The 119,509-nt window shown below is 36.0% G+C and overlaps 2 protein-coding genes across 2 annotated transcripts; one reads left to right on the plus strand and one right to left on the minus strand.

Annotated features, from left to right (window-relative positions):
• Window positions 1-1,556: 1,556 nt before the first annotated feature.
• LOC132560234 (uncharacterized) lies at window positions 1,557-5,988 on the minus strand. The gene is made up of 4 exons (XM_060224895.1): window positions 5,914-5,988; window positions 5,480-5,651; window positions 3,491-3,718; window positions 1,557-2,532 (listed from the first exon to the last, which is right to left on the minus strand). Exons 1-4 carry the CDS (start codon window positions 5,932-5,934, stop codon window positions 2,111-2,113), a joined length of 843 nt encoding a protein of 280 aa, XP_060080878.1. The 5' UTR covers window positions 5,935-5,988; the 3' UTR covers window positions 1,557-2,110.
• Window positions 5,989-13,722: 7,734 nt separating this feature from the next.
• Window positions 13,723-110,493, plus strand: LOC132560262 (arf-GAP with Rho-GAP domain, ANK repeat and PH domain-containing protein 1-like). Its single transcript, XM_060224924.1, has 47 exons — window positions 13,723-15,994; window positions 32,725-32,819; window positions 35,662-35,700; window positions 39,169-39,212; window positions 42,043-42,121; window positions 44,090-44,152; window positions 44,748-44,823; window positions 44,974-45,023; window positions 46,690-46,740; window positions 47,085-47,168; window positions 47,919-48,028; window positions 49,135-49,219; window positions 49,545-49,605; window positions 50,798-50,851; window positions 52,967-53,052; window positions 53,339-53,521; window positions 53,834-53,902; window positions 55,098-55,134; window positions 69,659-69,699; window positions 69,982-70,009; window positions 70,222-70,256; window positions 70,652-70,724; window positions 71,692-71,753; window positions 72,572-72,639; window positions 74,460-74,516; window positions 83,773-83,884; window positions 84,136-84,225; window positions 84,846-84,902; window positions 85,257-85,305; window positions 86,639-86,723; window positions 87,009-87,081; window positions 87,624-87,714; window positions 88,623-88,700; window positions 89,184-89,315; window positions 89,926-89,946; window positions 97,795-97,903; window positions 98,414-98,525; window positions 99,486-99,566; window positions 99,784-99,861; window positions 104,174-104,248; window positions 104,557-104,671; window positions 105,815-105,945; window positions 106,767-106,883; window positions 108,516-108,607; window positions 109,675-109,713; window positions 109,928-110,018; window positions 110,470-110,493. The coding sequence occupies exons 1-47, from the start codon at window positions 13,723-13,725 to the stop codon at window positions 110,491-110,493; spliced, it is 5,754 nt and encodes a 1,917-aa protein (XP_060080907.1).
• Window positions 110,494-119,509: the final 9,016 nt, after the last annotated feature.

Consider the following 119,509-nt stretch of genomic DNA (forward strand, 5'->3'; position numbering starts at 1 on the left):
GTGTATAACATGGGAATCCAACGGCAGGCTCTGGTGTGTAACATGGGAATCCATCGGCAGTCTCTGGTGTGTAACATGGGAATCCAACGGCAGGCTCTGGTGTGTAACATGGGAATCCAACGGAAGGCTCTGGTGTGTAACATGGGAATTCATCGGCAGTCTCTGGTGTGTAACATGGGAATCCATCGGCAGTCTCTGTTGTGTAACATGGGAATCCAACGGCAGTCTCTGTTGTGTAACATGGGAATCCAAAGGCAGGCTATGGTGTATAACATGGGAATCCAACGGCAGGCTCTGGTGTATAACATGGGAATCCTCTGGTGTGTAACATGGGAATCCATCGGCAGGCTCTGGTGTGTAACATGGGAATCCTCTGGTGTGTAACATGGGAATCCATCGGCAGTCTCTGGTGTGTAACATGGGAATCCTCTGGTGTATAACATGGGAATCCAACGACAGGCTCTGGTGTGTAACATGGGAATCCAACGGCAGGCTCTGGTGTGTATCATGGGAATCCATCGGCAGTCTCTGGTGTATAACATGGGAATCCATCGGCAGTCTCTGGTGTATAACATGGGAATCCAACAGCAGTCTTTGGTGTGTAACATGGGAATCCAACGGCAGGCTCTGGTGTAAAAGATGGAAATCCATCGGCAGGCTCTGGTGTATAACATGGGAATCCAACGGCAAGCTCTGGTGTGTAACATGGGAATCCATCGGCAGTCTCTGGTGTATAACATGAGAATCCTCTGGTGTGTAACATGGGAATCCATCGGCAGTCTCTGGTGTATAACACGGGAATCCATCGGCAGTCTCTGGTGTATAACATGGGAATCCAACGGCAGGCTCTGGTGTGTAACAGGGGGAACCAATGACAACTTTTTGTGTGTAACAGGGGGAATCAAATGGCAATTTCTCGTTTAGAGCAGTGATAACCCAACGGTCTCGAGCGTCAAACAGGGGAACCCGAAGGAAATATCTTGCTTGCAAAAGAGAAACCCACCGGCAGTTTCTCGTCTACAACAGGGAGAACTCAACGACAACCTCTCGTTTACAGAATTGGGAATCCAATGACAGTCCCTCATGTGAAACAAATGAATCTAACGGAAATATCTGGGTTGTAACAGAGGAATCCAATGACAACCTTTCCTGTGCAAAAGGCAGCAGAAATCAATCTATCGTTTATAGCAGGTGTAACCAAAGACATTCAATCCTTCTATAGCAGAGGGAACCCAAAAACAACCTGTTGCATTTAACAGAGGGAACCCAACGACGATCTCTCGTGTGTAACAAGGTGAACCCATCATCATTTGCTCGTGTGCGAGAGGGGAACCGAATGTTAATCTTTCGTGTATAATAGGAGAATCTAACGACAATTATCATGTGTAGTAGAAAACCCAACGACAACGGGGACTCCAACAGGTAACAGGTAGAACTCAACAGTAATCCCATGTATGTAATTGGGGAACCCAAACGTCCATATTTCGTGTGCGATAGATGGAAGTCGACCTACTCCTCAAGTTAAAAAGTACATATTTGTCATAAATGAACGAGAGTCATGCTTAAAGTATCTTTATTTTACACAACAATACTAATTCTTAAATCCATACTGAATTGTTTCTCTTACTGCCGGCATGGAAACCGTTTACTTGTATTTGTCAAATACATGAAAGATCAGCAAATAGTGATTAATTGCACGAAACATTTTTTAACAGTTAATACTCTTGGAAAACCTTCACTCTGATCTTAGCTGTTAAAGTCAACACTCTCTTTTACGTTGATGTACGTTTTGGGAAGCGGAAAGTAACACTCCTTTTCAATGTAGTGTTTTATAACGGATAGTGTAGTCAATCTTATGTCTCGTGTCACAATTACACCGCATACAGTGTGACACCTCTCTGTCGATTGATGTATAGGACAGCCACGTTCCCTCGTTTCTTCTTTGCTTTTTATTCGTTCATTTATTTACGCTCTTGTTTGCTCTCGTTTACAGGATATAGAAATTATGTTATGACAAAAGTACAAAACCTAAAACAGGATATCGTTAGAGTAGTGCAAATACGTAGACAATTCTATAAATGACAGAAAGAGGAAGTCAGTGTTGTGTTGATTAGTCATGTTCCATGTTCAAAAGAACGGACATAGGGCGTGTGTTCAGCCCTAGATGTCGCAAAATAGAGAGGTATACTTGGACTTGAATAAGAGGCAGGTAGCGGTCATTGGTATTGAGATTCATGCTGCTGAATTCAAGATGGACGCCTGTAAGGACGGCTCGGCCACTGTAAGTATTGCACTTGACAATGGCGGGATCATTGTCTCTTTCCGTGAAAAATGCAAGTGGCACACAGGTTGTGTTTTGGATTGCCATCGGGGAATTAAACGTATTACCTCCGTTGTAGTGAGCTTGAAGGTTTATTCTTCCTTCTTCAACACCAGTGGTTGCGGAAACAAACCGGAAGTTGATATCTGCAGCACGTACACTATTGTAGTTGTGGTAATTGTAAGGACCGAACAGTGGTCCACTACACATGCCTGAAACAAATGACTGCCTTTATTAACTGCACAAAGACACGCAAGTGAATAGCATCTCTGAAATTTAGAATTGGATACAATAGAGATAACAAAGAATTAACTGAACCATAAAGCCACTTTGACCTTCTTGGACTTGTCGATGATGCTAAGACCTTAATTTGGAAACCTAGGAGGTAAATGAGGAAAATTGATAGAAGGAAACGTCAGAATCTATATGGTTAGATTCATGAGCCCCGTGAAAAAAATCCACCAGCAGTATCTACAATCTGCAATCACGAAGACAAAAAACACTTAAGGGAATAGCACCTTTCCGTGCAAATTTAGTATCAGATACAGTAGAGCCATATCATTGAGTAAACCTTCCCTCTATAACACCACAACCTTCCATTGATTCCTAGTTACCAATTCACCTGATTACATCTAACACGAGAATTATCCAATAAAAGGTGTGCTAAAGGAATGAGATATGGAATTAAAAATATTGGTCTGAGATATGGATAATAATCTTTCTTTGAAATGGATAACATCAATTGAAATGTATTTGATTATTTCTATAGACGTACAGGAAAAATAGTACTACTTTCTCTACTGCTTAGTTCAATTGTACAATTTCAATTTAACTTTATTAGCACATTTATGATAACAATAAGAATCAGATGGCTAAACAGGGGAAAACACCAGAGATGTTCAAGAATCCAAACCAAATGTTATTAAATACATATCATACTGTCGAACTGTCCATCCTCCTCACTTTTAACGCTTTTTTAAAATAAATGAGTTGGTCTGAAGAAACATTTTATCTGATAAAAAAACATCCGTGCAATAGCCTAGGTCACTTATTCTGCAAATCGGAGAATAGTAATTTATTCCGACACATCCTGAACTTTGAGAGAATAAATGCAATTTATCTAAAAGTAAATTACATATTATGCAAAACATAAACAAGGTCAAATATTACCTGGATAGAACTTGAGTGGGCGGTCTCCTACTACTTCATCTAGACCATCGAGGTCAAACTCAATCCTATCACAGGCGTAGTACGACCCCGCTCCCTGACCAAGGTAAGCACCGCCTTCTCTGACGTACTTTCTTATTTTCCCGGCACCTTCGTCGCCTAGGGCGTGCATGAATCCCAGATCAAAGCCACCTGGCATCACAAACAGGGCTGCATTGTCCGCCCAATCACCTGTAACACATTTCACCTTTCTGGCATACAAAAGTAGTACCTTTCAATACAAATTTGGATTAGATACGTCATGCAGCTATTTCGTCCTTCGATGCGGAAAAGCAAATTGATCTAAATAAATAACACTTCACTCCATAAGTTTCATGTCTTTTAATATTGGATGATTTCTTCAGTACATATGTATGTTCTCAACAGTTTAAACGAATTAAACGTGACATGGAGGATTGAGATTTTTTAATGATGTATCCATTAAATATACCGATGACAGTCTAGTTAATACCAACGTGTTAACATAATCTTATTTAAAACGTAAATTCAACGAAACCATAGTAAAAATGAAATTAGAAAGGAAGAATCACACAGATACGCATGAAAAGAACGCAAGGTGTTCAGGGAGGGTAAGCGCATACAAACCAGATCATTAAGCACGTCCAGCTTCATATCACAAACAGAAATTATGCATGTAAAACTTCCTCATAACTTCATCAACCTGCATCTCTCGTAACCCTGTGTTGTGAGTGTGTCTGTCACTTGCCGACATTTTTGCACTTAAATCATGATATTGGGGTCAGACCTTGGATTCCGAATCAACTGCGACGTGTAAACACCAACGGTTAGAGATGCAGGTTGTTGCTATCCAGAAATGGAAAATTTACAATAGGAAATCATTACGCTTTTCAGATAGCTGATATTCTAATGAACTTCTTTCTTTCAAACTATGGGCATAGCAATGAATTACCATGATGTGCCTTTTATTCTTATTTTCATCCAAAGCAGAATCAACTGAAGAGCTTAATGAGTTCAGTTTCCTCTTGAGAAGTTTTTTATTTCTGGAAAGCAACACTCCTGTTTCTAAGCCTAAAGTGTTCACATGTTGCAGATGATTTGCTTGACAGAGATTGGCCATTAACAAAAAAACAGATGGTATCGATATATTAATGTTGGTCAAGTTATATATGCTCAACACTCATAATTGTACCTTGTAGATTTATTTTGTTATGTGCCTGGGTCTCATTTGAGAGCATGACATTAATTATTTGTGACTTAAATTGTGATGTTGGCTCATTTATCCGGAACAATTTTATCTAGTCTTTTATTACTTTATTACCTGTACACGATTACCTACTTCATCCCGTTCTATTGAATTTGGTTTGAATTGCGTTGGCCTGTCAAGGATGTCAGTATTCTATTGTTTTCGACATCTTTATTCGATACGTCCGAATCCTAGTTTCTTGTTATCAATTTATTGTTTTCATGATTCGCTTCCGGTTTACTCTATTGTATGTACTTAAGTGTTCTTGTCTTATCGCCACCAGAAACGTGTACTTAACCATAAGCAAAAGTGGCGGTAATTAATCCACCTCGGTTGCACTAAGAAGACAATGTGTAAAATTTCACAAAACCAGATCCTGATGTGTAGGTAAGGAGAGCAACAAGCATACATTGTTTGAAAACCGTTGACAATTAAATATGAAATTGGTTTAAAATGTGATAAAATTTTTTTGTAATGTTTAATGTTTCATATTGATTTACAAAACTGTAAGGTAGATTTGACAGACATAGATAAAATATATGTGTGTTGAAAATTGAACTAACTATCAGAGACAAATTCTGAGGACGCGCATTAATGATTCGGCAATTATCACAGGAAAATGTAGCTGTGATCTGTTTTCTTTAGAAGTTTATAGCATATGAAAAAAGTGTTACAGACAATTTAAGAAGCGAAGGATTAGAGATAGGGATAAGGGCGGGGAGACTTGCCTTGTATGATTTCGTCTGCCCCGATCCGCTGTATAATGTATGAGGCATCGAGAAGATTTTCCAAGTGCTCCGCCATCCTCAACATATGTAGCTCGTCCGTACCATATCCGTCATAGACATACACGTGCCTCCTGCTCAAAGTCTGACCCAAAAGGGCCATTAGACACAGAATCTGAGGGAAGTGAATAACAATGTCACAGTATATATAAGTATATACAATAGAAATTATAAAATGGTAGAAACGTCTCTTCGTGGCTTCTTTTATTTATTGAATATTACGGTGTTCATTCATTCACTACTGAAGCGAATCATCCGATGGAAATATATTTGAAAAATAAATCTCCGGACTTATATAATTAACTGTCTTTAAAATTATAATTATAACTTAATATCTTTAGACTAATGTTATTAAAGGAAAAATCAATGTAGCTTACCAGAAATACAGCTGACTGCATGGTTGCTGGCTGGTGGAGTGTGGTTGGCAAAGGTCGGCCAGATGTTTTGTACACAGGCAAGTAAACACTTTCGGAAAATGAAGTTCAAGTAACGCTACTCATATAACAGGGATCATGTGAAACGTACAACAATAGCTATGTAATATTACGTGCCATTGGAGGTCATGTGATAAACGAATACAAGGTCATATTACTCGCACGTCTGTTCACGTGAAAGTTTCATGATTATCATCAAACATCGCTCATATAAGTGATTTCTCCTTTTGTAATAAAAGCAACATTTTGATTGGATAAATATAAGGAACCCTGAAGTCGACCAGATAAAGCAAATTGTTGCTGACAAATAGCTGATAGACAAGGCACTCACACTTCATATGATTTACTGTTCTATAGATATATCAACATATTCTCCACAAGTCAAAATCTGTGGAACGCTGGCAAAATATGGAAAAAAGATAAACACTGTAACCTATGAAAAAACAGAATAAAACTAGATGTTTTCAACGATTAAACGACTTTCCCAGCATCGACGACATTCGTCACGTCAATCCAAGAGGGTAATATCATGGTCTAAAGTGAGAACGAGGTATACATCACCCAGACCGCCAGACATACTCAAAAGCATCAAACACATGTTATTGTTGATATTATATTGTTATCAGTCCATTTAACATCCAGTGACGATCCATCACTGAAGTAAGATGTCTTATATTTCAATGCCAAACGGAGGAGACGGAAAAATTGTAAAAATATTAGATTTATGAACATCGGGTCAAAAAATCGATGTGTGTTAAGGCACAAAACATGTTGTGCAGATAGGTCAACTCGTTCTTGCCAAACTAAGATAACTGTTTGTTGGTGTCTTGACGATCAAGCAGAGAGTTGTGGAAATATTTGGTGGTTTTTTTTCGTGGGAAACTTTATCAAAGCTTTCGAAAAATACAATACACGTATACTAACTAACAAATAATGTACGCATTTTGGTATGACCCAACAACAAACTACAATGTTTATAAAACAATACATTTTCAACAACCTATTTCTGAAAATGTTTAAAAACAATGTATTCTAAAACAAAAATAGCTGTAAACAACAGAGTAACAGGTTTGTAGTTTACAACGCTGGTTGTATGGTGGCAAAAAACACTTTTTGACAGTGGTATTAACCGTTAACCTAAGATATTTTCAGATAGTATAAAATCGTTCTTTACAAATCATTAACTTATTTTATCCTTGTCAAATTTATAGCATTTGGATAACATCGTTTAGGATAGTCACTTACTCTTATATTGAAGGAAGACTTGTTTTATTTGAAAAAAATCGAACATCATCATTGTTATCATTAATACATAGAGACAACATTTGTTTAGGCCCACAGGGACGAATTTTCAATTAACGGTTTATGAATGTCACTATAATATATATATATGGACCGTTGGTTTGGAATTGGTGGCAAGTCCCTGTGGGTATGGCTATAAGCACGATATTCTTAGGTGGTAGTATAAGAATCGTCTAGTTAGGATTGTGGAGTTATCTCGCTTGAGATGCTCACAGCACGTGTAGTTTTTTCAAAGGTAGGAAAGGCATTTGGATAGATAAAATGGTAAGATTGTACAGGTGAACTGCACATCTTATGCAAATTAAGAGTTAGATAAAGTAGAGTCAAACAACGAACTGTATCATAAGACTGTTTCGGCCATCTTGAATTAGGAGAAGACTGAGGAAAATTTAAGTGATCGAAAGAAAAGTCGAAATCTAGATTGAGAGGTGCATTAGCCCCATAAAATATGTTTCGTAATTTTCATATTATATATTTATCAAAACACCGTCAAGAACGTGTGTATATTCTGAGCCGTTGTCACGATTCGAATGAATTAAAACGTGGTCTACAAATTACGCCAAACCTCGGAAACGTCCATTAACAGTGGTGTCAACATCACGCATTCTAGAAGATATATGGCATCTCGATAGCTGAAGTGGGGAAAGGGTAGTCAGGACGTGATTTGGTCGGTAACAATCATATCACAGCTAGGCACGGAAAATATGAGGTTGAAATTGCTACTAGGTATTTTGTATGGCATTGGTGCATTGTAATTGAAAAAAAAAATAAAAAAATAAAAAAAATTAACAGAATGACAGCCAGGTGTTCATTATAATTATTAATAATGTGTAGTGTAATTTGATACAAAAATATTACATGTGCTGAAATTACCGTATATATTATCATAGTACAGAATAATTAACACGGTACACTTCATTTATCACAAGCACCTTATCAAAAACTTAATGATATAATAAACAAAAAGACTGTTAATTTTCAGACAGCATTCAAATAACTCCATAAATCAAAACAATCAAATTGTGACGAATGGGTGTGTAGCCATTATCTTCCTACCAACATTCTTTGTAATATCACATCATTATGATACTGTACCCTCAACAAGTGACATTCAAGGCATGTGGATTTTAAAGAATTCTTACGAGTTCTTAACCAGTAATCTACATCCACTTCCGTTTTTTTTATGAACATTTGATTTTCCAGTCTGTACAACACCACACAATTATTTCTTAACTAAAAGAACGCATTCGTTCTGTTGTTCTGAGAACTTTCTTTTCCAGTGAACGGTGATATAAATAGATATATTTGTGAACTTTACTGGATCGTGTTTCCTGAAAAAACGTCCAAATCAAAGGGAAAATACACCGAGGACGAAATCTTTGAAATTGGGTTTCTGGTTGAAAAGGATATTGTTAAATCCATATCGCCACAAAATACAGATTATTATTCGCAAAATGCTACTTTGATAACACAGTAAGTTATGTAAGTTCACGAAAGGAACAGTACCAAAAGCCGAAGAAAAATCGAGTCAAATATATATAGTAATAATATAGTAATGTTTAAATTTACGCGGGGGAGAAGTGCCTTGGTTTTTTTCGACCAATGAAAGCGGACTATTAATTGACTCCGTATGATGTAAACCCGGAAGCCAGTTTGGCATGAAAACATATATAAATTGCAGATTAAGATAAACGTTTATCATGTAACGAGTAAGTATTAATGTTATCTGTTTCTGTAAGTGCTTTATTTATATCTATACTTATCAAGGATTTAATACTGTAGTCGGCTTATTATTCTGTTGTGCTTAAGCAAACTTTGAAGTCGCATACGGGTGTTGCCGAAGAAAACCCAAGTTAATGTTAAAAATTTTGTGTTAAAATGAAAGTCTGGATAAGTGTCCCGTGTCATTTTTAATTTTGACGTCTGCATTATACAATGACAATTTAGTCATTGGATTGGTTGATAGAGGATATTGATATTGATAACACTTATCCTGTGTACTGTTGTGTTTCAGTACAAAATAACTTCCTCTGTTTTTTCAACTTGTTGGATATACAGCGGAAACATACAATGGTAACATTTCAGGAGAGCTTAATCCATTGGCATAAGAGGATAGACTGGAGTTCGAGTGAATATTCTGACATCCAAGAATGGCCACAGCCTGTCCAAAAGCCTACACCCATATCAAAATTATTGTAAAAAAACAGAAATAAACTTATCTTATCAACTAATTGAGTGATAAACATGTATACCATGAAAACGTAATCATCAATAATTATATTGTAAGTGATTTTGAATGGTCAGTTCAAACTCCCCTTTTTAAACAGATTACTGATAAATATCAAGCTAAATATATGCATTTACATTAATTCTGTAAAGTTATGTTTAAAATTACAACTTCTTTTACAGTATACTTCACTGGTTTCTCTTATAAGGTAGAGCACTTGTATAATTATGTTAAAACAAGGAAATTTACATTGAAATCACAGTTAAATTCACTTGCACAACAGTTTATACATGAAATCAGGCAAAATCAATTTCAACCTGAAGAAGCCCGACAGTAAGGGCAAAATTAGTAAACAGATCACCAATTAAAATGTTAAAGAACCTGCCGCCAGCCTCTTGAGATTGATTTTGCCTGATTTTGCGTACCCTCAGGTATCATGGTGAAAGGCAAAGGACCTTTTTATTCACCATTTAATGTAATTTTAGTGTTGGCTCTATTGTAGATATGTTATAGAATTATCTTTTAAATGAACCTGTTTATCTTAGTGTTTTTCATTTTTGCTAGGTCTCCCGAGACAATCTCAGGGTGACCTATTGTGATACTCTTTTCTTGGGCTTCATAAACTTTTTACATTTTCAACTTCTCCTGGATAACTGCTGAACCAGTTTCAATGAAATTTTACAAAACCTTTCATGGCTTAAGGCACACCAAATTTGTAAATTATATGGTCCCAAAGGGCCTTAAATTTATTGAAACTTTAAATATTGTCTTCTCAAATCCCAGATATGGTAGAAATAAATACTCTTTTGGATAGAAAAGTCTACAGGTGCTTTCCCAAAAGTGTAAATTTCATGACCCAAGGGTCTCAGATTTGCCCCTTGGGAGGGGGTAAAGTTGACTTTCGTCTATATAAGAAAATTACATTTTTGAACATAATTTGTATATTTTCTATTGGGAATAGTTCAGACTTGGCTAGAAGTATGGGTATAAGCTGTCAGTTTGATGAGAAGTATATCTTGACCTCGACTGATCTCCTGGGGTTGATGGATGGGACTAAAAATGGGTCAAATTGGCTGAAATTTCAAAAATTTTCTTTGCAATAACTTTATAAAGTAGAACCAAATAATCTTTATGGATGGAACCGTCTTACATATAGTACTTTACCATAATTATAAATTTCACAACCGCAGGATCTCGCATTTCCCCATGGGGAAGAGGTCAAAGTTTACTATAGTTTATGAAGGAAAGAACATTTTTCTGCATGATTTGTTTATTTTCGTTTAGAAATAGTTCTTACTTGGTTAGAACTATTAGTATAAGATGACAGTTCGATGACATGCACATATTGACCATGGCTGTACCACCCAGGGGCTGGTGGGTTGGATAAAAATGGGTTGAAATTGACCATTCTACTGTTCATGGATCGAAGATTTTGTATTGTAAAATTCAATCTTGGAGTTTAATTTCTTTTAAATCAAACTTGTTTAGAAGTCTAAACATAGGACAGCAGTTAATGTTATGCATATTTTACATTTACATTATGTATATACTGTAGTTAAAAATATCTTAATTGTTTTTACAAAATCTTTTCTATGACATGCTGAGAGAATCATTGTAACTCGGGTGATAGTTAAGGCCCTTGGGTCTCTGATTTTATTTTGTGTATATGTTTGTATATAACATGCAGAGTTTTTATACGAGATAATGATCTAACAGGAAATTTATTACTGTGGTTGTGTAATGGTTCTTTCATGTATAGGAAACGTGCACTTCAGCCTTCAACTCATATATATAAGTGTATTGGCTTTGTGAAAGAAAAATGAGTCATATCAATTGATAGAATTAAAAAAAAAGGTTATGAATATTTAAAGAATGAGGTTAAAGTAGATAATTAATGGACGCAGCCAAAGACGAATCCATGTCAGAAGTATTGAAAGTATTATAAAGATGAATTGTAATATTGGGGCTAATTTGTCTTCTTTAAGTAAATGAATATATCCCTTCTTGCATAGCAGTCTTAACAAATGTTGAATTCAACATTACAAGCCTTATATATTTCCATTTTATCTCTGCATGAAAACTTCGACATCTGTAACAGTGCTTATATTTTTATCATCACTACATAGCCAACAGAATCGTATGGAATCTGATTCTGAAGACAAAAGATCATACTCCTGGTCATTCATGTTAATACATCAATATCCTTGACAGAATTTCTTTGGGCATTACTGGCATTCCATTATTCCAGTAGATTTTGCTTCTGATAACTTTTCACAATTTTACGATGGCTTTCCCATGGGACTATAAATACTTTTTTCCAGACTTTGAATATAGATGTATGTTGATTTTCTAACATTTTAACTTTTAAACAGAACGGCATTGTGAGCGCTGTCAAGTTTTGTTTAAATATTTTTTGTAGGATGTGTTACAGTATTTTCCCATGTATTTTGAACCTGGGGTTATAATGTGATCTTGACAATGTAGTACCTTGTAATCTTCCTATAATCTGTTGTTTCTGATGTGTGTACTGCAGTGTTTCAGAGAAAACTGTTACCGTTTTGAAAAACAGTTTTCACAGTTAGTTGGTGATGGATTTAAATACTATGAGTTTATATATCTAATAATGTGAGTACAGTCCAATTCTCTTCAAAATGATATTGTTAAACTTTTATACCTGTCGCTCAGTCAGAGGGAGGGGTATCATTTTGTTGGTGTGTCCATTTGTGCATGCATGAGTGCAAAGCTTGTGTACAAGGTGTTTCTTAAGAATCCTGGACATATTTAGTTTTTTTATTCATAACATCACACCAGTTCTATGCTTGATTAAATTTGGTGCTGTGGTCATGCATCAGGGTTAAAGGTCAGAAGTCATGATTGACCATTTTGTAAATAAAAAGCTATCATTTTATGTAGAAGATACTTATAAATAAATGATGAAAATAAAGATAAAAGATTAGGAAGTGGGGTATATTTAGATGTTAGGCCATGCTCACTTTGTTTTCATTTTCAATTAAATTTCAGTCATTGACATAACAGCAGTAAAATTTTGAGGTTAGAGTTAACAATGCTTTGCATGATAACAGTTATCAGATTACCTTTTTGTTAAATTATAAATGTGCTAATTTGGGTGCATTTTTCTAACTCCAGCTTGTGATTGTTTCACCTGTGATGTTATTTGAACTGTTTACATGTACTGATGTTATCTATGTACAGGGACAGTGACTCGGTGTGACTAAATACTGAGATCAGTATTGTAATCAGAAGTTAACCTTTGTCTGACCAACCATTGTTGGTTGGAGTGATTATATTAGCAATAACTGTAATCTCATTCTATTAACAATCATATAAGATATTAAAAATTACTCATATATTTTATCTTACAGACGAGAGATAATAAATAATTTGGTGACAAGCTTGTGTACATTGTGATATAACAGGTTTGTTTACCTGTATATGTGATACATGTACAATCTACATTTCCACCTGGTAATTATAATAGTAGACTCCATCATTATTTGTTACTTTATCATATACACTGTGATTAGTTACCTGTGTTGTAGTTTTATTAAGATATTGAATTCTGTCACCCTTAGATCTCCTGGAGAGGAGATCAAATTTGATTCACTGCAGTTCGTATAGGGAAAAATGTTTTAAGTGTATTTGTTCATTTTCTGTTGAATTTTTGATTTTCATGATTATTTTCACATTATTTCACACCTATATGTCAGAACCTGTTGACTGTTGTTCTGAGAACTGCATCCTTTTACTTACTGAATGTTTATAGGTTCAAAAATTGACAATGGCAGTTAATCCAAGGGAGATAAGTACCATATGACTATCAATGTACAATATAAGAAAGCGATATAAGATAGCTGTATATATGAAGATATACCCCATGTTACCAATGAAATGCATTAATCATGATCATTGAAACATTAAATACTTGCTGTTCATATTAAAGCACATATGATGGAGTTGTGCTTATGAAGTTCTCTGATTACATGTATGTTGAATACTTAAATCATTCTGGTGTACTTGTATTCATCCTTTCAATCTATTGTCAGTAGTGGTATTATGTACATAAGTACAAGTACATAGAAGATTGGAGATGGTGATTAAAGAATCAGAAACCTGTTAATTCTCTGTACAGAATCAGAAATGTTACAAAGGTAAATGATCATACTTGCTTTGTTGACAGGGTGTGACCAGTTTGTGACGGGAAGATGATGGATGGAGATGGAAACGGACGTACATTAGCTACCTGGTTGGAAAGTCTTGATCTTTTACAGTACGTTCAGAATTTTATTGACGTTGGTATTTATAAGCTAGAGGACTGTGTGACCTTGGATAGTGATTTCCTCAATGACATTGGCATCAACTTACTTGGTCACAGGAAGCGAATCCTAGAACACCTACCACTGATTAACATTGATAGATATCATGAGGAGCGCAACAGGGCCAAGTCTGTACGAACATTACCACCGAATCAAGATTCTCATTTCACTTACCCATCACCTAGTAAGGGGGAAGTAACTGCTGAGATTGTTCTACCAAAGAGAAGTAAGAGTGAAAAGAAGAACAATAATATGTCACATATGTACCCAGTGGTGCAGAAAGACTTACCTCCTATATCCCCGACCACACCAACAGATCCCCCCCAGAGGTGTTCTCCTCAAAATATAGCACTCCCCATACGTGTTAAAAGTCCACCACCAATTGCAACCATGGCAACAGAAAAACATACTGCTGTGACCCCTCCTGTTCCTGTCAAACGAGGAGAAGTTCCGGTTCTCTTGCAGGAGACGGACAAACCAAAGGCAAAACCTGTGCCAAAACCTCGCAAAACTTTACAGAGTAAACAAAAAATGTCCACATCAGCATCAGCGCTGCCGTCACAGTCAGAACACTCCAGACCAGGTCTGACACGGCAGTCTGTGTCTATATCAGGTATGACCATAGAGGAATCCTCTGACTTCTCTGCAGATTCCTCATCAAAATCAACTTCCGTGGACTCCTCCTCATATCAGTCTGGAGAAGGAAGTTGTTTGCCAATGCCAACAAGTCCTCTGGATCCAGATTTAAGTTTTGTGCCTGGGACATCATGTGATCCTGATAGAAGAACCATGAGTGAAGTTTATGTAAATGTTGACATTTCTAGTGAAAATTCTGACAGGATCAACGATCCAGCAACAGATGACCACACTGTCAATACTGTTAACAATGGCAACAGCACAGGCAATGCATATGTAAACATGGATGTCTCTAAGAAGGAGACTAGTATATACGAACCTATTTGGTTTGGAAAAAGAGAACCAAGCACAACTGGATGTACTACCACTGCTTCCACACCTGGTTTTTTACCTGTATCTTGTTCAGGCAGTGATTTTAAATCAACTCCACATATTGACAGCATTGTCCCTCTGCCTGGAACAGATGTTTTTGGACATTCCACAAGTTTGAGCACCCTAGGTTCAAAATCTGCTGTGAACTCTAACACCTTTGAGTCATTTGAGGCTACAAATGATAGTGAATATGCTAATGTGGAACCCCCCACTCCACCTAAGACCAGCACTATCACATCAAATACTGTTTCCCCATTGTCTGAGTTGGATCTAGACTTCTTTACTAAAGATACACCTCCAGCATGTTCATCAAGCACTCCAAATGTGGCTGGAACCTTAAGATCTGGGAATTTGACAAACACTCAATTAAACGTCAGTAGCAACAGCGCAGGATCACCAGATGCCTCCTTTGAATTGCCACCTCCAGATTTTCCTCCCCCACCCCTGCCACCACCCCCTCCTCCATCAGACAATATGGCTGTCTTTGATCCTCTCGTGTCACAGCCTACAGTCCCTCCTGAAATTGCAATGCCCCCTGTTCCACCACGAGTGACAACAACCTCTGGAAGTTCTGGGTATGTCAATGTAGTCCCTGGCCTTGCTGCACCTACTAGTAACTCAGAGCAATCTGTTCAGTCCCCATGGCCTGCCATCCAGAATGATCTACCAGCAGAACTTTACTTCACACCAAATAAGGGGAAACCATTTTCCTCTCAGATCCACATGAATGAATCCTCAGACTATTGTTTTGCTAATTATATTACAAAAACACCAGAGAAACCTAAGCTTCAAGAGATGAAACTGCCTTCCCTGTCCACCCCAGGGCCAGACCCTTTCAAAGATGATGACCCATTCTCTGAGTTTGGAGCAGAATGTGCCAAGTTCAACCAGGGTAGTGATGACTTCAGCATGAATGCTAACACAGTGTCAACCAAGGCAGACAACTCCTTCGGTGTCTACGAATTTGCTCAAGAAGATGATTCTAATGACTTTGATCCATTTGGTTTGAAAAACAATAATCATGCACCAGGTGGTGCCACAGAATGGTCAAGCTCGAAAGTTCCATGTACACTTAATGATACTCCGCCTCCTCCCCATTGGGACAAAACTCTTGATGACCCTGGCAAAGTGTATTCCATGGCCTTTGGTTATAGTGAGTATATTTTTGATATTTTGTAATAACAAGGACTTCTTTTTAATTCCCGTAATTAACATTTTGACAAGATTTTTGCTGATTGTCACTATCAAATCATTCCATAACTTACATGAACTGTTTTGTGTGTAGACTTTCCCTTAAATATTATTATTTAACTACAGTTGAAACTCGTTGTCTCGCAATCGCTTGAGTCGAAATTTCGTGTGAGTCAAAATGATTTTCAAGTCCCATTTTTTTTCTTTCTATATCTTTGTAATTTTAGTTCGGATGACTCAAATTTCATTGAGTCGAAATTTAGGATGAGTTGAAGCAATTTTCCAGTCCCTTCTATTGTATAGTAAGGGAAAAGTCATTTATTGTCTCGAAATTAATTTTAATACATACACAAAGTAGAAAGTCACCTGTGCGTAACACATGGCTCATTATGGCGTATCGATGGTCCATCGAACACACAACCCTTGGTCTCTGGCAATTAATAAGCAGTTTAATCATCCAATTAAAGTTTGGCTTCTTAATTAGTGTCACCATCCTATAGAAGTGACTTACCTGTAAGTTAAAAATGTAGCGTGTGTACACGAAGCATGAAAGCATTTAGCCTGATTGGATGCATCTTCAGGAACGATAAATACGAAACCGTCAAACCAGTGAGAACTTTTTGACAAAATCTGATCACCATAATTCAGAGAGAAACAAATCTTAAGCTTTTTCCCTGAAGGACTGTGATCAGGAACTCCAGATTTAGTGTTTGGACATTGAAGGGCGGAAAGTATTTTTCATTCATAGGGTCTGTATCTGTGCATTCAAAGTCTAGCGCTTGTACAATGTTTTCTTTAACAGGTAAAAACTTTCTATCGCTGCGTTTTTCATGTGTTTATCTATTTGTAATAAAGTCGTATTGATATGATCTGTAGTTTTACATAAATAAATCGTTGCTTGTAGCGTATAAAAAGCAAGTTCCAATTTCGTTTTATTGTCGTACCGTAAAATAGATTATGTAAATGTGCTTGGTCAGTAAGGGTATCATACACGTGGGGGATGAAAGGACATGAATACAAATGCATTAGATTAGAGTTGTTTTGTTTCCATGTTTGGATGAATAAACAATAAAAGGAGAAAGTAGAATTTAAATTTATTTATTTACTGCCACTTCGAAAAACATCAGGAAACATATTGTCAACTTTATTTCTACGCTTCGTTTGATTCAAAATTAGATAAGTCAAAATATTTTCCAATGGTCCCTTGAATTTCGAGACAACTGTATGTTAGACATGTTTGTGAAAACTAATATTTACCCACTTCCTCATTTCAAGATGTACAACCAAGACATTTATGAAATTCTTTTTCATGAGCATGCAGTTTGTGAATGTTTATTTCCATATGAATGGCAGCTACAGTGCCTCAATAAACCTGCACCATATGTGTTCACACAAATGTGGAATTCTATACTGTTACTCAAGTTATCAGTTATTCAGTAACAATATTAAAATCTAAATTTGTATCCAGGAAGACAAAATCATGGAAGAAAAGTACATGTGTATCCATATTTGCACCATTATAAAAATTCAGATAGAAGAAACAGTTATGGACTTCATTTTATGATATATATGATTACAACAGTTGTGAAACAAGGTATGATTCAAAGATATAATCAGTCTATGATTGGAACACACAGGGGGTCTTTATTACTGTTGGAGAAAACCCAAATGGTACAGGTTGAGCTACTGACTTTAAACGTTCTCATGCCTGATCAGGAAATCAAACCCCAGTCGAGCCATGCACCATATGACCCAACAGAAGATATGCATCCATGTCCATATTTACATGTGTATATTTATATATAAATGTTATGGAGTGATAAAGAATGTACATTGTTTTTAGGGATATTTGTACCACTTGATAGCCTGAAGTTTCCCTGGTCAAATTTCCATTCAGAGATTTGTTGTTTGGTGGTCTGATTCATATTTTAAGTCTCTGTGGTACTTTTGTATGCTCCCTGAAAGTTTTAGGGGAAGCATATTAGTTGCTGCTTTTTCTGTCCCTCTTTCACGCCGTCCTTCTGTATTCAGAGCATAACTTTGCTCTCGGTTAAGCAAGGATAATGAGACATGGTGTATACTTTAATCGTATTGCAGCAATGTGCTTTATACCAAATTCAAAGTCTGTAACCCCCTCAGTTACAGATATATTGCCCTTAAATAAAATTTTGTGTTTAAAGCATAATTTTGCCTGCATTTAAACTGTGATGTATACAGTGCCAAATTCAGAGCCTGTGATTCCTGAATTACAGAGTTATTGGCCTTTGCTAAAAGTTTGTGCCTGGAGCACAAATTTAATTTGCTTGGATTATAAAGTGTAATATTTACATTGGTCATACCAAAGCATTGTGCAGTGTATGTCGGGGTCTTCAACTCCACAGTTACCAGGGATTGCCCTTTGTTAAAATTTTGTGTCTGGACTATAACTTTGCCTGTATTAAAACTAGAATACTGAAACTTTGTGGTTAAAATGGACATACTAAGAAGATGTACTGGGTATCAAATTCAATTCCTGAAACCCCCTAGTTACAGAATCAGTGCCCTTTGTTGAAATCCTCTTGTTTTCAAAATTATATTCATTTGAAATATATATCGAAATCACAAACAGTATGAAATTGATGTGTGAAGTTTTGATTGTTACACACTCTCCTTCATCAGACAGATGACCAGTATAGATTAGCTTATTAGCCCTGATGTTTAATAATTTCAAACTGAAAATATTTTGTTTGTTACATAACTCTGCCTATCAAAGGAAATAAATAAGCATTTTCAACTGGGAAAACTTCTAAAAAATCATTACAAGCTGGTGATAAGGTCATTAATACTTTTACAGTCAAAACTGTGGTACATCTGAACACATGGACTATCAATTGCAAGCGTTTAAGTGATAAGGATGAAGCATCTTTCTGATTATGATTGCCAATTTAATCAGTTGACTATGTCCAGGATGGCTGTTTCTGTAAAAAAAATAGTCTCACATTTTTACATGATGTATATATGATTATTCAGGTAAGAAAATAGTTGTTATATGGGAAACAATTCAAACAGTTGGGAGTGCCAACACCCTAGGTAAATAGTTTTGACTGCTCACTGATGACTCAATTTGGAATGGTGATTTCAACAGTTTCAAATAGAATACAAAAAAGTATATTAGTACAAAAACATGGTTAATAAAAATATACTATCAGCACATAAGATTATCAATGAGTGCAGTGTAGTATGTATCCACGAACAGTAATATATTTGTTGGAAATGTTAATACATAAAAAACAACTTTTAACTTTCCGGACTACTACTATCTTCAACAGTAATGCAGAAGAGTTGACTGTTTATCCTAAATATACAAGAAACTGTCTAAAAGTATATCCTCTGCCTATAAAACTCCATGTAACTCTACTCCTTGTAACCCTAGTGTGAGTCACAGGAAAAAAACCAATACTTTGAATAGTTTGTGCATTCACATACTTGAAAATGAAGAATTCAGTTTAAGTGACAGCTATGTACCTCAGTAAGACAAAATGTGGATATTTTTTGTGTGTAGTTAATCATTATTATTGAAATTTAGGACAATAACAAGGTTTTTCTTATATCCCCATAACAGTTGTATTGTCAGATGACAATGCAGTCACTCATAGTTTTCTGCAAATTAAAAAGATGTCAGATTGAGATATAAAAGAAATAGCAATTTTACAGTTCTTGGATTTTTTCTGAAAGAATGATAAAACTGGTTTGACAGGGTGTACCTTATTTAACCTAAGGTACCTATATATATATCCAGGTGAGGCCCAGTATGTAGGAAGTAAAATTCTGACTGTCCTCACTTTAGATACAATGTCCTGACTGAAACATAATATCGTTTTGATCAGAAAGATGGCAGAAATATTTTGAAAACTGTAGAATCTTTATTATATTTTGACAGGTTTTTGACAGCTTTATACTGTTTACTTCAATGTATAAATTATCATAGGTAATGGTAATATGGTGTATTTATGCAATTCAATAATTTCAAATATCTCACATCCACACCTGTTATCATTTTCTCTTAACTCTTCCTATTTTGGTTTCAATCTTCTTCAGTTTCCTTCCAAATTGTTCATGGAACTTGCACCTGTTCAGACTATGAACCCTCTGCTCTAACATCATCTGATGTAATTATTCAACTCTTTCAATATTTCCCACTTTCTTTGATTCTTAAATCTTTCTTGCATCCATTCACGTAAAAGCAGACAGAAATGAATTAGCGGTGAAGGGGCCCCTTTCTCAGGGTCCAGGGGCGAAGCCTTGTAGGAGGTGGGGGATCCTCCAAAAGCTGGAGTGAAATTAGAATAATTTTGGAACATTTTCTTCAGGTTGGTATATGTAATGTCAACAGAATAGAAGTTCTGATAACACAGCCAGTAGAAGATTAGAGTGTGACATTTTAATGACTACATGATCACCCACATCAGACAAATGACCAGTGTGGATTGTACTAGCAGTGATGTAGTATATGCACTATAATCGTATGTACACTAAGGTTGAAAATTGGGTGACAAGATGGTAAACAAAAATACACCAGATGGTAACCATATACTGTAGTCAATTAACCCACTCTTTGTTTAACACTTGCTCATACATGTGAGAGAGTCTGTGGCCAAACAAAACATACTTCCTGTTTTAATCCTACTTTTATATTTTGTGCATTCCCTAAACTTTTTAAGGACTGTTAAAGTCAAGATCTCTCTCTGATATAAAATCATATAAAGGTATTTGTTTAAATAAATTTTTTACCGGCCAATCTGTTCTGAATTTTTCCGACATGTTACATGTTTGTTTGACTTAAGAAAACTGACATTTTATATGCAAACAATATCCATTATCTCTTTGATGTATTCACGAACACGTATTGCTCCTAGAGAAAATGATTTCCTTTATGTAAGAATTTTTTTTTTCTTAAATTCCCTTCTGCATTTTAGTTCGGTGATATTGTATATAATACTAAGTCCAGTCATTTCATATGTACATGAATGGTTGGTGGAGGAATGTTTCTAAATGGAATTATGTCTCAATCTTTGGCAATTTAAAGCAATACAATATGTATAAATACCCTTGCTAAGGATTCATATACCTGTAAAGCCTTATATAATCATTCCCATGTTATATTCAAAATTAAATCAAACTGAAATACAAAAAAGCTGTTATATTGCTACAGCTGTAGTCATGGTAACAAAGTCCAGACATACAGTATAATGTCTTGTAATCAGGTGTCAGTTATAAGATATGTTTAAGTCAGTATTACTGCATATATACATATATGTGTGGTCAATCTTTGACTGCAGAATTTGGTCATCTTGTCATTTGAATAAAATATATAAATTTTTAATGTAAATGAATTAACACTTACCAAGAGAGCAATAGACCTGTACAAGCTGCATCTTTTTGGCATGTACAACATTTCTTTTTCGATCAACGCCATAAATTCAGTCATTTAAAAGCTGTAAAGTTTACCCCATTTGGAGCCCCCCTAGTATTATGCACTATGTGCATGGAATCTCTATCTAAGCTTCAAAGTACTGCAGAAATAAATTTTTGTCTCCTGTCACTTAGTGTTACAGATTTGTATGTGTGTCAGATAGCATTATATTAAACACATAAATAAAACACAGTACACATATCTACACCCAGAAGTCCAAAACCAATACTGTCTAATTCTGATCAACTGTTACATGGTGATCGAAGAATTTTTTACAATGTCCTATAAACTGTTCTAGTAGTGTGTATAAATTTGTTTTGGCGTCAGGTATTGAAATATCCCATTGTTGTAATATACCATTATCGTATGTTTGGCATTGCTTTAGTGTGTTGACTCGGACTTTTTATCTTTTACTTCACTCTTATTTAATCAGCTTTTGTTTCATATGCCACGTTTAATGTTTTGCTTATAAAAGCCTTTAAACTTGTTAAGGAATATTCCTTTGTTTGTTATTGTTCTCTGTTGATATGGTATTTTGCTGCACCAAGTAAAGTGCAATCACTGTAAGTTCAATAGACAAGTAGTTTCATGGGACAAATGGTATCAGTCTTATTGGACAGTATTACATGGTTTGACTGTGAGAAACTGGGACAAATGGTATCAGTCTTATTGGACAGTATTACATGGTTTGACTGTGAGAAACTGGGACAAATGGTATCAGTCTTATTGGACAGTATTACATGGTTTGACTGTGAGAAACTGGGACAAATGGTATCAGTCTTATTGGACAGTATTACATGGTTTGACTGTGAGAAACTGGGACAAATGGTATCAGTCGTAGTGGACAGTATTACATGGTTTGACTGTGAGAAACTGGGACAAATGGTATCAGTCTTATTGGACAGTATTACATGGTTTGACTGTGAGAAACTGGGACAAATGGTATCAGTCTTATTGGACAGTATTACATGGTTTGACTGTGAGAAACTGGGACAAATGGTATCAGTCTTATTGGACAGTATTACATGGTTTGACTGTGAGAAACTGGGACAAATGGTATCAGTCTTATTGGACAGTATTACATGGTTTGACTGTGAGAAACTGGGACAAATGGTATCAGTCGTAGTGGACAGTATTACATGGTTTGACTGTGAGAAACTGGGACAAATGGTATCAGTCTTATTGGACAGTATTACATGGTTTGACTGTGAGAAACTGGGACAAATGGTATCAGTCTTATTGGACAGTATTACATGGTTTGACTGTGAGAAACTGGGACAAATGGTATCAGTCGTAGTGGACAGTATTACATGGTTTGACTGTGAGAAACTGGGACAAATGGTATCAGTCTTATTGGACAGTATTACATGGTTTGACTGTGAGAAACTGGGACAAATGGTATCAGTCTTATTGGACAGTATTACATGGTTTGACTGTGAGAAACTGGGACAAATGGTATCAGTCTTATTGGACAGTATTACATGGTTTGACTGTGAGAAACTGGGACAAATGGTATCAGTCTTATTGGACAGTATTACATGGTTTGACTGTGAGAAACTGGGACAAATGGTATCAGTCGTAGTGGACAGTATTACATGGTTTGACTGTGAGAAACTGGGACAAATGGTATCAGTCGTAGTGGACAGTATTACATGGTTTGACTGTGAGAAACTGGGACAAATGGTATCAGTCGTAGTGGACAGTATTACATGGTTTGACTGTGAGAAACTGGGACAAATGGTATCAGTCGTAGTGGACAGTATTACATGGTTTGACTGTGAGAAACTGGGACAAATGGTATCAGTCTTATTAGACAGTATTACATGGTTTGACTGTGAGAAACTGGGACAAATGGTATCAGTCTTATTGGACAGTATTACATGGTTTGACTGTGAGAAACTGGGACAAATGGTATCAGTCGTAGTGGACAGTATTACATGGTTTGACTGTGAGAAACTGGGACAAATGGTATCAGTCTTAGTGGACAGTATTACATGGTTTGACTGTGAGAAACTGGGACAAATGGTATCAGTCGTAGTGGACAGTATTACATGGTTTGACTGTGAGAAACTGGGACAAATGGTATCAGTCGTAGTGGACAGTATTACATGGTTTGACTGTGAGAAACTGGGACAAATGGTATCAGTCGTAGTGGACAGTATTACATGGTTTGACTGTGAGAAACTGGGACAAATGGTATCAGTCGTAGTAGACAGTATTACATGGTTTGACTGTGAGAAACTGGGACAAATGGTATCAGTCTTATTGGACAGTATTACATGGTTTGACTGTGAGAAACTGGGACAAATGGTATCAGTCGTAGTGGACAGTATTACATGGTTTGACTGTGAGAAACTGGGACAAATAGTATCAGTCTTATTGGACAGTATTACATAATTTGACTGTGAGAAAAGTTGGCAGTAACAAGTTATAATGGGACAAATGATGGCACTACAACAAGATTTTACTTGACAAATTATGACATTATGACATTATTTTATGGGACAAAAGATGGCAATATAACAGGGCTTTATGGAATGATTGGTGGCAACATTACACGATTATCTGGTCCATATGATGGCATCTGACAAATTCTAGCAGTATAACAAGGTTTTATAGGACAAATGGTGGTAATATATGTAAGGTTTTATGGGACAAATGGTGGCAATATATGTAAGGTTTTATGGGACAAATGGTGGTAATATATGTAAGGTTTTATAGGACAAAAAATGGCGGCAATATATGTAAGGTTTTATGGGACAAATGATGGCAATATATGTAAGGTTTTATGGGACAAATGGTGGCAATATATGTAAGGTTTTATGGGACAAATGGTGGCAATATATGTAAGGTTTTATGGGACAAATGGTGGCAATATATGTAAGGTTTTATGGGACAAATGGTGGTAATATATGTAAGGTTTTATGGGACAAAAAATGGCGGCAATATATGTAAGGTTTTATGGGACAAATGGTGGCAATATATGTAAGGTTTTATGGGACAAATGGTGGCAATATATGTAAGGTTTTATGGGACAAATGGTGGCAATATATGTAAGGTTTTATGGGACAAATGGTGGCAATATATGTAAGGTTTTATGGGACAAATGGTGGCAATATATGTAAGGTTTTATGGGACAAATGGTGGCAATATATGTAAGGTTTTATGGGACAAATGGTGGTAATATATGTAAGGTTTTATAGGACAAATGGTGGTAATATATGTAAGGTTTTATAGGACAAATGGTGGTAATATATGTAAGGTTTTATGGGACAAATAGTGGCAGTATAAGGTTTTATAGGACAAATGGTGGTAATATATGTAAGGTTTTATGGGACAAATGGTGGCAATATATGTAAGGTTTTATGGGACAAATGGTGGCAATATATGTAAGGTTTATGTGACAAATGATGGCAATATATGTAAGGTTTTATGGGACAAATGGTGGTAATATATGTAAGGTTTTATGGGACAAATGGTGGCAATATATGTAAGGTTTTATGGGACAAATGGTGGTAATATATGTAAGGTTTTATGGGACAAATGGTGGTAATATATGTAAGGTTTTATGGGACAAAAAATGGCGGCAATATATGTAAGGTTTTATGGGACAAATGGTGGCAATATATGTAAGGTTTTATGGGACAAATGGCTGCAATATAACAAGGTGTCATGAGACCTATGGTATTGGTAAAAATTTGTTATATAAGGTCTTAGTGAAATTTCACATGATATATCACTGGGATGACTTTATTTCTTAGGAATTTTATCAAACTTTCAAACAAAGTCAAAGTCATCATGACTACAGCTATTTTTTCTAGAAATTTGTTTTTTGAAATTCTTTGTGACTGATGCTTTTCTTGAATTCCCTAGTACAAAATTCAAAACAAATTGCACACAGGTGACTCTGGCTGTTGTTGAACATGGTTCCAGATTGCCCACAGTTGGTTCTGGCTGTTGTTGAACATGGTTCCAGATTGCCCACAGTTGACTCTGGCTGTTGTTGAATATGGTCCCAGATCTCCCACAGTTGGTTCTGCCTGTTGTTGATCATGGTTCCAGATTGCCCACAGTTGGTTCCGGCCCTTGTTGAACATGGTTCCAGATTTCTCACAGTTGGTTCTGGCTGTTGTTGAGCATGGTTCCAGATTTCCCCCAGTTGGTTTTGGCTGTTGTTGAACATGGTTCCAGTGTTCCCACAGTTGGTTCTGGCTGTTGTTGAACATGGTTCCAGTGTTCCCACAGTTGGTTTCGGCTGTTGTTGAACATGGTTCCAGTGTTCCCCCAGTTGGTTCTGGCTGTTGTTGAGCATGGTTCCAGATTTCCCCCAGTTGGTTTCGGCTGTTGTTGAACATGGTTCCAGTGTTCCCACAGTTGGTTTTGGCTGTTGTTGAACATGGTTCCAGTGTTCCCACAGTTGGTTTCGGCTGTTGTTGAACATGGTTCCAGTGTTCCCACAGTTGGTTTCGGCTGTTGTTGAACATGGTTCCAGTGTTCCCACAGTTGGTTCTGGCTGTTGTTGAGCATGGTTCCAGATTTCTCTCAGTTGGTTTCGGCTGTTGTTGAACATGGTTCCAGTGTTCCCACAGTTGGTTTCGGCTGTTGTTGAACATGGTTCCAGTGTTCCCACAGTTGGTTCTGGCTGTTGTTGAACATGGTTCCAGATTTCTCTCAGTTGGTTTCGGCTGTTGTTGAACATGGTTCCAGATTTCTCTCAGTTGGTTCTGGCTGTTGTTGAACATGGTTCCAGTGTTCCCACAGTTGGTTTCGGCTGTTGTTGAACATGGTTCCAGATTTCTCTCAGTTGGTTTCGGCTGTTGTTGAGCATGGTTCCAGATTTCTCTCAGTTGGTTTCGGCTGTTGTTGAACATGGTTCCAGATTTCTCTCAGTTGGTTCTGGCTGTTGTTGAGCATGGTTCCAGATTTCTCTCAGTTGGTTTCGGCTGTTGTTGAACATGGTTCCAGATTTCCCCCAGTTGACTCTGGCTACAAGTATAGAGGACCCCGATACAATGGAGACTGCCAAGGCATTTTGAAACCATGTTCCATTCAAAACAATATTTTGACTCTATGCCTCATATATATACAGTCAGTCATAGTTTTGTTAACTAACTCTCATACATTGCCATTGTAAAATTCCTTTTTTATTTTAACTGCTGTTAAGTTACAGGAAAAAGGATGTAATGTGATGATATAATTGATATTTTCCTTGATGTGAAAAATGAAAAGAATCCAATTATAAAGGAATTAGAGTATTTCTATTGATGAAAAAGTATGGAAACCCCTTAATAAGAACCATGGTTAAAACGGTACACATGAGCAGAAGTTCCACCTCTAGGTCCAAGGAGCTCTAGGTCCAAGGAGAATACCATACAATATGCAATTTTAGGAAATCTTGCCTCAGGATTTGCAGCTCTTTCTTAAACCTTGCTGATATCTATGAATGTTTATACTGATATACCTGTATGTAATTATGACACATTATTGTGGCTAGACATGTGGTATTTCATACACCTGTGAAAAAGTATAATCCGTATTGTTATTGAACTTTTCCATGGTCAAGTGCTTAGATATGGCTGGTTAAGTAGGAACGAGATAACAGTTTTACGATATCAACACATAAGAAATCAACCTTGGTCATTATTTTATGTTGTGTATTTATAGGTATCATATAGTTAACAGTGTTGTTATACGGAACTTTCATTTTTATCTTTCATTGATTTCTCTTGAAATTGAGTATTTCATAATCATGACGTACCAACCAGGTAGTGTTTTCTTCCTTTATAAACATGGTGTAACTGGGTCACATGTACATGTACAGGTATATATGTAGTACATACTGCATATCACACAGCAGACCAGCATTTTAGGTGATTATATCTGAACATCTTGATTCATCTACTGCTATAGTACATCATAGCTGTGAAATTCAAGATGTGTAGATCAGCATGGCTGTGTAAATCTAAGAGACATACAAGTCGAAACTGTCAAAATGTTTAGTGTACCAGAGACATGGATTTAGCCATTCCTGTAAATTAGTAAACATTTGGTAAAAGTGTTCTTTGTGATGAAATGATGGATATCAATGGAATGTTTGGACACCGTCCCTCTGTCAGTAGTGATACATATTCCTGGTCAACTGGTAAGTCTTCATTTTTGCTGTCAACAAGTTGTTACAAAAAACATTCTTTAAATTGATCCTAGATTTTTTAATGATATCCCAACATTTATGAAATGCTGCCAATGAGATTTGAATTGAGTTGTGAGATGTTAGGTACTTTAAATATTATTTCAAAATAAGATATGTTCATAAAAATAATAATTTTGACTCACCTGTGTGTTCTAATAATAAAAAAACAACTGCTAAGGTCAAGAACAGAGTATGTTGTAAAAATGAAGCATCCCTGTCCTAAGGTGTGAGGGAAAAGGCAAAATGATGGAGAAATATTTCAATTTTTAAAAAAACATTTTCACTGAAAATTTGGGAAGTATTTTATAGTAATATTGGAGAAAAGGTTTCTGATCAAAGAAATTGTTATAGGCAAAGTCTAGAAGAAAATTATCATAAGCTACAGGTACACCTCAAACCAGAAATACATATTCTATCATCAGTAGATGTTCCTCAGACAGGAAGTCCATTATGAGTAGATGTTCCTCAGACAGGAAGTCCATCATCAGTAGATGTTCCTCAGACAGGAAGTCCATCATCAGTAGATGTTCCTTAGACAGGAAGTCAATCAATAGTAGATGTTCCTTAGAATGGAAGTTCATCATCAGTATATGTTCCTTAGAAAGGAAGTTCATCATCAGTAGATGTTCCTTAGACAGGAAGTCCATCATCAGCAGATATTCCTCAGACAGGAAGTCCATCATCAGTAGATGTTCCTTAGACAGGAAATCCATCATCAGCAGATATTCCTCATACAGGAAGTCCATCATCAGTAGATGTTCCTTAGGAAGGAAGTCCATCATCAGTAGATGTTCCCCAGACAGGAAGAATATCATAAGTAGATGTTCCTCCGACAGGAAGTCCATCATCAGTAGATGTTCCTCCGACAGGAAGTTCATCATCAGTAGATGTTCCTTAGACAGGAAGCTCATCATCAGTATATGTTCCTTAGAAAAGAAGTCAATCAATAGTAGATGTTCCTTAGAATGGAAGTTCATCATCAGTATATGTTCCTTAGAATGGAAGTTCATCATCAGTATATGTTCCTTAGACAGGAAGTCCATCATCAGTAGATATTCCTTAGAGAGGAAGTCCATCATCAGTAGATGTTCCTCAGACAGGAAGTCCCATCATCAGTAGATTTTCCTCAGACAGGAAGTCCATCATCAGTAGATGTTCCTCAGAAAGGAAGTCAATCAATAGTAGATGTTCCTTAGAATGGAAGTTCATCATCAGTATATGTTCCTTAGAATGGAAGTTCATCATCAGTATATGTTCCTTAGACAGGAAGTCCATCATCAGTAGATATTCCTTAGACAGGAAGTCTATCATCAGTAGATGTTCCTAAGACAGGAAGTCCCATCATCAGTAGATTTTCCTCAGACAGGAAGTCCATCATCAGTAGATGTTCCTCAGACAGGAAGTCCATCATCAGTAGATGTTCCTTAGACAGGAAGAATATTGTTAGTTGATGTTCCTCAGACACGAAGTCCATCATCAGTAGATGTTCCCCAGACAGGAAGTTCATCATCAGTAGATGTTCCTTAGACAGGAAGCTCATCATCAGTATATGTTCCTTAGAAAAGAAGTCAATCAATAGTAGATGTTCCTTCGAATGGAAGTTCATCATCAGTATATGTTCCTTAGAATGGAAGTTCATCATCAGTATATGTTCCTTAGACAGGAAGTCCATCATCAGTAGATATTCCTTAGAGAGGAAGTCCATCATCAGTAGATGTTCCTCAGACAGGAAGTCCCATCATCAGTAGATTTTCCTCAGACAGGAAGTCCATCATCAGTAGATGTTCCTCAGAAAGGAAGTCAATCAATAGTAGATGTTCCTTAGAATGGAAGTTCATCATCAGTATATGTTCCTTAGAATGAAAGTTCATCGTCAGTAGATGTTCCTTAGAAAAGAAGTCAATCAATAGTAGATGTTCCTTAGAATGGAAGTTCATCATCAGTATATGTTCCTTAGACAGGAAGTCCATCATCAGTAGATATTCCTTAGAGAGGAAGTCCATCATCAGTAGATGTTCCTCAGACAGGAAGTCCCATCATCAGTAGATTTTCCTCAGACAGGAAGTCCATCATCAGTAGATGTTCCTCAGAAAGGAAGTCAATCATCAGTATATGTTCCTTAGAATGGAAGTTCATCATCAGTATATGTTCCTTAGACAGGAAGTCCATCATCAGTAGATATTCCTTAGACAGGAAGTCTATCATCAGTAGATGTTCCTCAGACAGGAAGTCCCATCATCAGTAGATTTTCCTCAGACAGGAAGTCCATCATCAGTAGATGTTCCTCCGACAGGAAGTCCATCATCAGTAGATGTTCCTTAGACAGGAAGAATATTGTTAGTTGATGTTCCTCAGACACGAAGTCCATCATCAGTAGATTTTCCTCAGACAGGAAGTTCATCTTCAGTATTTGTGCTTCATACAGGAATCCTGTGTTATTAAAATCAGATTCAAGTCAAATATTTTGACATAAACAGGAATTTCACTATCAATTTTACCAATAAAAGGGGTTGACTGTCACTCACAAGAAGTCCACAAGCATTGAATATACTCAAACAGAAAGTCCATATGGGTGATGCATTCGTACAGGAAGGTAGTCCATCCTAACATTTATAATCAGACAGTAAGTCAACCATTGATATTTATACGCAGACAGGAAATGCACCTTCAATAAATTTACTAAGACAAGAAGGTAGTCCATCAATGACTATACTCAAACAGTAAGGAAGAATTTCACCAAGATAGCTGTACTTAGACAGGAATTCAATCATCAGTAAATGTATTTACACTTTAAGACCATTTTCAACAGATGTCCTCTCACAGTAGATCCAATTTCAATAGATGTCCTCACATAGAATGTCCACTATCAATAGATGTCCTCTCACAGTAGATCCAATTTCAATAGATGTCCTCACAAAGAAAGTCAACTGTCAATAGATGTCCTCACATAGAAAGTCCACTATCAATAGATGTCCTCACACAGAAAGTCCACTATCAATAGATGTCCTCACACAGAAAGTCCACTATCAATAGATGTCCTCACAAAGAAAGTCAACTGTCAGTAGATGTCCTCACACAGAAAGTCCACTATCAATAGATGTCCTCACACAGAAAGTCCACTATCAATAGATGTCCTCACACAGAAAGTCCACTATCAATAGATGTCCTCACACAGAAAGTCCACTATCAATAGATGTCCTCACACAGAAAGTCCACTATCAATAGATGTCCTCACAAAGAAAGTCAACTGTCAGTAGATGTCCTCACACAGAAAGTCCACTATCAATAGATGTCCTCACACAGAAAGTCCACTGTCAATAGATGTCCTCACACAGAAAGTCCACTATCAATAGATGTCCTCACACAGGAAGTCCACTATCAATAGATGTCCTCACACAGAAAGTCAACTGTCAATAGATGTCCTCGCACAGAAAGTCCACTATCAATAGATGTCCTCACACAGAAAGTCCACTATCAATAGATGTCCTCACACAGAAAGTCCACTATCAATAGATGTCCTCACACAGAAAGTCCACTGTCAGTAGATGTCCTCACACAGAAAGTCCACTGTCAGTAGATGTCCTCACAAAGAAAGTCCACTATCAATAGATGTCCTCACACAGAAAGTCAACTGTCAATAGATGTCCTCGCACAGAAAGTCCACTGTCAATAGATGTCCTCACACAGAAAGTCCACTGTCAATAGATGTCCTCACATAGAAAGTCCACTGTCAATAGATGTCCTCACATAGAAAGTCCACTGTCAGTAGATGTCCTCACAAAGAAAGTCCACTGTCAGTAGATGTCCTCACACAGAAAGTCCACTGTCAGTAGATGTCCTCACAAAGAAAGTCCACTATCAATAGATGTCCTCACATAGAAAGTCCACTATCAATAGATGTCCTCACACAGAAAGTCCACTGTCAATAGATGTCCTCACACAGAAAGTCCACTGTCAATAGATGTCCTCACATAGAAAGTCCACTGTCAATAGATGTCCTCACAAAGAAAGTCCACTGTCAATAGATGTCCTCACATAGAAAGTCCACTGTCAATAGATGTCCTCACATAGAAAGTCCACTGTCAATAGATGTCCTCACATAGAAAGTCCACTGTCAATAGATGTCCTCACACAGAAAGTCCACTGTCAGTAGATGTCGTCACACAGAAAGTCCACTGTCAGTAGATGTCCTCACACAGAAAGTCCACCGTCAATAGATGTTCTCACATAGAAAGTCCACTGTCAATAGATGTCCTCACACAGAAAGACCACTATCAATAGATGTCCTCACACAGAAAGACCACTATCAATAGATGTCCTCACACAGGAAGTCCAATGTCAATATATAGATGTCCTCACACAGGAAGTCCAATGTCAATATATAGATGTCCTCACACAGAAAGTCCAATGTCAATATATAGATGTCCTCACACAGGAAGTCCACTATCAATAGATGTCCTCACACAGGAAGTCCACTATCAATAGATGTCCTCACACAGGAAGTCCAATGTCGGTAAAATGTCTTCAGACAATCAAACATAAAATCAGCTTCCTGATTGACTTTACCTGTATCTGCCATTGTTAGTTGTAATGTCAAAAATTTCACTGTGTAGAGAATGATATAAAAAATTATTACAGAGTTTTAATTTACTTCCTTGTCAAAGGTAAATGAATAAGATTAATGGCATAAATATTTCATGAAATGGAATCCTTTGTTGTATCACTTTTACATTTCTACCAACTACTAGCACTGACACTATATATATGTCAGTTATCATCTCATAAATGCCAAGGTGAGCTTTGGAAATTTGTACAATGTATTCCAATTTAAAGTGAGAGACAAACGAACAAAAATGAAAAGTGGTATATCATAAGATATAAGTAAATATCAGTTGTCACAAGCTTCATTGTAAATTAGCCTATGATTTATGCCAACTGAAAGCAGTACAATTCTAAAATGTACGTTGAATCAAAGTTATTAGTGGCTGATGAGAAGTCAAAATGAACAACATAATGCTTATATTTTGATAGTATTTTTTTTTATTTTCAGATGATCAAAGTACTGATGAGTCCATGTCTGATTTAGATGAACAAGAAAATGTTGAAGGTGTAAACTTACCAGTGATTCTCTCCAGTCCCGTGTCTGTAAGTTAGAAATACTTAGACCTGTGTTGTTTATGAGGATCTAACCTATACTCTATTGACCTTGAGGGTTGGGATGACCTGCAGCCAGCATGTATTTAGATAGAATAGGTTAGCATGTTTTTAGATAGAATAGGTTAGCATGTATTTAGATAGAATAGGTTAGCATGTATTTAGATAGAATAGGATAGCATGTATTTAGATAGAATAGGATAGTATGTATTTAGAAAGAAAAGGATAGCATGTATTTAGATAGAATAGGTTAGCATGTATTCATATGGCTCATTCAATCTTTGTAAGTGAGTTTTGAAATGTTTTAGTATCCAGCTGTGTGTTAGGTATCTCATATCCAGTGTCTCCCAGCTGTATGTTAGTTATCTAGTATCCAGTGTCTCCCTGCTGTATGTTAGTTATCTAGTATCCAGTGTCTCCCAGCTGTGTGTTAGTTATCTAGTATCCAGTGTCTCCCAGCTGTATGTTAGTTATCTAGTATCCAGTGTCTCCCAGCTGTGTGTTAGTTATCTAGTATCCAGTGTCTCCCAGCTGTGTGTTAGTTATCTAGTATCCAGTGTCTCTCAGCTGTATTTTAGTTATCTAGTATCCAGTGTCTCCCAGCTGTATGTTAGTTATCTAGTATCCAGTGTCTCCCAGCTGTATGTTAGTTATCTAGTATCCAATGTCTCCCAGCTGTGTGTTAGTTATCTAGTATCCAGTGTCTCCCAGCTGTGTTTTAGTTATCTAGTATACAGTGTCTCCCAGCTGTGTGTCAGTTATCTAGTATCCAGTGTCTCCGAGTTGTATATTAGTTATCTAGTATCCAGTGTCTCCCAGCTGTATGTCAGTTATCTAGTATCCAGTGTCTCCCAGCTGTATGTCAGTTATCTAGTATCCAGTGTCTCCCAGCTGTATGTTAGTTATCTAGTATCCAGTGTCTCCTAGCTGTGTGTTAGTTATCTAGTATCCTGTCTCTCCCAGCTGTGTTTTAGTTATCTAGTATCCAGTGTCTCCTAGCTGTGTGTTAGTTATCTAGTATCCAGTGTCTCCCAGCTATGTTTTAGTTATCTAGTATCCAGTGTCTCCCAGCTGTATGTTAGTTATCTAGTATCCAGTGTCTCCCAGCTGTATGTTAGTTATCTAGTATCCAGTGTCTCCTAGCTGTGTGTTAGTTATCTAGTATCCAGTGTCTCCCAGCTGTATGTTAGTTATCTAGTATCCAGTGTCTCCCAGCTGTATGTTAGTTATCTAGTATCTAGTGTCTACCAGCTGTATGTCAGTTATCTAATAACCAGTGTCTCCCAGCTGTATGTCAGTTATCTAGTATCCAGTGTCTTCCAGCTGTGTGTTAGTTATCTAGTATCCAGTGTCTCCCAGCTGTATGTTAGTTATCTAGTATCTAGTGTCTACCAGCTGTATGTCAGTTATCTAATAACCAGTGTCTCCCAGCTGTGTGTTAGTTATCTAGTATCCAGTGTCTCCCAGCTGTATGTTAGTTATCTAGTATCCAGTGTGTCCCAGCTGTGTGTTAGTTATCTAGTATCCAGTGTCTTCCAGCTGTGTGTTAGTTATCTAGTGTCCAGTGTCTCCCAGCTGTATGTTAGTTATCTAGTATCCAGAGTCTCCCAGCTATATGTTAGTTATCTAGTGTTCAGTGTCTCCCAGCTGTATGTTAGTTATCTAGTATCCAGTGTCTACCAGCTGTATGTTAGTTATCTAGTATCCAGTGTCTCCCAGCTGTATGTCAGTTATCTAGTATCCAGTGTCTCCCAGCTGTATGTTAGTTATCTAGTATCCAGTGTCTCCCAGCTGTATGTTAGTTATCTAGTATCCAGTGTCTCCCAGCTGTGTTTTAGTTATCTAGTATCCAGTGTCTCCCAGCTGTATGTTAGTTATCTAGTATCCAGGGTCTCCCAGCTGTATGTCAGTTATCTAGTATCCAGTGTCTCCCAGCTGTATGTTAGTTATCTAGTATCCAGTGTCTCCTAGCTGTGTGTTAGTTATCTAGTATCCAGTGTCTCCCAGCTGTGTTTTAGTTATCTAGTATCCAGTGTCTCCCAGCTGTATGTTAGTTATCTAGTATCCAGTGTCTCCCAGCTGTGTTTTAGTTATCTAGTATCCAGTGTCTCCCAGCTGTATGTTAGTTATCTAGTATCCAGTGTCTCCCAGCTGTATGTTAGTTATCTAGTATCCAGTGTCTCCCAGCTGTGTGTTAGTTATCTAGTATCCAGTGTCTCCTAGCTGTGTGTTAGTTATCTAGTATCCAGTGTCTCCCAGCTGTGTTTTAGTTATCTAGTATCCAGTGTCTCCCAGCTGTATGTTAGTTATCTAGTATCCAGTGTCTCCCAGCTGTATGTCAGTGTGTCCCAGCTGTGTGTTAGTTATCTAGTATCCAGTGTCTTCCAGCTGTGTGTTAGTTATCTAGTATCCAGTGTCTTCCAGCTGTATGTTAGTTATCTAGTATCCAGTGTGTCCCAGCTGTGTGTTAGTTATCTAGTATCCAGTGTCTTCCAGCTGTGTGTTAGTTATCTAGTATCCAGTGTCTTCCAGCTGTGTGTTAGTTATCTAGTTATTGTTAAATCACTTCTACATGCTTACACATTAAATCATTTAACAGTAGTAAAAAGTACTAGGCTGAAATGCTTTACCTACTAAGAGTCATTGTTGTGCTTCCTGTTGAAGGTTGTTATTCTGAAAACAAGTGACTTGTGATATGCAGTGCCAGTAGAAATTTTCTTACTGGAAAGTGAAGATACTCCGTCTTCTTTCTGCTTTTACTTTGAATCAAACAAATAATTCACACGTTAAGGAGAAAGTCGTATTTATACCAGCATAATTTTAAATCTTTCAGAGGCCAATATCCATTGTATCTGATGACGAAATACTGCATGTATGTATTGCTATTGAAGAACTGACAAAGTAATAATAGAAACCTCTGTATTAATACCTCAAGTCAGAAATGCTTTCTTATATATCCAACAATATGAGCATGTGTTGTAGTAAGTGTCCTTTCCTACCATCAGATAGTCTTATGTGTCGTTTAATCATGATTATTAGTGTTGTGATACCATAATACGCCATCAAATTTACAACTTTTTCCTCTGTCATTTGAATGTTTGTTGTTCCTGATTCTATTTTGATATTCGTGATCAATTATTTCTTATATTTTTATAATATTCTTATTGAAGAGCTTTTTGCGCTTATAAGAGCATATTGCACCAAAATATGATTAGGCAATTTGCACTTTCTGTATGTTGTTAATATAGAAATAATTGTGAATAGTTGAATTCATCATGGCCAATAGTAGTTCAGAATTGATGCAAGGCAAAAATTTTTTGACACAAAAATAAGTATACGTGTATACGATTTTAGCAACGAAAAAGTGAGAAAAAGAAGATATTGTTAGATTAATTAAAGACTCCTTAATTTGTTGGACAAATTTAAGATTTCATGATTCCTTAGACAAATTGAAGACTCCATGATTTGTTAGACAAATTGAAGACTCCATGATTTGTTAGACAAATTGAAGACTCCATGATTTGTTAGACAAATTGAAGACTCCATGATTTGTTAGACAAATTGAAGACTCCATGATTTGTTAGACAAATTGAAGACTCCATGATTTGTTAGACAAATTGAATACTCCATGATTTGTTAGACAAATTGAAGACTCCATGATTTGTTAGACAAATTGAAGACTCCATGATTTGTTAGACAAATTGAAGACTCCATGATTTGTTAGACAAATTGAAGACTCCATGATTTGTTAGACAAATTGAAGACTCCATGATTTGTTAGACAAATTGAAGACTCCATGATTTGTTAGACAAATTGAAGACTCCATGATTTGTTAGACAAATTGAAGACTCCATGATTCCTTAGACAAATTGAATACTCCATGATTTGTTAGACAAATTGAAGACTCCATGATTTGTTAGACAAATTGAAGACTCCATGATTTGTTAGACAAATTGAAGACTCCATGATTTGTTAGACAAATTGAAGACTCCATGATTTGTTAGACAAATTGAAGACTCCATGATTTGTTAGACAAATTGAAGACTCCATGATTTGTTAGACAAATTGAAGACTCCATGATTTGTTAGACAAATTGAAGACTCCATGATTTGTTAGACAAATTGAATACTCCATGATTTGTTAGACAAATTGAATACTCCATAATTTGATAGACTGTTTGTAGATTCCATATTTTGTAAGATTAACTTACAAACTAGTCTCCTTAATTTGTTAGACTTATTATTGACTCCATCACATTGTATTGTCTAATTGATGTCTTTATAGTATTATATCATTTACAATTTAATCTTCCTATATTATATATACCTAACTGAACATTGCCATGTTCAATATATGTACATTCAATATGTCAGAGTACTGCATTGCTAGAACAAACCATTTGATGAAACTAAAATACATGAAATCACATCTACATCCCTCTGTCATGAATTTACAATTCTAGTAAACTTTCCAAATTATAAATCCTTGAAAAAAGAATTGAATTCTGCTATATAATGAGTATTTCTTTACTTGAAAGAAAACATTCAAATCTCCTTATTTTGGACAGTTAGACTTTGATTTGCAATGTATTGCCTTTATTGCAAAGGCTCTAGATGTATATAAATGTACTTTTCAGAAGTTTTTACAGTGTTCACACGGAAAGTCACAAATGTTGACAAATAAGTGACAATTTGGATTTTTTAAAAAGTTGTCAGAAAAGAACATTTCAAAATTTATTCCATTGTAAGAAAAGTTTTTATAATATATATTAATCTGACAAGAAAAATCTCCAGTTGGAGAATTTCTGAAGAATCAACATCCAGTTAAGTCCATACATGTGTTGAGGTTCATCTTTTAGGCTCTTGTGATATACAGAGGTCTCTTAAAAAGTAGGAATCAAAAAAGAGCCCCAAACCTGAAACCAGGTAGACCAATAGTAGAATATATATTGGCCTACCTGGCTTCAGGAGTCGGTGATCTACATAGATTAGTCATACACACCATTTATTCTTCTTACACCATATACATGTATATCATTCCTGGCCTTACAGGTAGAAAGCTAGTTCTGGTCTGGTGTAGGATGGCTTGATGTCAGTCATACTGTAGCATTTCACTTAGCAAAATGTAGTGATTTGATTGGTGAAAAATGAACAAAAATGTATTCAGAGTTCTTGGCAAATAATCAGTTGTGTCACTTGTCACTTGATTTAACGGTCTTTATATGATATTTTATCGTGCCATCATGTTGTACTGTGATGTCTCCATCGATGCCAATGGAAGCATATATACATACATTGTATACTTGGGTTGTTTTTGGAAACTAACCATGTCAAACAACTTGGAACTTAATTTTATTCCAATAAGTAATCATGCATGAAATGAATGATTCATAAAAGGAAAGTGAAGAAAGCTTTACTTTTTGTAAATGTAAAAATAAATCATTAATTTTGCTTTCAAAAATATATATTTGTCAATTTTAATATCTTTAAGTTCAAATTTTGTCATAAAAAACTCAAAATGTTTATACCCATCACAATATTAATTCCGACATCCCAGTTTTAAAGATGCATACTATATGATACTTTATCCATATTCTGTCTTGTGTCCATTCTTCTGGTTTCTTTTTAACAACGATTTGAAGTTGTGCAGTTTCTACTCTTGGTACAATACCTGACTTTGATGAACCACATGAATTGAAAGCTCAGAATGATTTACATATATTTTTCTCTTTCATAGCTGTTATCCTTTTGTCAATTTTTGACTGATGAATTCTTGGTTATCAAAAATATAAAAAATTAAATAAGCTGAGGAAGGAATGCTTTGACTGTTGTTCTACATGGAAAAGACTAACAATGATATTATAGTGCTTTAATGTGTAAAGCATGGAATGTTATCATGCTGCTATCAATATTCCTTAATATTCTGTCCTATTAACATATTACATTAACTTATAGTAAATGACCTTTGTAGTGTCATTATGTTGGATGTTTTAAAATTGCTTTGTACTGAAGGACATGTCACAATCTAATGTGAGGATGCAGTGTCCATCAACCATACTGAATATACATTATATGTATTTCTTTTGAGTACAATATGACTGTCATTGATTTTTATAGAATTTTAGGGTAATTTTTATCTCTCATATTTTGAGAATCATTATTATAACAGTGTCGTACAGCAGACAAATTAAAGAAACCACATCATATTACAGGTATTATTGAGTGGAAATAATTATTTAATAAATAAGAGTAAAAAATCAACATTTCCTTGTTCCAATGAAAATTTCAAACCATTGATAATGAAAAGTTAGACTGAAGTTTAAATCAAATCTTTGTTCCAGCAAAACAAAGGTGAACGGGCAGGTTACCTGTACAAGCAGGGAGGGTGAGTTACATACTTATTTTTCAGCTAGTTCATTACATCTTTGTTATCTTCCTAAAGTCAGTGTAATTACATTTTTAAGATGTATCAACTATATAAGAGATATTCAATACAGGAAGTGTTAAGGCCTTTTATCATTATCATCTTGATTACATCAGTATCATTATATTCGTTAAACAGGGTGGTATTTAATTTCGGATCAAATAACTTTTTCCTGCGAACAGTTTACCATTCCACAATATGAACATTTAATCAGGAAGACAGTTCTGTTCCCTATGTCAGATGTTAGACAGTTCTGTTCCCTGTGTCAGATGTTAGACAGTTCTGTTCCCTGTGTCAGTGGTTAGACAGTTCTGTTCCCTGTGTCAGATGTTAGACAGTTCTGTTCCCTGTTTCAGTGGTTAGACAGTTCTGTTCCTTGTGTCAGTGGTTAGACAGTTCTGTTCCCTGTGTCAGTGGTTAGACAGTTCTGTTCCCTGTGTCAGTGGTTAGACAGTTCTGTTCCTTGTGTCAGTGGTTAGACAGTTCTGTTCCCTGTGTCAGTGGTTAGACAGTTCTCTTCCCTGTGTCAGTGGTTAGACAGTTCTCTTCCCTATGTCAGAGGTTAGACAGTTCTGTTCCTTGTGTCAGTGGTTAGACAGTTCTGTTCCCTGTGTCAGTGGTTAGACAGTTCTGTTCCCTGTGTCAGGTGTTAGACAGTTCTATTCCCTGTGTCAGTGGTTAGACAGTTCTGTTCCCTGTGTCAGTGGTTAGACAGTTCTGTTCCCTGTGTCAGTGGTTAGACAGTTCTGTTCCCTGTGTCAGTGGTTAGACAGTTCTGTTCCCTGTGTCAGTGGTTAGACAGTTCTGTTCCCTGTGTCAGTGGTTAGACAGTTCTCTTCACTGTGTCAGTGGTTAGACAGTTCTGTTCCCTGTGTCAGTGGTTAGACAGTTCTGTTCCCTGTGTCAGTGGTTAGACAGTTCTGTTCCCTGTATCAGTGGTTAGACAGTTCTGTTCCCTGTGTCAGTGGTTAGACAGTTCTGTTCCCTGTGTCAGTGGTTAGACAGTTCTGTTCCCTGTGTCAGAGGTTAGACAGTTCTGTTCCCTGTGTCAGTGGTTAGACTGTTCTGTTCCCTGTGTCAGTGGTTAGACAATTCTCTTCACTGTTTCAGTGGTTAGACAGTTCTCTTCACTGTGTCAGTGGTTAGACAGTTCTGTTCCCTGTGTCAGTGGTTAGACAGTTCTCTTCACTGTTTCAGTGGTTAGACAGTTCTGTTCCCTATGTCAGATGTTAGACAGTTCTCTTCCCTGTGTCAGTGGTTAGACAGTTCTATTCCCTGTGTCAGTGGTTAGACAGTTCTCTTCCCTGTGTCACAGGGTAGAGGGAAAGTTCTCTTCCCTGTGTCGTTGTTTTCTGAAAAAAAATCCTGTTGTACAACTGGACAAGGGAAAGTACAGTTTACAGTCATAGAATTTGATTTAAAACAAACTGGAAAGGAGTTGTAAGGAATAAGTTCAAGATAAACATGAAAGTTTCATGAATATAATCTTCTGACAAAGATAAATAAAACCTTCTGACAAAGATAAATAAAATCTGCTGACAAGGTTATCTTTTATAATAGGTTTTATACAGCCTATACAGTGTTACAGGTGAAGATCTGGATTTGTTTTGAATCTATTGAGCTACTTCCAGACATGTAATCTAAACTGAATGTCTCTTCTTTGTAAAATGGGGACGTACCAGCTAGGCATTTTAAGATTATATTTGTGGTAGATGAATCCCACCTGGCTGGGTTGAATAACATACCATAAAGAGGTGGAGGCCACATATCAGATATAGGTGTCACGTGATGTAAGTTATATAACCAACATTTCTCATTTAGGTAAAATAATGGTAAATCTGTATCAAAATTGCTTGAACTTTGAAGTGTAATTGGAAACTTGTCATATGACTCTTTCCATGTTTTGTCAGTCATAAAATAAAATGGGGTATTGTAGTTATCATCAAGCTGTCACATGTTGTCTTAATTGTGTCCTACTGAAAACCTTGATATCTTATATAGACCAGGAAGAGGAAGTTTAAGTCTCACAAACTGACTTCTCCAATCTAACTAGGACACTGGAAAACCATGTTAAAACCATAATTACATGTTTGAAATAATATATGGTATTTATCTGGTCATGGTTTTGGGCCAGTACCATGCTGGGATAAAAGGCTACCAAGTTTGTTTAAATAAATGACCTGGTCAAATGTTTTAAAATCTTTAAACAACTTCTTCTCAATAACCGAATGGTCCAGGATCATGATATTGGGCAAGAAGCATGCTTGGATGAAGATCTGCCAAGTTTGTTCAAATAAATGATCTTTAACTATTTTCAAGGTCACAGGGGTCAAATGTGTTAAAATCTTAATGACTTCTTCTCAATAACAAAGTGGCCCAGAGTCATGACATTGAGGCAGTTGCATGCTAGAATGAAGGGCTACCATTTGTTCAAACTTAGAAACAATAAAAACTATGCAAATATTGGTTTTGTTCTGTCTGCCCCATTGTTGGGACTGATGAACAGGTTGTAAAACTGTCCAAAGACCTGAAAACCTCAGATGACTTTTAAGGCCCATAGACCTCTTGTTATATTTGTGTATAAATTTGACACATGATCTTTAATTCTTTGGCTAGCTGATATACTGTGGCCTGTCATTGACTTGTCTTTTCCTCAAAACAATATTTTGCAACAGAATGTCAATCCTGGATAGATAATTACTGCTACAGGCGACAGAATTGATTAACCTTACAGACTCTGTGATGTAGTATTACTGATTGATCTTTGACAACAAATTGTTTTAATCAACAGACAAAAAGGCAACAAAGGTTGGAGAAAAAGATGGGTGGTATTCAATGGAAAGTCTGTACGCTACTATCCAAATGCAAAGGTAGGAATTCTTTGAATATACCTGTGTAAAAAAAACCCCAGTTTACTTTGTCTATTCCCATTCCAATAAAAGCTACAAGGCTTGAAAATCTGTTGTTCAAAAAAATCATTTTCAATAAGTATTCAAATGTGATTGCTTCGGTCATGGAAAGTAATTGTGAACTGAAACCATTGTAAACAGATAATTACTTCTTTGTTTTAACATAATAGATTTTTTGTAGTGTTAATGATATACAGCATTTTGTTGTGGACATCAGCTGTCTGTGAGTGGAGAATTGAATTTCCACGTTAAATTCTTCATGATGAAAATGAGAGGAAAAGTTAATGTTTATTAGGAAACTTCAATTACAATAAATACAGTAGTATGTATGTTTATTTTGAGTTTCATACTGAAAAATCATGTATTTTTGTTGTGTTTAAATTTGGTGGTTATATAAAAAAAAATTGTGATTTATTGTGATTTTGATGATCAATCTTTCTCATGAAATTATTGACATATAGAATGTAGCATATTAGTTTTAATCGGTTAATCATGTCATGGACAAATTAATTTATAGATTAATAGTACCTTTGAAATCAACCAAAAAATCCCCAAGGTCACCCTTAATATATACCGTATTTTTCCGAATAATAAGCTGTACCTTTTTTCCCTTGCAATTTGTTTTATATACTGGTGCGGTTTGTATATGGACAAAAAAAAAAAAAAAATTTACAGGATGAAAAAAAAAGAAAGAAGTGTACCAGCTACACCAGTATGGGAAGGTACCAGGCTTTTTTTAAAGAAGTACCTGCCCATCATGTGTTTGTAACTGAAGCAGATTGTCTAGAACTGTCACTTGCAATCGTATACAGGATGATTTGAAGATTGAAATAAATACAGCATCATTTTGAATTTAATCAATTGCACATTTTAATATGAATCACAATAACATCTTCTGGACTGTTGTTGTTACTTGGAAGCTATAGCGGAAAGTTACAATAGCCTTTTGCATCATGGGATTGATAGGTCATTGGGTTACAGGATCAAATTCTAGAATGACCACCATGTTTGTTTACGATATGAATAGCTTCATGTACCTTACAAGATGAAATGATATGGGTAAGCATGCAATCGCCTTCATTGATATTTAACAGTACAGACACCGATGGAGAGGTTGTTTTGTGAGTTGTACATCACGTCAGGCCCTATATCTGTGCGTAGACAATCTGTGAAGACAACCAAGCCTAACAAGTTCGATATTTGCTATTTTACATTTTTTGAAATACATCAGTAAATAAAGGATTATCTGTGTTTAATTCATTGCTAACTTTATTAAATCTTTCACTGATGATAAATTGCCCTCCATTTTCTGTTATATCAATGAACTTTTGTCAACGTAATGGTTTCCACTTTGTAAGAAACAGTGTGGCTTATATTCTGATGTGGCTTTTATCTGGATCAAATAAAAAGAATGGTTCAAATCGATTCTGCGGCTTACATTCCAGTGCAGCTTATAACCCAGAAAATACGGTATAGAAAATCATCCACTGATTCAATCTAAACACAGCAACTTCACTCTTTCATGGAATTTGGTCAAACTTTATGCAACCATCAAGTATGAGTTTACTTAGGACATTGTTGTGTTTCATGAGTCCAAGGTCAAGGTCAATGTTGCTTTATATAGAGAAAATGTTCAATTTAAATGCTTAGTGACTTCATTCTGTAATGGATCTTGGCCAAACTTTATAAGGTCAATTGTGGGTATACTTTGGACATTGTTCTGTTTCAGGGGCCAGATTCAAGGCCAAAGTCACCCTTGCTTTTTATAGAAAATCATTAATTGATTCAATAGTGAAACTATTTTCACTTGGTAGTGGGGGCATTTATGTTTCTCAGACATTTTCTAGTTTTATCAAAGAGGTTATGAATCAATACTATCCTTTTTGCTACATTCTGTTGATGAAAGTTATAAAATATTCTTGTTCACAGACCCAAGTTTCCAAGAGAATTGTGCCTGTAACATGCATGTTGGGTGTTACAAACCAGATAAAGGTAAGGTTACAAGAGAATTGTGCCTGTTACATGTATGGTGTAAATAAATATACTGATGACTATATATGGTGTAAATGAATATACTGATGACTATATATGGTGTAAATGAATATACTGATGACTATATATGGTGTGAATGATTATGCTGATGACTATATATGATGTGAATGATTATACTGATATCTATATATGGTGTGAATGATTATGCTGATGACTATATATGGTGTGAATAATTCTACTGATATCTATATATGGTGTGAATGATTATGCTGATGACTATACATGGTGTGAATGATTATACTGATATCTATACATGGTGTGAATGATTATGCTGATGACTATATATGGTGTGAATGATTATACAGATGACTATATATGGTGTGAATGATTATACTGATATCTATACATGGTGTGAATGATTATACAGATGACTATATATGGTGTGAATGATTATACTGATGTCTATATGGTGTGAATGATTATGCTGATGACTATATATGGTGTGAATGATTATACAGATGACTATATATGGTGTGAATGATTATACTGATGTCTATATATGGTGTGAATAATTATTTTTTGACCACCACTTCAGGCTTCTGACACAACAAAGTTTAAATTCAATGTTGAGACGAAGAATCGGACATTCCAGTTTGCTGCTGAAACATTAGGTAATTTATTTCAATTGTATGATATATTTTTGAGTAGGTCTTTGGAAATTTGAACATTTTTTTAAACCCTTCTTTACTTTTCTTTAATGTGTAGCTAAAGAGATGTAGATCATTGATATATAATCATTAAATTTTGATTTCTCTGTTTAGATGATTGTACACACTGGTGTAGCTGTTTAATGGCTGCCATCTTAGCTAAGGTAAGTCTGATTGTACCTACTAAACCTTTTCAGGCATTACCTTGAAATCATCTGCATGGGATTTATTTTCATTTAATTTATGGGTACTTAAATTCCACAAATTTATATATCTATGAAGCAATGAATGGATATATGTTGACATAGATTATAGTAGATAGGTTTTGTGAGCAAGATTTATCCACAAATTTAGTGCCAACAAAAATGTTTATTTTTGGAAAACTTGGAATTTTGAACCCCCATATGAATATGAATAGAGGTTATATGTGATCTTAGTTACGTTGTAACTGAATCAAATTTGCTCTCATAAAAAATTCATCAGTTTTAATGGAAATTAATGAGTTTGATGATGATGGTTTCTTATAAACATAGTGACATATGTAAAGTCACCAGAATGACTTGCCTGGTCAGGGAAACATCAGCTGCACTGTATAACACCATTCAACTGAGGTCATTTCATAACACCATTCAACTGAGGACATTTCGTAACACCATTCAACTGAGGACATTTCGTAACACCATTCAACTGAGGACATTTCGTAACACCATTCAACTGAGGACATTTCGTAACACCATTCAACTGAGGACATTTCGTAACACCATTTAACTGAGAACATTTCATAACACCATTTAACTGAGGACATATCATAACACCATTTAACTGAGAACATTTCGTAACACCATTTAACTGAGAACATTTCATAACACCATTTAACTGAGGACATATCATAACACCATACAATTGAGGTCATTTCGTAACACCATTCAACTGAGGACATTTCGTAACACCACTCAACCACAGTTATTTGATTACACCATTCAACCATGGTATCTGAGGTCATTTCATGATCATTATTCAGGTGAAAATTGAAAAACTAACTGTTGATAAAAATGATGTTTACAGAGATGAAAGAGAACACATACAGACAAACTTTTGTGTACAATTTATTGTAGAGAGTTTATATATTCACAGTCTCCTGAGGCCTGTCATGAGGGTGGGGACATGAACCATCCGGACAAACTTTTGTGTACAATTTATTGTAGAGAGTTTATATATTCACAGTCTCCTGAGGCCTGTCATGAGGATGATGACATGAACCATCCGGACAAACTTTTGTGTACAATTTATTGTAGAGAGTTTATATATTCACAGTCTCCTGAGGCCTGTCATGAGGATGGGGACATGAACCATCCGGACAAACTTTTGTGTACAATTTATTTGATATATATTCACAGTCTCCTGAGGCCTGTCATGAGGATGGGGACATGAACCTTACAAACTTTTGTGTACGATTTATTGTAGAGAGTTTATATATTCACAGTTCCTGAGGCCATGAGGATGGGGACATGAACCATTGGACAAAGTTTTGTGTACAATTTATTGTAGAGAGTTTATATAACAGTCTCCTGAGGCCTGTCATGAGGATGATGACAAAATCTGAACAAACTTTTGTGTACAATTTATTGTAGAGAGTTTATATATTCACAGTCTCCTGAGGCCTGTCATGAGGATGGGGACATGAACCATCCCGACAAACTTTTGTGTACAATTTATTGTAGAGAGTTTATATATTCACAGTCTCCTGAGGCCTGTCATGAGGATGGGGACATGAACCATCTGGACAAAGTTTTGTGTACAATTTATTGTAGAGAGTTTATATATTCACAGTCTCCTGAGGCCTGTCATGAGGGTGGGGACATGAACCATCCGGACAAACAGGTAAGGTCATTTGAGATTTAGATTTTCATATTCACATAATCTTTATATTAATATCTTGGTAGCAGAGCCAACACTCTAGTATAAACGTAATAAGTGCTTAATCGTTCATCCAGGGAAAGACCTTTACTAAACATTGTCCTGAAGAAACCCAATACTGAATGTGAAACAGGTAGACATATTACCTTAGAAATAACAAAGAACCTGCCTCTTACCTGGTGTAATTGATTTTTCTGTTGAGATATTCTAATATATGTGATAAAAGTTTATAATCTAATTATTTCTACCATGCTAGGAAAGTGTTTGGTTCCAATTTGTTATGTGTCCGTGATTATTTGTACTTTCAGGGGTCTATTCGTTTTGAGAGATACAGACGAAACCTGCATGTTGTGTTAAAAGGAGGACAAATGTGTTACTACAACAAACTGGAGGTAAATTACACACAACCTATGTAATCCTCACAGTCACTAAATACATACCTTGTACAACAAAATAGGTTATTTTTTACCCTGTTTTTACACCATTGTTTTATGATCAAAAGCAGTTGTTTCCTCTTTAGCTCTTAAGTATATGTTTTGCAAAACTAAAGAAAAAATTAAGATATATCCTAAGGACATAGTTCTTCATTTCATACAAGCACATGCTGCTGTAAAATTCGGTCAAAAAAGCACAGGTGTTACTTGATGCTGTCAAGCCACATTGTGCTGCAACTTTTCCTCATTATAAAAAATGTAGTGTTCATTTTTTGGGTGAAAATTCTGAAATTTAGTTTTGAAAATTGGAAAGAACTAACTTGCAATACAGTTCTTCTTTGTAAACTTTGTCATTTTATCAAATAGTTTTGGACAATGAGTCATGATTCTGGAATTCTTGCTTATGAACATTTCTAAATCTAGATATGTTTGCTTTTTTTTCCCTAAGGTGACCATTTGAAGTAATTTTCAGTGTGATTTTAGTTATGAATTTCAATATTGAAAATTTTGCATTTAATTGTGGTATAGAATTTGATTTTGAACATAAGTGTCTCTGATATACCAGGTTTGTAATTTCATATATTTATAGGTTTGTAATTTTGTATATTCATAAAAGCCCTTATGGCTGAATCTTCTTTCCTGACTGAAGTTGAAATTTACCAATTATAACTTTATAGAAATTATCTTTGTATTTATTCATATTTTCAGGACTTTAAGATAGCGTCTCCAATTCACCAGATAGAAATGAAGCTTGCAAGTGTAAAGGAGATACCAAGGACCTGCAAGCTACGACTGGCGACACATTACACACAGTTTGTGTAAGTAAAAAGGACATAACTCTATCAGCGCAGTTTTGCTGTGTAGTTCTGCAGGCTAAGTGTGAAATCTGTCTGCACAGTTCTGCAGGCTAAGTGTGAAATCTGTCGTCACAGTTCTGCAGGCTAAGTGTGAAATCTGTCGGCACAGTTCTGCAGGCTAAGTGTGAAATCTGTCGGCACAGTTCTGCAGGCTAAGTGTGAAATCTGTCGGCACAGTTCTGCAGGCTAAGTGTGAAATCTGTCGGCACAGTTCTGCAGGCTAAGTGTGAAATCTGTCAGCACAGTTCTGCAGTCTAAGTGTGAAATCTGTCGGCACAGTTCTGCAGGCTAAGTGTGAAATCTGTCGGCACAGTTCTGCAGGCTAAGTGTGAAATCTGTCGGCACAGTTCTGCAGGCTAAGTATGAAATCTGTCGGCACAGTTCTACAGGCTAAGTGTGAAATCTGTCAGCACAGTTCTGCAGTCAAAGTGTGAAATCTGTCGGCACAGTTCTGCAGTCTAAGTGTGAAATCTGTCGGCACAGTTCTGCAGGCTAAGTGTGAAATCTGTCGGCACAGTTCTGCAGGCTAAGTGTGAAATCTGTCGGCACAGTTCTGCAGTCTAAGTGTGAAATCTGTCGGCACAGTTCTGCAGTCTAAGTGTGAAATCTGTCGGCACAGTTCTGCAGGCTAAGTATGAAATCTGTCTGCACAGTTCTGCAGGCTAAGTATGAAATCTGTCTGCACAGTTCTGCAGGCTAAGTGTGAAATCTGTCGGCACAGTTTATAATGATATGATGACCTGCAACATGTTCAGATTTTTTAAGTCCTGCACCAGGAACCAGGGTGTCTATGATTTTGCATTTTGTCTATCAGTCCTTCTTATATCTTCATTTTCTACTGCACAGTACTTGTCACTGGAACTTCATACTTGGGGTATGGTTTCTCATTGGAGAGGTGGTGACCTGTTAATGTACAGATTATTTTTGTTGTCATGACAACTTGATGACCTATAACATGTTAGGTATATTCCAGTTGTCATGGCAACATCTACATGCTATATTACTTCTATTTGTTCACATCTTGAGTACTCAATAACTGCATGTTACATTGTCACATTATACTTTAGGTTGACCTTTGAGAAATATGAGGAATGTGTCATGTGGAGGATGGCGATGGAGGAATCAATAGCTGATGCTCTGGGAGATAACACCGTGAGTCATCAGGATTTGGTTTTCAGTATAAAGTACTCAGTTGTTTTGGTGATATCTCAGACTAACTCTCTTGAGAAGGAATTGATCCTTATCAGTAAGGTCAAATGTTATTTTGTACTGAAGTTTCATAAATTGTTATATGTATTGATATTATGATTATACTAGTTATTGTTTCTTTCTTGTATAGAAACATGATGATTAACAACACAGTACAGTTACTCACTTAGGGAAATGCTGATGCATATTGAAAACTGTGAGTTGATGAAAACAGATGATATTGTGTACATGTTCATTTCCTTTCATTTCTTCATATTTCATTTGAAAGATTTTGGACCAGATCAGAGAGAACCCCAGCAACCGGAAATGTGCTGACTGTGATGCCCCAGGTATATATGTGTTTGGAATGTCAGTTGCTTTAGTGTGTCTCATCTGTATGTCTTACCTGAGTAACCTGTCATTAGTATGTCTCACCATACCTGTAATATATTGTCCTTGTTTGTCTCACCTGGCCTTCTTGTATGTATGTATCAATAACACATATAGAATCTTTCATCCCCAATGTAAGTAAGACCTCAGCCTGAGGGGATAGATGATAAGCTTGGCTAGTACAAAACTTACTCTGCTACCAAACTTAATCACATTGGTACAAAGCATTTCTCATGTGATTTACAGGGTTGCTGGGGATAGGAAATCTCTGTCTCAAATTCAGGAAAGAGAAACAGGTGGTTGATAGCATCATCATCCTATCTAGCATAGCCATGTTGCAAATTGATAACATTATCAATTTTGACACACTTTTCATGGAACATTGATGATGACACTTTCAATTAATTACTGTATTTATTTTAAATATGTGAGAAATATCAAACATGGAGTTTTTCAGTAGACTCAGAAATCTAAATTCGACTATAAGAGTTTGACTAAAAGCCTCGTGCTAACCTGCCAAACTCTCATGGAACAGACCCATGTGATTATTATTACTGTAAATCACTTAGATCTCTAATATGTCTCACCTGTATGTGTCACTTGTGTATACCACTAGTATGTCTCACCTGTATGGGTCACTTTTGTGTACCACTAGTTTGTCTCACCTGTATGTGACACTTGTGTGTGCCTCTAGTTCGTCTCACCTGTATGTGACACTTGTGTGTGCCACTAGTTTGTCTCACCTGTATGTATCACTTGTGTGTAACACTTGCATGTGTCACCTGTATGTGTTACTGTGTGTAACAGTAGTATGTCTTACCTGTGTGTACCACCGGTGTGTTGTACCGGTATGTCGTGCTTGTTTTGTGAATGAAATGAAAAAGTAAGTGTTCAAGTTACAAGAGAATATCTTAGATTTTATTATGTAAAAAAGGAATTCTTTAATTGAGACAGGAAATATTTTTATTATAATAAATGGCATAATAGTGTCAGTCAAATGGAATTGATGCTATTAAACTTTGAAGTCACTATGTTCTATTTTATTATAAACCTTCAGTATATTATAAGTTTCTCTATGTTAAGGAAGATATACAAATATGGAATTAGAAATTATCATTGTTACATAGTGTTATTGATATACCTTTGTTCCAGATCCTCATTGGGCCTCCATCAATATGGGTACAGTTCTGTGTAAACAATGTGCAGGTAAACAATTAAAATGCATCTCACTGTGTAAAGAAGAAACTTAATAATCAGGGCCTGTATTCACGAAACCGTTCTCATGCTCAAGGATGAATTTTGTGCTCAAGCCTCATGTCTTGTTCAAGTTAAAAATTAATAAATAAGACTGATTTTGCCAAAGATTTAAAAAGAAATGTTGAAAGAACTTCAAGTAAAAGTTATAATAAATGTTTATATTTGACATTTTTATTATTTTATATTGTTTAGGAGAATTGTAAAAAAGTTTGCTTGAGCACAAAATCTGTGCTTGAGCATGAGAATGGTTTCATGAATACGGACCAAGGAATGTAATAATCCAGATAACTTGTGTACAGTAGAACCTCAGTAATCCAGATAACTTGTGTACAGTAGAACCTCAGTGATCCAGATAACTTGTGTACAGTAGAACCTCAGTAATCCAGATAACTTGTGTACAGTAGAACCTCAGTGATCCAGATAACTTGTGTACAGTAGAACTTCAGTAATCCAGATAACTTGTGTACAGTAGAACCTCAGTGATCCAGATAACTTGTGTACAGTAGAACCTCAGTAATCCAGATAACTTGTGTACAGTAGAACTTCAGTAATCCAGATAACTTGTGTACAGTAGAACTTCAGTAATCCAGATAACTTGTGTACAGTAGAACCTCAGTAATCCAGATAACTTGTGTACAGTAGAACTTCAGTAATCCAGATAACTTGTGTACAGTAGAAATTCAGTAATCCAGATAACTTGTGTACAGTAGAACCTCAGTAATCCAGATAACTTGTGTACAGTAGAACCTCAGTAATCCAGATAACTTGTGTACAGTAGAACCTCAGTAATCCAGATAACTTGTGTACAGTAGAAACTCAGTAATCCAGATAACTTGTGTACAGTAGAACCTCAGATAACTTGTGTACAGTAGAACCTCAGTAATCCAGATAACTTGTGTACAGTAGAACCTCAGTAATCCAGATAACTTGTGTACGGTAGAACCTCAGATAGTTTGTGTACAGTAGAACCTCAGTAATCCAGATAACTTGTGTACCGTAGAACCTCAGTAATCCAGATAACTTGTGTACAGTAGAAACTCAGTAATCCAGATAACTTGTGTACAGTAGAACCTCAGTAATCCAGATAACTTGTGTACAGTAGAACCTCAGTAATCCAGATAACATGTGTACAGTAGAAACTCAGTAATCCAGATAACTTGTGTACAGTAGATCCTCAGATAACTTGTGTACAGTAGAACCTCAGATAACTTGTGTACAGTAGAACCTCAGTAATCCAGATAACTTGTGTACAGTAGAACCTCAGTAATCCAGATAACTTGTGTACAGTAGATCCTCAGTAATCCAGATAACTTGTGTACAGTAAAAACTCAGTAATCAAGATAACTTGTGTACAGTAGAAACTCAGTAATCCAGATAACTTGTGTACAGTAGAAACTCAGTAATCCAGATAACTTGTGTACAGTAGAAACTCAGTAATCCAGATAACTTGTGTACAGTAGAACCTCAGTAATCCAGATAACTTGTGTACAGTAGAAACTCAGTAATCCAGATAACTTGTGTACAGTAGAAACTCAGTAATCAGGACTGTGATAATCCAGATTAACTTATGTACAGTAGACTGAATTTGATATACTGAAGGATTAGGTTTAATCTCACAGTATACTGATCAGATTCAATAATCTATGGACATTTTGTTGTGGTATCACTTTCATAAATATTTCCGAATAAGTCAACTCAAGTGGAAATAATTTACAAAAAAAAAAAAAAAAAAAATCAGTTTTGGTTTGTGACACTTTTTAATAACTGGAAGGTCTATGTGTGAGATAAATTGTCATGTGCATATTTAACATAAGTGTATTCTTACATCTATGTACCAAGCACCTGTTTCTTGTGAAAATATGTTTAACCCTGTGCTATTCCCCTTAGTTGAGTGTTTTGTTATTAAGTAATTTTTAATATACTTGTACATTTTGCCTATATCTACCATATCTACTATAGAAATACCGGTAACCAGGTTGTTGAATTTAACCTGATTATAAGTACTTCTTGGTTATCTTACAGTAATATCTTGTATTTTTTTAATCGATTTTTTTATTTTGCCAGGTATCCATCGAAAGTTTGATCTTAATGTGTCTAAAGTACGGTCACTACGGATGGACACATCAGTGTGGTCGCCAAGTCTCATTGAGGTCAGTTATTTTGATTTGTTTATTATCCAGCTAGATCATATACAGCTGATTTAAGAACCTAAAAAGTAACAAGAAACTAGTTTTATATACACACTTCCAAACATATAGTATACCATTCTATAAATATTCAGAGATCTCAAAATTTCATGCTTGATTGGTTTTCACACTAAAGTTTCCATAATAATGTAAACCTGTAAAATCTGTAAAACACGATGGAATAATCTGTTGTGGATGAATACACAATGTAGATAGTCATTTTGTAACCAGTTAAATATATCCTTTGCAGATGATGAAACAGATAGGTAATGATAATGCTAATATGTTCTGGGAAAAACATCTCCGGTCTAAGAGTGCCTTCAACCAGGATATGGAACCAGCACAGCGTAGGCAACATCTAGAGAAAAAGTATGAAGAAAGGAAATACATTGATAAACACCCACTCAGTGACAACAAACTCTCCCTTAGTGAGGTTAGTACTGGTCATTTTATTTTTTCTTAGGTCCATTTAATCAATCTCCAGGAGTTTTAGACAGAAATTCTAAAAGTTAGTCATATTTATTTACTGGTGTTAAAGTAAAAAAAAAAAAAAATCCTCAAAACCGATTTTGAAAATAAGCAGAAAAGAAAAAAAAATGGTATGTTGTAACTTTATATTAGCATAGCATTGTAACTCCAAGGCAAGGTAATTGAAATGATATCAACTGTTAAATCATGTGGAAAAGGGAAATAATTCCCTATTTTTATAAAACAAAGATATATGTTAGGACTGGTATGTTGACAGGAACTGTTAAAAGCTGCCTCCACTGCTGATATTCTCCTCACTATGATGCTGATATTCTCTGGTGCTGATGTAAGTAGAAAGTATTACCCAATAATTTTAAGCTTGTGATTTGTGATTTATTGCTGAAGAAAATCAGACTGCATGACATGGAAGTTTACATGGAAGGTGTGACTCCCTATTTATTTCATTAATCTGAGTCAACTTGTTTTGGAAATCAATTCAAACAAGTTTTCAAACTAACAAGAATTGAATAAATGTCAACTTTTTCTACTACAATTTATCTTAACATCATGAAGCAATCGACATCACTGTTTTTCTCCATTCATAAATTTCATATTGATTTGTACTTTTAATCTTTTGGCATTGATTGACATTAATCATTAGTGAGTTTGTTGAGTTAGGAAATTGTGGTAGATAGTACTAATGAAAGATTACCTGGTTGGTATTATTTCATAGTTAAATGAGTGAAGTTTTGTACTTTTAAAGTGTGAAGCATGTTAATACCAGAATGATTGACACGACAAGTGTTGATTTTTTGTTGAGTATTATTTCCTGTTCATTGTCATATTAACCTGATACTTGCTGTTTTGTACTGTAAAAATTATTTGTAGGAAATATTTAGAGATCAAAATAGCTTGAATACTGTATTCAAAGGTTTCAGACTTTTCAAAACAGAAAACTACTCAAGATTATAATCTTTATGTCAATAATTAAAGAAATCATAATTCTGGACTCAATATAATACCTTTCTCTTTAACAGTGTATTAAGTTAGAGTTTCCTTTGATCGTTTACCATAGTATATTACATATATATCAGAACTGGTTATCAGCACCAGTTTATAGTTATCTCCCTTGAAAAAACAAATCTATCCGAATTAGCTGGTTGTTTGTTACACGGTCATATTGACCATCGGTAAACTATGAAATTCTAAATTACCTCAGATATTTTGCAGCTCTCTGAACTCTTAGAGGATGAAGATGCATTTTCTTCTTTAAGATAGCAAGCTTCCCAAAACCAGTATTGTCTAGTAACTGTAAAGCATTCAGTTTTTTAAAAACTTGGAAATTCTTGTATAATTCAATAATAATACTACTCATACAATATACATTAAAAATTGTAGGTAGTTATACTGTTCATTTGAAGATGTTGTGATTGAAACATTTGAAAATGCAGTTTTATTACACATTTTATAATAAAGGAATGTTTGTATTGTCAGTGTTTTATTGTTTGTAGTATAAGTGTTGTGTTTACCTTTGCCTGCAGGTGAAGTTTATAAAACCCGGCACTGAAGAAGAAACAGGTAGATACTTTTGATTGAATTATTATAATCTTACAACCAAAAAGTCCTGAACACATGGACTGATTTCAGTGAAACTATGTTGGAATGTTAGAGACCATATGTAGATGGTAAATGTGCATGCAGGTTTTGTTTTGCAGTAATTTTTGTACCAGTACCAATGTTAACCTTGTCACTATACACAGATGTTTGTGTATCTGATTTCACACATCAGATGTATCCAGGCCTATTGCTATCCAAATTTAATGGAGTCTTCTGATTGGTCAATATTGAGATATTTTCTGGTTATGCAGAAAAAAATTGATATACATGTATAAGGATTTTTAAGGAAATGAAAAACATCTGATGTCATTTATTTGCCTTAGTGTCCAAATAAGACCTATAAATACAGGGATCTTGTCCAGACTTTTCCTAAACTTGGGAACCAGTTTCAGCAAAACTTTTGGGATATATAGAAATATTATTGGTCACATGTAGATATGCAGGCAGTATTTTCTTTTCTTTCTTTGGAACGATTTTATTCAAACTTTATTGAATTGTGTAGCTTATCAAAGCCAATGATTTGATACATCATATCATTCAAGAATTATTACTATGGAAATGGATATATGATGGTACTCTTTTCCAAAATGTTGGGTCTTCTTCTTTGCCATGGTAACTAAAAGAAGACCTATGATTGGACAAAATCCAAACTTCGTCTCCTAACCTTGTGAACATATGAATTGATTTTGATAAAACTTCAAATGAATACATGTATAGGGAATCATATGTAGATGCACATGTACATCATCATATGGATAATGGGAAAAGGATATGAAAATCCGTTGATCGTTATCATCTACACTTGACGGACTTGCCTCAATATACAGGACATTATTATGATTGAATACTGTTACCATGTTTGTAAGGAAGTTGAGTAGATCACATCATTACACTGACGTATTGTACCTCAGTAAATAGTTGAATTTTATTTCCTTTACTTCAGCAGTACTACTGTATACTTTCTGTTAGGGATATTTTTATGCATTAAGCATCTCCTGTGGAATTGATCCCGTCCAGTAGGTGCACCATTCTGTAGGCAAGTAACCACAACATTTTTTGAAGTACGGGACAGATGTATGTAGATTTAAAGATACTGTAACTGTGCAATGAATGATGACATGAAATCAGAATCGAACTTTGATATTAAATCACTGTTAATCATCCCGTAAAGAATGCAAATGCTTCTGAAATTAATGTTTGATTAATTGATTTAACATTTTCAAATTAAGTCTTCCATTAATTTGTGTTTATGATTATACAATTATTCTATTTGCTGGTCAAAGAATGCTAGTTAGCTCGTTTTAATTAACATCAGGGAGTGGCACCAAAACATAAAGATACTTTCAGCTCATTGTCAGGGACTAGGTGACAAAAATAAATGCTGTTGTGTTTTCTCATACTTAAGAAATAGAAATTTCCATATTTATTGTATTCAAGATACTTGCTATACAGCAGAAATGGAAAACTTAGTTAGACGTGAATGGAAATTTACTTGCCATTTCAGTTCATTTAGATGAATGAGGCTTTGCAATTTCAGTTAATTATCAAATAGGTTCCGTCTGACTGTCCCTTTGTCATTCCGTTCGTCCTTCTGACAGTCCTGTCTGTCCCTTCATCATTCCGTTCGTCCTTCTGTCAGTCCAGATGCTGTTTTCCGCAAGATATCTTTTGAAGGACTGGTCAGATTCTTATGAAACTTGATTGGTACACTTCTTACCTTAATCCTTGCCCAAGTTTGATGAACATCAAATTCTGTGCATATTTAATGTTGCTGCTGTGATCTGATTGGCTAATTTTTTAATCGCTCTCGGATGCTGCTTTCTGCATGATATCTTTTGAAGGACTGGTCAGATTTTGATAAAACTTGGTTGATACAATTTTTACCTTAATCTCTTGTTCAGATTTGATTATCAGCAAATTCTATGCATATTTTATGTGACCTGATTGGCTGATATCTTGTGGCACTCTAGCTGAATGCTTTCCACGCGTTATCTTTTGATGGAACAAATGAATTATGATGAGACTTGTGTGGTAGACTTGTTACTGTAACCCATTGTTCAAGTTTGATTATCGACAAATTCTGTGCATATTCAATGAGGCTGTTGTGATCTGATGAGCTGATATCTTTTCCAGTTTTCCATGCTGCTCACTTTAAATGTGTATATTACACAAATGAACATGGGCGGGGAATTTTGATGACTATGTCCTTGTAATGATTTTGAAGTGAAAGTCATTAAGGAAAAATGGAGGTGTTAAAGAGAACTTCATTGCTTTAAATTTATTAATAACTGGCAAAAAAGTAACATTAATGACAATTTATGGACTTAATATAGACAGACCAGAGTTTTATGATAGAATTTCACATCAAAAATAATTCCAAGGGTAGAGAAAGAAAACAGGAATTATTTCGAAACAAGAGGATATCATTGGAGTATGCAGAGGAAAATGAAATACCTGGTATTCTCATATTTATAGATTTTGGAAATGCTTTCAATTCTGTTGGTTGGGATTTTATCTGTTATGTTTTATCTTTTTTTTTTAATTTTTGGGGTTGATATATGCAAGTGGATCAAAACTTTACAGCCAGTGCACTCTCCTCTATAAATCAACGTGGTAATCTCTCAACTGTTTTCCCAATTAAGAGAGGCAATCCTCAAGGAAACCCTATTGCTCCTTACATTTTCATACTATGTGTTGAAATACTTGCTACTAGAATAAGAATAAATAATATATTAATGGTATAAATATAGATCATGATCCAATTTCATTATCACAATATGCAGATGATACCTCAATTATCATAGACAATAAAAAATATCTTTACAGGAATCATTCCATGAATTAAATAACTTTACAAAATGTTCTAGTCTAAAAGGAAATGAAGGCAAAACACAAAACAAGGTAGTGAAAAATATAGTAATGACATATGTTTTGCAGAGTGGAATTCACATTGGGGTTTTATTAAATTTGAAGTATTAGGTGTTGTGTTTGATGTGGACCCACACCAAATTTCCAGACTTAAGTATGATAAAAAAAATTGTAAAGTTTAAATCATTAATTAAGATTTTGACCAGAAGGATTCTTATACCTCTTGGAAGAATATATATCAATAAGTCCTTTTTCAAAACTCATTTCAACCATCTTTTCATATCCTTGCCAAATTCAGATGACTCTTTCCTTAAAAAAAAACTAAATACAGAAAAATATTGTGTAATCATGTGATTTTTTGCACTGCTGTAAACATTTAAAAAATAAGAGAGAAAAAATGAAAGTTTTTGGTGAAAAAGGTGAAAAATCGCCAACTACAAACACTTAAGAGCTCAACATGAATATTTGAAATATTTCCTTTTTATTGGAATTAATGTGAGTATGGTTTTCTTGGCACATTTTGTGTCAGCTTGCACACCACACACTTCTCTGTTCATTTAATGAATTGATTCAAATTGAATTTATATATTAATTTTCAAGTTTTAATTAAACATATAAAAAAGTTACAGGTAACATATAGACCAGTCACAGGTAACATAAAGTACAGTTACAGGTAACATATATAGTTACAGGTAACATATAGACCAGTCTCAGGTAACATAAAGTACAGTTACAGGTAACATAAAGTACAGTTACAGGTAACATATAGACCAGTCACAGGTAACATAAAGTACAGTTACAGGTAACATATAGACCAGTCAAAGGTAACATAAAGTACAGTTACAGGTAACATATAGAACAGTTACAGGTAACATATAGAACAGTTACAGGTAACATACAGACCAGTCAAAGGTAACATAAAGTACAGTTACAGGTAACATATTATATAGTTGCAGGTAACATAGAACAGTCACAGGTAACATATAGAACAGTAACAAGTAACATATAGAACAGTTACAGGTAACATATAGACCAGTCACAGGTAACATAAAGTACAGTCACAGGTAACATATAGACCAGTCACAGGTAACATAAAGTACAGTTACAGATAACATATAGAACAGTAACAAGTAACATATAGAACAGTTACAGGTAACATATAGAACAGTTACAGGTAATATATAGAACAGTTACAGGTAATATATAAAAAAAGTTACAGGTAATATATAGAACAGTTACAGGTAATATATAGAACAGTTACAGGTAATATATAAAAAAAGTTACAGGTAGCATATAGTACAGTTGCAGGTTACATATAGAGCAGTTACAAGTAACAGATAGAACAGTTACAGGTAATATATAGAACAGTTACAGGTAATATATAGAACAGTTACAGGTAACATATAGAACTGTTACAGGTAATATATAGAACAGTTACAGGTAACATATAGACCAGTCTCAGGTAACATAAAGTACAGTTACAGGTAACATAAAGTACAGTTACAGGTAACATATAGACCAGTCACAGGTAACATAAAGTACAGTTACAGGTAACATAAAGTACAGTTACAGGTAACATAAAGTACAGTTACAGGTAACATATAGAACAGTTACAGGTAACATATAGAACAGTTACAGGTAACATACAGACCAGTCAAAGGTAACATAAAGTACAGTTACAGGTAACATATTATATAGTTGCAGGTAACATAGAACAGTCACAGGTAACATATAGAACAGTAACAAGTAACATATAGAACAGTTACAGGTAACATATAGACCAGTCACAGGTAACATAAAGTACAGTCACAGGTAACATATAGACCAGTCACAGGTAACATAAAGTACAGTTACAGATAACATATAGAACAGTAACAAGTAACATATAGAACAGTTACAGGTAACATATAGAACAGTTACAGGTAATATATAGAACAGTTACAGGTAATATATAAAAAAAGTTACAGGTAATATATAGAACAGTTACAGGTAATATATAGAACAGTTACAGGTAATATATAAAAAAAGTTACAGGTAGCATATAGTACAGTTGCAGGTTACATATAGAGCAGTTACAAGTAACAGATAGAACAGTTACAGGTAATATATAGAACAGTTACAGGTAACATATAGAACTGTTACAGGTAATATATAGAACAGTTACAGGTAACATATAGAACTGTTACAGGTAATATATAGAACTGTTACACGTAATACAGTATATAGAACAGTTACAGGTAAAATTCTCAGTTACAGTACAAAAAGAACAATGGACAATTGCATTCATGTTTTAAATTAACATATAGCAGTTTTGTTTACCTATCTGTATTAAGAGGTACTTTATTGTCTAGCTATCTATAGAAATGACTTTTTTTCTACCTGTAGAGATAGAATTTGGGGAATTTTTATTATAGGATTTACTCACTTACAATTTATTACAGTTTTGTTTGTTTAAGTTATGATTCAGGTAATGATGTCATTATCTTCAGTACCTGGTCACAGTATGGCTTTGTGTTTTGTGAGATATTGTGCACTGTCATGTCCTAACATTTGTCTGGACACTTGTCTAACCACAGTTATGGCCCCTTGTTATCTCTTTGTGTCACTGATGAATCACACACAGATCAGGTTTGTTATAATTGCCTGGAATTTCTTTAATTATATCTGTGATTCTGCAATAGTCATGTCATGGATGAGTAAATCCGAGATCGTTAATGATTCTATATTCTCTATTTTCATTTTTTTCACGATAGTTTTATTTTAAGTCCAATGTTTTTTTCATATCTATGTGAGATTTCCTTCTGCATTTTAATGTTTATTAAAACTAATTTAATTATACATACATATTATAGAATATTTTATTATTTGGGAGTGAGATGTGTGCTGATAAAATTGAAATTTAATGAAACAAAATTTTATCGGAATAAGATAAAACAAAATAAATTACTTGAACCAAATGAAGATCAGATGATACTGGTAGTCACCCTGTACTTAGGAAACGTAGTCAGTATCCTGTTAATTTCTTAAGAGTTACCTGTCATTACAGGTGGAATTTCAGGGTAGATCTTATTTTCAAGTAACATATAATTTATGAGTCTGACGGGCAAACATAACAATGGAATATATTACCCATATTTATTATTTTAGAGATTTTTATTTCCATAGTAAAATATTCAGTCATTCTTCATATGACATAAAGATCACCTTAGATTGACAGATCTGAACTCAATAGAATTCTCAGTTTCTGACTCAGTGGTGTCGTTTGTGTCTGAATAACATTAAGACCTGAAAGATAAGTGTTTTATAAGACAGGACAGAGAGACAGAAGGTAAGGACTGGAATAAAGCAATTCTTTTAATATATATGTAAGGGTTGGAATGATGTCTTTTTTGTGCTGTCACATGCTTACCATGTAGATACTGAAATGGGGTAGAATTCCTCAATCAGTTGTGAGCGATGATGTCTCTGTCTGCTTGGAGAGACCTTGTGACATCTCTGTGAGGTTTTTGCGGTTTGATAGCAGTCAATTAAGTCCTCCCTGCCTGTTTGGGTTGAGAGTTTACTGCATTTTAATGTTGTTTTGGGCCTAGTCATGTACCCCTGAGTGCATATTTACCCAAAATAACCGACCTGACAGGTGTCATAATTATACACTGGTGGTCGACATCCCATCCATGGCAGAAGCCTTGCTTATTGTTCTAGGTATCCGTCACAGTTCAAGGCTACCCACTATGGAGTTCACTTTCACCTACGTTGTTGTGTTTATCATTATATTGTCCTTACCATTAAATTAGACTCCAATCTGTTGTATGGTCATTTAATGAAGATGATATTGTGTCCTGTTTCACTGTTATTAACCACTACCCCTCATCTGAATTGCCCTCTGTGGAGACGGGTACTGAGTTCCAGGAGACAACCAATTTATATAATGGTCACTGTAAATTTTTAGATATCAAAAAAAGAAAAAAAGGAAAAATTGTGCAACATCAGCTAGAAATATATATAGACAGTAGATTTAATTGTCAATTTCAATTAAATAAGATACTGTAAATTTGTTCGTATAATAAACATTTGCCATTGTTAGGGTTATCATTTTCATGCCCGCCATGTTGGATTACCTCCCTTCACATAGCCATATTTATAGTCGTCAGTCATATATGATAGATTGAAGATAAAAACAACACTGATCACTTATGTTGGTATGCACTTGATACAAACACAGTTGCTTGTCATATAACAAAGTTGTTCAAATTCCTTATCATCATCACTGTTAAAGAAGGACGCTGGATCAAAGTCTGCCTCTGCAGTTTTCTCGTGGTCATGGTAAAAGAGGGTGTAATCATCCTCCATGGCAACAACAGAGGGTTCACTATCGCATGTAGAAACAGTCTCATCTGTTTACAGAATGTTGTAATTGCTGCTGTCTAACAGGATGGAGATGGAACACTTCAGGAACGAGTTGACAATGATCTTAGAGTCGAGGTTATCCCATGCATTGCATTAATGATCCACTGGCAAATGTCAGTCAGCTTAGGTTTTTAGGCTAAATGTACTCAGTACGCATAGCCTATTGCTACGGCCTTTCAGACAAAATTTACCGATCCTGGCCTTCTCATTGGCTGAAATATCGAAAAGAGTTAGAGCCCTCTAGCGGCAATTTTCTGCGTAAATAATGCCGTGATCTTTCAAATCGCTATTTTAAAAGCATCCAAAATTAGTTTATTTTTTTTAATAACAATACGATTACTATATATTTCAAAAAAGAAGCACAGTGTGGTTGAACTATTGATAAATTTTGAACAATATATTTTATGGAATTCTTGACATGACGTAAGCGTACAGAACACTGTACGTGCGAGTTGATGAGAAGCTAGTCTGGGGGCTTGGTTTGAATTATCAACTAACAGCACTTATAAACAAACAAAACTTACAAACAGAACATCAGTTTTGTTTTAATCCTTGTCGTGGCAAGATCGTCTTAATATATAACATCACTTTACCTCAGTAGACGTCACCGAATTGGACTGTTCGTCCCACGCGCACACCCGCAGATATGACACTTTTTTCAGGTTTTTCACACCCACCACCATGACACTTTTTCAAGTTTTTGAAGATAAAAAGTTTGTGCTTCGTAGGCAAGGTACAATTGGTGCTCATGATTTATGAATAATATATTTTTAATACTGTACTGATCATGATGTTGACTCTGTTATAACTTATATTTTTTGTCTTTTAGTTTTATTTGATGAAGGTTGATTGTGCTGATTTCTCTAGGTTTGTTAATGTGTATCAAAGTTCCTTAAATTGAAAATATTTCTTCAAACAAAGCGCGTATAAAAAAACCAAAATATTGATGTTTATAATTATCAATTAACTAGAACGAAATATTTCCATAACATATTTATTCATTTAGCATCTCATGGTGACATTGTCCAATGCATTGGAGATCAGAAATAGTAGTAGCTATAGTGAAAATATTGTAAATTTTGTATATATATGGAAGTCTGGTTTAATCTCAAAGAACTATGTCTTTATAGACATAATTACTGCAAGAAAAGTCTAACCATGATACTTCTAGGAAGATAGGCATGTAAATACATTTAATGTAATTACTTACACTTTAATCTATCTGAAATGCTGTGTACACCTTATCTACTTTCCTCAACTACAACTTTAATTATAATAAGTAAGGACTATTACTTTGCAATACATTCAAAATACAGAAGTAGGTATAAAGTCCTTTCGATTTGTCTAAATCCACAAATTGATAGGATAGTAATTGCAACATCTTGGGTACTTTATACCACTAGAAATGTGTTGTCTACCAGATACTTTCTGATCTAAGCTGCCTGCTGCTTTTTATATTGTATAGATGATATGTAAGTTATAGTGTATGTTAGGGTGTAATTTCCCTATTTTAGACCTTGACCTTACATAAACATGTTTTTTCCTGATAAGAAAGTGATTGATTTATTGAGGTTTTAAAAGTACAGACAGGGCGTGAGATTTATACCAATGTCATTGTCAACATCATTTTACTGAAGTCAACTGATCAAGAAAGATCTGGAGTTATACTGGAGACCTTATCACTGTGTTTAGGCCAGCACCGTTGTGTTTTTATATAATGGAATATCTGAAGTCATTTGTGGAGGCAGTAAGGATTAGTCAAAAGTTAAAAGTATAAAAGGTCCGTCAATTGGTGTACGGTAGTTATACATTACAGTTATATTGGGATGTTGTAACACATGTATAATAAGTATTTGTATATCAAGATCATACATGGAGGATTCAATATGACAACAGGAATGTGAGATGGGGAAAAAGAAACACGTAAAGAGTTAACAGAGGACCCGTTATCCGGCTGGATTTAATGGTTTAATGTACCGACTTCAGATCTGTTTAGATGCTAGGACGTTAAGATAAGGATACAAGTCCTGGTGACACACAAACACTCCTTAGATATACCAGGTATCATTGTAACACATTACAGGTTTGTACAGTTGTTCGTAGATCTCTATAAATACCGTGGTGAAATCTGAGGGTTTTGTTGTAATACAAAGCTTTACGTATCCACCTGAATGTATCAGCGGAACAGGTTGGAGACAGATTCCATGTCTGTACCTAATGTTCCTCTGACATGCTAAGATCATATGAACTCTTGTCTACCCCTTATGTAGAGGTCCCTACAACAACAGTTTATACCGACTGTTAACTCCCATCTCTCCCATTTATCTAGTTTACGTAGATGTTTTCACAAGTTTTATTTCTGCTGGCCTCATTTTACATATTCAGCACAAAATGCATCAACAGCCATGGAGAAAATGTTCAGTCTGTTTGTTTACATGAGTTGTAGGCTATGAATACAAAATAAAACAGTACCTACTTGTATGCTGCCTTCCAAAAATACTTTCACACAATATTGTGACTTGTTTGTACAATAATTAAGGTCATGGAAAAATTGAAAAAAAGAATGGTTAAGCTTGTGAGAAAATGAAAACTGTGGTAATGTCTTGAAAATAATTAGTTGGTAAGAACTTAAAATACATGTATGTACTTAAAAAAAACCTTTCTTTGGTAACATGGAGGGACAAGGGAGGGACTTCTAGAATGTCAAAAAATGCTGAAAATTTTAGTCATGCCATTCAGTAAAGTTGTGCTCATTGTAAAATATACCAAACTTATGAATAAACAATTACACAGTACAAATAATCCCTCCTTAAATGGTTTTCTTCAGTAATTGATAGAAATTCTGAAAACATATCAGATCTTAAAAATGTCACAGTATCTGTAGCAAATACAGCAATGCTGATACCAGCCGAACACCCTTCCTCAACAGACCATATTGTTATACAAGCCATACACCCATACACCCTGCCACAGACCTCATTGTCATACCATCCAAACAACCTTCCTCAACAGACCATATTGTCATACAAGCCATACACCCTTCCTCAACAGACCATATTGTTATACAAGCCATATATCCATACACCCTGCCACAGACCATATTGTCATACCATTCCAACACCCTTCCTCAACAGACCATATTGTCATACCATCCAAACACCTTTCCTCAACAGACCATATTGTTATACAAGCCATACACCCATACACCCTGCCACAGACCTCATTGTCATACCATCCAAACACCCTTCCTCAACAGACCATATTACAAGCCATACACCCATACACCCTGCCACAGACCATATTGTCATACCATCCAAACACCCTTCCTCAACAGACCATATTGTCATACCATCCAAACACCTTTCCTCAACAGACCATATTGTTATACAAGCCATACACCCATACACCCTGCCACAGACCATATTGTCATACCAGCCAAACACCCTTCCTCAACAGACCATATTGTCATACAAGCCATACACCCATACACCCTGCCACAGACCATATTGTCATACCAGCCAAACACCCTTCCTCAACAGATCATATCGTCATACAAGCCATACACCCATACACCCTGCCACAGACCATATTGTCATACCATCCAAACACCCTTCCTCAACAGACCATATTGTCATACCATCCAAACACCCTTCCTCAACAGACCATATTGTCATACAAGCCATACACCCATACACCCTGCCACAGACCATATTGTCATACCAGCCAAACACCCTTCCTCAACAGATCATATCGTCATACAAGCCATACACCCATACACCCTGCCACAGACCATATTGTCATACCAGCCAAACACCCTTCCTCAACAGACCATATTGTCATACCATCCAAACACCCTTCCTCAACAGACCATATTGTCATACAAGCCATACACCCATACACCCTGCCACAGACCATATTGTCATACCAGCCAAACACCCTTCCTCAACAGACCATATTGTCATACCATCCAAACACCCTTCCTCAACAGACCATATTGTTATACAAGCCATACACCCATACACCCTGCCACAGACCATATTGTCATACCATCCCAACACCCTTCCTCAACAGACCATATTGTCATACCATCCAAACACCCTTCCTCAACAGACCATATTGTCATACAAGCCATACACCCATACACCCTGCCACAGACCATATTGTCATACCAGCCAAACACCCTTCCTCAACAGACCATATTGTCATACCATCCAAACACCCTTCCTCCAAAGACCATATTGTCATAAAAGTCATACACCCAGCGACAGACCAGATTGTCATACCAACCAAACACTCTTCCCCCAAAGACCATATTGTCATACCAGCCAAACACCTATCCAAAGATATTATTTTCACCTACCCCTACACTGCTAATGATATCATTAAAGTTAGCCCTGGTGTGACACTGTCCAGAACAATGTCTGGTGTTGCCTACTGGCTAAGGGACAGTCTGATTGGTCATGCCCACTACCTGAGTGGATGTTTTGGATAAAGCTGCTCAGTGTGGTTTTGCTAGGCAGGACATATGGGCTGGGACAGTGTGACGGCAGATGATAACCAGATAGGGCTGTATCAGTATTGTGTGGCCCTTAACAGGTGTAGTCAGGTGTATCTTGTATCACATTTTGTCATGAAGGTTCATTCATAAACTCATACCTATATACCTGTGTTTATTGTTGTCTGACCAAGCTTTCTGGAACTCGTTAAATCAGTAGGGTATCGTTATAGTGTATTGGGTCGATGTTACCTGTTCTTATGCACCTGTATATGGAGATCCATGCATGGACTGACGAACCAGAAAACAGGATACCTATCTAGGAGAAGGGAAAACAGTGTTCTGAGACACCCCAACAAGTCTTCACAGATAATCTCATACAGCAATTATAATGGGAACCAGGATATTTATTAATGGCTGAAAACACAGTTTTTATCACATTTTCATGAACTTTGAATATTTTGTTCAAGAAAATCATTTATGCTATTTTTTCATTGGACAGATTGTCTGTGATGGAGGATTAGAAAATCTTTTTGATAAACTTATGGTCATTTTTGAATTTTGGGAAGTATATTCAACTACTTAAGGTGATTTGTGTCATATGTTTAACACTCTCTGAAGGACGATACACTACTGGGAGGAAGGAAGGAAGCAATGGTGATTGACCTTGATATAGTGACGATATATTGATAGGAAGTAAATTCTCTCTAGTCAGATAGATAAAATTATTTCTGATTTGAGTAAGGATGTTGATAAGTCCCAAGGAAGATAATTAGTCTACATGTCTTACTATTTTACACTGAGTGTAAATAATATTCAGGTGTGAGATTTCCTTTGGATGTATGTAGGAGATTGTTGTCTCATTCTGTGTTCTCACCGGAAATTAACTGATCATTTAAGGCAAACAAGTTATAAAGGAGAATGAAAACTGCTCAACGAATATCAAAAGGTTTGTACAGTTGTTATTGTATCACTATGCTGTGTGGATGTGTATCAGACATTTTAAATATATAATCGAATCTTTCATTACGTTTTACAAGCCAGGGATTGGAGAACTTGGCTACATTATTATAATTTATGAGTGGGTTAAACAGTTTTCTTTATTTGATTCAGCAATTAGTCAATTCATTGTAATATTGAAAATTCATATTTTTATTTTTTTTCTGTGTTTTGAAGAGATAGTTTGTCTTAAGTTGAATTCTTGAGATGTTGTGTGGTAAGGTCACATGAAAAGTGACAAACATGTTACAGGGATGAGTTGTTGTCATCTTTGTTGTTATCCAGTGTATTGTCAGGAGAAAACTTGTAATCATTGATTTGCTGTTCTTGTCTGTCTTCAATATTCATCCTTAAGTATGAGAGATATGATTAAAAAATGTTCTGAATGAAATTCTTGTAAAATGACATGACTTCAGTAAATATATTTTCAGCTCTGTTATATAAGTTTCGACCCTGTGATATGCTTCAGTTGAATTGCTGAATCCAACAACTTGACATTTAATTCAGTATGAATTTTAAACGTTTTAAGTGGGTCAGTAGGGATGTGTAACAGAAAGGTCAACATGTTTTTTAATTGTATACCTGTTCTTGTTTACTCTGAAAAGCAGAAATGACTCAGTTGAGTAGGTTGGTTGAAACCTGTCCAAATTTACAGTAATGTGTTCAGTATATCATGGGGTAGTGTTATATCAGGTCATCAGAATGTTGACACACCATAGATTTATAGATTTTATAATTGTTTATTTTGTGAAGTAGACATAATTTCTTTACATGTAAGAAACCCGAATGTTTTTGTAACAAACACTATAGCTACTTCCAGGAATTCTAAAAGTAGATAATGAGTTAAATGAAAATTTTCATAAAGTATAGGAATTTGTATAGCGATAAAATGAAGTACTTCTATTCAAACCAAGTGTATATACAAACTACCTGTCTATTTAGACCACCTGACTATACAGACACATTCACGTACAAATTACCTGTCTATTCAGACCACCTGACTTTACAGACCACCTTCAAAATTCAGGCCCTTAGTGTCACTGACAAGTTCTAGTAGGATGAAAATACTGTATGTTGTGGTGTTATTCATTATAAGACTCTGCTGTATCTAAGTTTATATTCGATTGTGTGTCTTATTTACAGTGATTGATAATATGTAGGTCACTGTCTGATTTCGGTATCAACAATTTATGTGGTTTTTCCAGAGTTATGGCCATTAAACTTTAAAAATTTTAATTGAAATTTTCACAAAAATGGTAAGACCAAAGTTGGCGAGCCATGCCTAGCGCCTGCAGTTAGAATATTAAAAGATGCTCTGCAGGCAGAATTTGGTTTCAGATTCTTTATCACAGATTTTGCAGGCAGGAACTTAGTTGTATTTCACAAGTCATGAATACACCTCTTAAGAAAGCAATGACACTGGTCAGTTGATAGGGGTGTAAGTTATATCTAGTTAAAATTTGATTGGATAATGAATAGATTGTGGTCATTCAATGATGTTTTGAGATCATTTTATCACTGCATGAACTCATTGTTTATCTTGTCATTACTTAACAAAGCCAATAATAGGCCTGGTTAGTCAATAGGGATGGTTGTTGAATCTTACTGTATTTTGATTGGATATGATTATAATATGATCACTTATTAATATTTTGAGATCCTGAGATTATTTCACTTCATAAACTCACTATTCATTATTATTTCATTATTTTGTAGCCTTCAGCATAGCTAAGGCAGCTGGCCAGAGACTACAGATGGTAAGTAGACATTCTGTTTTGTACTGACCACTGTCCAGCAGCACTATTGGTAAACTTCCTTGATTGATAGAATTTGTTATGTGACATTCTGTAACAAAATTTCATTCAAGGCAGAGTCAAGATTGAGTTAATGCAGAATGTCAGCCAGATAAATGTCCAAGAACAAATATGAGTTATAGATTCTATTTCTCATACATGATCTTGTTAAAAATGCATTACTCATTAAATGTTTAGGTCACATTTTCTACTGTTGTTGATCTAACTTCTATCTTGTGATTTCAGGAGCTGCTGTACCAGAATGGTGGCGATTGTAAGTATTCTGAGAACACTTGTCTGTTTGTAAAGTTGGAAGTAAATTATGTTGTATTGAACACATATCGAGTAGCAATACCTTCAGTCATAAACAGATGTTACTTTATATATGATATATATCAAACTGACTAATTGGTATGAGGAATTTGATGGTTCACTTCTATAGGAAATGACATACTCATAACAAGTGTTTGTTGTCCTACTTTTCAGTATCATCAGCCCGACTCTATGATGAACCAGATAAGGTAAGAGTAAAATTGTGACTATTTTTGTTAAATGTCTTTATTAAGGAGTCATCTTATAGAACAGAATCTCCCTCTATATCAAAATGAGAACACTTCCAATTCTGATGGCGGAAAAAGTATAAAACTCCCGTCATCTGTTAATGTCACATTCTGTTTATAATCATGATTTTTGCTGACTGAAAACCATATCTCCCTCTGGTATGATTGATAATAGAATCTCTTATATTATAGTTTAAAATTTTATTTTCTCTAAAGCATCAAAGTAATTCATGACATAAATTATCTAGATAAATGTTCAATGATAAATTTCTGTTAAAATCAAATTATTAATGATAGCTAAGCTGGAAGTTTATACCAACTGAATGTAGATTACTGATATTTGTCTCTCTCCTCAGGCCAGGGAATCCAGGATCAGATCTGATGTGCGCACACAAGGGTTCCTGATGAAGACTGGTTCTGATAAAAAAGGTCAGTATGTATACTGAAGGATATTTTCTAGCTGGAAAGTGTTTTGGGAGTAGGGGTTATGAGGGTAAGGATGAAGTGATGGTTATGAGGATGGGAGTGGAGTTGGAGTTATGAGGGTGGGGGTGGAATGGAGTAGGGGTTATGAGGGTAAGGATGAAGTGATGGTTATGAGGATGGGAGTGGGGTTGGAGTTATGAGGGTGGGGGTGGAATGGAGTAGGGTTTATGAGGGTAAGGATGAAGTGATGGTTATGAGGATGGGAGTGGGGTTGGAGTTATGAGGGTGGGGGTGGAATGGAGTAGGGTTTATGAGGGTAAGGATGAAGTGATGGTTATGAGGATGGTAGTGAAGTTGGAGTTATGAGGGTGGGAGTGGAGTTGGAGTTATGAGGGTGGGGTGGAATGGAGTAGGGGTTATGAGGGTAAGGATGAAGTGATGGTTATGAGGAGTGGGGTTGGAGTTAAGTGATGGTTATGTAAGGATGAAGTGATGGTTATGAGGATGGTAGTGAAGTTGGAGTTATGAGGGTGGGAGTGGAGTTGGAGTTATGAGGGTGGGGTGGAATGGAGGGTGGGGGTGGAATGGAGTAGGAGTTATGAGGGTAAGGATGAAGTGATGGTTATGAGGATTGGAGTGGAGTTGGAGGTATGAGGGTGGGAGTGGAGTTGGAGTTATGAGGGTGGGGGTGGAATGGAGTAGGGGTTATGAGGGTGGGGGTGGAATGGAGTAGGAGTTATGAGGGTAAGGATGAAGTGGGGGTTATGAGGATGGGGGTGGAGTTAGGGTTGAAGTGGATTGGAGTGGGGTTAAGATGGACAAGGTGGAGATGGGGGGAGGTTATAAGGATGAGAATATCTTCTGATGAAAGAAATTTTTTAAATGTGTAATTGTTTAATTATATAAGATTATAGTCAGTTTGCTTTCTGTAGGAGGCCACTTATGCATTATTTTCTGATATTGTTTTCAGTTTTCCTGAAACGGTTTTGTGTGCTGGAGCATGGCTGTATGCGATACTTCACAAATGAAAAAGTAGGTCACAGCAGTTCTTTACTTTATCTTACATTTTAAAGATAATACTTTTTCATTATGAAATATTTTTTCTCTTATTGTTCATTAAGAAAAGTTTATTATTGACTTTTTGGCACACCTCCCTTAAGGATACATGAGCTTATATTGTGTTGCAGCATCTATCTGTCCATCTGCATTTTTGCACCATTCATACTTCTCAATAACCAAAAATGAATTTGGTTTTGTAGCATGCCTGTGTGTTGTGGAACACAGTTTGCTCAAATGGATGACCTTGAACCTCTTTCAATGTCTCAGGGGTCAAATGTGTAAAGAATTTAGAATTTATTTTGAGAAATGATAGTCCTGGTACACAGTATTTGTGTAGTAATATACTTAAAGACCAAGCATCAGGTTTGCAGAAATTAGGATAATAAGCTAAAAGTCTTCTCTGTAACTAAAGGAAAGGTAAGTAATACATGCCCATTGAGCCTCTTGTCATAATAGCAAGGAGTTGTGTCAGACACATTGTCAATAGCCAGGAGTTGGATTTAGCACATTGTCACAATAGGCAGGAGTTGGATCAGACACATTGTCAATAGGCAGGAGTTGGATCAGACACATTGTCACAATAGGCAGGAGTTGGATCAGACACATTGTCAATAGGCAGGAGTTGGATCAGACACATTGTCACAATAGCCAGATGTTAGATTACGCTAGTGCAAATATATTGTATGACTTGTGAGACTAAACTAAGAAAACTGTACTAGATAGACAAGCTTATGCTATGGTAGCAGAATGGAAGTCCCATCTGAAGTAACCTAGTTGTGTTTGTTTTTTAGAGTGGGACAGCGAATGGTGTCATCGATCATGAAAGCATGCTGTGTGTCCAGGCTACTCCTACTGACCGGTGAGTTCTTTATCTATCCATGAGTCCCCTTATTTTCCATACCTTTCCCCAACAACAGTGCAGTCAATTGTTAAGATTTAACTCTTAAGCTTTAAGTTCTTGATGGGTGCACATAACTTATTTTTCCTTTATTCTGTACATGTGTTGATAATGAGTGAAGTATCACATCAAATTTTATATGTTATTTTTAGCCTATCATCATCAGATGGTGGCTATGCAAATCCCCCAACGTCTTTGATCTGTAGTCCGTCAGTCTGTTCATCCATTTACAGTTTTTGTTATCACTGTTTCTTGCCAAGTACTAGATGGATCTTTCTCAAATTTCACATGTGGGTTCCCCATGGTCCCCAGTTGTACCCATTTGATTTTTAAAGTGATAACAAAAAAAAAAGGCCTGACAGGCAGCCATCTTGGATTTTTTCACTATTTCTGGAAAAGTACTGGATGGATCTCTCAAACAATTTATACAAGGTCCCCCTTAGCTTTTAGTTGTGTCCATTAAATTTAGGACTGGACAGAAAAACATAATGGTTGACAGGCAGCCATCTTAGATTTTGACTTGAAAGTTTCTTATCACTATTTCTTGAGAACTACAGCATAGATCTTTTCTCAGAGGTCATGTGTAGGATTTCCTTGATCCCTACTTGATTTTGGAACTGATCAGAAAAACAAAATGGCAGACATGCCACCATCTTGGATTTCACATAATAAAGATTGTTATCCCTATTTCTTAGAAGTACTGAATGGATCTCTCTCAAATTTCATGCATATATCCATTTGGTCTCTACTAGTGCCTGTTTGATTTTGGTACTTATGAGAAGAAACAAAATTACTTCCAGGTGGCCATTTTGGATTTGGCAGGTAAAGATTATCATCACTATTTCTGCAAAGGAATGTTGAAATTCCTTATCACTTATCATTCAAGGAAAAAGATCCGACTCTCAAAGAGCAAATAAAGATCAAACAATGGTGGGCGCCAAGATCCCTCTTGGATCGCTTGTTTACAAAGTATTTTCTTCGAATAAAGTAAATCAGTCTATCAGATAATAGCAGGAAATAGAAAAATCATGTTTTGTGTCCAAAAAAGTGTGTTTGTATTTAATATAATTATAAACCATCACAAAGATTTTGAACCTGATTTATTTGTTCTTTATGCTGAATTCAGTATACTTTTAATTACCCAGATAAATATATGTATAAGGTCATTTTGAGAGAGCAATGAGACATAGGTTGATGTATGAGTTTGTGTAAGATTTATGAAACAAATCTTTGTTTTTGGCTAGCTGAATTTTTTTTAAAAAATGTAATATTTTTTTTAGGTTTCAGATTTTTCTGTCATACGATAAAATTTGTTTTGAAAATTTACTAAAGAAATGCTTTTTCATGTCATTCCACGGTCACTTTCTGATACAGAATTGTCTGATTTCATTATCACTTCTTGTGTCACAATTAATCTGAGGAGCTCCAGTGATCGATGTACAAGTTATTTCCATGAGTGTTTTTGGGACTTTATCATTAAAAACAGTGGGTGCTACAATGTAATATTTCAGTGTATCCAGAAATTCTTCAAGTTCTATCAAAATAGGTGTACAGGACTGAGGACTTTCACATGTATTTATCAGTGGAGGTCACTTACTGAATGTTAAATGGAAATTGTGTGATAAAAATGGAAGTATATATGATGAGAAGATTGTGGCCAGTGAAACATACTGAGCCATGACTGGGTGAGAACTGTCTTGTACTACAGAGTATACTATAACCAGTATCATAATTCTGGGGGTCCGAGTTGTATATTGACTGTGTTTGGTTATGTACCCTAGGTCGATACTGAGTATCAAGGCTCCCCTTATAAACCAAAAAATGGAGATTACCAACAGGTGAGGTCTTGTACCACTATGTACTAGCTCTTGACCAGCCTGTCCTCCCATTCTTTTCTGCTGCTGCTACAATACATAAAAATATCTTAGCATAATAATTCTACACATTTTACCATATTTATTCAATTTAATTCCTTCATGGTCTTAACATTAAAACTAAAAAAAGGCTAGAGGAAGAAGTAGAAAAATTGAATGTACTTGTAAAACATATAATCAGAGTAAACATTTAGGTATTACATTCAGTTTCCTGTGTTCAGGACAAGATTTATTATTTAGTTTTGATTGAATTCTTGGTAAACATTACGAAAGAGGTGTTCAATAGAATAAATATGGTATTCTTTAATATCTGTATGTATATACATCTGTGTGTGTAAACATGTATTCCATTATTGTGTTATCAAATCTCAGAAAAGGGGGGGGGAATGGTAGATGGTGTCTCAGAATGACATTTAATCCACTAAATCTATTGTGTTATTCAGGGCAATATTTGTTTTCCTTTAGAGGAAAAAATCCCTAGGTGCTTTAATCACTGTTGTTTCATTATCCTAAAAAAAATTGAAACAGAAAGGTTATAAATGTGGTCTGTTCAAAATTTTATCCCTAGTTTTGGTCATTCATGAAAGGTCAAGGTCACTGTTTAAAATATTTTTTCTGTCAAGACCCAAACTTCAAATGGAACCTTGGTTTGATCCTTAAGGTTGTAATATTATTGTGAAAGGTCAAGGTCACTATGTCTATCATAAGTCATGTTTAATTTGGGCTTGGCCTGTCAAAAACTAAGGTTACTATCGTCAAACATTGAATTTCACAGAATGAATAACTTCATAAAGTTCTAACTTGGTGTGTAGATTTTACTGTAGGAAGTTCAAACATGACGTGTAAGTTTTACTGAAGCTTGGTGTGTAGGTTTTACTGAAGCTTGGTGTGTAGGTTTTACTGAAGCTCGGTGTGTAGGTTTTACTGAAGCTTGGTGTGTAGGTTTTACTTAGCTTGGTGTGTAGGTTTTACTGAAGCTTGGTGTGTAGGTTTTACTGAAGCTTGGTGTGTAGGTTTTACTGAAGCTTGGTGTGTAGGTTTTACTGAAGCTTGGTGTGTAAGTTTTATAGAAGCTTGGTGTGTAGGTTTTACTGAAGCTTGGTGTGTAGGTTTTACTGAAGCTTGGTGTGTAGGTTTTACTGAAGCTTGGTGTGTAGGTTTTACTGAAGCTTGGTGTGTAGGTTTTACTGAAGCTTGGTGTGTAGGTTTTACTGAAGCTTGGTGTGTAGGTTTTACTTGGTGTGTAGGAAGCTTGGTGTGTAGGTTTTACTGAAGCTTGGTGTGTAGGTTTTACTGAAGCTTGGTGTGTAGGTTTTACTGAAGCTTGGTGTGTAGGTTTTACTGAAGCTTGGTGTGTAGGTTTTACTGAAGCTTGGTGTGTAGGTTTTACTGAAGCTTGGTGTGTAGGTTTTACCGAAGCTTGGTGTGTAGGTTTTACTGAAGCTTGGTGTGTGTTTTACTGAAGCTTGGTGTGTAGGTTTTACTGAAGCTTGGTGTGTAGGTTTTACTGAAGCTTGGTGTGTAGGTTTTACTGAAGATTGGTGTGTAGGTTTTACTGAAGCTTGGTGTGTAGGTTTTACTGAAGCTTGGTGTGTAGGTTTTACTGAAGCTTGGTGTGTAGGTTTTTACTGAAGCTTGGTGTGTAGGTTTTACTGAAGCTTGGTGTGTGTGAAGCTTGGTGTGTAGGTTTTACTGAAGCTTGGTGTGTAGGTTTTACTGAAGCTTGGTGTGTAGGTTTTACTGAAGCTTGGTGTGTAGGTTTTACTGAAGCTTGGTGTGTAGGTTTTACTGAAGCTTGGTGTGTAGGTTTTACTGAAGCTTGGTGTGTAGGTTTTACTGAAGCTTGGTGTGTAGGTTTTACTGAAGCTTGGTGTGTAGGTTTTACTGAAGCTTGGTGTGTAGGTTTTACTGAAGCTTGGTGTGTAGGTTTTACTGAAGCTTGGTGTGTAAGTTTTACTGAAGCTTGGTGTGTAGGCTTGGTGTGTAGGTTTTACTGAAGCTTGGTGTGTGTAGGTTTTACTGAAGCTTGGTGTGTAGGTTTTACTGAAGCTTGGTGTGTAGGTTTTACTGAAGCTTGGTGTGTAGGTTTTACTGAAGCTTGGTGTGTAGGTTTTACTGAAGCTTGGTGTGTAGGTTTTACTGAAGCTTGGTGTGTAGGTTTTACTGAAGCTTGGTGTGTAGGTTTTACTGAAGCTTGGTGTGTAGGTTTTACTGAAGCTTGGTGTGTAGGTTTTACTGAAGCTTGGTGTGTAGGTTTTACTGAAGCTAAGTGTGTAGGTTTTACTGAAGCTTGGTGTGTAGGTTTTTACTTGGTGTGTGAAGCTTGGTGTGTAGGTTTTACTGAAGCTAAGTGTGCAGGTTTACTGAAGCTTGGTGTGTAGGTTTTACTGAAGCTTGGTGTGTAGGTTTTACTGAAGCTTGGTGTGTAGGTTTTACTGAAGCTTGGTGTGTAGGTTTTACTGAAGCTTGGTGTGTAGGTTTTACTGAAGCTTGGTGTGTAGGTTTTACTGAAGCTTGGTGTGTAGGTTTTACTGAAGCTTGGTGTGTAGGTTTTACTGAAGCTTGGTGTGTAGGTTTTACTGAAGCTTGGTGTGTAGGTTTTACTGAAGCTTGGTGTGTAGGTTTTACTGAAGCTTGGTGTGTAGGTTTTACTGAAGCTTGGTGTGTAGGTTTTTACTGAAGCTTGGTGTGTAGGTTTTACTGAAGCTTGGTGTGAAGCTTGGTGTGTAGGTTTTAGCTTGGTGTGTAGGTTTTACTGAAGAAGCTTGGTGTGTAGGTTTTACTGAAGCTTGGTGTGTGTGAAGCTTGGTGTGTAGGTTTTACTGAAGCTTGGTGTGTAGGTTTTACTGAAGCTTGGTGTGTAGGTTTTACTGAAGCTTGGTGTGTAGGTTTTACTGAAGCTTGGTGTGTAGGTTTTACTGAAGCTTGGTGTGTAGGTTTTACTGAAGCTTGGTGTGTAGGTTTTACTGAAGCTTGGTGTGTAGGTTTTACTGAAGCTTGGTGTGTAGGTTTTACTGAAGCTTGGTGTGTAGGTTTTACTGAAGCTAAGTGTGTAGGTTTTACTGAAGATTGATGTGTAGGTTTTACTGAAGATTGGTGTGTAGGTTTTACTGAAGCTTGGTGTGTAGGTTTTACTGAAGCTTGGTGTGTAGGTTTTACTGAAGCTTGGTGTGTTAAGTTTTATAGAAGCTTGGTGTGTAGGTTTTACTGAAGCTTGGTGTGTAGGTTTTACTGAAGCTAAGTGTGTAGGTTTTACTGAAGCTTGGTGTGTAGGTTTTACTGAAGCTTGGTGTGTAGGTTTTACTGAAGCTTGGTGTGTAGGTTTTACTGAAGCTTGGTGTGTAGGTTTTACTGAAGCTTGGTGTGTAGGTTTTACTGAAGCTTGGTGTGTAGGTTTTACTGAAGCTTGGTGTGTAGGTTTTACTGAAGCTTGGTGTGTAGGTTTTACTGAAGCTTGGTGTGTAGGTTTTACTGAAGCTTGGTGTGTAGGTTTTACTTGGTGTGTGAAGCTTGGTGTGTAGGTTTTACTAGAAGCTTGGTGTGTAGGTTTTACTGAAGCTGGTGTGTGTGTAGGTTTTACTGAAGCTTGGTGTGTAGGTTTTACTGAAGCTTGGTGTGTAGGTTTTACTGAAGCTTGGTGTGTAGGTTTTACTGAAGCTTGGTGTGTAGGTTTTACTGAAGCTTGGTGTGTAGGTTTTACTGAAGCTTGGTGTGTAGGTTTTACTGAAGCTTGGTGTGTAGGTTTTACTGAAGCTTGGTGTGTAGGTTTTACTGAAGATTGGTGTGTAGGTTTTACTGAAGCTTGGTGTGTAGGTTTTACTGAAGCTTGGTGTGTAGGTTTTACTGAAGCTTGGTGTGTAGGTTTTACTGAAGCTTGGTGTGTAGGTTTTACTGAAGCTTGGTGTGTAGGTTTTACTGAAGCTTGGTGTGTAGGTTTTACTGAAGCTTGGTGTGTAGGTTTTACTGAAGCTTGGTGTGTAGGTTTTATAGAAGCTTGGTGTGTAGGTTTTACTGAAGCTCGGTGTGTAGGTTTTACTGAAGCTTGGTGTGTTAAGTTTTATAGAAGCTTGGTGTGTAGGTTTTACTGAAGCTAAGTGTGTAGGTTTTACTGAAGCTTGGTGTGTAGGTTTTACTGAAGCTTGGTGTGTAGGTTTTACTGAAGCTCGGTGTGTGAAGCTTGGTGTGTAGGTTTTACTGAAGCTTGGTGTGTAGGTTTTACTGAAGCTTGGTGTGTAGGTTTTACTGAAGCTTGGTGTGAAGCTTGGTGTGTAGGTTTTACTGAAGCTTGGTGTGTAGGTTTTACTGAAGCTTGGTGTGTAGGTTTTACTGAAGCTTGGTGTGTAGGTTTTACTGAAGCTAAGTGTGTAGGTTTTACTGAAGATTGGTGTGTAGGTTTTACTGAAGCTTGGTGTGTAGGTTTTACTGAAGCTTGGTGTGTAGGTTTTACTGAAGCTTGGTGTGTAGGTTTTACTGAAGCTTGGTGTGTAGGTTTTACTGAAGCTTGGTGTGTAGGTTTTACTGAAGCTTGGTGTGTAGGTTTTACTGAAGCTTGGTGTGTAGGTTTTACTGAAGCTTGGTGTGTAGGTTTTACTGAAGCTTGGTGTGTAGGTTTTACTGAAGCTTGGTGTGTAGGTTTTACTGAAGCTTGGTGTGTAGGTTTTACTGAAGCTTGGTGTGTGTAGGCTTGGTGTGTAGGTTTTACTGAAGCTTGGTGTGTAAGTTTTACTGAAGCTTGGTGTGTAAGTTTTACTGAAGCTAAGTGTGTAGGTTTTACTGAAGCTTGGTGTGTAGGTTTACTGAAGATTGGTGTGTAGGTTTTACTGAAGCTTGGTGTGTAGGTGGTTGTAGGTTTTACTGAAGCTTGGTGTGTAGGTTTTACTGAAGCTTGGTGTGTAGGTTTTACTGAAGCTTGGTGTGTAGGTTTTACTGAAGCTCGGTGTGTAGGTTTTACTGAAGATTGGTGTGTAGGTTTTACTGAAGCTTGGTGTGTAGGTTTTACTGAAGCTTGGTGTGTAGGTTTTACTGAAGCTTGGTGTGTAGGTTTACTGAAGCTTGGTGTGTAGGTTTTACTGAAGCTTGGTGTGTAGGTTTTACTGAAGCTTGGTGTGTAGGTTTTACTGAAGCTTGGTGTGTAGGTTTTATAGAAGCTTGGTGTGTAGGTTTTATAGAAGCTTGGTGTGTAGGTTTTATAGAAGCTTGGTGTGTAGGTTTTACTGAAGCTTGGTGTGTAGGTTTTACTGAAGCTTGGTGTGTAGGTTTTACTGAAGCTTGGTGTGTAGGTTTTACTGAAGCTTGGTGTGTAGGTTTTACTGAAGCTTGGTGTGTAGGTTTTACTGAAGCTTGGTGTGTAGGTTTTATAGAAGCTTGGTGTGTAGGTTTTATAGAAGCTTGGTGTGTAGGTTTTACTGAAGCTTGGTGTGTAGGTTTTACTGAAGCTTGGTGTGTAGGTTTTACTGAAGCTTGGTGTGTAGGTTTTACTGAAGCTTGGTGTGTAGGTTTTACTGAAGCTTGGTGTGTAGGTTTTACTGAAGCTCGGTGTGTAGGTTTTACTTAAGCTCGGTGTGTAGGTTTTACTGAAGCTCGGTGTGTAGGTTTTACTTAAGCTTGGTGTGAAGGTTTTGGTCTTGTTAACAAGGACAGGTTACGTAATGATACAATGGTCTCACCTTTATGGCGATAATATCGGCAGCAACAACAGCATTGTCAGCATTTTACTTTTGAATCTTGTGTTTAGATCTGTTACTCATTAAGAACAAATACTACTTCCAACATCAAACAGGCAATATAGCTACCTTTAAGTATGGGCATTGGAACCCACCAAATAAACGTATTTTGTATTTTGAAAGGGAAGAGATTACCGACAAAATATTGAATTTGAGTTTCTTTATCAAAGGTCACAGTCACTTTCTAAAAATAGAATTGCTCTTGATGCTTTGTCCAGGGACATTAAGAAAAATGTCACTGTATAAAAACACCCAGTGTTGAAATTATAGTGAATGTAACAAGATTAACAGCTGTTATGTCACAAATATATTGTTTATCACCTTTACTTACACATGTTACCAGATTAACAGTAAAAAAAATCAAAATAAACCTAAATCTGCCATATTTATTATATAGATCCTATACAAACCATTTTATTCATTAATCATCTGTTTTAACGAGGCATTATATCGGTAAATTAACCTTGTTTCATTTTGTATAAGCTTATTTTCTCATTGTTATCAGTGTACATATATACTTAAAATTAGAATTTGATATAGTATTTGCTAAGTTGATATCATTTATCAATTTTCGAAGTTAGAATAGAAAAGAAGAAAAAAAAAAAAAATTTGGTATTATTTCGAGTGAGAAAATGTAAGACCATACATCAGAAGGAATGATATTGTAGTAGATATACAGCAGTACAATGGGAAGACAGGTATGGTGAGAGGCTAGTATTGTGTTGTATGGTAATGGATCCCACTGTGTACTGTTGTGGGCATACCATCATATATATCCCCCAAATGGCATGCTGTATGTTTTCATTTCAGTCTCCAAGGTATATTGTTGTAATGTTCTTATTGATATTTATTTGTATTTATCAATAAACAAGTGCGGATCCAGATTTTGAATTTAAGAATTTTACTTATAAAATTTTTGTATTTAAGTTGTATCTCCTCTACCACTTTTTCACATGTACATTAGTTTATTGTAAACATTTTATGTGACAATCATTACTCTTTGTCTATTACAATATTGAAGTTGATATCTTCACAAATAGTAGACACAGTTATCAGACTGATTAGGGACTTTTTAATCTGCTGGATCCTCAACTTAACCTTCCACCATTTGTATCGTAATACTTTCTTCTTTCTAAAGGTTACTATTTTTAAGTATCTAATCATTGACAATCTGTTGTCAGCATGACTAATGTAGACTGGTGAGGTCTGTGTTTGATAATGATAAATTACGATTTGAATCTGACCGTTGTAGATTGGTGATATTTTGTGGTAAATACAGTTTTCACCATGGATCTTCGTAAACACCATAGAAAATGGCACACTCTCTGAACACTTGTTACAGGCTATTCCATCAGTCAATGCACTCCTTACAAACTCTTGTCCAATCAATGAACATCTTGTTAATTACAAGTTAATTGATAAGTCTTTGTACCAGACACTTCCTGTAATCAGTGCACTCCTTATAAACTGTTTGTCTGATCAAGGAACAATTTCGCTTTAATTGAGATTTGAACTAATGCTGATGATCTACATTTTATTGGACATAATTTAAGTTCACTGTCATGCCCCAGAATTCTTCAGAATAATCATTGCATGCCTTCCCATGATTCTTTTCCAGTCCTCACACAATCACACCACTGCGATGATAAAATGACATTTTCCTTTAGACTGCTTTAGACTTCTGACAAATGTTTTGAACTTTTCCATTGATCGGTGCTCTGAATGTGAAGACAGTTGATACTGTGATTAACTGATTGCCAAATGTAGAGCCTACAGGCACAACAAAATTTTGGTGATTACAAATCAGGAATGATGAATCATCTTGATTTGAGGATGATGGCCGTTATCATGTGTCGATCCTTACTGGCCTTAGTAGATCTGGGGTTACAATAATAACACATTGTCGAGTTTTGACCTCGTATGTTAAGGGGGCGGGTGGGTTAATACCCTAAGGTGTGGTATATGTTTCCTCATTAGATTGAACTGATCATATGAACTTACCAGGAAGTCACATGATATTACTGTTCAGCGATTATGAATAATTGTAGGATGTACCCTATTTCAGACTACATATAGAAACAGTGGTTGGGTTATAGCAAAGTCACTTGAGGGTCAAATTGCTATATTGTCCAGGGACAAGCTACATGATTATAGTTTTTTGATGCTGGTAATTAAAAAAATGTCACTTTTTAAATATTTACTTATTGATTGACAAGTGCCTAATTTGGTGTGTTCAGACACTAGAGCATGCTGGGATGTCACTAAAGCATGCTGTTTCTTTTAGGTCTGATGACAGCATCATTGCACTGTGGATATGTTTTTTTTAGCTGTCCTTGTCCTCTGATTATACAACATAGCTCCATATTTTTTTTCTCAAAGCATGCTACCTTTATTGTCTGTAATGTATCTACTGTATGTTGTACCATGTACTTAATATAGTCACCTCTACTCACTGCAGAACAGTTATTTATTTTTTTAAATATTTCAAGTACCCGTATAGCTTCATTATTGTCATTATATAAATATCAATAACATGCATATAGATTATTCTTTTACTTGTGTAAATCAGTTTTATTTTCATTTATATGTTTGTAGGAGGCATTTCTTTTTATGAAAGTAAATTTCTGTGTGGTTATGTTTAATTTAACAATTGAATTTTTCCAGTAATAAGCCCATGCTTGGTGATAAGCCCACCAATTTATATTACTGTTCAATATAACCACCAACAAAAATAATTTCATTGTCTTAAATGACATTAATCAATACCTGATATTTGAGCTAAAGGTATTGTGTTGGCCCTATGGCCATATCACAGGATAAGTTTATATCCTTATTAAATGTGTTTGGATTTCAGTGACATGACAGAACAGAAAGATCAGGGGTGTGGGTGCTGTAAATGTACCAAAGAAAAACGGGAAAAGACGTATAGGGATTAGTAGAAAGAAAAATGTGAAAATGATGTTGCTCTGTCAATAGATATTGGCTCGTCTGGCAAGGGTGTACTGGTGAAAGCCTATAGTAATCCTTATGATCTGGATAATTGTCTAACTTTGTGATTTATTTTATGAGTTACCACAAGAATTTTTATTTTTGAAAGTTGCTACAATTTGGTTTTAATTTATTTGATATGTGGTATGAATTAATCTCAACAGCCAGAGATTTCTGTCGGTTAGGAATCATTATGTTTACTTATGTGTAGGTTAGGCCATGCAGGTGGATACTTGTGTTTGAAAACATTTGAGTGAATGACAAGTATAAATCCAACAAGGAATGATATGCAATCTTTCCTTGATTGTTCTTTCAATTCATGATATGCTTGGTACATCTAAGGTTGTATTTATTTGTTTTATATGATGAATATGTTATTCATATAAAACCAACTTTGAAATGTTGTGGTGTAGTTAATACAACTGAGAGAAAAATATATTACTGTGATGAAACAAGACGAAAAATCAATTATCCTTTACATATGATGTTTGACCTGTGACCTTTTGTAGATACCCTGAGGCGTTTGAACTGAGTACTTCTTCGTCTACGGGGAATCGCGTATATCTGTTTGCCGCAGCCTCTCCTGAAGAGAAGATGACATGGATGAGGAAAATATCGGAGGTATATATATATATATATTTTAATTTCCTGAAACATCATGTAAATAGTTTGAAATGTTTTTCAAGGATAGTTCATGGATTTTTCTAGCAAGTTTCTTTTATGTCTAATGTAAGTTGGTTGTTGTCAAGTTCGACTTGTTTTGGATTTTTTATAGATTTTTAACTCTTTTGGGCCAAAATCTACAATCAGATATATGTTTACAAACTTATAACCAGTTGTACTTAAATACATTTTCCTTGGATCCTTTCTAGCTGATCTGTCCAATACCGTTGATAGAAGATGTGCGACAGCAGGATTTCTCCCTGGCAGGAAAATTTTATATGAAAGAAGGGTTATCTTCCGTAAGTACATCAGTAAATGGTTACTGACAACATGCATCCATAAAATAAATCATTTATAACTCGATAAAGCCTTGTGGAAAAAAAACAAAGCCAAAGAAACGAAATAATTGACATAAAAATACAGCCATTGAGCTCTAGCTGTACATTTTGTTATATACCAAATATACCTTGTACATGTATATTACTCTATTCTATTTCACCAGTGATACAACACCTTGGTATATGTATCTTCCTCTATTCTATTTCACCAGTGATACAACACCTTGTGTATGTATCATCCTCTATTCTATTTCACCAGTGATACAACACCTTGGTATATATATCTTCCTCTATTCTATTTCACCAGTGATACAACACCTTGTATATGTATTGTCCTCTATTCTATTTCACCAGTGATACAACACCTTGGTATATGTATCTTCCTCTATTCTATTTCACCAGTGATACAACACCTTGGTATATGTATCTTCCTCTATTTAATTTCACCAGTGATACAACACTGATATCTGGTGAAAGATACATATACCAAGGTGTTGTATTACTTAAAAACAGTTACACCACATACCTTAAATTGCTCATTAGGAAAACCCAGAGAATACTGTTGGATTTTCTCTTTGCAGACCTGGTATGAGACCTGGGTTATGATCAACAAAAAGGTTGTGTTATATACAGACATGGTAGGTAGTGTCATAACATAACCTGCATTCGTCTATCAAACTTTAGAAAAATGAATTCTGTCCCAATTCAAAATAATCAGTAAAAATATAGCAAAATAATGTCATTATCTCGAGGGAAAAAATTGAGAGATTGAAGAACTTGTCATTATTAAAAAAGAAAACAAAATCTGGAATTGAAGAACCTGCCATTTTAAATGTTTTTTCACCCCTGGCAAAAGTTATTTGACATATGTTAATTTAAGACTGTAACCATCATATACTCTGTGCCAGTAGTACAGACAGCCTGAGTACTTGTGATAACTAACTGGGTAGCCAGTTTTCAATGCCATCAATGATAGTCTTGTTTGTTCCCAGGATATGAAGCTAACAGATGATGTAGACCTCAGAAAAGCTGTTAATATCAGTAAGTAAATACTGCTACAGTCTTAAGTTGTACACTTAGGATAACAGTTCAGACAGTGTCCTAAATAACAATTAACTAACACACATGTTAAATATTATCTTGTGTAAAAGCTTAATTGATGGAAAGGCAAGAAACCATTAAGAATTCAGAAATTTTCCTTTTATATTATGAGTGATAACTGAATTTAGTTTGTGAACCATTCAATTGTTGGTTCATGGGAACATACACAGGGTAAGGGATTAACAATAACTTTTAAAACAAAATTAGATATGTTTACATTGTGTGGTAACCTTATCAACCTGGAGTGGTTAGAAGATGTTGAAAACTTTTTCTTCATATAAGGCAAATTATTTTTTCAAAGTTCAGCAAATTCTTTTTAATTACTAAAATACCAAGATCATGATATGAACTGATGCTGGTGTGAAAGAATGTAAAGTTCTTTGTTCAAATGAATGACCTTGACCCACTTTCAAGATCAAGGGGCCATATGTGTTAACATTTGTAAACGTCTGAATAACCAAGAGGCCCATGGTAATGATAATCAGTTAAAGTAACTTGATTGGTTAAAGGGTAATGAATTTCACTCAAATTAATAACAGTGACCTACTTAGAAGGTCCGATGTGTTATAAATATTTAAATGACTCTATGGTAACCAATAGGCCTAGGATCATATTTAGACTATAGTTTATTAGGCTTTCAATGTCACATGTATCATATGTAATAAAAGTTTTAATTACTGTAAAATCATATATTTTTGTTTGGCTAAGATATGGTGGTTTTGCAAAATTCACATTTCCAGTGTCACTTGCTTTTGTGAATAAATCTTCCTCACGACATTTGCAAGTAGTATAATCCATGTCTGTTTTTGTTATCTTTTTTGCTGCTTTGAGTAACCAAAAAAATTTATTTTGAATAAAACCTCCACAAAAGTTACGGATTTTACAGTGAATTCTCCGTTACAAACATCACTTGTTATGATATATGGCCGGTATAAAATGGAATGAAGTTCTACCTAACTGAATTTCCTTGGCTAATATTCAAGTTCACTGCAGCAAAATGTGTGAAAATGTCGTAGGAAGTTGTTTTTGAAATCCTACAGCTCCTAGGCCATGCTATTTAACCTAGAATGAAGGGGTATGATATTACCTGTAGGAATAAGTTACAATAACAGGAATGACACCTTCCAACAAAGACCACAGAACAATAACTGATGTGGTTACAATTTTATTTTAATGAATATGATTGAAAGTCACATAAATAAATTAGATAAGTAACTTAAGTGAGATAAGTAACAGCTAGCTGGTAGCTTGAATACTGTGTACGATTTTACAGAATACCATCATGATGATGCAGTGAGCAGTAGTGCATCCTGTAAAGAGAATGGCAAACACTTTGTCCTTGATCTCCCTGGTGGCAGGTGAGGCAGAATATGGATGTGATATTATCATCTCGTTAAATGATTTGTGAGACTCTTTATATTCTAAGTATGTAGATGTGTGTGATATGTTTTCTTTATGAAGACAGTTTTCGACTGATGTGAGTTTTTAAACAAAACATTTATATCTAGAGTTAAGCCCTGATGCATTCTTGCTATGGGGTTAAGAGAGCATGGTTTTGAAAGAAAGATAATGTCAAAAACTCAGTCATAGAAAGCTATATTTCAAATACAGATTTCTTAATCACAACATGTATCTCCTTTCAGGGCATTGTACTTCCAGGCAGACTTAATAAAAGACACAGAGAGGCTATTCAATGCAATCAGTAGTTTGATGAGGGTAAGTATTACTGTATACTACTATTATACAGTCGTTGATTCAGGTTTCTCCATTATAGAGTAAGGGAAATGTTGCCAGCAAGGTTAAGGCATGTATATAGATCTAAAAAGTATGTGTATTAGTGGGCCATTGACTTTCTTTGCAACTGATTCATCACATCAAGCATCCTTGAATAGACTTAATTTATTTCCTGTTATTTATTTCATCAATACCGTGTCAAAACTTATATTAAGTCATATTCTCTAAGTGATTTACAGTGTTGTGATTCAGATTGTTGTATAGACTGAAGGGTTAATATAGTACTCTGTTTCACAGTCTGGTGGGAACACACTAAGTTATATTATCAATGAGTGGTTGATATAATATTTTTCTGTTTTCACAGTCTGGTGGGAACACACTGAGCTATATTATCAATGAGTGGTTAATATAATATTTTCCATTTTCACAGTCTGGTGGGAACACACTGAGCTATATTATCAATGAGTGGTTAACATAATATTTTTAATGAATGAGAGGTTGATATGATATTTTTCTATTTTCAGTCTGGTGGGAACACACTGGTTGACCAACAGCTGACATCAGATGACGTACCTGTGATAGTGGACAAATGTCTGAAGTTTATAGAAGAGCATGGTGAGTTTATAGAAGAAAATTTCGCTTTAAACTGAGGAACACACTGTATTTTCTGGGTTATAAGCCGCAGAGCCGATTTTTACCATTTAAAAAAAATTCTATCCATATATAAGCTGCACGCCGACTCATGAGGAAAAATGGTACTGCTTATAATTTATAATCCAGAAACAGTTTTAAGATTATAAAGGAGAATGTCAGTTTATACCGAGGAGCATTGTAAGTTTATAGAGGAGAATGTCAGTTTATACCAAGGGGCATAGTAAGTTTATAGAGGAACATAGTAAGTTTATACCGAGGGGCATGTTAAGATTATAGAGGAACATAGTAAGTTTATACCGAGGGGCATGTTAAGATTATAGAGGAACATAGTAAGTTTATACCGAGGGGCATGTTAAGATTATAGAGGAACATAGTAAGTTTATACCGAGGGGCATGTTAAGATTATAGAGGAACATAGTAAGTTTATACCGAGGGGCATGTTAAGATTATAGAGGAACATAGTAAGTTTATACCGAGGGGCATGTTAAGATTATAGAGGAACATAGTAAGTTTATACCGAGGGGCATGTTAAGATTATAGAGGAACATAGTAAGTTTAAAGAGCAAAATTTCAGTTTGTAGCAGAGCATAGTAAGTTTATATAGTAGAAAATGTCTGTTTATAGTACAGCATGGTAAATCAATGGTGGAAAATATCTGTTTATACTAAGGATTATAGAGGAAGTTATTGTTTGAATTCGAGCCGAAGTCAGGAAGTGTATATAAACATTGTTTAAATTACAGGGTATGACAAGATGGCATATATAAATATCGTTAATCTTTCAGGCCTACGAGAGGAAGATATATATAACTATTGTTTAACTTACAGGGTATGACATAATGGTATATAGAAATATCATTAATCTTTCAGGCCTACGAGAGGAAGGTATATACAGATTAGCTGCCATACACTCTAAGGTTGATACACTTCTACAGATGTTTGCCAAAGGTAATGCGTCACCTGTTGATTTATTAGTTTGTTTTTAATATTTCATCTATCCATATAGTGGCCTTGTAATCACATAATAGACAATAAAGGGATCTTACAAAAGACAAAAGGTTCTGTATTAGATATTATCTCCTTATTTTGTAAAAAGAAAACATGCCATTTTATGGAAGGAAGGAGGGGGCATATATGATATTATTCTTACTGTCCCGTCATGGTCATTCAAGTCACTTCACATCTTAGTCAAATTCAAAACAAAGGCTGACTTTGGCAATACCTTGGATAAGTTGAAAGTTATTCTCTGAATTTTTAAAAAAAGTTTAATCCTATCATACTACTGATGTCAAATTTGTAGTTTTATGGTATACTGTACTAATACGTATACTGTTGCTAAGCAGATACTATCGGGAACAGTAGAAGATTTTTAAAAAAATCCGTGTACATGATGATTTGACATGAGGTAATTAAGAATTGATTTTGTTATAGATGCTAATGCTGTGAAGCTGGAGATGGGCACGCACACTGTACATGATGTAGCCAACGCCCTCAAACGATTTTTCCGACAGCTCAAGGAGCCACTTCTTATGGCCCATCTTTATGACACCTGGATAGAGAAAAGTAGGTTATCATTATTATCTCATGGTCTAAATATCTCAAGATAGGTGCAGAGTAGATCTTATACTCAGATGGAAATACTGAAATGGTTTGTAGCCTGAAATTGTCCATTGAAAGTAGAATAATGATAAAAATCATATAAAATAAAATTCAGTGAAGAATTGAAAAATCAAGGAAATCTTTACTTTGGGTAATAATCATGACAAGTTATAGATGCCTGACATTAAGAAGATTGCCTGAGACCTGAGATAGAGTGTAACTGGCTTAAGTCAACTGAATGATTTTCTTGTATTGAAATTTACCTGAGTTACAGTAGAATTCAAATAATAGAAACAGAATAATGTGTATTGTTTGTTCTTGCACAACTATGTCTGTCAGTTTGACAAACAAACAAGTATTTATTTACTATATTTATAAACAGTGGGCATGGTTCCTGACATCCTTTCTTAAACCTTTTATATGATCTAACACATTTGACATGAGGTGCTAGTAAATCTGTTATATATCACAAAGCCTGTTCTCTATACATGTGTATCAAATACATTTCACTATCATCCTAAACCATCCTTTTTGTCTCTTGTATATATTCATGCTCGTTTCATTCCCTACCCAGGTTTAGAGACAGATGTCACAGGTAAACATTTCTTGCCTGGTAATGATGCATGTTAATAAATTCTACTGGTCTGCTGCGGGCTCAGGTCCTTAGCTACTGTATTCTCCCACACTTCATCAATATATTTATTCTAAATTTAGGCAGGGAAGTATCAAATATTCTCAGTCTAGTGTAAGGAGGAGAGAGGGGGTTGACAGAGAAACCAAGTATGATTGATAAAGAAGATTTATCTGTGAGATGTCATCAAGCACTTGCTAACCAAATGAACATGATGTCATCCAAATTGTTTGAATTTACAAAATCTTTTGATTAATTGCCTTTTCACTTAAAGAATGTCACACAGGAAGATTTTCTTGCTATCTGCTGCTTATTCTGTCAAATAAACACTGCCATGTTCTAGTGCTGGGAGAGTGTGCATATTAGATAAAATATTAATCACTGACTAACAGCATGAACAATGGACAAGGTGATATTGGTCAACCCAGTAGAGGCCAGGACCAGGAATTGTTATGAAATAGTCACAAGTTATTTTTACCTTTCGCAAAAACATTTTATTTGTGAGGAATGATTTTAAAATTTGAAAAATTCTTTTTAGCAAAGTATGTTTGTTAATGGATGTTGTTACTGTTATTTAGTTTAAAATTTTGCGAAAAAGAAATTAGAAGAAACTGTGGCCAAAATAAAAAAAATAGGTCATAGATTTTTTTCTGAATGGTTTCTAAACCTATATTAGGTCGTACCTATTCTTGTATATATATGGAATGGCAGTGTCAAAAGTACCTGTAAGGGCTTGGGTACCCTGGATATTTTAGTGAATTGTCACTTGGAATGGATTTTGATTTTTACTTCGAATTCACAGATTAAGCATTGGTAAAAGTTTTCAGTTTGGTATAGGCTAACTTTACAGTTTATCTGATGAAGGGAAGTACAGCTCATTGTATTCAGTTTAATATAGGCTAACTTTACAGATTATCAGTAGAAGGAAGTACAGCTCATTGTATTCAGTTTAATATAGGCTAACTTTACAGATTATCTGTGTAAAGGAAGTACAGCTCATTGTATTCAGTTTAATATAGGCTAACTTTACAGATTATCAGTAGAAGGAAGTACAGCTCATTGTATTCAGTTTGATATAGGCTAACTTTACAGATTATCTGTGGAAGGAAGTACAGCTCATTGTATTCAGTTTGATATAGGCTAACTTTACAGATTATCTGTAGAAGGAAGTACAGCTCATTGTATTCAGTTTGATATAGGCTAACTTTACAGATTATCTGTGTAAAGGAAGTACAGCTCATTGTATTCAGTTTGATATAGGCTAACTTTACAGATTATCTGTGTAAAGGAAGTACAGCTCATTGTATTCAGTTTGATATAGGCTAACTTTACAGATTATCTGTGTAAAGGAAGTACAGCTCATTGTATTCAGTTTGATATAGGCTAACTTTACAGATTATCTGTGTAAAGGAAGTACAGCTCATTGTATTCAGTGTGATATAGGCTAACTTTACAGATTATCTGTGTAAAGGAAGTACAGCTCATTGTATTCAGTGTGATATAGGCTAACTTTACAGATTATCTGTAGAAGGAAGTACAGCTCATTGTATTCAGCTTGATATAGGCTAACTTTACAGATTATCTGTGTAAAGGAAGTACAGCTCATTGTATTCAGTTTGATATAGGCTAACTTTACAGATTATATGTGTAAAGGAAGTACAGCTCATTGTATTCAGTTTGATATAGGCTAACTTTACAGATTATCTGTAGAAGGAAGTACAGCTCATTGTATTCAGTTTGATATAGGCTAACTTTACAGATTATCTGTGTAAAGGAAGTACAGCTCATTGTATTCAGTTTGATATAGGCTAACTTTACAGATTATCTGTGTAATGGAAGTACAGCTCATTGTATTCAGTGTGATATAGGCTAACTTTACAGATTATCTGTGTAAAGGAAGTACAGCTCATTGTATTCAGTTTGATATAGGCTAACTTTACAGATTATCTGTGTAAAGGAAGTACAGCTCATTGTATTCAGTTTGATATAGGCTAACTTTACAGATTATCTGTGTAAAGGAAGTACAGCTCATTGTATTCAGTTTAATATAGGCTAACTTTACAGATTATCTGTGTAAAGGAAGTACAGCTCATTGTATTCAGTTTGATATAGGCTAACTTTACAGATTATCTGTAGAAGGAAGTACAGCTCATTGTATTCAGTTTGATATAGGCTAACTTTACAGATTATCTGTGTAAAGGAAGTACAGCTCATTGTATTCAGTTTGATATAGGCTAACTTTACAGATTATCTGTGTAAAGGAAGTACAGCTCATTGTATTCAGTTTGATATAGGCTAACTTTACAGATTATCTGTGTAAAGGAAGTACAACTCATTGTATTCAGTTTGATATAGGCTAACTTTACAGATTATCTGTGTAAAGGAAGTACAGCTCATTGTATTCAGTTTGATATAGGCTAACTTTACAGATTATCTGTGTAAAGGAAGTACAGCTCATTGTATTCAGTTTGATATAGGCTAACTTTACAGATTATCTGTTAAAGGAAGTACAGCTCATTGTATTCAGTTTAATTACTTGAAATGTTCAGACTGGAAGGTACTGAGGAGTTCTTGTCAGATCTGGTTTACAATTCGTACATATTTCTTTGGTAATACTTTATAAAGTATTGAAATGATCCATTCTTTTACTTATGGACTGCCATTAAAATTTCTTGTTCATCGAAATGTGAACTTAAAGTAGCAGAGGATATATGAGGAGATGTTTGTTAGATGTACCTAGCTAGATGCAAACAAATATTGGATTCTGGTAATCATTGAAAAAGGAGAAATGCTAGCTGTTACTGCCTAAGGCTGTAGGGGAGAATTGATGTTAAAATTTTGTCTGATTCAAGAAAATGAAAATTGTCATACAAAATTTATTAAGTTGACAGAGAGTTACACAGGTCATTAGTGATCCAGTGTAACTTGTGGTAGGTAAGATCTCGGTGATGTGATTAACTAGTCATTGTTGTAGGATGTAGGATGTAGGTAAGATCTCGATGATGTGATTAACTAGTCATTGTTGTAGGATGTAGGATGTAGGTAATATCTCGGTGATGTGATTAACTAGTCATTGTTGTAGGATGTAGGATGTAGGTAAGATCTCGGTGATGTTATTTACTAGTCATTGTCGTAGGATGTAGGATGTAGGTAAGATCTCGGTGATGTGATTTACTAGTCATTGTCGTAGGATGTAGGATGTAGGTAAGATCTCGGTGATGTGATTTACTAGTCATTGTCGTAGGATGTAGGTAAGATCTCGGTGATGTGATTTACTAGTCATTGTCGTAGGATGTAGGTAAGATCTCGGTGATGTGATTTACTAGCCATTGTTGTAGGATGTAGGTAAGATCTCGGTGATGTGATTTACTAGTCATTGTCGTAGGATGTAGGTAAGATCTCGGTGATGTGATTTACTAGTCATTGTCGTAGGATGTAGGTAAGATCTCGGTGATGTGATTTACTAGTCATTGTCGTAGGATGTAGGATGTAGGTAAGATCTCGGTGATGTGATTTACTAGTCATTGTCGTAGGATGTAGGATGTAGGTAAGATCTCGGTGATGTGATTTACTAGTCATTGTCGTAGGATGTAGGATGTAGGTAAGATCTCGGTGATGTGATTTACTAGTCATTGTCGTAGGATGTAGGTAAGATCTCGGTGATGTGATTTACTAGCCATTGTTGTAGGATGTAGGTAAGATCTCGGTGATGTGATTTACTAGTCATTGTTGTAGGATAAGATCTCGGTGATGTGATTTACTAGTCATTGTTGTAGGATGTAGGTAAGATCTCGGTGATGTGATTTACTAGTCATTGTAGGATGTAGGATGTAGGTAAGATCTCGGTGATGTGATTTACTAGTCATTGTTGTAGGATGTAGGATGTGATGTGTAAGATCTCGGTGATGTGATTTACTAGTCATTGTTGTAGGATGTAGGTAAGATCTCGGTGATGTGATTTACTAGTCATTGTAGGATGTAGGATGTAGGTAAGATCTCGGTGATGTGATTTACGGTGATGTGCTAGTCATTGTTGTAGGATGTAGGATGTAGGTAAGATCTCGGTGATGTGATTTACTAGCCATTGTTGTAGGATGTAGGTAAGATCTCGGTGATGTGATTTACTAGTCATTGTTGTAGGCCATGTAGGATGTAGGTAAGATCTCGGTGATGTGATTTACTAGTCATTGTAGGATGTAGGATGTAGGTAAGATCTCGGTGATGTGATTTACTAGTCATTGTTGTAGGATGTAGGATGTGATGTGATTTACTAGTCATTGTCGGTGATGTGATTTATCTCGGTGATGTGTACTAGTCATTGTTGTAGGATGTAGGTAAGATCTCAGTGATGTGATTCACTAGTCATTGTTGTAGGATGTAGGTAAGATCTCGGTGATGTGATTTACTAGTCATTGTTGTAGGATGTATGTGATTTACTAGTCATTGTTGTAGGATGTAGGATGTAGATCTCGGTGATGTGATTTACTAGTCATTGTTGTAGGATGTAGGTAAGATCTCGGTGATGTGATTTACTAGTCATTGTTGTAGGATGTAGGATGTATGTGATGTGATTTACTAGTCAGGTAGGATGTAGGTAAGATCTCGGTGATGTGATTTACTAGTCATTGTTGTAGGATGTAGGTAAGATCTCGGTGATGTGATTTACTAGTCATTGTTGTAGGATGTAGGATGTAGGTAAGATCTCGGTGATGTGATTTACTAGTCATTGTTGTAGGATGTAGGATGTAGGTAAGATCTCGGTGATGTGATTTACTAGTCATTGTTGTAGGATGTAGGATGTAGGTAAGATCTCGGTGATGTGATTTACTAGTCATTGTCGTAGGATGTAGGATGTAGGATGTAGGTAAGATCTCGGTGATGTGATTTACTAGTCATTGTTGTAGGATGTAGGTAAGATCTCGGTGATGTGATTTACTAGTCATTGTTGTAGGATGTAGGATGTAGGTAAGATCTCGGTGATGTGATTTACTAGTCATTGTTGTAGGATGTAGGTAAGATCTCGGTGATGTGATTTACTAGTCATTGTTGTAGGATGTAGGATGTAGGTAAGATCTCGGTGATGTGATTTACTAGTCATTGTTGTAGGATGTAGGTAAGATCTCGGTGATGTGATTTACTAGTCATTGTTGTAGGATGTAGGTAAGATCTCGGTGATGTGATTTACTAGTCATTGTTGTAGGATGTAGGATGTAGGTAAGATCTCGGTGATGTGATTTACTAGTCATTGTTGTAGGATGTAGGTAAGATCTCGGTGATGTGATTTACTAGCCATTGTTGTAGGATGTAGGTAAGATCTCGGTGATGTGATTTACTAGTCATTGTTGTAGGATGTAGGTAAGATCTCGGTGATGTGATTTACTAGTCATTGTTGTTGTAGGATGTGATTTACTAGCCAGGTAGGATGTATCTCGGTGATGTGATTTACTAGTCATTGTTGTAGGATGTAGGATGTAGGTAAGATCTCGGTGATGTGATTTACTAGTCATTGTTGTAGGATGTAGGTAAGATCTCGGTGATGTGATTTACTAGTCATTGTCGTAGGATGTAGGATGTAGGTAAGATCTCGGTGATGTGATTTACTAGTCATTGTAGTAGGATGTAGGATGTAGGTAAGATCTCGGTGATGTGATTTACTAGTCATTGTTGTAGGATGTAGGTAAGATCTCGGTGATGTGATTAACTAGTCATTGTCGTAGGATGTAGGATGTAGGTAAGATCTCGGTGATGTGATTTACTAGTCATTGTTGTAGGATGTAGGTTAGATCTAGGTGATGTGATTTACTAGTCATTGTCGTAGGATGTAGGTAAGATCTCGGTGATGTGATTTACTAGCATGTAGGATGTAGGTAAGATCTCGGTGATGTGATTTACTAGTCATTGTTGTAGGTGTAGGATGTGTAGGTTAGATCTCGGTGATGTGATTTACTAGCCATTGTTGTAGGATGTAGGTAAGATCTCGGTGATGTGATTTACTAGCCATTGTTGTAGGATGTAGGTAAGATCTCGGTGATGTGATTTACTAGCCATTGTTGTAGGATGTAGGTAAGATCTCGGTGATGTGATTTACTAGTCATTGTTGTAGGATGTAGGATGTAGGTAAGATCTCGGTGATGTGATTTACTAGTCATTGTTGTAGGATGTAGGATGTAGGTAAGATCTCGGTGATGTGATTTACTAGTCATTGTTGTAGGATGTAGGATGTAGGTAAGATCTCGGTGATGTGATTTACTAGCCATTGTTGTAGGATGTAGGTAAGATCTCGGTGATGTGATTTACTAGTCATTGTTGTAGGATGTAGGATGTAGGTAAGATCTCGGTGATGTGATTTACTAGTCATTGTTGTAGGATGTAGGTAAGATCTCGGTGATGTGATTTACTAGTCATTGTTGTAGGATGTAGGATGTAGGTAAGATCTCGGTGATGTGATTTACTAGTCATTGTTGTAGGATGTAGGTAAGATCTCGGTGATGTGATTTACTAGTCATTGTCGTAGGTTGTAGGATGTAGGTAAGATCTCGGTGATGTGATTAACTAGTCATTGTTGTAGGATGTAGGATGTAGGTTAGATCTCGGTGATGTGATTTACTAGTCATTGTTGTAGGATGTAGGTAAGATCTCGGTGATGTGATTTACTAGTCATTGTTGTAGGATGTAGGATGTAGGTAAGATCTCGGTGATGTGATTTACTAGTCATTGTCGTAGGATGTAGGATGTAGGTAAGATCTCGGTGATGTGATTTACTAGTCATTGTCTTAGGATGTAGGATGTAGGTAAGATCTCGCTGATGTGATTAACTAGTCATTGTTGTAGGATGTAGGATGTAGGTAAGATCTCGGTGATGTGATTTACTAGTCATTGTCGTAGGATGTGGGATGTAGGTAAGATCTCGGTGATGTGATTTACTAGTCATTGTCGTAGGATGTAGGTAATATCTCGGTGATGTGATTTACTAGTCATTGTCGTAGGATGTAGGTAATATCTCGGTGATGTGATTTACTAGCCATTGTCGTAGGATGTAGGTTAGATCTCGGTGATGTGATTTACTAGCCATTGTTGTAGGATGTAGGTTAGATCTCGGTGATGTGATTTACTAGCCATTGTTGTAGGATGTAGGTAAGATCTCGGTGATGTGATTTACTAGTCATTGTCGTAGGATGTAGGATGTAGGTAATATCTCGGTGATGTGATTTACTAGTCATTGTCGTAGGATGTAGGATGTAGGTAAGATCTCAGTGATGTGATTTACTAGTCATTGTCGTAGGATGTAGGATGTAGGTAAGATCTCGGTGATGTGATTCACTAGTCATTGTTGTAGGATGTAGGTAAGATCTCGGTGATGTGATTTACTAGCCATTGTCGTAGGATGTAGGTAAGATCTCGGTGATGTGATTTACTAGCCATTGTAGTATGATGTAGGTTAGATCTAGGTGATGTGATTTACTAGTCATTGTCGTAGGATGTAGGTATTATCTCGGTGATGTGATTTACTAGCAAGTATCGTGTGATGTAGGTTAGATCTCGGTGATGTGATTTACTAGCAAGTATCGTGTGATGTAGGTTAGATCTCGGTGATGTGATTTACAAGCTATTGTCGTAGGATGTAGGTTAGATCTAGGTGATGTGATTAACTAGCTATTGTCGTAGGATGTAGGTTAGATCTCGGTGATGTGATTAACTAGCTATTGTCGTATGATGTAGGTAAGATCTCGGTGATGTGATTTACCAGCCATTGTAGTATGATGTAGGTAAGATCTCGGTGATGTGATAAATAACCATTATCATTTGTTGCAGGTAAGATCTCAGCAAATCCCACCAAGCTAGATTGGTATCATTACTACATACGAGAACTACCAATAGTACACAGTCGTACATTCAGACGATTAGTCATCCACCTAGCCAAGTAAGTTATGTAGTAAAACTGTTTATGTATTGATGTCCTTCATCAAAATGTTTAATGCTTTGCTGAATATATTGGCCTAGTGTCATATTTAGGTGGAGTCTCCATATAGAAGCAGGTGGTACCTCACTGAGCACCATCTGGGAGGTCCACCACATTGATGTTGAAAGCCATTGGGATTAAGTCTTACTCAAAGTCAAAACCATGACAACACAACCATAAAATTATGTCTGTTTGTTATGAAACAGTAGGATTGAACCACTAACCTGATGTTATAAACTTAGTTAAGTATGTCTAGTGTCGTGACTTTTTGTTTATCATAAAATTTTATGAACAGCTATATATTACTGGTTTTTACCTTAATGCTAGTTCACAGGGTCATAACGTGAGAGGAGACTGGAGTGACAGAAGATTTAAGATAACGTTAGAAAATGTAAGGCTTCTCTTCTTCTTTATTCATTATTCTGATATTTATCTTACTGAAGTCTCACTAACAGTGATGAAATCTTTCAGAGTGGCACGTTACAGTGAAGAAAACAAGATGACTGTCAAAAACTTAGCTGCATCATTTGGGTCAACCTTGATGAAGGCAGTCAATGACACATCTAATACTGCAATACTACCGGTAAGTATCCTTAATTATACATCCTGGTGGTAAGTCAGTACTACTGGTAAGTATCCCTAATTACATGTCCTGGTGGTAAGTCAGTACTACTGGTAAGTATCCCTAATTATACTAAGTGGCCCCTACAAATCTTCCTCATTAAAAATAGTCCTGCAGATGGTAAGTCTTCCCCTACTGAACAATACAGTTAGGAATCTTTAAATTTTAATACAGAAGACTCTGAGATTCCATATCATCAATTCAAAAAATACCATAGATCCTTCGCTGAAAAAGTCCCACTTTAACCAAACTTGATATAAAACGTTATCACATTGATGCACCTCAATTACATATATTATTTACAAAATATGTTCCAGATTTTATGGTTCAACAACTCTGAATTTTCAGTTTTGCACTTGATCACCTCAGTTTCTCCTTAAATACCATTGCTATATTCCAATTAAACTTGCTATATAGTTACATTGTGGTCTGGACATCTGAAGTCACCAATTAGATAACATGAATATAACTTTGCTGTATACATATTATGAATTAAAACTTACTTGAAAATTTGGTAGGTAGATGAGGGACATAAAATTTTAAATTTTAAAGTGTTTTGAATTTTGATTTAGAATTATCACACAGACAAAATGAGACAGGTGAGATGTACAATTACTTGTAACTTTTGTTGTAATTAGTGTTAGGCTATGATAAGCACATTTTCCCTGGGAATAAGAGTATATGGGCATAATAAGGATATAAATATAAAGAATGAAAGGAAAAACCCGGCCATTTTCCCCATCATTTCACTGTTGTGAGCTAATGTTTATCAGGAAGTTACAGAAATGAACCAAAATCAGTTTAAATGCAACATTCAATGTCAAATGAGAGAAAAACTATTTTAATTAAAGATGCATTCAAAATGTGATATACATTCTCACTACGACTGACTCAATGTGATGTGTCATATTTCTATTACAGGTGGCAGAAGGAGGTCAGAATATTCCCCATGAGATGCGCGTCATAGACGACATCATCACTCACCATGAACAGCTTTTTGAGGTACATATTTATAGTTCAAATGGGTAAAATAAATACATTTGTACCATACAGAATGTTTACTTACAATGGGACAGGGTTATCTACGTACAAATGTACCTTTACTAAAAATGTCCAAATTCTGTGTAAATTGATAACTAATTAAAATTGGTTTTAATAATGATTTAAAACATACAAGATGTGGATAACATGATGTGGATCATTTTATCTGATGTTTCAGCTGGAGAAGGACAAGGAAGACCAGATAAGAGAAGCGGAGAAGCGCTTTAAGGAGCTAGAATTAAGGGCTAGCAAACGGGTAAGTATTAGGAAATAGTTCAGGCTGTAGGATGGCTTAGAAATATTAGTTATATTGACTGGAACTAAGTCTATTAGGATTGAAGGGGTCAGCACGATATCTATACCGCAATGTATTGGAAATTGGTAAGATTCAGTGGTTGTGATGATGGGGATGAGATGAGTGGAGTGTTTGGGAACAAGGCAAGTTTCTTGACTTACAATATTACCCAGTGAATCCCACTGATCTTTATTAACGACTGTGTTAATGTAGGTCCAATATGAATGTTTACTATTATTTATATATAATATAGATCCAGATGTAACCAACTGTATCCCTATATCATAGAGAATGGATTTTTTATATCTTATATTTATGTATATCGAAAAATACATAAAAAAGTTGAGAATATTGAGATATCTTTAAGTTATAGACTCTGATATATACTCAAGTCTTGTACAATAGATACACATCATAGAAAGATTTTTGACGCCGTGATTGATTGTTTCTGTGTTATAAAATTGTATGCATGTAGTTAGATATACTGTAAAGTGTGATGATATATCAGGATGTAGTTAGATTTACTGTAAAGTGTGATGATATATCAGGATGTAGTTAGATTTACTGTAAAGTGTGATGATATATCAGGATGTAGTTAGATTTACTGTAGAGTGTGATGATATATAAACCGGCCTTAGAAACATCTATTACAGTACCGGGATGTAGTTAGATTTACTGTAAAGTGTGATGATATATAAACCGGCCTTAGAAACATCTATTACAATACCGGGATGTAGTTAGAATTTACTGTAAAGTGTGATGATATATAAACCGGCCTTAGAAACATCTATTACAATACCGGGATGTAGTTAGAATTTACTGTAAAGTGTGATGATATATAAACCGGCCTTAGAAACATCTATTACAATACCGGGATGTAGTTAGATTTACTGTAAAGTGTGATGATATATAAACCGGCCTTAGAAACATCTATTACAATACCGGGATGTAGTTAGATTTACTGTAAAGTGTGATGATATATCAGGATGTTGTTAGAATTTACTGTAAAGTGTGATGATATATAAACCGGCCTTAGAAACATCTATTACAATACCGGGATGTAGTTAGATTTACTGTAAAGTGTGATGATATATAAACCAGCCTTAGAAACATCTATTACAATACCAGGTTGAACGCTACACTCTCAATCAGGTAAATACTCTTTTATTGGTGATGTTTCCTGTGATGCTAGTCACAAGCATGACATGATATAACTTTGAAATATCAACTTTTTTCTCTCATGTTGAGATCCTAATTCCGACCATATCATTTGAGATCTGTTCTCAATTTTTCAGACTACAAACAATCCAGCATGTTCCTGTTTACTGTTTGTTAGGCAAGGTCTCATAATTTCAAGTCTTGTAATTTCTGAGTTTTTGGCTGGTAAAACGAAGAAGATAGTGTGCGAGATGAAATTATAAAGTTATGAGGTACCTGTAACTGTAAGCAGAGAGAAGGGGATTTACTATATACCAGGAAATTTTGCCCCAGATTGTTTGCTTTTGTACTATTATACATGTATTCATATTATGTTCATTTCACCCTCTGAGGAATATTTAAAAAGTACTGACTATATAAGAGTAACAAATTTTCACCCCATCTTAGATTTGACCTCCCGAATCAAGGGTGAAAATTTCCTTGTGTACATTATCTGTTGTAACGACCATGACAAGGCTAGATACAAGATAGGAATCCAAAGCTGTGACTTGATAATCGTGTAATTTAGACTGTACTTTTTTAATCAACTAGAATGGAACTACCCACTCTCGGGCTCAAACTAATGACCTCTTGCTTTCTGGTCAGACACTCTATTGCTTGACAAAAGGGAAATTCCCACTTGTCAAGGCTAGCAAGATGACATATACTCTCAACTTCTACACTTTCCTTTGCAATGTCTTCAACCCCAAACATAACAACAACCCAGGTTTGATACCAGTACCTCCAAGTAAGCATCTCAACTTCCTATAGCTTCCAGCCTTGGAGTGATCAATGACACAAGATCTGTAATAGGTTGGAGAGATAAAAAAAACACCCTGCCACCACCAGGGTTTGAACTATGGACATTTCTGTCTGTAGCCGCACACTCTACCTCTTCACTGAAGGAAAATTCCCACTAGCCAAGGCTAGTAAGGTGACCTGTACTATCAACTTGTGTTGACAATCCTTCATTGTGATAAAACGAGATGCAGTATTCATTGATGATCAATAATTTGATTACAGCTCTAGCTGTACATTTCTTTAAGTTTTGACCAATATCCTCGTGAATTGATTGGAAAATAAATATTTTACGAAATAGAATTATTTACAGTTGATTTTATTGGTCTTGTCTCAGCATCATTTTAACATTGGGACAACAGATTTGATTAAATTAACAGTTTCAATTGCCCAGTATTTTGTTGTTATCTTGTTTTTGGGATGTTGTGACTATGGCAGATGTTTATTTCTTGATTACTCCAGCAAGGCTTTGAGGTGTATGATGCCATTCTAAATGGGATATTTTATAACTCTGCTATCGATTAATGCATGCTGCATCAAGGACTCAGCATACTGTAAAACTTTTATTTTTTGTGGGTATCTATTTTCATGATTTAAAAAAAACAAAACTGAAAGCATTCACAAGGATTATGATCTTTTAAAAAAGCAGGCATATGTAAAAATAATGTTCTGTCAGACCTTATGATGGCAATAAGCCCATCCTATATTGAAACATATCTAGTTAAATGATATACCAATGTTATTGCATTGTCTTGTAATAAGCCTATCCTATTTGATTTCAGAATTATTACTGTGAAATAATCACTTTTTTGTGGTACACAAATTTTCCAAAAAATTTCGTTGACCACATGATATATAAGTGCTATAATCCATGTCAGTATTTATCTGTTTATCACGTCAGGGACATACAAATAATTAAGGATTTAGAGTATCTTAGAATTCAAGGAAAATAAATCCCTCACAAAATTTAATGATTTTACATAGGTGGGCTTATTGCAGGACAGGTATACCAAATAATGAATGGATTACAGTAGCTTGCTGAGTACATTTCTCACTATACATGGGTCATTGTCAGCAGCTGAAGGGACTGGGTGTCAGAAGGTGTGATGGTGTGTATGTAAAAGGAGGGTAGGAAAGGGGAGGTGGAAGGAGTGATGGTCAGTCAGTGTAACAGGATGAGATTGTTGTCCATATGACAGCAAGGCAAAACACCATGTTTACATTATGTACAACATTTATTTCTCATGTACGACATGAACAATAGTTACAAACAGTTTCACCATTTACACTCGCATTCGCTCATAATCCTACAAATACAACACAGACGTTATAAGCATCATGCTACTTGATAACAGTTCATTAATGGGCTGGTTTCCATTATAATGATGCACTATAAGATTGTCAGTATAGGCGGGCAGCATTGCACCTGTAAAACACTGTATATTGAATGATAGCTAATAATGGCACCTGTTTATACACGTGACTCCTAGTACCCAATATCTATAAATAACTATAACAATATGTGGTTGTTTATCTACACAGCAGCTTCAAATCGTATACAGATGATACTTACAAATGGGTTTATATGTACGATACTCACTGCAAGATGTAGTGTGCGTGGAAATGTCCAGCATATAGGTATTTGCTGTAGGTAACACTACACATATACTCCTTTGGTTACCGTATGAGATCATGTTTCTCCCGTGTATTCCCCGCTCAGGTATCTACATCTGGTGCAAGTAGTGTCTGCGAACAAAATATAAATATGGGCACGTAATGGTATGTTACAAAAGTATAAGGGAGAAAAAAGGAGTCAAAGGGTCTTGGGGTGAAAGAATGGATAGGGATAGAGGAATGGGGGAGAGTGGTTCAGAAGGTTATTGTATTCCTTAAAGTCTTCTGAAATACTTCTTAAATCAAGAAGTAAAAGATTCTTTGTTATCTTTACATTTTTCAGTGATCAGTGGTATATATTGTATCATAGCCAACCCAATCAGTGATAATATCCTAATTTGTGTCATCTTCTATCGCATTATCTATATTGGAGTTTATATAGACAAATATATGTTCATTGTTCTTCTGAAGTGAGACAATTTTCTTAAAACTTAAGACAAGTATATACTTCTTACAGTCAGCACAAGATTTTCTGCGCTTGAGACTATAAATTTACCATTAAGTGTGATACATGAGTACTTATTATTACTAAGGTGTTTTTATGATCAAGTGAATGGTTTTATGTTAGAGTTTTTCTCATCTTGATCATTCTTTGATTTAACAGCAAAGTTCCTATGGTGATCCTCTGATGGTTTCTGTCCACTTTCTTATCCACAATGGACAGAGTGAAAGTGTTCATGTAAGTATAAGCAGTAAAGAAAAAATTTACCCGTTTTATGATCGCAGAATAAGTCCTGCCAGTGTTGTCAGTGTCTTGCTACCAGTATTGATTGTAGAATATGTCTAATAGTGATGTTCAGTACACAGAACTCATCCTGTTTGTCAGATTCTATTGTTCTTTCTCTGTCATCATACCACCCCAAACGAAAGATGGATCACTTAATTGAGGCCTTTATTTGGTCATTTACTTGTATTTTCAAATTTTCAAGACTATTAAAAAAAATGGAAAACTACAGTTCAATGTCAAAATGTATGTTTCTGTTACAGTTAAAACATGACACAAAAACAGCAGATGTTATTGGGATTCTATTAGAAAAGTTTAAAGTACAGACGTCCTCTATAAGCTACGCCCTTCATGAGGTGGTGTGTAATGGTTCTGTAGGTAAGTCATCCTGTAAAATCTGTGCCTTCCATGAGGTGGTGTGTAATGGTTCTGTAGGTAAGTCATCCTGTAAAATCTGTGCCTTCCATGAGGTGGTGTGTAATGGTTCTGTAGGTAAGTCATCCTGTAAAGTCTGTGCCTTCCATGAGGTGGTGTGTAATGGTTCTGTAGGTAAGTCATCCTGTAAAGTCTGTGCCTTCCATGAGATGGTGTGTAATGGTTCTGTAGGTAAGTCATCCTGTAAAGTCTGTGCCTTCCATGAGGTGGTGTGTAATGGTTCTGTAGGTAAGTCATCCTGTATAATCTGTGCCTTCCATGAGATGGTGTGTAATGGTTCTGTAGGTAAGTCATCCTGTAAAATCTGTGCCTTCCATGAGGTGGTGTGTAATGGTTCTGTAGGTAAGTCATCCTGTAACATCTGTGCCTTCCATGAGGTGGTGTGTAATGGTTCTGTAGGTAAGTCATCCTGTAAAGTCTGTGCCTTCCATGAGGTGGTGTGTAATGGTTCTGTAGGTAAGTCATCCTGTAAAATCTGTGCCTTCCATGAGGTGGTGTGTAATGGTTCTATAGGTAAGTCATCCTGTAAAATCTGTGCCTTCCATGAGGTGGTGTGTAATGGTTCTGTAGGTAAGTCATCCTGTAAAATCTGTGCCTTCCATGAGGTGGTGTGTAATGGTTCTGTAGGTAAGTCATCCTGTAAAGTCTGTGCCTTCCATGAGGTGGTGTGTAATGGTTCTGTAGGTAAGTCATCCTGTAAAGTCTGTGCCTTCCATGAGGTGGTGTGTAATGGTTCTGTAGGTAAGTCATCCTGTAAAGTCTGTGCCTTCCATGAGGTGGTGTGTAATGGTACTGTAGGTAAGTCATCCTGTAAAATCTGTGCCTTCCATGAGATGGTGTGTAATGGTTCTATAGGTAAGTCATTTCTCTTTAACTTATGCCCTCCATGAGAATGTTTGTAATAGTTCAGTGGGAGGTTAAATTAGCTTTGTTGTGTTTCAAGCTCCATAACAAAAGTATCTTTATTCTCTTCAGAACAATGACTGTCTCTGGTCCTGATAAAACCCACACCATCAATATTTTCATCTCAGAACATGTCCTCATTGAACTGATAGAATACCTATAATCTGATTTTATTACCCTCAGAACGCTTGCTGTGTCCTGAAGAAGATCTCTATAAGGTGGTTATGTCTTGGGCAGACTGGCAGAGTGAATACAGCAGAACCGCATGTCTATGCCTCAAACCCGCAGAGCTGGCGTACAAGCTTGAGAATAGTGTAAGTTTTAGATTGGTTATAACACTGTGGGGAGTAGTGAGGGGGGTGGGGGGGGGAGGTGGGGGGAGGTGGGGACTGGGGGGGACACCAACAGATCATTGAGATGATCGGTATACTAAGTGGCCTTACAATATTCCTACTTTTCTTTCAAACTTGTTGAATGTATCACCCCAAAGAAATAGTTTTATGACTGGGAGGCATAGGAGTTCAATTTTAACTGGACTAATTTCTAAAGTAGTTGGAAATGGTGGAACAATTATTGTCAGAATTCAGTTTTAACAAACAAAATATTGTACAAAAATCATCATTAGAAGCCTTTATTACAGACTGAAGAAGAGCTAAAGTATAGTAATTTTTTAAAAGGCTATACTGTGATGCTGTGATCTTAATTATTGAAATCCTATTTGGACTTTATTAAACATTTAGGTCAAGAATTGAATTACCACATGACAATTCCTAATTCAAATGTATCTAAAAAATATTTATGCATCACCCTAGTTCAGTAATAACTCACGTCCAGACGTAGCTAAAACACTGAAGTGTCCTCACCTGTTCAAGCTTAAGTAACCCTGGTGATATTTCACATTTTCTTTTAAAACCATTAAAAACCAATAATTTGGTAGGGGATGGTTCATTTCATTTTTAACAGCCTTTACACATGAATGTATATAAGCATTAGGATGCTTATTTATATGCTTATGCCGGTGACCAACCCAATAGATTTTTGAGATATATGTAAAATATTGATGAAATAACATTATGTACTTAAATTGTTTCATATCATCAAGATGATTTTGTAATAAAAATGATTTTGTCTTTAGTTTGAGCCTGGGAAAGCACCAAATTCTGACCTAAAGTTCAGCAAGAAAGACAAAAGTTTTGGCAAGTTTTGTTTCCAGTTTGTCAGCAGCAAGCTGACATACAGTAAGACTTCAAGGGTGGGTATTTTCTCATATTAACATTCTATATTGTTGCTTAGCCCAATGATATCTTTTGCTTGCTTTATTGGCTTTTAAATGACTCTTTATAGCCTATGGGCTGTAAAACAACACAAAAGTAAACACAAAACAAGCCCAAAGAACTAAACTGAAAGAAGGAGTCTTCAAAGAGACATTTTTGTCCCACATGAAATCTGGTTGTAATGATATACCAAGTACAGTAATGAAATCATAGATCGCTGTCTTAATGTATCATAAGCAAAAACTTGTGCCTTTAAGATGCAACGTCTTTATGTGTCATAAGTAAAAACTTGTGCCTTTAAGATGCGACGTCTTTATGTGTCATAAGTAAAAACTTGTGCCTTTAAGATGCGACGTCTTTATGTGTCATAAGTAAAAACTTGTGCCTCTAAGATGCGACGTCTTTATGTGTCATAAGTAAAAACTTGTGCCTTTAAGATGCGACGTCTTTATGTGTCATAAGTAAAAACTTGTGCCTTTAAGATGCGACGTCTTTATGTGTCATAAGTAAAAACTTGTGCCTTTAAGATGCGACGTCTTTATGTGTCATAAGTAAAAACTTGTGCCTTTAAGATGCGACGTCTTATGTGTCATAAGTAAAAACTTGTGCCTTTAAGATGCAACATTAAAGAAAGTTAATATGTGTTTATGGTATTGTAAACTTCTATAGATTTTGTGTAGCATGAAATGTATGTTTCATCATCTCATTACATTTCCTGTAGTTTGTACAATATCCTTGCTACAAGGTAGAGTGTGTTTTACCTCCTGTTCAATGGAGGTGCCTGTTCCTGTTAGTGTGTGCAGGAGCTGCCTACTCTCAGTAGAGTGTGCAGAAGCTGTCAGGTAGAGTATGAAAGAACAGCCTGCTCATGGTAGATTGTGCAGGAGCTGCCCATTCTCCGTAGAGTTTGCAGAAGCTGTCTGTTTGGTAGAGTGTGAAAGAATAGCCTGCTCATGGTAGAGTGAAGGAGCTGTCTGATCCGTAGAGTGTAAAGGAGCTTCCCGCATGGTAGAATGTGCAAGAGCTGCTTACTCAGGGTAGAGAATGCAGAAGCTGCTTGCTCAGTAGAATTTGCAGGAACTGCATGCTCATGGTAGATGGTAGAAGAGTTGCCTACTGAGTATAGTGTGCAGGAGCTAATTGTGGGAGCATTCAGAGGCTGCCTGCTGGTTTAAGTGTGTAGGAGCTGTCTGTATATCAGAGTGTACAGAAACTGTCTACTAAGAATAGAGTGCAGGAGCTGCCTACTCATTAAAGTGAGAGGGACTGCCTGCATGGTAGTGTGCAGGAGCTACCTACTCATTAAAGTGAGAGGGACTGCCTGCATGGTAGTGTGCAGGAGCTACCTACTCATTAAAGTGAGAGGGACTGCCTGCATGGTAGTGTGCAGGAGCTACCTACTCAGGAGTGTGCAGGAGCTACCTACTCAGGAGTGTGCAGGAGCTGCCTACTCATTAAAGTGAGAGGGACTGCCTGCATGGTAGTGTGCAGGAGCTACCTACTCAGGAGTGTGCAGGAGCTACCTACTCAGGAGTGTGTAGAAGAGTTTTGTTTGTAGAAGCTCCATGAAAATGCAAATATCTATAAACTAATGTCACTTTTTTATACAGCCATTTCAGTTAACTCAGAAGTCTGTGAATTCTTGGAATGTAGAAGATCTCAGTATCTACATTGGAGCTGATCCAGAACGCAAGGCAGCTAAGTAAGTCTATTCCTCTCAGGATAAAATCTTAAATACCCTCACAGCAAAATAACTAATAGGGCAATTTATTATTCTGGACTGAACTGAGCACTCACCACATCCTAAAATACTGTGTACTGACAATTAAGTCCACTCTTTCTATTGAACTGTTATTAGAACACACTTTGTCCTGAAGTACAGATAGCAGAAACTTAACTCATCTCATCCTAGAGTAATGTGTACAGACACTTAGCTCACCCTAAAGTAATGAGCTCTGACACTAATCTCATCCTGAGGAACTGTCACTTAGCTCATCCTAAGTACTGAACACAGACACTTAGCTCACCCTAAAGCAATGAGCTCTGACACTAAACACATCCTAAGTACTGAACACAGACACTTAGCTCACCCTAAAGCAATGAGCTCTGACACTAAACACATCCTAAGTACTGAACACAGACACTTAGCTCACCCTAAAGCAATGAGCTCTGACACTAAACACATCCTAATTTCTGAACACTGACACTTAGCTCACCCTAAAGCAATGAGCTCTGACACTAAACACATCCTAAGTACTGAACACTGACACTTAGCTCACCCTAAAGCAATGAGCTCTGACACTAAACACATCCTAAGTACTGAACACAGACACTTAGCTCATACTGAGATACTGATCGCTGACGTTTAACTCATCCTAAAGTACTGTGTTATGTATTGAACACCACCTCTTGATTCGTTTTGTCTTATGTACTGAGCATTGATGCTGTACCCACATGTGCATACAGACTTGTATGTAACTGCCCCACCTCCCACCCAATTCTAAAATATTTTAGACTTTGCACTCTTTGACCTCTGCACTGAGTTCAGTTTGTTCCTAAAAACTATGGTCATTGATTTACCTTGAGTAAATTTTTTCAATGTGGCAGTCCTAAATTACATTGTAGTCAGCATGTATGCTAAAAGAGGCGTTTGTTTACTGAAACAATATAAGACAGATTATTTAGATGAGCTTAAAGTATAGATGTGAACCCCATTTTTAATCTGATAGTTGAGTGACATTGCATTTATTATTTTTGTTATGTTATTAGATTCCCAATCACCTTCATGAAGAAAGGAGACAAAGTGGGGTAAGTTTTCTGTGTCATACTACCTTGTGTTTCCAGTGTTTGTACAAACAATCCCTGGTGTTTGTCTATGCGTTGATTAATTGTAACTTTTGAAATCTGAAATAAATATCGAAATCTTAATTCTGCACTTTGGATTGCATTTAAACAAAAACAATATTTAGGTTATCAACCAATATTTCAACTTATCAATATCATGTCTTTTTATCACTCATAGTTCGAAAGAGATGCCATACTTTGGTTACACACTGAGTTTTGCATCAGAGGGAGAACAGATGAAGTGGGCCGCAGCTATGGTGAAGGCACAGGTATTGTCCATATTACATAGATATGTCACAAAGGTCAAAGTTCAGGTATTGTCCATATTACGTAGATATGTCACAAAGGTCAAGGTTCAGGCAATGTTCTTTCTGGATAAATTAGTCTCCAAGACCAGCCACAAATTATTTGTTTACTGTAAATCATTTAAGTTAAAAATTTCACCTGTAAGTTAGTGTTAGTTATTGGAATGTATTCAGCCAGTATCCATCATCATTATAAATACTAAAGAATTGCTGGTGATCATTACACACATTGGCAAATCAAGTTGTTGAAAATGGTTTATCATGTTATATCAGTTCCACAAAACTCGTGATAAAAACCAAAAAATAATCATTCCACTATTTATGATAAGAAATAGATGTAGTCATGAAGTACGACTAAACACCAATAAAGATAATGATAAGATATGTCCTAAAGACTGCACTCTTCTGTCTACAGAATCCTGGGCCCCTGACAACATGAGATTACAGATGGCTGAATGAAGCCAATGGTAAGTGTTGTCTCTCCAGAGTCAGACTTAATTTGGGGAGGTATGTCGGTTGGTGACTTCAAACACAGTTGCCCAATGTTACTGAACTATTCAGCAAAACTATTTATCTATGTATACATATCAATGTGCACATGTGGCGATGGATGGCTGTAATTCACCAAATTATCGTGTTATACAGCGAAGACTAGACTAGTGTGTGCGATGTAGGTACATATATCACAGTTAAGTAACTTGTCTTGTTTTATAATATGTTTTTAAGACATTGCTGGTGTCCTTTTCATTCTCTTCATGTGCATATGTGCACAGGAGGGCATTGTGTTTAATGTTTAAGTGTATCTTTCAACATCTTTGTTTATAAGCCAGTTCTTGTATAAAAATCTTGTTTATGTGTTTCAGGATTGTACTAAAGTATAGAAGGTGGGAATCCTCATGTGGCCTTGCCCATGACTTTGACCTTGTGAACTTTCATCAGAAGAAACTTTTTTCAACATAGAAACACCATTGATTCTGTTTGGAGGACAAATGTTTCATCTGTGTGTTCAGTTCAGTGATATTGAAATGTGTGGAGCATAAGAAAGTACAGAAAATAACTTTTTAAAAAGTCTATGTTTGTTTGATGAAGGTCAGTCTTAGTATGTTTGTGTCAGGACGGGTGTGAAATGACATACCATCACTATGTGCAATATTACAGGACTTGTGTTCTGAAGCCAAATGATCAATGTGAACAGTGACCCAACTTGTTGTGAAACTTCATTCTGGAAGCCAAATGTATATAGCCTTGCCTTCTTCTTATATATATGTGCTTACCCTCACATCAGACTGCCTTTTTTTTGACCTTTGATCCTGATGGGATGTGTGTCTTTAATTTAGTTCACACCCTTTCATTTTCTTTTTACATAAGTCACTCACTCATTTGTAGGTCACATCTGTCTTACATTCATATATGTGTAGGTCCTATGTAGGTCATTCCCCCTTCAGAAGATTGCATGCCTGTAATTAGCCAGTCAGCGGTCTAAAGGTCTTAGTGGGACACACCCACTTTGTAAACATCTACCTGTAATTTATACTGTGCATCTAGAGGGTATGTCTCTCTATTATTGTCTATAGCTGTCTGTTTTGTGATGACCACATCTCCAACCATTCACTACATTCCCATCCTAAGATTATGCGTAAGTCATGACCCTGCTGTACTTGTAGTACAGAGTAAGTGATCACCCTACAGTACTTGTAGTACAGAGTAAGTGATGACCCTACAGTACTTGTAGTACAGAGTAAGTGATCACCCTACAGTACTTGTAGTACAGAGTAAGTGATCACCCTACAGTACTTGTAGTACAGAGTAAGTACAGTACTTGTAGTACAGAGTAAGTGATCACCCTACAGTACTTGTAGTACAGAGTAAGTGATCACCCTACAGTACTTGTAGTACAGAGTAAGTGATCACCCTACAGTACTTGTAGTACAGAGTAAGTGATGACCCTACAGTACTTGTAGTACAGAGTAAGTGATCACCCTACAGTACTTGTAGTACAGAGTAAGTGATCACCCTACAGTACTTGTAGTACAGAGTAAGTGATCACCCTACAGTACTTGTAGTACAGAGTAAGTGATCACCCTACAGTACTTGTAGTACAGAGTAAGTTGTAGTACAGAGTAAGTGATCACCCTACAGTACTTGTAGTACAGAGTAAGTGATGACCCTACAGTACTTGTAGTACAGAGTAAGTGATCACCCTACAGTACTTGTAGTACAGAGTAAGTGATGACCCTACAGTACTTGTAGTACAGAGTAAGTGATCACCCTACAGTACTTGTAGTACAGAGTAAGTGATCACCCTACAGTACTTGTAGTACAGAGTAAGTGATCACCCTACAGTACTTGTAGTACAGAGTAAGTGATGACCCTACAGTACTTGTAGTACAGGGTAAGTGATCACCCTACAGTACTTGTAGTACAGAGTAAGTGATCACCCTACAGTACTTGTAGTACAGAGTAAGTGATGACCCTACAGTACTTGTAGTACAGAGTAAGTGATCACCCTACAGTACTTGTAGTACAGAGTAAGTGATCACCCTACAGTACTTGTAGTACAGAGTAAGTGATGACCCTACAGTACTTGTAGTACAGAGTAAGTGATGACCCTACAGTACTTGTAGTACAGAGTAAGAGTACAGTGATACAGAGTAAGTGATGACCCTACAGTACTTGTAGTACAGAGTAAGTGATGACCCTACAGTACTTGTAGTACAGAGTAAGTGATGACCCTACAGTACTTGTAGTACAGAGTAAGTGATCACCCTACAGTACTTGTAGTACAGAGTAAGTGATCACCCTACAGTACTTGTAGTACAGAGTAAGTGATGACCCTACAGTACTTGTAGTACAGAGTAAGTGATGACCCTACAGTACTTGTAGTACAGAGTAAGTGATCACCCTACAGTACTTGTAGTACAGAGTAAGTGATGACCCTACAGTACTTGTAGTACAGAGTAAGTGATCACCCTACAGTAGTGACAGAGTCACCCTACAGTACTTGTAGTACAGAGTAAGTGATGACCCTACAGTACTTGTAGTACAGAGTAAGTGATGTACAGAGTAAGTGATGACCCTACAGTACTTGTAGTACAGAGTAAGTGATGACCCTACAGTACTTGTAGTACAGAGTAAGTGATCACCCTACAGTACTTGTAGTACAGAGTAAGTGATGACCCTACAGTACTTGTAGTACAGAGTAAGTGATGACCCTACAGTACTTGTAGTACAGAGTAAGTGATGACCCTACAGTACTTGTAGTACAGAGTAAGTGATGACCCTACAGTACTTGTAGTACAGAGTAAGTGAGGACACTACAGTACTTGTAGTACAGGGTAAGTGATGACCCTGCTGTACTTGTAGTACAGAGTAAGTCATGACCCTGCTTTATATCTACAGTACTGTAATCTAGATCCACTCTATTGACCTTGATTTTTCTCAATAGAATAAGTATGTATTTGTTGTCAGACAGGGAGCTGATCTCTCCGCAGCAATTTGTTACAGTTGTGATGTGAAAGAATTTATTTTTGTATATATTGAATCATTATTTATGAAAGCTTGCATAATGATGCAATAACTGTGATGTCGCTCGTGGATAGTTGAATGTTTGACAGATAGGAAACCTTGTTCAGGTCTGTTTTTAATTCCAGACAAAAATACTGTTGTTTTTAATTTGTATCCACTAAAGGCTTTTTTGCATGCAGGTGGTATTTCACATTGGCCATGATTTATTGGTGAATATTTATACACAGAGCAAAATTACACTACAAGATGAAAAGCATAGCTCACCATCTCAATTAAATTTGAGTCTTCTTTATGACAAATGTTTTCTCAAAACAACAGATAGCTGGAAAGTTCTGTGGCCCAAAGAAACTTTAATTTGTGATAGAAATATGGAAGGTGTATCTGTCAGATGTGGATTCCTTGCAAGGACTATATGTTTGTATTTTTAAGATACACAAACATGGTGCTTATGCTTGTTATAAAATTTTCCGAGATATGGCTTGATATGATTTTTCGTCAGACGTATCGATAATATTGTTTCGTTTACATTTGGAATCTTAAAATAAAAACTTATATTTTGTATCAAACTTTTTAAAGATGATCAATAAGTTTTCCAAAGATGTATTTTTATATGCAATGTGTTTTTGTAACATACTACATTCCAGAAATAACATTAAAACTAGAGTATGTAAATTTGTAGACTATTGAATTGTAAATGGTGAAGCCCAAGTCTGATCTGTCATTCACACACAAGATAGGACGTTACACGCCTGTCTAACACAACCTTGAGTACCTTTTTCCTTACAATGAATGGTCTGAAGCAAACGGCAGACATTGTATACAAGGTATATAGAGATAAATTTGGATGTTTTAAGTGGGGTAGCTGATCAGTAGCCACATCAGTAGATGAATTTTAGTATAGAAATGGGGTCAAATATTAGTCCCTTAGACTATATATCAGTGTTATAGAAGGTGTTGTTAGGATGTTTAAGGTATTGTATCTCTATCAGACTGAAAGATATCCGAGATCGTTCTACGATGATGTTATTTCTGGTGATATATATATGTATATATTATTCTAGTCGGGCCTTGAGGAGGTTTTACAAAATTTTGCAGGCTACTTTGGCAAGGCCACGAGTTCAAAGGTCAAGGTGAATGCTAAACTTCATTGCTTGATAGAATAGTAGATAAACATGAGTGTTAAATGTAAATAAATAACTTATAGATAAAAAAATTCAAAGACATAAAAAAACAATCAAGGTAACATTGCCTATAATTTGTTTAAGTTTGAAATTATCTAGCTCGAAAATTCTTCTCAAAAACTGTTCTTACATTATGGCACAATATTATTACACATGACATAATGGATATGTTACAGGGTTATAAAGAATATAAAAAAAACTTCATACTTTTATTACAAGGAATATACATGGGTAATCGTGGTGATATAGTCTGTTATTTGTAATTGATGGTGGAGGTTCTAATCAGTCTGAGAGAGACTGTCTCCTGCTAAGACTTTGTGACATCGTCCATGAGGGTGAGGCATCTTTGTTGAGATTTTCCTGTTGGGATTTTGTTTATGACTGTAACCAGATGTCATTTAAAGATACACAACAGCATGGATTAGGTAGTAAAACATTGTACAATGTATCCATATAGGATTTCCCTATCTATGATATGAGAATTTTTAAATACCTTGTCTGAATGAATTGTAATCATATATAGGTTTACTAACGTGGCTCACATATTGGTGAAATATTGAAATGTGGTTTTATAAAGAATAGAGAATGTATATGAATGATAAGGAATAGAATTGTTCATTGTTCCAAGTGGTAAAATGTATGGTATGACTGAGAATTTGAGCAAATGCTATCTTTCTTATAAACAAGTATTATGGTAGAATAATTTCAATAAAACTGTTATTACTACCATGATCAGTTATTGTTCCACTCACTTTTAATTTGTGACACAGATTGTTTTAATGGACATGATACAAGTTCTAGGATTGTTATGTAATCGTTAAAATCCAGGAACTGTTGTACATTATCTGTTTATACAACATACCAGTATGTAATATGTACACATGTATATTAATTATGTGTATTTTTAGTCGAGTTAGTCCACTTGTACTTGGATATCAAAATGTACACAGGATGATCAATTAACAAAGTAAGAGGTAGTCGAGTCAGAGCCCTAGCATCACGTCGTAGAGGCTAAATGTATTTAGAAATATAATGACAGATTTCTTCAAGTTTTGGAAGATAACCGTGGTGATTTCTCCCTCCCCCACCCCACGATCCCCACCACTCCCCTCCTCCCCTTAAGGTTTGGGGTAATGAGAGCATGGAAGGTAAGAAACTTAGCTCTATAGGTATTCAAATTAAAAATGAAGTTAGTCAGATTCATAAGATGCTGCAGAGTACATATTGGTACCAATTTCTGACAGCTGTTAAGTCATTGGGCCAATGTTTATTAAGGGTCTGTGTAAGTTGTAAGCCAAACTTGACAGAGTACATCAGAAATGTATCTGTGTAGTGATTGAAAGTTGGGCTTCTGTCATTACTGTTGCCCACTTAGTTAATTTTTATAAGGTAAAACTACGGCTTTTTGTTGCATGACCACCTTCTGTGTGAACCAAATATACATTTTGATTGATGTGAGATTTTGCCTTTTTTAATGGAGATAAACATATTTTTTTGCAAAATACGGTTTTGTTAATTTTTTTGCACTCAATACTTTTTATAAGCATGTTATTTGTATATAATGTACTATGATCATGTCTTGTTTTAAAGAGCACTTTTACATTCTGATAATATTAATTATAACACTACTACAATGCCAAATTTTTGTTCAAGAATGATACTGGTATTTGAACCTGTAAATGCTTATTTTAAAGTTTTCTTGCTAATGTAAAGGAAGGTTATGTGAGAACAACTGCAATCAGTTAATGTGAGAACTACTGCAGTGAGTAATGTGAGAACCACTGCAGTCAGTAAATGTGAGAACCACTGCAGTCAGTAAATGTGAGAACCACTGCAGTCAGTAAATGTGAGAACTACTGCAGTCAGTAAATGTGAGAACTACTGCAGTCAGTAAATGTGAGAACTACTGCAGTCGCTGAAGGAAAGTAATCTGAGAACCACTGCAGTCGTTGAAGTAAGGTTATGTGAGAAAAACTGCTATCAGTTAATGTGAGAACTGCTGCAGTGAGTAATGTGAGAACTACTGCAGTCAGTAAAGAGAGGTAGTGTGAGAACTACTGCAGTCAGTAAAGAGAGGTAGTGTGAGAACTACTGCAGTCAGTAAAGAGAGGTAGGGTGAGAACTACTGCAGTCAGTAAAGAGAGGTAGGGTACTGCAGTCAGTAAAGAGAGGTAGGTTGAGAACTACTGCTGTCAGTAAAGAGAGGTAGTGTGAGAACTACTGCTGTCAGTAAAGAGAGGTAGGGTACTGCAGTTAGTAAAGAGAGGTAGTGTGAGAACTACTACAGTCAGTAAAGAGAGGTAGTGTGAGAACTACTGCAGTCAGTAAAGAGAGGTAGGGTGAGAACTACTGCAGTCAGTATAGAGAAGTAGTGTGAGAACTACTACAGTCAGTAAAGAGAGGTAGTGTGAGAACTACTGCAATCAGTAAAGAGAGGTAGTGTGAGAACTACTACAGTCAGTAAAGAGAGGTAGGGTGAGAACTACTGCAGTCAGTAAAGAGAGGTAGGGTGAGAACTACTGCAGTCAGTAAAGAGAGGTAGGGTGAGAACTACTGCAGTCAGTATAGAGAAGTAGTGTGAGAACTACTGCAGTCAGTAAAGAGAGGTAGAGTGAGAACTGCTGCAGTCAGTAAAAAGAGGTAGAGTGAGAACTACTACAGTCAGTAAAGAGAGGTAGTGTGAGAACTACTGCAGTCAGTAAAGAGAGGTAGGGTGAGAACTACTGCAGTCAGTAAAGAGAGGTAGAGTAAGAACTACTGCAGTCAGTAAAGAGAGGTAGGGTGAGAACTACTGCAGTCAGTAAAGAGAGGTAGTGTGAGAACTACTGCAGTCAGTAAAGAGAGGTAGGTTGAGAACTACTGCAGTCGGTATAGAGAGGTAGGGTGAGAACTACTGCAGTCAGTAAAGAGAGGTAGTGTGAGAACTACTGCAGTCAGTAAAGAGAGGTAGTGTGAGAACTACTGCAGTCAGTAAAGAGAGGTAGTGTGAGAACTACTACAGTCAGTAAAGAGAGGTAGTGTGAGAACTACTGCAGTCAGTAAAGAGAGGTAGTGTGAGAACTACTGCAGTCAGTAAAGAGAGGTAGGTTGAGAACTACTGCAGTTAGTAAAGAGAGGTTAGTAGAGAACTACCGCAGTTATTAAAGAGAGGTTAGTAGAGAACTACTGTAGTTAGTAAAGAGAGGCTAGCAGAGAACTACTGTAGTTAGTAAAGAGAGGTAGAGTAAGAACTACTACAGTCAGTAAAGAGAGGTAGAGTGAGAACTACTGCAGTTAGTAAAGAGAGGTTAGTAGAGAACTACTGTAGTTAGTAAAGAGAGGTTGTGTATGGTCAACTGCAGCCACATCCTTATAAACACTGAGATAAAACCATCTCTACATCATACATATCTGTTTTTGGTGAATATCAAGTCCTCAAGTTACACCTTGTTGCTCCTTTTCTATCACTCAAATGTTACTATTAGCTTTTAATTTGTGAAACTCCCAGCCTATCACTCAAGTGTTACTCTATGTAACTTGAGTGTTTCTTCTAGCCTATTGATCAAATGTCGCTCTCAGTCTAAAACTTCAGTGCAACTATCAGCTTATCACTCGAATGTAATTCCAAGTCAATCACTTTAGTGTAACTCTAAGCCTATCACTTGAGTGTAACTCCAAGCCTATCACTCGAGTGTAACTCCAAGCCTATCACTCTAGTGTAACTCCAAGCCTATCACTCTAGTGTAACTCCAAGCCTATCACTGGAGTGTAACTCTAAGCCTATCACTGGAGTGTAACTCCAAGCCTATCACTCTAGTGTAACTCCAAGCCTATCACTGGAGTGTAAGTCCAAGCCTATCACTCGAGTGTAACTCCAAGCCTATCACTCTAGTGTAACTCCAAGCCTATCACTCTAGTGTAACTCCAAGCCTATCACTCTAGTGTAACTCCAAGCCTGTCACTCTAGTGTAATTCCAAGCCTATCACTCGAGTGTAACTCCAAGCCTATCACTCTAGTGTAACTCCAAGCCTATCACTCTAGTGTAACTCCAAGCCTATCACTGGAGTGTAACTCTAAGCCTATCACTCTAGTGTAACTCCAAGCCTATCACTGGAGTGTAACTCCAAGCCTATCACTCTAGTGTAACTCCAAGCCTATCACTCTAGTGTAACTCCAAGCCTATCACTGGAGTGTAACTCCAAGCCTATCACTCTAGTGTAACTCTAAGCCTATCACTCTAGTGTAACTCCAAGCCTGTCACTCTAGTGTAATTCCAAGCCTATCACTCTAGTGTAACTCCAAGCCTATCACTCTAGTGTAACTCCAAGCCTATCACTCTAGTGTAACTCCAAGCCTATCACTGCAGTGTAACTCCAAGCCTATCACTCTAGTGTAACTCCAAGCCTATCAATCTAGTGTAACTCCAAGCCTATCACTCTAGTGTAACTCCAAGCCTATCACTCTAGTGTAACTCCAAGCCTATCACTCTAGTGTAACTCCAAGCCTATCACTCAAGTGTAAGTCCAAGCCTATCACTGGAGTGTAACTCTAAGCCTATCACTCTAGTGTAACTCCAAGCCTATCACTCGAGTGTAACTCCAAGTGTAACTCTAAGCCTATCACTCTAGTGTAACTCTAAGCCTATCACTCAAGTGTAACTCTAAGCCTATCACTCTAGTGTAACTCCAAGCCTATCACTCTAGTGTAACTCCAAGCCTATCACTGGAGTGTAACTCCAAGCCTATCACTCTAGTGTAACTCCAAGCCTA

Source organism: Ylistrum balloti, unplaced genomic scaffold (assembly GCF_031769215.1).
Source record: "Ylistrum balloti isolate Yb309-2 unplaced genomic scaffold, AGI_CSIRO_Ybal_v1 Utg371040, whole genome shotgun sequence".
NCBI classification, from domain to species: domain Eukaryota; kingdom Metazoa; phylum Mollusca; class Bivalvia; order Pectinida; family Pectinidae; genus Ylistrum; species Ylistrum balloti.

Bases quoted from the DNA above. Each gene is read 5' to 3' on its own strand.
- LOC132560262 (XM_060224924.1), top strand. From the start codon at position 13,723: ATGATGGATGGAGATGGAAACGGACGTACATTAGCTACCTGGTTGGAA. The intron at 44,153-44,747 runs GTAAGGTTACAA...CCACCACTTCAG, and splicing joins GTGTTACAAACCAGATAAAG to GCTTCTGACACAACAAAGTT. The intron at 105,946-106,766 runs GTAAGTTTTAGA...TTTTGTCTTTAG, and splicing joins CGTACAAGCTTGAGAATAGT to TTTGAGCCTGGGAAAGCACC.
- LOC132560234 (XM_060224895.1), bottom strand. From the start codon at position 5,934: ATGCAGTCAGCTGTATTTCTG. The intron at 3,719-5,479 runs GCAAGTCTCCCC...AATGTGTTACAG, and splicing joins GGCAGACGAAATCATACAAG to GTGATTGGGCGGACAATGCA. The intron at 2,533-3,490 runs GTAATATTTGAC...CATTTGTTTCAG, and splicing joins CCCACTCAAGTTCTATCCAG to GCATGTGTAGTGGACCACTG.